This window comes from Hippopotamus amphibius, chromosome 1, assembly GCF_030028045.1.
Source record: "Hippopotamus amphibius kiboko isolate mHipAmp2 chromosome 1, mHipAmp2.hap2, whole genome shotgun sequence".
NCBI classification, from domain to species: Eukaryota; Metazoa; Chordata; class Mammalia; order Artiodactyla; family Hippopotamidae; genus Hippopotamus; species Hippopotamus amphibius.
The window spans coordinates 222,014,872-222,159,050 of record NC_080186.1 but is presented as its reverse complement, the minus strand read 5'-3'; the positions used below and the strand labels follow the sequence as shown (position 1 = coordinate 222,159,050).

Genomic DNA, 144,179 nt, shown 5'->3' with positions numbered 1-144,179 from the left:
AATCTAAGTATAGCAGATATACAATGTTGTGTTAGTTTCAGGTGTACACCAAAGTGATTCAGTTTTCCTTTTTTTTTCAGATTCTTTTCCCTCACAGGTTATCACAAAATATTGAGTAGAGTTCCCTGTGCTATATAGTAGGTCCTTGTTTGTTATCTGTTTCATATGTAGTGGTGTGTATATGTTAATCCCGAACTCCTAATTTATCCCTCCCTTCCTCTTTCCCCTTTGGTAACCATAAGTTTGTTTTCTATGTCTGTGGGTCTTTCTGTTTTGTAAATAAGTTCATTTATATCATTTTTTTAGATTCCACCTGCAAGCGATATCATGATATTTGTATTTCTCTGACTTACTTCACTTAGTATGATAATCTCTGGGTCCATCCATGTTGTTGCAAATGGAAAAATCTCATTCTTTTTTATGGCTGAGTAGTATTCCATCATATATATATATATATACTACATCTTCTTTATCCATTCATCTGTTGATGGACATTTAGGAATCTAATCTTGACCACTTCAGTTTGAAGCGATTTGCTTCCTCTCATGTGCTATCTGATTTCATTACCTTTTAACTTTTTATTGTAAAATATATCTTAGAAATGAAAAACATGCATTATGTATCTGTACAACTTAGAATAAAGTAAGCATCACATATTTCATCTCCCAGTTTAAGAAATAGGACATTACTCTTGAAAATTGCATCTCCCTGCCCCTACCTCATAAAAGGAACTGCTATCCCTATTACTGGGTTATTCACTGCCTCACTTTTCACTTTTCTTTATGGCTTTATCATACCTAGATGTATCCCTACACAATCTCTTAATTTGTATTGCCTTGAACTTTACATAAATGAAATTTTACTTTATGTATTTTTCTTAGACTTTCTTCTTTTGCTCATTGTTTTTGAGAATTAGCTATGTTGATGCATATAGCTAGAGTTCCTATAGTTCCATTGTTCTACAGTGTTCAATTGTCTGAATATACTATGAGCTATGTTTAGTACCTGTTGTTGATTGACTAACAAGATGTTGTCAGAACTTTTCAATAATGACCAATGTTACTATAAACTTTCATAAACTGTCTCTTGGTGCCTACTTCTCTAGAGCAGTGGTTCTCACAGCGTAGGCCCTGGACCAGTAGCATCAGCTTGCTAGAAATACAAGTTCTTGGGCCCCGTCTCAGACCTACTGAAACTATAAGGGCAGGCCGAACAATCTGTGTTTTAACAAGCCCTGAAGGTGATTCTGATGCTCACTCAAGTGTAAGAACCACAGATGTAGTGTGATCATGGATTTGTCAGTTTCTTCTTGTAGTTCTGTCCATATTTAATGTATATATTTTGAAGTTACATTGTTGGGACATATGAATTAGAGTTGCTATATTTTCCTGGTGAATTAAAAGTTTTATGAAAATGTAGTGATTCACTTTATTTCTATTTCTAGTAATGCTTTCAGTCTTTTTTTTTTTTTTTTTTTTTTTTGGCTGCATTGGGTCTTTGTTGCTGTGCATGGGCTTTCTCTAATTGTGCCGAGCGGGGGCTACTTTTCGTTTCGGTGTGCTGGCTTCTCATTGCAGTGGCTTCTCTGGGCTCTAGGAGGTCTGGCTTCAGTAGTTGTGGCTTGCGGGCTCTAGAGTGCAGGCTCAATAGTGTGGCACACGGGCTTAGTTGCTTCTAGGCATGTGGGACCTTCCCGGACCAGGGATCGAACGTATACCCCTGCATTGGCAGGTGGATTCTTAACCACTGTGCCACCAGGGAAGTCCCCAGTGCTTTCAGCCTTAAAGTCTATTTTGTCTGATATTAGAATAGTCTGGCTAACTTTCTTCTGCTCTCTGCTTATTGTTTAGTTTTCCATCCTTTGCCTTTTACTTACTTTTAATATACTTAAGTTTTGGTTGAATGTGGACCTCAAACAACATAGCTTTTAAAAATTCAATCTAATAGTCTTGTAATTGAGGAATTTATTCCACCTATATTAATTACTAGTCTAATTCCTTTCTACCATCTTATTTTCACATTATATTTGCTCTCATTTTTCCTTTTTATTTTTTTCTCTTTTATGCTTCTTTGGGGTATTTGAGATTTACTTTTTCCTCATTCTATTTCTTTCCTCTGCTTGTTTTATGCTTTTAGTGTTTTTCCTAGGAATAATTTTAATATGCATATTTAATTTTTAAAGTATGAATTTAATCAGCATTTCTACTCTGAACAATATAAAAAGCATATGATGTTTTAATGTGGAATGGAACTCCTCCTGGCATGTGTTTTCTTAATCGAGTATTTTAGCTTTTAAATTTATATCTTGTAAGCTAGATATTATTTTATTCCATTGTTCATTTAGATACCAATGATTGCTATTTTTGATGCTTATTATTTTTCCTTGTAATTTAAATCTTCTGGATCCTTTTCTTCATGAAATTTGTCATGTAGGAGCTCTTTTAGAGATCTAGTGGTGGCAAAGTCTCTGTTTTTGTATGAAAGTTTCTCTATTTTATCCTATTTTTAAATGATGGTTTCACTAGGTAAACAATTCTACCATGACAGCGACTTTATCTTCAGCATTTTAAAATGCTGTATTCTAATGAGGTATTCTAATATTTTCCCTTTTTTTGTGTTTCAAAAGTCAACTCTACCTGTTTTTCTCTCAAACTGATATTCTTTTATTACTTTTTTGTTTTACCTCTAGTTTCTCAAAATGTGTCTCAGTGAAGATTTCTGTTTAATTTTCCTAGGATTTGTTGGGATGTCTGAATCCAAGAATTGGTCTTTTTGTAGAGACAACTCAGTTATACAATTTTCATGTAACTTAAATTCTGTTTAATTTTCCTGTGATCTTTTCTAGCAGTCTGATTACACTGGATCATTTCACCTCATGCTCAGTATCTCTAGGCCTCTCTTTTATATGTTTTCACTCCTTTTCAAATCTTTCTCTTTTCTTTCAACTTTATTTATATCTATTATAATTTCAATATCTCGCACCTTTGTGGGTCTGTTTCTGCAGTTTGCTGTTTTGTTGATGCTTCCTCATGGTGGCTTGTTTCTCCATGTTACTATAATTTGGGAGGTGGAGGTGGAGGGAATGATGATGGCTGATGTTCCTTGGAACTTCACCTGTAAGCATTCATTTGAAGCCTGGAGTTAAAGAGGATTTATATTGCTTCTGCTAGGTATCTGAGGACAATACCAATTTGGTATCATTTTTTTTAGATTTTTTAAAAAATTTCTTTATTATTTATTTTTGGCTGTGTTGGGTCTGTTGCTGCACACGGGTTTTCTCTAGTTGTGGCGAGTAGGGGCTACTCTTCATTGCAGTGCGAAGGTTTCTCATTGCAGTGGCTTCTCTTGTTGTGGAGCATGGGCTCTAGGCACGTGGGCTTTGGTAGTTATAGGTGCGTGGGCTCAGTGGTTGTGGCTTGTGGGCTCTAACACGCAGGCTCAGTAGTTGTGGCGTACAGGCTTAGTTGCTCCATGGCCTGTGATATCTTCCCGGACCAGGGCTCAAACCCATGTCTCCTGCATTGGCAGGCGGATTCTTAACCACTGTGCCACCAGGGAAGCCCTAGGATCTTTTTAAACACTGTATAGATATTGGCAATTATGATCTGAAACCCCTGTCATTAGAAATTCTTCGAGGAGACATTTAAAAATATTTTTCCATCCTTTTTTTTTATTTGTACTACACTACATTAGTTGATAGTGTCTTTTACTGCAAGCCTTCTTACATCCTCTTTGAGAGCACTTTTCAATTGTCACTAAAAAATGAAAGGAGTAAAGAACATCTAAAGACTGGTTAAGGATAACACTGGATTATTTTTAAATGAAACTGCTAGGATCTCAGGCAACACAATCCAATGTATCATGCTTTTAAAGTAAGTTTCAGTGCATTGACTAAGGCAATGATAGAATGAATTGATTTTAAAGAGCACTTAGGCAGGCTCAAAATATGAATGAGAAAAACATTGACGTTCCAAGTCAACATTAAATATTCACATGGAAGTTACGATTTAGAGACTTAGAGATTCAGACCTGGGTTTGCTTCCCAACGTGACTAGGCAGGATGGAGCAGTATGAGCCCTGTGTAAAAGGGAATGATAAAGCTCCAAAATATGCCAAGTGAAAACCTGTAAGTGTAGAACAGTGTATATAGTGTGCTGCCTTCCATGTAAAAATAGGAGGGGACAGATACGCATTTGCTTGTGTGTGTGCATGAAATACCAAGGGAAGGGTAGTTACCCAGCAAGTCCAAACCATTGCTTACCTCTGGAGATGGGAACTGGAGAGGGTGGGGGAAGATGTGATACAGATTTTCCCACGTGTACCATTTTGAACCTCTTGAGTTTTCAGCCGTGAAATTATATTATCTATTCAAATAAATGGCTGCATAGATAGATAAATACAGACAGGAAGTCAATGAGTAAATGACTGAGCGAGTGAGGGAATGTATCCCTCAACTGTATGCACCACGCACTGGCTGTTGCCTGAGCCCTCTGTGCCTTCACTCTCCTCACCTGTAAAATGAGCTAGTATCATCATTTGTGTTGCTCCAATCCTTGCGATCTTGAGCACATGGGCTTGTGTTCATCTATACCTCAACCTGGAAGTAGTTTCTCCTACTTTTGTGAGCTACTGCGCAGGATTTTGGACTTCTCTTGCCCTCAGTTTCTAAAGTTGTAAAATGTGAATAAGAATAATGTGACAAAAATGATAATAACCCAAAAGCCATCTCACTGATATTTGTTGATATTAGAAAATAATTGTTAATGTTTTTTCAGTGTGGTGATGGTATTGTTTATTTTTAATGAGTCCTTATATTTTAAAAATACATACTAAAATATTCATGGATAAAAATATCTAAGCTTTGCTTCAAAAAAATACAGAGGACTATGTGGTGATGTGGATAAAACAAAAGTGGCCATGGATTAATGATTCCTATAATTGAGTCTTAGACACATGGGGATCATCAGACTATGTTCTCTGATTTTGTATATGCTTAAATTTTTCCCTAATGAGAAGTTTCTTCCTAAGAGGCTGTCATTAAGCGAGAAAATACATCATCCAGGAGCAGGTAGGCAGTCGTGACTCAGTGAATGACTGTTGGAAGCTGGGTGTAGAGCTGGTGGTTCACAACAGGACTTGTAGCATCCTATCTATTTTTATTAGCCTCAGTTAGATGGTCAGGAACAAAAGCTTACAGCAAAGCAATGGATTAACTGATATATGGGAGGAAAACCATCATATTTTTAAATTCTCCTGATGAAGATCCCAGCTTTCTGACATTTGGGGAAACACCAACCAACCCTCCCACCCCCACTATGGAAATATGCAGCATTTTGACACATAACAGGCCCCAACTCTCAGCCAAAAACCAGACTCTAGAAAATGGTAGGATTCTCTTTCCATTGTTAAATGGCATCGACCATTTTACCTTCATTTTGAGCTCCAATTGTGTTTAAATTAAACAGTACAAAACAGGGTGGGTATTTTCTTTTTTTCATGCAAACATATCTTTACAATCAAGTACCTTATTTTTAGCCATTTAACCCTGAAGAACAAAGTAAATTTCAGTGTGTGGTCAGTTGTAACTTAGACACGTATTAGTATTGGAGGAGTAGGGATTTGGAAATGCTGCCTTCAAAAAAAAAAAAGTTTCCCCTTTAACTTATTTTTACCCTTCCCACCTCTGTCTCCATGGAAATGGGGTCAGAGGCCACAGGGAGCGCTCAGGGAGCCAGCAGCTGAGAATGAGAATCTCACTTAGAGATTTCAGCTGAAAGCTATAAACTCCTTTACAAAGACCAGCTGAGTCTTGGCCAGTGTGGCCTCTGGTTTTTTACACTGATAAATAAGGTACTTTTTTTTTCTATGTGGAGGAGGAAGAGATGCTATTAAGTAAAAACCATTTTTACATTTAAACTTGACTTCTTCTCTGCAGCAAATCAAAGATAGAGACATTCCTTAAGAAATTATTTTCAGCTTAAAAGTTTTAAATGATAGTGTACATTTGGAATTAAGCAATTATCACTAGTTTGATCTGTGTCCCTCTTTCAAGCTTATGATAGTACCAGATATTTGAAGAAAAACATATGTGAACTTATTCATTGCATGCTGTCAATTGTAAATGATTCTGTCTAATGGAATATCACTGTAGCACAATTCAAAATCACTTCAATGAAAATAAAAATCTCAAGATTATGGGCGGTCAGTACCATTCCACAGAATGTTTTATGAATTAAAGTATAATTTATTATTGGCTCCTTGTTTTGCTTGAACTGTTAACACTATTTCTTTCCATCTTTCTTTTTTTTTTTTTTTTTGTACTTTAAGCATTCAGTTTACTTTCTTATAAACCATTTGCAAATATCTGAGAAGGCTGGATACTCAAATATGCAACTATTTTAAGTTATTTTTATATATTACACATTATTCTGTTATTCTATAGCAGCCAAGTAATTATTGAAACAATATGAAATGTAAATTTGGTGAAAAAGCCCTGGCAGGTCCTGATCAAATTTGGAGCTAAAAAGTCTGTGTTTCAGACTATCCTGTTTTCTTTTTGTTTTTTGTTGTTGTTTTTTTAATATTGTTTTCTCTTCATGCCATACGTCTTTATGGTTCAAAGTTTATAGACTCAGCATTATTCCCAAGCCTTTTGCAAAATTTTTATCATTACTCTGACATAGGACATTCAGTTATTACTTTTAATCATTAATCACACAACTGCTCTGAATTTTCCAGAATTTAGTTTCAGTAAACATCAGAACCACAGCACCCCTCTCAGGGGCGCTAATTAATCTCTCCCCCTCCAGCGCCCCCCCCCCCGCCATACACACACACACACACACACACACACACACACACACACACACTTTTTTGTGGTCCGCAGTCTAAGGATGTTGCCCTTATTCCTTAGCGTTTCCTGTGCCTCTCAGCCCTCTTGCATGTCTGTGCTGAGTCCTGTCTCTGTCCTGGGTTGAGCCCTTATTCCACTTTCCTTTGCTCGCAGAGTGAACCAGAACATTGTGTTCTGAAGCTGCCCCAGCACACATGCTTCACGACACTGCCAAGTTTGCAGCTGACCAATTGGCCTACTTTAGAGGGCTTGATTTATAAAATTTACAACCCTTAATTTCCACCACCCCATTCCTCCCCCCGCCCCTGAAAAGAGTGTGCCAAATGCACTGATAAATCAAGCGTCCTTTGGTTTCATTGCAACAAAATGGGCAGTCATTTCTCTTCCCTTCATTGGCTCTCAGCCTTGCCATTCCCTCCTGAATAGATGGAAAATAGCGGTCGATGTGTTGTAGGAAGACATTTGATAGTGGCCGTCTCTGTATTAATAACTCATTTTAAAAGAAATGTTCTAACAAAATGATACGCTCTTCGGTTTCTGGAACTCTGCGCTTCAAAAGTAATTCCCATTCCAAAAACCAATTTAGGCGAGTTTGTCTTCTTCCAAATTAGGAAGATGGAGTTGGGTCCTTGATTTTTCAGTGAGGTTGGGTCAGGCAGGTCTTTTGTGTTTAGATATTTGGAGTACTCCTTCTTGGCATTTGACTCTTCTAAGCTTTTTAAATAAATGCAAGACCGAATAGGAGAGGGTGAGGATATAATGGAGTAAAGAAAAGCTGTGTGAATTGGTTTCTTGTGATTTTAGTGATTTCTTATGTTCTTTCTCCTGCCCACTTCTTCAGGAAAAAGAGCTGTCAGAGTAGATGCAGATATTTACGAGGCCAGAAGCTTCTCAAATATGGAGCCCTCTTTATGAAAGAGAATGTGAAACTAGGTTCAAGGTACAGATCTATTTTGAATAAAAAAAGAAACCATAACAATTTCTAAAAAGCACCCAGGAAAATAGCAATATTATCACTAGTATTAATTAACAATTATCGTTACTGTTACACCTTAGCCACTTGACCTGCCTATATAATACACCTTTTCCTTACATTTTTGTCTTTATACTCTTCGATCTTTCTTCACATGGTAAAAAATTTATAATACCATTTGTACAGAGAGAATAGAAAGATAATTTTATCTTCTGGCATAGTAGATAGAAATATGTTTTTTGTTATTGACAGTTTAGAAAAGTTCCCATAAGCTTCAAAACGTGTTGGTCATGCCACAGCTCAAACAATTTCTTGCTCTGGAGGTGCCTTGTGTCCTAGGAAAAGCCCTCAGAGGCTGCAGACCTTTGATATCATTGGAGAGGGCCCTAGCTAGCAATTTGGCCATTGCCTCAGTGGCTGGTCCATCTCAGCCAGATCTAGCATCCAGTTAGTGGTCCTCAATAGGGGGAAGGGGATTGCAAGTGCAATGGTGCTCCTGGTGGAGCCCTAGTCTGGCAGGCCCTGAATATAGTAGAGAGGGGAGCAGCATCTTATTCAGAATCTTCTTGATGTCAGAGTTGGGCTCAGGATGCTTAGGGAGACCCCACATAGTGTAGAATGTCACTGGCGGCCAACAAAAAGGAAGGGGTTACTGGCAGCCCACTGACTTCACCCACAGATCAGGATATAGAGGGCAACCCCCTGGCTGGGGCAGGATCCGTGTATCCATGAGTCCCAAATCCCTAAGGAGGACACACAGAACCTTAGAAAGGCCCCATGAAAGCAAGCAGCCATGAAGCTTACAGTTTATTAGTTTTTCTGAGAATCTACCTCTGTAGCTCAGCATATAGTGGACGTTCATGTAACTGAAAACAACACTGAATTCCCTGGCCAAAGAGGGCCCTGCTTAATATACTTAAAATTGTAGGGTCCACAGGCAGGTTCATGGCTGTATCCTTTTCATTTAGAACAGTACCTAGTACATGGTTGGAGCTCAATAAATATTTGCAAAATGAATGAGAAGTCTTTTTTTCTGAATATTTTTCCATTTGCAGAGGGGACCAAAATTATTTACCAATGCCTTTTATTTTCCTGGGTTAAAACAGGGCAGCCAACTGGAAGCCACTGGGTATTGCTCACTCTTAATGTCTTCATCCACCCTTGAGATACTCTTTCTTACATCATCCAAACTCCTCCCCCCTCCCCCCCTCAAATGGGTGGCAGGGGGCACTTTAAAGCGTAGTTTAAGCATCATGTCATTTTCTTTTCACTTTGAGTACATGCTCTATTGCTGCCCAGATAGTGAAACGTCAAGCCTTTTCAACTGGGATTCTTCCAGTTATGCTATAATGCCTGAACTTTTTTCAGAGTGAAAAAGCTGTTTACCCTTAAAAAAAAAGTATAGTTAAAATATTGAGAGATTTTTTAAAAATACAAGTGTGATTTCTTCTTGTTTCTTGAGGATTCTGGGGTGCTCCTTTTGACCTAAGGGAGAAAATAATGCAGTCATCATGTTTAATGCGGGGATTGTCATGACCTTTCCATTTCTGAAGCCTGCAAGTCACAATGTAGCCATATCGTTATCCAGATAGTGAGTAGTGATGGAAAGAATGCATGAAACTCGTAGAATCTCATGGTGAAGAGTGACATCGTGTATTCTACCTCTTTCTTAGTGAGGAAACTGCTGCTCAAAAAGGTTAAATGAATTGCCCAAAGTTATAGTCATGACTGGCATTAATCAGAAGTTCTATAAGGGCAGCATAATAAAGCTATTCCTCAAAATAAGTTTTGAAACTTTTCTTACCCTTTATATGCATTTCCCCATCAGCTGTTATCTCTAATACCATAACCCCGATTAACTGTCTCTGCAACAGTAATGTTTGAAGACCCAGTGTTTTACAGGCACAGTGGGAAACCAAGCAAATCAGAGATGCTGCCTTGGAGGAACTTGACATTGGCATGGTGCTGAGCACCTAGTGGACATTTGAAAAACAGTTACTGAAATAAATTGAGTACATTGAATCCTTGTTTCTAATTGCCTATAGAATACTGCAAAAATTTATTCAAGAAACACTTATTAGACCACCGCTCTAAGTCAGGCACTTTGTTCATAGGGGCCTATGTTGATAATTATGACATGAACCCTACCTTCCAGGGGAGCACTGTTCAGTAGAGAAGACAGATGCATAATGTATTGGTTTCTATGGCTATGTACAAAATTACAAATTTAGGAGCTTAAAACAACACCCATTTATTAGTTCACAGTTCTATAGGTCAGAAGTCTGGGTACAGCATGAGTAGGTTCTCTGTTCAGTGTCTTACAGGGCTAAAATCAAGGTGTCAGGTAGCCTGCATTCTCATCTGGAGCTGGCATCCCACTTCAAGCTTATGTGCTTGTGACAGAATTCAGTTCCTTGAGGTTGTAAGACTGAAATTCCTTGCTGGCTATCAGCCACAGGCTGTCCTCAGATCCTAGCTACCTTCATTCCTTGCCCTATGGGCCCTTCCATCTCCAGGCAAGTACTGGATTATCCAGTCCCTCTCATACTTCAAGTCTCTTTTGAAGAGCCTCATCTCTTTTCAAAACTGACCTGATCAGGTAGGTCAGTCCCACAAAGAGTAATCTTACTATCTGAAGTTCAACCGATTTGGCACATCTGTAAAATCCCTTTTGCCATATACTGTTACATAATCATGGGACTAACATCTCCTCACATTCACAGGTCCTCCCCACATGCAATGGGAGGGAATCATACAAAGAGCTCATTGGGTGATACTCTCAGAATTCTGCCTACTGCACATAACAAAAGGTCACCATCCACCAGGGTGAATGATATTTTAAATCTAGTTACAAAGAGCTATGAGGACCCATAGGCGTGAACAAATAGCTCTACCTAGTGAAATGGATAGAGTTAAGGTAGGAGAAAAGGCAAAGTTTAAGCTGATCTTGGAGAATGAATAGAAGTGCAACAGATAGAGAAAGGGGAGTCTCGTGTGTGTCTGTCTGTCTGTCTGTCTATGTGTGTTTATATGTTTTATTTCTTCCTTGAGTTCATGGAGCATGACACCTCTGGGGACTCCCTACCATAACCCTCAACATACCAAGTCTAGTCATGGGTTCATAAATAAAGCTTAATAAATATTTTGATGGATGGACTATCTAACTTATGAACATCAGGTTATACAATCTAGAACCTCTCACCTATCTTTTCCCTAGCCATTAGAGATTTTTAAAACATAAAATTTAAAGTCATTTATGAAAAATTCAGGAAATCCAAATGCTGAGTTGACATTAAATGATGTTAAAGAATTATTTTTAAGTGTCATAATGGTATCATGAATTTTTTTAAAAGAATCTTTATATTTTAGAAATACATATGGACACATTTACAAGTAAAATGATACAATGTCTTGAAAAAAATAGTAAAATTTTGTTTTGCAAAATGTTTTAAGATTTTTGGAGATAGGTTCACATGTACACACAGAGAAATATATGCCTGATTCTTGGTAATTGACTTTTATTAACTTCTCCCATATTTTTCTCTTTTGCTTATCCTACCCTTTTATGTTAGGAATATTCAGGCACTTATTAATTAAAGAGATTTGGGTTTTAAGCAACAGAATCTAACTCTTCTTAATTCAAGGGAATTAAAAGGGGAAATTACTAGAAGAAGACTGGTTGTCCAATTGCAGTAGCTAGTCTCTAAAGATGGCCCACAATGAACCACGCTTCCAGAGTTCATGACCTTCAGTAGGTCCTGGATTGGTGCTGTCACTATTTTTGTTGTTGTTTGTGTTGTTTTGTCCAGTTTTATTAAGATATAATTGACATTTAATATTGTATAAGTTTAAGGTATACAAAATAATGATGTATGTATATATTGCAAGATGATTACTACAATAAAATTAAAATCCATCACTTTATATAGTTGCAGTTTTTTCCTTGTGATGAAAACTTTTAAGATATACTCTTTTTTCAACTTGCAAATATACAATACAGTATTATTACTAAACATCCTCACCGTGCTATACATTATACCCCTGGAACATTTTTATCCCTAACTGGAAGTTTGTACATTTTAACCACCTTCAACTAATGTCCCAAACCCCCAATCCTGCCTCTGCCAACTAGCAATCTGTTCTCTGTTTCTGAGTTCAGTTTTTGTTAGAATCCACATATACATGAGATCATACACTATTTATCTTTCTCTGTCAAACTTATTTCACCTAGCATTATGCCCTTGAGTTTCAGCCATGTTGTCGAAAATGGCTGGTTGTCCTTTTTATGGCCGAATAGTATTCCATTGTATACATATACCACAATTTATTTTTTCTCCTTTTTTAAAAAATTGAGATATAATTGACATTTAATATTATATTGCTTTAGGGTGTACAACATAAAGATTTTATATATGTATATTGTTATGATCATCACAATAAGTCTAGTTAACATCCATCAACACACAGTTACAAACTATTTTCTTATGATGAAAACTTTTAAGTTCTGCTCTCATAGCAACTTTCAAATATGCAATACAGTACTATTAACTATAGTCACCATATTAACTATAGTCCCCATACATTACAGCCCCAGGACTGACTTTTTTTTTAAGGTCTTTATTGGAGTATAATTGCTTTACGCTCTTGTGCCAGTTTCTGCTGTACAACAAAGTGAATCAGCTGTATTTATACATATATCCCCATATCCTCTCCCTCCCATGACTCCTTCCCACCCTGCCTATCCCACCCCTCTAAGTCATCCCCAATCATTGAATTGATCTCCCTGTGTTATGCAGCAGCTTCCCACTAGCTATCTATTTTACATTTGGTAGTGTATATATGTCAATGCTACTCTCTCACTTCATCCCAGCTTCCCCTTCGCCCCCACCCCATGTCCTCAAGTCCCAGGACTTACCTCTTTTATAATTGGAAGTTTGTATCTTTTGACCACCTTCACCCATTCTGCCTGCTCCAGTCATCATCCTCTGGCAATCACCAATCTATTCTCTGTATCTATGATTTGGGGTTTTGTTTGTTTGCTTCTGTTTATATTTCATGCATAAGTGGAATCAATCACATGGCATTTGTGTCTCTCTGACTTATTTCACTTAGCATAATGCCCTCCATGTCTACCCATGCTGTGACAAATGACAGCCATTTTTATGGCTGAAGGGGAAAAAAAAAATATATATATATATACACACACACACACACACACACACATATACATATATCCCGTTTTCTTTACCCATTCATTCTTCAATTGACACAAGTTGTTTCTGTCTTGGCTATTGTACATAATGATGCAATGAACACAGGGATGCATATACTTTTTGAGTTAGTATTTTCATTTCCTTTGGATATATGTATTCCCAGAAGTGAAATTGCAAAAATATTTGCAAACAAATCAACAGACAAAGGATTAATCTCCAAAATATATAAACAGCTCATGCAGCTCAATATCAAAAAAACAAACAACCTAATCAAAAAAATGGGCAATAGACCTAAATAGGCATTTCTCCAAAGAAGATATACAGATGGCCAAGAGGCACATAAACAGCTGCTCAACATCACTAGTTATTAGAGAAATGCAAATCAAAACTACAATGAGGTATCACCTCACACTGGTTAGAATGGGCATCATCAGGAAGTTTACAAACAATAAATGCTGGAGAGGGTGTGGAGAAAAGGGAACTCTCTTGCACTGTTGGTGGGAATGTAAATTGATACAGCCACTATGGAAAACAGTATGGAGGTTCCTTGAAAAACTAAAAATAGAATTACCATATGACCCAGCAGTCTCACTACTGGGCATGTACCCAGAGAAAACCATAATTCAAAAAGACACATGCACCCCAATGTTCATTGCAGCACTATTTGCAATAGCCAGGTCATGGTAGCAACCTAAATGTCCATCAACAGATGAGTGGATAAAGAAGATGTGGTACATATATATACAATGGAATATTAGCCATAAAAAGAAATGAAATTGGGACATTTGTAGAGACATGGATGGCCCTGGAGACTGTCACACAGAGTGAAGTAAGTCAGAAAGAGAGGAACAAATATATAATAATGCATATATGCAGAATGTAGAAAAATGGTACAGATTAACCAGTTTGCAAGGCAGAAATAGAGACAGATGTAGAGAACAAACTTATGGACACCAAGGAGGGGAAGGGGGGGAATGAATTGGGAGATTGGGATTGCCATATATATTACTAACAAGAAAAAAAATCAAATTGTACACTAAATATATGCAGTTTATTGTTATCAATTATATCTCAATAAAAGTTCTTAAAAAAAGTGAAATTGCTATATTCAAAGGTAGTTCTATTTTTAAATTTTTGAGGACCCTTCATACTGTTTTACATAGTTGCTACACCAAGTTACATTCCCACCAACTGTGCACATGTGTTCCCTTTGCTCTACATTCTTGCCAACTCTTGTTACTTCTTTTTTATAATAGCCATTCTAACCAGTGTGAAGTGTTATCTCATTGTGGGGTTTTTTTGTTGTTTTTTGTTGGGGTTTTTGGGGGGTTTCTTTTGTTTGTTTTGGCTGTGTTGGGTCTTCATTGCTGCACATGGGTATACTCTTCATTGAGGTACACAGGCTTCTCATTGTGGTGGCTTCTCTTGTTGCAGGGAGCAGTCTCTAGGCACTCAGGCTTCAGTAGTTGTGGCACTTGGGCTCAGTAGTTATGGCTTGCAGGCTCTAGAGCTCAGGCTTAGTAGTTGTGGTGCACAGACTTATTTGCTCCTCGGCATGTGGGATCTTCCTGGCCCAGGGATCGAACCCATGTCCCCTGCATTGGCAGGCAGATTCTTAACCCCTGTGCTACCAGGGAAATCCCTCATTGTGGTTTTGATTTGAGTTTTCCTGATGATTAGTGATGTTGAGCTTCTTTTCATGTACCCATTGACCATCTGTATATCTTCTTTGGAGAAATATCTATTTAGATTCTCTGCCCATTTTTTAAAATCAGATTGCTAGTTTTTTGTTTTTTTCTCTGTTGAGTTGTATGCATTTCTTATGTATTTTTGATATTAACCCCTTATCAGATATATGATTTGAAATAATTTTCCCATTCTGTTTTCATTTTGTTGTTGGTTTCCTTTGCTGTGCAGAAGCTGTTTAGTTTGGTGTAGTCATATTTGTTTATTTTTTGCTTTTATTGCATTTGCTTTTAGGGTCAAATCCAAAAAAAAACCAATTTTTTTTGCCAAGACCACTGTCACAGAATCTATGTTTTCTTTTAGGAATTTTATGATTTCAGATCTCATGTTCAAGTCTTTAATCCATTTTGAGTCAAATTTTAAGTATGGTGTCAAATAGTGGTCCACTTTCATTCTTTTGCATGTGGCTGTCCAGTTTTCCCAGCACCATTTGTTGAAGAGACTGTCCTTTTAAATTCTATATTCTTCACTTCTTTGTTGTAAATTAATTGGCTATATATGTGAGGATTTATTTCTGGGCTCTCTATTCTGTCCAGTTCATCTCTGTGTGTGTTTTTATGTCAGCACTATACTGTTTTGATAACTGTAGCTTTGAAATATAGTTTGAAATCAGGAAGTGTGATGCCTCCAGCTGTGTTCTTTTTTCTCAAGATTGCTTTGGCTATTCAGGGTCTTGTCTGATTCCATACAGATTTTAGGATTGTTTGTTCTATTTCCATGAAAATGCCATTTGAATTTGGATAATGATTGCATTCATTCTGTAGATTGCTTAGGGTAGTATGGATATTTTAACAACATTCTTCCAACCCATGAGCATGGAAGATCTTTTCATTTATTTGTGCCTTCTTTGATTTCTTTCATCAATGTCTTATAGGTTTCAATGTACAGGTCTTTCACCTCCTTGGTTAAATTTACACTTAGGTATTTTACTCTTTTTGATGCAATTGTAAATGGGATTGTTTTCTTAATTTCTCTTTCTAATAGTTTGTCATTAGTATATAGAAATGCAACTGATATTTGTATATAGATTCTGTATCTTGAAAGTTAATTGAATTTGTTTATTAGTTCCAACAGTTTTTTAGTGGAGTCTTTAGGTCTTTCAATGTATGATAGAATATCATCTGCAAAGAGTGACAATTTTACTTATTTGTGATTTGGATGCCTTTTATTTCTTTTTCTTGCCTAATTGCTCTGGCTTGGATTTCCAATACTATGTGGAATAAAAGTGGCAAGAGAAGGCATCCTTGTTCTGTTCCTGATTTTAGAGGAAAAGCTTTCAGCTTTTCACTGTTAATAATGAAGTTGTCTTTGTGCTTGTCATATATGAGCTTTATTATTTTGAGGTATGTTCCCTCTGTACCCACTTTGTTGAGAGTTTTCATCATAAATGGTGTTGAATTTTGTCAAAAGCTTTTTCCACATCTATTGAGATGATCATGTGATTTTTAGCTTTCAATTAGTTAATGTGGCATATCACACTGATTGATTTGCAGGTGTTGAACCATCCTTGCATTGCTGGAATAAATCCTACTTGTTAATGGTATATGATCCTTTTAATGTATTGTTGGATATGATTTACTAATATTTAGTTGAAGATTTTGTGTCTGTTTATCAGGAATATTGACTTGTAGTTTCTTTTCTTGTGGTATCTTTATCTGGTTTTGGTATTAGGGTAATACTGGCTTTGTAAAATGAGTTTGGAAGTGTTCCCTTTTCCTTGTTGGGGGGGGGGGGCGGCAGGGGAAAGAGTTTAAGAAGGATTGGTGTTAGTTTTTTAAATATTTGGTAGAATTCACAGTGAACTCATCTTGTCCTGAATTTTGTTTGTTGGGAAGTTTTTGATTACTGATTCAATCTCCTGAATTTGTTCAGATTTTCTGTTTCTTCATGATTCAGTAGTAGTCAGTCTGTTCTGATTTTCTGTTTCTTCATGATTCAGTCTTAGTAGGCTATGTGTTTCTACTAATTTATCCATCCTTCTAGGCTGTACAAATTTTTGGTGTTCCTAGTAGTCTCTTATGATCCTTTGTACTTCTGTGGTATCAGTTGTAATGCCTCCTCTTTCATTTATGATTTTGAGTCCTCTCTTTTTATCTTGGTGAATCTAGCTAAAGGTTTATATATTTTATCTCATTAAAAACCCAGCTCTTAACTTCATGGATATTTTCTATTGTCTCTTTAGTCTCCATTTATTTTCATTCTGTTCTTTGTTATTTCCTTCCTTCTACTAACTTTAGACTTTGTTTTTCTTTTTCTATTCCTTAAGGTATAAAGTTATGTTGTTTATTTGAGATCTTTCTTGTTTCTTAGCATAAGTGTTTACCATTATGAACTTTCCTCTTAGAACTGTCTTGTTACAATCCACAAGTTTTGGTATGCTGTATTTCCACTTTCATTTGTTTCAAGATATTTTCTTATTTCTCTTTCAATTTCTTTACTGGCCCATTGGCTGTTTAGAAGAATATTGTTTAATGTCCACATATTTGTGAATTTTCCAATTTTCTTCTTTGAATTGATATCTAGTTTCATATCATTGTGGTTAGAAAAGATGCATGATATGATTTCAAACTCATTAAATTTATTAAGATTTGTTTTGTGGCCTAACACACGATCTATCCTGGAGCATGTTTTGCAGGAGCTTGAGAAGACTGTATATTCTGTTGTTTTGGATGGAATGGTCTGTATATGTCTGTTAAGTCCATCCAATCTAACATGTCATTTAAGGCCAATGTTTCCTTACTGAATTTCTGTCTGGATGCTGTATCCATTGACCAAAGTAGTGTGTTAAAGTCCCCTACTATTAGTGTATTGCTATCTATTTCTCCTTTTAGATCTTTTCATATTTGCTTTATATATTTTGGTGCTCCTATGTTGGGTGCACAAATATTAACAAATATTATATACTTTTGTTGGATTGACCCCTTTATAATGACTTCTGTGTCTCTTATTACAGTCTTTGTTTTAAAGGCTATCTTGTCTGATGTATGTATAGCTACCCTACTTTTCTTTTGGTTCCCATTTGTGTGAAGTATCTTTGCCATTCCTTTACTTTCAATCTGTGTGTATTCTTACATCTGAAGTGGATCTCTTTTAGGCATCATATAGATGGGTCATTTTTTGGTTTTTGGTTTTTTTTTAATCTGTTCAGCAACCATTGTCTTTTGATTGAAGAATTTGGTCCATTTACATTTAAATTAATTACTGATAGGTATGGACTTATTGCCATTTTTGTTAATTGTTTTCTGGCAGTTTTGTAATGCCTTTCTTTCTTCTTTTTCTCTCCCTTGTGATTCAATGATTCTCTGTAGACTATTTTCCGTGACTGTTTTCCATTAATAGAATGCAACAGACATGATAGTTTGGGCTCTAAACTTTAAGGAGGTATTTTTATATGGGGAGCCCGGACCATTGTGTACTCAGTACTATCACTCAGTTGTTGGAGAAAGCCTCACCTGAAGCTTACACCCTATTGAACCAGATGGACTTAACAGACATATACAGATAGTAAATTTCTTTTATTACTTAAACCTTCATAAGCAGTGTTTTCTGTTATATCTGAAATGATCTTTGTATCAGGACCATTACCAAACAAGAGAGAATTTTTATGAGCTAGGCAAATACCTCAAGAAGTATCTACAAAAAGGAATGTGACTCCCTTTCACTTAGATCAAGAACTGTCTTGTAAGCACAGAAATTTGGGACAATAGAGGAGGATATGAGGTCACAGGGTGTCCCTATTTCCATTACAACACTAGCTTCTGCATATCACCTGTTAGGAAGGGAGAATGATAGAAAAAGTAATTAAAATGGAAACTTACTGAGCCCCTACTATGTACCAGGCACTGGCCTTGGTTCTTTACATCTTATTGAATCTTCACAAAAACCTTTTGAGTAGCTACTCTTGACACTGCAGATGTAGAAGCTTCAGCTCAGAGAAGGTAACTAGCTTGGAGAACATCATGTTGCTAAATATTAGGTAGGTCTTCCATCTGGCTCCAAAGCTCTTTCTCTTCCCCTCTCCTTTATCAATCCCAGAAGTACCCTTTCATATCAGTTCTATTATCACCACCATTAAGCATAATTATCTGTGAGGATAAGGAAAGGAAGGCATAAAAGCAACATTGGGCACATAAAGCCCTGGGGGTGGGATTGGGGGAACAAGATTTACCCTCAACTTCACTCTCTTTGTTGTACAGGCTGTCAAGTCTCATGGCCATATGTGTTTCATGAAGAATCACTGGATGTTGGAGCAGTAAAAGAAACTTGTATCATCTACTCTGATCTTTTCCTTTTACAGTTGATGAAACTGAACCCAGAGAGCTGAAATGACCTGCCCTAAAGTCACACAGCTACAGACAGTGCTTGAACTAGAACCAGAGTGTGATTTAGCTCCACCTCTCTCATCTATAGCACAGTGTTATTTCAGAGTTCCAATTTTGGAGCTATACTGCTGGGATTCAGTGCTTGGCCCTGCCACTTACTGAGTGGGTTGGGCAAGTTATTCCCTCACCTATTAAACGGGGCAAAATAACAGCATCTCTCTCTTGGATATAAATAACATAAAACAGTGTCAAGGACATGGTGATTGCTATGCATTTCTTACCACTGACCAGCTCAGAACACATAGTCGCAGTGGCACTGATTCTTTTCCCATCCTGGCCTCATCTTGGCCACCTCTCAGGAGTTGTTATACTCTGATTACCTTCAGTGTGAACTGAGTTACAGTCTTTCAGTCATCTGCCTATATTTGCTTTAGAAAAGAACTTTTGATCACTGCACTATGAGGCAAGGGAGACAATGGAACAAGACCCCTAATTTTGGTCTTAATCCATCTAACCTTTAGTTTTCCCTTTTTGCTTTTCCTGATTGTTGGTGGAAATAGAAAGAGGAAGTCTTGGTGCTCTCTTTTTCCCACCCTGTAACTTTAGAAATCTGCCACCAGGAAAGGATCTGATAAGCTCATTCTCTAGTAACTTACTGATAAGGCTTAACAGGTAACCTCTGCTTTTAGGGACATTTTGCAGTTTTACAACAGGTTAAAGCCTAAACCGAAGGATCTCTAATGTTAGTGTTTTGCTATCAGTCGGGAGTGGGACAGGTTTACATTTTGGTTTTGTGTTGTTGATATGGGACTGGAGAGAAGGAAAGGAAAGAAACCCATGTCTTTCCTATAAATCCAGGTTCCACCCTCCAGGCTGGGAGTGAGCTAACCAGGTGGGCAGATGGGGAAGAAGTATCAGGTTTTTTCTAGGACTTTCTAAGGTAGTCCAGCTAGGGTAGGGAATCAGAATTGCCTTCAGGGGAACCAAAGAATGGTGGTGGACAGCAGCTCCACCAAGAAACAGGGACTTTACTGGAAATAAAAAGCATGTGTCATATCTAAGAAGCCAGAAGAGGACAGAGTGACCCACAAGTAACCTCAGAAACGAGTTTGAGCCCCAAGCTCACACCCTCTTTTCATTTGAGCTGGCTCTGTGTTATGAGGCAGGAACAGATTCAAGACCCCAAAACACAGACACTCATTGCTGCCCACTCTTGCTGCTCTCAGGGCTGGTACACCTTCCAAAGAGTTGTGGATGGAGGAAGCCATTGACCAATGTGACCAAGAGTTACTTGGTCTCTGGAAAAGCACCAGAATTCCAGCCAGGTCAATCCATCAGCCCACGTGGTATTCCCTTCTGTACTTCCTTCTTACAAAGTTTTCTGGAGATGTGAGGAGGAAGTGGATTCGTAGGAACTAGAAGTCCAGGTGGAACTGTTTATCTACTAGGAGAGAAGAGCTAGGTCAGGAACCTAGTGGCATGGGACAGAGTGGCAGCAGCAGAAGTACATGCTTTCCTGATTAGGGGTCCCAAGGGTTATTACAAGGCCTTATGCAGCAAGCACTAGCTACAGACTTAAAAGATAACATGTTTTCACACATGTATGCCACTGGTTTTTCAAATGCACATGGAAGCTGTAGTGTGGTCATGATTAATATCATACCTAATTTATAACTATTTACTTTGTCAACGAATAGATAGTAAAATACAACTACTCTCACATAGGACCCATGAAATTATTTTGGCTTTCAAAAGAGATTCTCATTCTTGAAAAGGTTGGAAGCATTGGGCTACATCATTGCCTTTTCATTGCCACTGCCACGTGCTTCAATCATACCTTTATGAGTATGATCCCTTTGCCTGCCACCTTCACCACCATAGAGTATGTATTTGGTGTCCTCTTCTGAACATTGTATAGAGTAAATCAAACAAATATGTCTGTTAAAAGCTTCCTTTAAAATATCCCTCAATGTCTTTTCATTAAAGATTGTCATTTCTGTTCTTTTCTGGGGTGAATTTGCTTAATCCATCCTGCCTACCAGCTCCTGATACAGATTTGGGGGCAGATTCTTCTAGAGAAAATTGAACTCTGCTTTCTGAATCTTCCCGCTCAACTACAAAAAAAAAAAAAAAAAAAAAAAAAAGTAGGCAAATGTGACCTACAGGCAAGATATACCAAAGTAATCTGGGACCTTGATAACCTGTTAAAAAGCTTGCTACTAAGACTGCTAGTCAAATAACAGTTCAAGGTCAAAGGCATACTGCTAACTTCGTTCAGTTTCCTTTCCACTAAAGTAAGCTGACTCTCAGACATTTTTTAGTTATATTTCTAACATAACGTTTGTTTCAAAGTTTTTTAATTTACGAAAATATACTGTAAAACATTGAAACAAGATAGAAGTGTAAAAAGAGTATTCTCATTAGTCCAGATAGAGGTGATTAAAATTTGAAACGCTTAGGAGATAATGATCATGCTTACATCTGAGATCATTTTGTAGTTGTTTATGTTTTTTCTTTTCTTTTATAAATACTATCGACCTCCAAACAAATGCTTGTATATGTAACATTGAAGAAGTGTTTCCTCCACCTCAAACTTCTATCCTTCTTCACCACTTTTGTCCTTCTCCTCAACAGCATCAAAGAATCAGCTGCCTTTTGTGTTTTGTTGGGAAATCCATGTTCAGAGTAGCTATCTGTTCCTATATGCAGCCAAGCAGACTTTGTTTCCTTGAGTTGAAACACCACCTCTGTGACCCGGGACAACTTGCTTCACCTTTCTAATTCCTCTGTGAAAGGTGGCGGGGTGGGGGGCAGGCCTTAGGACATTGACACTGAAAACACTATGCCACACTTATGTTATTCAAAATAAAAACCACACTGGTCCCTAAAATAAATGTCAGGGTACCGAACAAATTTCTGAATATCCCATGATACTCAGAATACCCCATGATATCCTTCCTTGCTTTCAGTAAATATTAAATATGAAATTCTTTCAAGATGTGTATGTACTTCTGCTTCCTCTGGTCAGATAACTCAGTCACCAAAGGGCTAGTGCACTTTATACTCTCTGTGCTCTAAAAGTCTGTGATTTGATAGTTACAATTTGGAGAGTGGGAGCAGAGATAAAGAGATTAATTTACATAAATGGTATCAAATCAGAGTAAACAAGAAGAAGTCACTTTGAGCAATGGGGGAAAATGAATAAGACTGTTTTAAAAGTCAACAAGCACCCCACTTAGGTGTGGGCTTTGCATAGTGACTTTGAAGGAGCACACCATGGAAAGTGGGGGAAAGGTAACTTGCTAGTGGGGAAATCTGACAAACACTACCAGCCAGGTGACCAAGACCGGCATCAGCAGTCATAGGTCATGTTGATAGTATATACCCTTGATATGGTGTAATGAAAATGGCATCTCACATCTGAGGTCCTCTACGTGAAAACCCATTACTGTAGTCTAATCATGAGAAAAACATCAGACCTGTCCCCAAGGAGGGGGATTTGCTTACCTCTTACAAAATCACTAGTACACCTCAAAACTGGCAAGGTCATCAAAACCAACAAAAGCCTGAGAAACTCTCACAGCCAAGGGGAGACTTAGGAGATATGACAATGAAATGCAAGTTGGTGTCCTGGAGGGATCCTGACATGGGGAAAGGACATTAGGTAAAAACCAAGGAAATCTGAATAAACTATGGAGTTTAGTTAGTAATGTTTCCATATTAGCTCAGCGATTATGACAAATGTACATTAATTATTAGATGTTAATAACAGTGAAAACTGGGTGCAGGATACATGGGATCTCTCCGTACTATCTTCTCAATTTCTTCCACAAATCTTAAATTGTTCTAAAAACTGACGTCTATTTTTTTAATTAAAAAAATCATGAACAATTATTTAAAATAAGAACAATGACATTCAGTGTTTTCTTTTCAGGCTCACCAAGCCCATAATGGGGCAGGGGTGAGGGGAGGGTCTTATTCTTTCAGTACTGAGAAGGGATCCTTCTGCCATCCTGCCTAATGATTCTACCTCATCCGAATTTTCCTGAAATTCTCTGTGATGGAAAGAAAATATAAATTATTGCCTTACTCTGTACTCCCATGGCCAACTTGCCTTTTCTAGGCCACAGCCACCTGGCACCTTGAATTTAAAATTCACGAGGCATAAGCTATGTGTTTCCCCCAGAAAGAGTAAAAGTTATTTTATAGTCATACCAAGATTGGATTTCTGGCTGTACCATTTATAAGCTCTGTAACAATATCAAACAAATCACTTAACCTTTCTGAAACTCAGTTCTCTCCTTTGTTAAAAAGAAGAAAAACAACAAGACCTTGCAGGGTTAAGGCAAGCAGGGCTACATGCAGTACTTAATTCAGTACCCAGCACATAAAAATTCTCAGTAAACCATATTTAGTAATAAACGGGGTGGGGGGGGCGGGGGCGGGGTGGAGGGCTTCCCTGGTGGCACAGTGGTTGAGAATCTGCCTGCTAATGCAGGGGACGTGGGTTCGATTCCTGGTCTGGAAAGATCCTACATGCCGCAGAGCAACTAAGCCTGTGCACCGCAACTACTAAGCCTGTGCTCTAGGGCCGGCACACTGCAACTACTGAAGCCCACGTGCCTAGAGCCCGTGCTCCGCAACCAAAGAAGCCACGGCAATGAGGAGCCTGCGCACAGCAGTGAAGAGCAGCCCCGCTTGCCACAACTGGAGAAAGCCCGCATGCACCAAGGAAGACCCAACGCAGCCAATAAATGAATAAATGTATAAAAAAATAATAATAATAAACAGGGTCATCAGTCCACATCAAGAGGAGATCATCGCCTTCGGTTGTACTGAAATATCACTTGGAGGTCTTCCCTCCCAATCCTCCTTCCCACCCGGCAGGTCACGCTGCATCGAGCATCCAGGAGGCTCTCTGCCAACAGTTGCACTGGTTTGTTATCTGAGTCTTGGTCATTTAGCAAAGTCGGGTCCTTTGTTACTGTTTTCATCACCACTGGCCGAGCAGAGAAAGACCAAGCCACAGGGTACGTCTCTGCCTGCCAAGGTCCTGCGTTCCTGAAACAAAAACGCAATAAGAACGGCAGTTAGTGGCAGACGCTGAGCCCAGGCTTGGGAGCCGGTGGGGAGGGGCTCCTCCTTCTCCTCTTCCTCAGCACCTGTCGCTGAGACAGGGTGGCCCAGCCCCGGGGGCAGCTCCAGCCCCTCGGCTCCCAGCAACGCCGCCCAGCCCACTCGGCGACTAGAAAGCGCCCATTGAGGCCTTGCAGCTGCCGGTGCTGCTTGCCCAGATACTACATAAAGCCTCAACTTCAGCTCCGGCGAAGAAGTCACTGCTGTGTTCTTCCTGAGCCCCAGTCACGGCTATCAAACATTCAAAGCAAACTGGCGATGGTTAAACACTGCATGTGTTTACACCCCGAATCTTGAATCACAATGGGGCGGCTTGAGCTGCCAAGGCCCGGCGAGGCCCAGCTTTATCCTGGACACTGGAGTCTGTTCTCTGACCCACCGCACAGGAGTAGAGTTGAGTAAATACCAGATCGCTTTGCTTTTCATAGATGTTTGCTCTCAGGAACTTCAATGGGATTCGTCTCCAGGCAGGGTTGAAGGGGCACATACTTGCGGAATCAAGATTGCGGTCTCACGTGAGTGGGCGTTCAAAAGCTTTGAGGCTTTGGAAGCCATCCCCAAAGAAAAAACCCAAGCTGCATAAAATAAAATATATCCAAACAAATGAAAGGAGAACTGGGATCCTTTAAAATACTGCTTTGAAAAAAAAGTGGGGAGGGGAAAGGAGGGGAAAGAAGGATGGCAGTGAGGTTAATAGAGCTGAAGGATGGACGTTTAGGACCCCACAACGCTGTTCTCTACTCTTGAGAATTTAGACATTTTATTCATTAAAAAAAATACTACAGTAAAAAGTCACTTTGCCTCTCTCCTTTATCCCGGCTACAATACAAAACATAGATTTTCTTGTCAATATCCCAGTTTATTCTGTGTTTTTAACTTTTTCAGGGTTTTTTGTTTTAAGTAACATGTCAGGATTTTGCTTTTTTTCTGGTTATTAAAAAAAGTACATTACCGTTGTGGTAAATTGAGAAATGCAGAAAAGTATAAAGAAGAAAATATAAGCCCCATATCTTTGAATTAGAACTAGTTACTATTTCCATATATTTTCATTCAATTTTTATATACAGAGAGGGAGAGAAAAAAAGTAATTTTTAACATATTTAAATGGAGTCCAGTTCTATTTAGCTTTATACTGTTTTTCTTCTTCTAATGACCATTCTCCATTCCATTAGATATTCCTTAAAAAAATGACTTGTAATTACTTTGAAATATTTTCACCCTATGTTTCTCAATGCCAGAAAAAGTTCAAAACAGAGTTTTACTTATACCACGCCATCCTTTAAAAAAATATAGCAGGATTTTTATAGCTAGAGATTATAAGGAAATTTATTTTGCACTAGGTATATACCACTTTCTCTAGAATAATTTAAGAATCGCAGCTGGATTCAACATAGTATTTGGCAAGTACAAATATAGTAGTAAGATGAAGTTTTCTCACCTTCAGATGTGCTCCAAAAGGGAAATGAGAGAAAGGAATGGAAATAGAGCACAAGGGCGGGTTATGGATGTGAGGAGTGAAGCCAGAAATGGGAGACGGTGACTCAGCTCACACACACACACACACACACACACACACACACACACACACACACACATGACTTTTGCAGACCGTGCACCAGCTGATGGGATGTCTGTCTCTTATGAACTTTAATCAAAACTCAAAAGGATCTAGTGAAAAATTGCAAATATTAAAAGGAAAAGACTTATTACATGTTAGAAATGCAGAGCAAATGAAGTGATGGCAGGCAGATCCAGGGACAGGCTCTCCAGCATTGTCTGAGCATCTGCTATACATAGAACCATACACTGGATACAAAATTGAAAGAATAAGCCACAGTCTTTGGCCCAGTGGAGTTCCCAGCCTAATGGAGAAGACAGGATATAAGCAAGTCATTTCAGCTCAACAGGGGAATTGCATGGGCAGAGAAATGAAGGCAGCCCAGAGGGAGCCCTGGGAGGAGAGGAATGAGAATTCATATGCAATTAGAAGGTCTCAGAGAGGATGCAACATTGGAGCCAAGCTGAGAAGAATGAGACCTCACAAACCTGGGAGGAAAGGAAAAATCATGGGGGAACAGTCGAGTTAGCAAAGAAAACAACTCTATTTTAAAATGTCTTTTTGTCACAGGCTTGGGACACAATGTTGTTTCATGTAGACTTGCCCTTTTTTCCTGTAATTTATATACAGAATAAATAATAAATATTCTAAAGTATTCCTGAAACCATTTGCACAGGACAAGCTTTGATAATTTTAAGCATATTCCAAATAAATGGACAGCTTTTTAAAGAAACCCTACTGAATTTATCTAGATAACTCCTTATTCGTCTATTTTTTTTTGTTGCTGTTATTGTTTTGTATTTTTAATTTTTAAAAAATATTTATTTATTTGGTTGCGCTGGGTCTTCGTTGCAGCAGGCAGGCTCCTTAGTTGTGGCACACGAAATCTTAGTTTCGACATGTATGTGGGATCTAGTTCCCTGACCAGGGGTGGAACCCGGGACCCCTTCATTGGGAGCACTGAGTCTTAACCATTGTGCCTCCAGGGAAGTCTGTTTTTTTTTTTTTAATATAGGATTTTACCTACCACCTGCAGTTCATGCAATCATGAAAACAGATGTCTTCCCACTCGTTCCATTCATTAGTTCCAAAGCCAAAAGGACCTTGAATGAATTTTATGTTTATTTTCGGATGCCCCTTCTCCCACACACGCATACCCATTTGCTTACTCAAATAGTGAATATGAAATTTCAGGTGACAAAAGGCAGGTAACAGCACAGACAAACATGGCCAGGGTGGATGCAAATTTTAAAGACTAACTTCTTTTTAAAAAAACGAGTTGATTTTGAAAACTACCACATTGGCAAAGCTGATTTGGTATTTGTAATTCTCAGGCTTTTTTTTTTTTTTTTTTTTTCCAGTCAGTTTGCAGCCTTCCCCAACCTACGCAATGACAGTTAAGGGAGGTCAGGACTATAATTACAACTTGGCAAATAGAGAAACCAAAATGAAGAGGCAAGGTTGGCTGTTAGCTACTCTCCCAGGTAGACCTTAGGTCGTCACCTGTTAAATAAAGAGATTTCCTGCAGGGACTGGAGGCTGCTTCCTCAGACAAACTCTAGGTCCACAGAGCTATGACAGTCATTTTTAGGAGACAGATCCTGATCTATACTTCAGCTGAATTAGAGCACTCGAATCTTGATGGTAGTGAAAATATCTATGAATTTATGATGGGATGGTCAAGTGAATTAGCTGAATGAATAGGAGGCAGGAGTCTATTCTTATCTCCCTGTATTTTTCCTCTGATCCCCAGGCAAGAGTGTGTTTCACTGTGGTTAGAGTAAATAGAGACTCAGGATGACTTTTTTTTTTTCGAACAAAAACAAAAAATTATTTGTCCTGAAGAGCACTGATAATATGAAATAGGACAATTGTAGTTGTTATTTAAGGGATCATCTTAGTTTCATTTTTCAATTGAATTTTTGTTGTTCAGAATATAATGTTTCATGGATACGTTTCTAGTTTGAGAAAACTTAAACTACTTTTCAAGGCTATACTTAAAATAAAATAAGACATTTTAGAACACTGCATGATTGTTTATATGGGTTTTAAGTCACTTATACCACTGTTATCGTCCGCTCCTTGAGCATGGACTATATACTTATTGGGAAAATTTCTTGCAATATAAATGTTTCTATGTTAACTTTGATTCTGGAGTAATTAAGAATAATTTTGGTGGTGATGTTATTCTCTTGCTTTTGCTGCATTACACTTTACCCTGAAATCAGTAGCTTAAAACTACCATTTTATTTTGGTCACAGTTTTGTAGGCTGGGAATTCAGGAAGAGCTCAGCCTAGACAGGTCTTGCTGGTGATTTTTCATGCCGTTGCAGTCAGATGTTGGCTGAGGCTCCTGCCATCAAAGGCTCCACTGTGCTCTCTCCTCGGTCCGCTGTTGAGATGTCCCCCTAGGAGCTCAGCAGAAGGCGTTAACAGAGCACCCACACCAGCATAGCAGTCTTGGGGTGCTCAGACTTCCTAGATGGTGCATGACTTCCCCAGCAGCTAGTGTCCCAGGAGAGCCAGGCAGTAGCCTTTGCCAACCTAACCTCCGCCATCACACAGCATCACTGCCGTAAGACTCAACTGGTTACAAGCGAGTCACTAAGATCAGCCCCCTTCTTGTTGGGAGGACTATCAATGACACGTTTTAAAACTGCTAGATGTGTGTTTTTCTTTAAAAATAACAGAGTGTATTATCTTAAACTAGCAACATTGATCCTCCTCAAGACCCCACAAGTCTGTGAGTTCATCTTGTACTTTCAGAACCTAGCACAGGCACTGTGTTGTAGCAAATGCTACATAGTACTTGTGTTTTGGGGGGGGGGAGTGGGGGTTGGGTTTTTTGTTTTTTGTTTTTTTGGCTGCCTTTGGGTCTTTGTTGCTGAGTGGGGGCTTTTCTCTAGCTGTGGTAAGCAGGGGCCACTCTTTGTTGAAGTGCGCAGGCTTCTCATTGTGGTGGCTTCTCTTGTTGTGGAACACGGGCTCAAGGTGCAGTGGCTTCAGTAGTTGCAGCATGAGGGCTCAGTAGTTGTGGCACACGGGCTTAATTGCTCCACAGCATGTGGGATCCTCCCAGCCCAGGATTCTTAATCACTGTGCGACAAGGGAAGTCCCCACAGTACTTGTTAAGCTAAACAGAGGGCTGACAAGCTAAGGACCCTGCAATCTAAATGAAGGAGAAGGGACTTCATGGCTGCCAAATTTTTACCTTTGGTAAGCTGGAAGACTTATCCTGCTGATAAAACCACTCTATATAAAGATAACAGAAAAGCTTGGGGTAAAGGTAAAGGAGTCTCAGAAATCCCGTGGTCCCACCCACTTCCCTCCCAACCCTCCTCATCCCACCCCAGTGTCTTGCAGCTGAAGCCCAGAGAAGTTAAGTGACATAACTAAGTGACAGAAATTGAGTCTCCAGCCATTCATTCTATTCATTTCTTCTTTTCCGTTATAAAACTTTTTGTCAGTTACTATTTGGGGTTATGACTTTATCAAATTGCAGGGTCACTGAGGTTTAGATCTTTTTTTATATATGTGGGTGAATGAGATTGAGATTCTGCCAACCTGTTGACCTCAGCAGGGTTCCTTTTCCTCCTGGACCTTTCTACCCATTCCATCAGGAAGATAAAGAAAAGTCCCAGAAAGATCTCACTGGGAGGCCCTAGGACTCCAAGAGACTCTCTTCAGACCCAGGTCAGAAAACATAACTTCCTGACACTTTCCTCCTGTCTTGCAATAAAATCTTGTAGTTTCAACATCTGGGGCAGTGCTGAGTCTGGAAGGCTTCCTGCAATTTACAAAAAGTCATGAGGTAACTGAGATGTCCCTGAGACAGCCTAAAACCTGTCACAGGGACCGACTGTATTTCTAGATAGTGACCACACAGTGTACTGTGAAAGCGTGAGACATGGTCCCAGCTGTTTGGAGTCTTGGAGGCAGAAAGTCAAGCCACTTATTCTGCATCACAATGATGCAGTTTTGTCAGGAAGAATAGTATTTTTAGAGTCACCACCCAGTTAATTAACACAAGAAAGGAAATCACATCTTCTCCTTTCAAGTTTCTACAGTTCCCCTTAGCAAGAGAAGCCTCTTGCCTTAGCCTGTGTCAGGGCCATGTTCCAGGCTTGTTCAATTTAATAAATTCCATAGTTATGGGGAAACGCAAATGATAAGACTGATGCCTCAGACTTGTTCTTAAACCAATTTCTTGGGTCAGTAAATATTCCTTAAATTGCTGTTTGTGAAAGTGACTGGCTCATAGCGACTATTCAGTACATGTTAACTCCCCTTTCCACCTGCTCAGGACTGTACCGTGAGTGACTCACGTTCACAATGTTAGTGTTTCTCTAAAGTCATCTGAGTCTTTGTTAGCAATGAAATGTCAATAATATTTGGCCTCCTGACCTAAGGCAGAAAAATCTTCTAAGCTCCTTGTATGAGGGTTCCCCAGAGAACCAATAGAAAACACACACACACACACACACACACACACACACACACACACGGAAAGAGATTTATTATAAGGAATTGGTGATTGTGGAGGCTGACAAGTCCCAAGATCTTCAGTCAACAAGCTGGAGACCCAGGAAAGCCAATGGTTTAGTTCCAATCTGAGTCCAAAAGACTAAGAGCAGGAGAACCAAAGTACAGCTCCAGTCCAAAAGCCAGCGGGCTTTCAACTTAGGAAGAACCCGTGTTTTAATGTGAGTCCCAAGAGAGGAGAAAAACCAATGTCCCAGCTCAAGGTTGGTCAAGAGGAGGAAATTCCCTCTCATTCATGAGAGGCTCAGCCTTTTTATTCTATTCAGGTCCTCAAATGATTGGATGAGGCTCACCCACATTAGGGAGGGCAATCTTCTTTACTCAGTCTACCTATGTACATGTTAATCTCATCCAGAAACACCCTCACTGACACATCCAAAATAACGTTTGACCAAATTTCTGGGCACCGCATGGTCCAGTGCAGTTGACAAATGAAATGAACCATCATATTCCTCCTCCAATGAGTGCTAGCCAAACTGAACTTTCAGATGAAATTTTTATGGTTGTAACAGAAGTGATTTTCTAGTTAAAATGGATGTGTTACCAAGGATGTGTAATGTATCCAATTCTCTGTGCTGTCAGGTGTTACTGTGCGCTCAGAACACTTCATTGCAGTGCATGTAAATAAAACAGGATGCCCCTCATCCCTGCCCCTGGGAAGGTATTTACGAGGATAATGCAGGGCTCGAGGGAGGAGGATGTCCTATGTAGAGAGTTGCCTCTGTCACTATCCCAGGAAGGGATGCTGGTGCAAGCTCTCCATCTTCCCTTCAGAAGGTGAGAGAATTGCCTTTAGAGGTATTACAGGGCATGGACATTATAGCACACTTCATAGATATTTGTGGACAGCAATGACATTTCAGTGCACGTAGTTGGAAGGCAAATCATCGGCACAATTACGATTGATCTAAAATTCAGAAATTGAAAATATGCTGCACTTTGGTCTTATTCAGAAACCAGAAGACTTTTCTCATTGGATAGCAGAAAGTTTGCACTGTAGCAACTGGGGGTGTGGGCTGCAGTGGTTCAGAGCATGCAACAACCAGGGCTCTTACTGCAGATCTACCAACACAGAAGCAAAAATGGGGAACCTTGTAGAGTTTTAGAGTAGGAATAAAATTATAAAAACAATGGCTGAAGAAGGCTTGTGTTCACTAGAATCTATTATCTTTGTAATGAATCTCTAAAGAGATTATATCTGTTATATACCTGTTGTGAACTATTGTCCTCCCCATGGTACAATCTGAAAACAGCAACATAGAGAATGTAAGTAACTTGTCCTAGGGTCACATAGCAAGTAAGTAGCAGAGCTCCCTGCAGGGCTTTGAAAAGAGAGAGTCTGGCTCCAAGTCTAACCACCAAACTAGATGCCCCGTAGTTGGGTGGGTCCTTTCCCTGCAACTCAAACAAAGCCACGGTCTAGTGACCCCACAGGATTGCTGCCTTGTCCTGCCAAGCCCCACAGGGACTATTGGGCAAAGGTTCTCCTTTTTTGCTTTCCGGCCATGCCACTTAAGCCACAGGCAGAGGTTTATGGGGTTGAAATGGAAGACCAGACCTGGTGGGGTTCAGAGACCTTTCCTTCAGACCCTTCACCTGTGCTGAATCTTTTACACCCCACTCCCTCCATCCACCATCAACCACATGCCCCTTAAAGTTTTGTACTGCCCATTCCACTCAAGACTTGGGTCTCCCTTTGAAGCTTTTTGTTAGTTTTGTTACAAAAATCTTGGTGCTGAATTTTAACTTCTGTCGTAGGAGGGCTGCCCTCAGGAAATATCACCCTCTCCTCCCTTGGTCCTCATCACAAAGAAAGAGGGAATCCTCTTCCAGAGCTAGACTGGGGGCTAGAGATGCAGTGGTGAGCAAAGCAACCATGGCCCCTGCTCACAGAGCTTATGGTCTAGTGGGGAACACAAGTGTGATTCAAAGAATGACACATACATGTAAAGCTTAGTGTGACGAGTGCCATCAAGGAAGGGTGCAGAAGTCAATGGACCCAGAGTGGGAAGCTGACCTACTCGGAGAGGTCAAGGAAGTCTTTCTTAAGGAGGTGGTACAAAGTGCAGATCTGGAGAGGAAAGGAGAGTGTGTGGCAGGAAGAAGCTGCTCAGAGGCCCTAGACCCAGGCAGGAAGGAGTGTGGGCATTTTGAGGAACCGAGAGAAGACCAGCGTGGCTAGAGGACAGAGGACGGGCATGTGGCAGATGACAAGGGCAGAGAAGGAAGCAGAGGCAAGACTGTATCCAGCCCATGGGAAGGATTTTGGCTTATACACCTAGAACAGTTCTTGCAGCTCTGGCTTTTCATCACCGTCACCTGGGGCGCATTTTAGAAATACTGATAAGAGGATTCCACTCCAGAACAATGAAATCCAAATTTCTAGAAGTGAGACCCAGGCATAAGTTTTGTTTATTTGTTTGTGCGTTTGCTTGTCATAAAGCTTCCAGGTGATTTTATTGGGAAGCCAGGAATGAGAATCATTGCCCTACAGCAATGAGGAAACCATAAAACGTTTAAAAGAGGGTATGTGTATTGTGTGTGTTTGGGGGAGATGGATGTCATCATCAAATTTACATTTCAAAAAGCATCCTTTGGCGAGAACTATGGCGTTAGGAATGCTAGGAATTAAGAGGTTTCAGAAAGGAGACCAATTAAGTGACAACTAAATGATGCAACTTTGGATTAGGGTAGCAGCAATGGAAATGAAATTGGTAAAGATGAGAGATTTCTACTTGGTTAAACAACTGGGACTGATGGAACAGTGAAATGATGGAGTTGGTACAGGAGAAAAGACAGAGGAAGATTACCTGGGTTCTGCTTACACAACAGACTGGATAATTGTGCTATTTGTTGAGACAGGGACAAAGACTAGAACCAGACATGGTTAGAGTGAGGATGAGGCTTCAGTTTTAGCCCGTGGAATATGCATTCCTTTAATTGCATGCTTTAGTTCTCTTTTCTCCGGATCAACAATGTGTCACTCACCAGTCCTTGCTATTTATTATTCATTAAAACAAACAACAGCCAAAAAACAAAAACAAACAAAAAAGCTATTGAGCACTTACTAAGTTCAAGTCATTGGCCTGATTAATCTGCTTTCAACTGTAACTTGAAGACGCTTACTAAGGAGTAAATGAACTTTCCTAGTAAATACACACATTTTCCTAGCAAAATCCTATTTCATCTTCTCCTTAAAATTGTTTTAATGCTGTGTATTTCTTAAGACATTTAGTGCCAAATGACAGAAGCCACACTTCAATAAGCTTAAGCAGAGAGAACATTTTATTGTAAGGATATAAAGCTATCTCATGGATACAAAGATGAATCTGCAGGAAAAGCTAAAATCAGAAACTCAGGACTTCATGGTAGCTTTCCCCAGTTCCTCCTCTCTGCACATCTGTTTTGTTCTCCCTGCTCTCTTCTCATGACATTTCTTGTCAACTGACAGCTTCTGAGCTTTAAGTGTTAGAGCTCAGACGGACTCTTTCAGCACAAAAGTCCAAAATCCCAAGGAAGGAACTCATTGGCTCAGTTGAGCCACATGTCCTCCTTTGGACCAATCAGCCATGGCCAGGAAGTAAGACCTGAGGAAAAACGGATGGTCATCACACATTGATTCATACACGCCACTGAACTGTGGCCGAAATGGATGCTCCTGTGATAGCACATGGGAATTGTCTAGAATTTCATATTACATAGTGATGTATGCCAATAAATTTGCATTTGTATATGATTTGTATATGAAGTTTTGAACGGATTCAACAAAGCAACCTACTAGTTGTGAAATTATGCTGATTTTAAATATCATTTGCATTTCTGTAGACAGAAAATTATATAACGATTTCTAGCTCTTTTGATTCTCATTAGTATTTGATTAACACTGACTCCCCAAAGCCCTAAAAGAAGAAGCAGGGGTTGTGATTTCAATTGAGTTTGGGAAAATATGTACTTTGTTCCCTCGAAAATTAAGGAGAACGTGTTAAGTGACAAGTCATGAAGAAGCTGGTTTTGACAGTGTGCTCTTTTGAAGCTCTAAGATGAAATGAGGGCTTTGCAAATGACTGGTGAGGAAAACGATCAGAAATAAAGATCTCAGCTGAGCTTTCTTATGGATGGGCCTTGAAAAATACTAGGAAATAATCAGGTTAGTATTTCCATCCTGACTTCTCAGGGTGGGGCCTTCTTTGCAGACTCTATACCTCATATATTCTTGACCTTTGGAATTTTCCTCAAAGTATTTACAATCCAGTTAGGACTAAATGAATACATGGTTAATAATGTTTATAAAATCACTTATTTTTGAGCATTCAGTAGACAGTCTACATTAATTTAGAGAGAAGTCAAGGGCTGGGAATGCAGGCAGGCTTGAGCGGCCCTGCCCCAGCTGGCCCTCGACAAAACTGTGAAGTAACTGCCTCTGTACACCTTTATCAGCATAGACTGGGTTTTCTCCATTGGCCTCTCTGTATTTACCTGTAACTTCCTCCTCCATCTGCTGGACGGTCCCTCTGGTTTGTTGCAGTCTTGCTCTCAACTCAACTTCAACCAATTCCTGCTAAGGCACTAACTGAAAATTGAGGTGTTGTCTCAAAAACAGCGGGGCAGCGGGTCGGGGATTTGGATTCTGGACCTGCGTCTGCTGTCAGTGTCATCTAGGGGTCATTTTTCTCATGTCCTCAGACCTCAGTTTCCTCACCTTTTAAAACAAATGGGCAAGAATTAGATAGATGCTAAACTATCTCCCAGATATTAAATTGTTAGTCTACATAACAACAGCTTTCAGATGTGTTTGTACTTCCAAATGGTGTGAGAGGGACAGTCCCTCCCTTTCCCCGGTCTAATCCAGATCAAGGGTCAGCAAATACTTTCCGTAAAGAGCCAGTAAATATTTAAGGCTCAGTGGGTCATACAGTCGCTGTAGCAACTACTAACCCTACCCACCAGGCGAGTGTGAAAGCCACACAGACAATGGGAGTTATTTATGAAAATACGTGATAGGCTGGCATTGGCCTGCAAGGTGGAGTTTGTAAACCCCTGGTTTAGAAGATGCTGTCTGGGACCAAGTTGCTTGAGCTCAAACCTCAGCTCTACCGGCTACCTGAATTTTTTCTGTCAATTTCCTTATCAGTAAAGTGGGAGGGATGGCACTGTGGAGACGAAATGAATTCATATGTGTACAGCACTTGGATCCGTACTTGATTCATTATAAGTGTGGTTACTTATTATTCTTTTCTCTCTTTCAACTTCACCTTGTGTTTCTGCACGCTGTTTTTTATTTTGTTGGTGAGCATGGCCCGACAACCTTTTCTGCAAGGAGGTGGTACTAAGGCAAGAGCCACTCGCCTGCCTGGTAAATAAAGACCTGTCCCTGTAGGGAAACTCCTCTCGTCTGAACTTTCTACTTTTGACCAGTCATCGATCTCTCCAAAGATTCTTACTAGAGCAGAAGCACATGAACTTGGCCTGCCTCAAACTAATGGCTCTTGTGCTCCCTTGTAGGATATTACTTTGAACTTAAGACAAATGGTCTTGCAGCCTTCTGCAGGGTAGCCTGTTGGCAAGCCAAGAAGTTTCTGAACCCCCATCCGAGAAAGGATGAGTAAGGAAAAGCTTGGCAAGCCACCTCTGTCAAAGTACTGAGTCTCATGATGGGTAGAATACTAGGTTTTTAGTATTACACAAGGATTGGTGAGGGAATGTCCCCTGCATGAGGGGAATATCAGGGCACAATTTTAATGTGGTTCAACATGGCTTGCAGAAAAGAGGTGGTGTTGGTGGGCGTGGGGGTGTGTGTGTGCCAACGTTCGTGGCCAGGTAAATGGTTTGGAAGATAGGTACATATTCTTTTTTCCTTTTGAATTGAGTGACTGAAGAAATAGCAGGAATTGCCATCTCTTTGCCATGGAATTGTATGGTAGAGTCTTTTATAACATTTCACGTTTACAGAAGCTTTGTCCTTAGGGATCTCCCTGGTGCTGCAGTGGCTAAGACTCTGCACTCCCAATGCAGGGGGCCCGGGTTCGATGTCTGGTCAGGGAACTAGGTCCCACATGCTGCAACTAAGAGCCCGCAGGCCACAACTAAACATGCTGCAACGAAGATCCCACGTGCTACAACTAAGACCCAGCACAGGCAAAATAAGTAAATAAATATTTAAAAAAAGAAGCAGCAGCAGCAACTTTGTCCTTAGATTACATCATCAGCCTGCCTGGTTCCTCCTGTTTTTCACGTGGCACAGAGCCTAAATTATGTACAAGATTATTAATCTTTTACAAGGCCATTGTTGACAGACCTGTAATCATGTATACGAGTCATAAATCTTGCCTTTCATAAATCAACAGTGCCTGTTACATTTGGCAAGTGCTTACCAGGCACTAGCTAAACCAGAATCGTACTGGAGAGGCCATGGGCTAGACCAGTGAGGCCTATGCCCAGATTTAGAAGCTGCAGGTTCTTGTCAAGATTCTGTCACTAACTGGCTGTGTGATTTGCAGCATCACCTAACTGTGTATCAGAGGGGCAGTTATCTAACTTCTCTGAGACTCAGTTTCCTTCTCTGAAAAACAAGAGAGTTAAACTAGATGCAGCTGGCACTTGCCAACTCGATGATTCAGGATGGCTCAAGGAGGACGATGAGGTGCTCTCAGAGGTCTGAAGTTCTCTGTTGATCAGCCTAGATCCTGATTGGTCCTTTCGAAGTTTCTCCTGGATTTGTAGTGATGATAGATTAGCTAATGATTGCAATGGTTAGATGAAAGTTGCCTAGAAGTGGCCTATCACAGGTTCAGGGTAAGGAGCACGTTAACCAGAAAGGAGGTATCACTGAACAGTGAGGCAGCATGTGCTGCAGTCCTCGAGTCAGAAAGCCCCAGAGGAGATTTTATTCCACTGGTCTCCATCGATGAGAGCCGGGTCAAATCACATAGCCTTCCTGAGTCTGTTTCTTCATCTGTAAAATGGAAATCATGATGCATGCTCTGCCTACACCCCAGGGACTATTGCATCAAAGAAAAGAATTCACGTCCAAGCCCTTGCGAAGCATTAAAATCCGATACAGAAGCCATCATAAGTGTGGCTCCCTTCTTACAACAGAAAACATAAGATGCATTTTTCAAACATATTCGTGGTTAAAGAAACTCATGCCCTGCAAAACATCCTAAATGAGGAGTAGTCATTCCTTCCCAACACATTTTGTTCATAACTGAAGAAAGGAAATCCTTGTTAACATTGTGATACAGTCATGCAACAAAAGATTCTAACAAATTTTAGAAAATTGGTACTGTCAGAATATAACCTTACCTGATCTAAAGCGTTTTCTTTGCACACACAGCTTGGCAAGACCCAGAGAAAAGGCTCTGTGGTAGGGGCTAGACTCAAGAGGCTGATGGTAATGGGTTTCCTTTATTCTGTGAGGCTGTCTGAATACTCGGGGCTCGGTTCTGTCAGAAGCACTGACAGTTCTGGATCCCCTCCAGTGGAGGGAACAAAGGCTGGGGTTTCTTTTGAAAAATTCTTTCTGAGCAGTGAGATTGTCCAACACAGTTTCCTTGATAAAAGGCTCATTATCTATTGGTGTGACTTTGCCCTTAATTTTTATGCTGGCAGTGCCAACATGAGCCTATTTAAGCCAATCCTTTTACTCAGACAGCTGTAACAGCACCCTAACAATTTGTGCCGGTGCTCAAAGCTTGGGTGTAGAATATAATCAACTATGGGCAAAATTTCCAATTAGTTGAATCACCAAGAAATATAATTTCACAGCTTGCTTTTCATTGTATTTACACTTCTTGTCATTTTTCAAATGCCCATTTTAAATTAAAAATTTAATTAAAATTTAAAAAGCCCATTTTTAAATTAAAAAATAATAGTAGAGTGTTTCAGAATTGCTTCCTTAGCCCAATGGACACATGCTTATGGATCTAAGTGGGTTGCTTTTGTTGAAAAAGGTGGTTCCAGAACTTTGGGGAAAGGTGACCCTCTGAAAAAGAAATCCATATTAGCAATGAACCTATGGTAAACCGGTCTGAGGGGCAGAGTCTGTCAATGGTGTTGAAGAAAATCTTGTATCACCCAAGTCTAAACAAGGTGATTAAATTTTAGTCTCTAAAACTGGAAGGACTGGAATATGATGTTAGCTCAGAAGGCTGAAAACTAACTAAGAGTATTATAAGCTCTGTAAAAGATTTTTAATCAGAATGAGGACACTTCATGAAGCCTACACAAAGGGGAATCAGAGAATAAAAGTGAAATAGAACCAAGAGGAATGTTCATGAAGTTGGGTATATAAACTCTCGGCTTACTAGGGAGGGGCACTCTCCATTGGGTGCCTGGGACACTGTAGTAAAGTTTTCCAAAGCCAGGATGAAACATCCCTCAAGCATCCGCACCACCATGTACTCTGGATGTTTTTGAGATTCACATTGTAGCATGTCCATGTTGTAGCATGTGTCAGAACTCCACTCCTTTTTCATGGGTGAGTAATATTCCACTGCATTTTGGTACCATATTTTGTTCATCTTTTCATGAATACTTGTGTAGTTTCCAGCTTTTGGTAATTGTGAATGATGCTGTTATGAACATTGCATACAAGTATCTATTTGAATCCCTTCTTATTTTGGTTTTAATCTTCATTTCCCTAATAACTAAAGATGTCGAGCTTCTAAACATGAGCTTATTTGCCATCTGTTGATATTATTGGGTAGAGCGTTCAAATCTTTTCTCCATTTTTAAAAACTGTTTTGTTTGCTTTTTAAAAATCATTGTGTCAGAGAGTTCCTGACACATTCTAAATACAAGTCCTTTGTTGGATACATATTTTGCAAATATTTTCTCCAAGATGTGGCTTTTTACTTTCATAACGGTGGCTTTTGAGGAACAAACATTTCTGAGTTTGATGAAATCCAATTTATTGATTTTCTTCCTTTTATAGCTCATGCTTTTTGTGTCCTAATATTTAAGAAAACTTTTCTAAACCTATGTTCTCTTTTAGAAGTTTTATAGTTTCAGCTTTTAAATGTAGGTCTACGATCCATTTCCAGTCAAATCTTTTATATGGTAGGATATCAGCATCAAGGTTCATTTTTCCTTGCACATAGCTTTCCAGTTGTTCAAGCCTGGTGATTTTTTAGCACCACTTGTAGGCTGGCAGCATTAGTGTCTGTCCTTAAATCTGGCTCTGACTTAGGCCCTCAGAAGTTCTATCTGAAAATACTTGCATTTCATTGCTTTAACAGTCGCACAGATAAGAATTTCATGTTGAGTTTCTTTTAACCCTCCAGATCTTTCTCCCTTACTGATTGTCCACTATGTACCAGGAAGTCTATCATTTGCTAGAGTTATACAAAAATAAAAGTGGCCCTGGCATTCAAGAAAATAGCTACACAAAATTTTGTTTCTATGTTTCATATTTTATCAACTCAACTGAGATTACTCTATTGTAATTTTTTTTTAATTCACCTTCATATTACAGGAGATTTTGAGAGCAGATACAGAGTAGAATTAATTGAAACTATCAATAAGATAGCTCATTTACTTCCATTGAATGCTGGTTGATTAACTTAGTTTTATTCCCAAAGTATGCGGACTAAGAGCTGAAAGAGACAAGAATGCCCAGACCACACATTATGACCAAAGAACTCTTGGGTACAGGTGATTATGATCGGACATGTCCCCTGGGGGTGCAGTCAGGAGGTTGCCTGTCCTTCTAATACTTCAACACAGTTAACAGCTTGTACGAGCTCAGAAATAACAGAATGAGGATTCTAAAACTGTTGGCCTTCTGAATTCTCCCTCTGCTAGGAAGCACTATTCCAGCCAATAATTTTTTTCATGCTTCTCTTACGATGCGTTTAACCTGGTTAGCTCACAAAGAGTGGACAATTTTAAGCTAAGTAATACAAAGATTGATTTTTCTCCCATTTCAGTTATCAGGGCAGGAGACAGGGAAAATAAAAATATTGGGCAAAATTCCAGAATATTTTGCCCCAGGGTTGCTAGCACTGGCATCTCACCCATTACCAATTCTCAGTCATTGAATCCCTTCAGTGTTTGGTGTTGTGGAGAACAGAAGACTCAAAATACATGAGCCTTGAGATCAACAGTTTGACCTTCCAACTAGCCCATTTTCTCCTTGGGTGTCCTTCCTTCCTTTTTTTTTGGGGGGGGCCCACTTAATTTTATGATGTACAGCATCACAAAACTATAAACTGGTGGTCATAACGCTTATGTGGCCTAACCCAGGTTTCAAAAAATGTTGAATGAGTTGCCAGCATTTAATAATGGGGAGATTGCCCATAAAAAATCTGGATTTCCAGCTTTTCTCTGAAAATTGGAAGGCCTGGCAAATCTGGGCTGACATTCCTGTGTGGCCACAGTCAGCTAAACATCTAGTACCAGCTGCTCCCTTTAAGACCAGCCATTTGGGCTCCAGTCTCTCCCTAGCTAGTTTTCCCAATGGCACCTTTCAAACCTGGATCCTTCAAGACAGTGGTTCTTGAACCTGGCTTCAAATGTTGGAATCACGTGAGGAACTTTAAAAGCTACCAATGCCTGTATTCCAACCCCCAAAGATTTTGATATAATCGATCTGTTGTGTAATCCAGGCACTGGGATTTTTACAGGCTCCCCAGGCAATTCCATAATTGAGGACCCCTGTCTAAGAGCATCTCAAAGTTTAACTTGCACATGGGGACCTTGTTAAAATGCAGATTGTGATTCAGCAGGTCTGGGATTCTGCTTTATCTAGCAAGCTCCTAGATGGTGTCAGTGCTGCTGGTCTATGAGAAGTAGGGCTCAAAGGCATGTGTCTTTATTTTCATTTTGAACCCTAAACTACAGACTTAGGTTTCAAGTCTAATGGAAGCTTATTGTAGCACTTGCATTATTGAAGCAGCTGGAGTGATGGTGGCAAATGAGAATGTCCTACTGGTCCTCTTTGGGGAGAGTACATCTCAGCTAGCTGTGGCCACTGAAAGCCTTTTAGTGTTGAGGGTCCTTGACTCCCGTAGTTGTGCCTTCCCAGCCATCTTCTCTGTCACCAATTATACATAGCAACCCTCTCGCCTTTTGGCAAATTGTACCTCCTTTGACATTTTGAGCTCTTTAGTGGTGGCGCTGCTGCCATCCACCAGTTTGGCTATTCCTGACTGAATGGTAGTGTTTGTACATTTACTTGGTAGCATTTTATTGCAGTGGTTTCAGTTTGTGTTCCCAGATGCCTTAGGCGTGGAGCAATGGTTCTCAAATCCTAGCATGCCACTTGGAAAGCGTATTAAAACAGATCCATAAGCTTCACCCCTAGTATGTCTGATTCACTGAGGAGAGAATTTGCATTTCCAACAAATTCCCCAGAGGTAATGCCATGGTTGGTCCAAGCACCTAGAGGCGCCCTTGGTCTCACCACATGGCTTCTCATAACAGTTACAATTTGGGCATCCAGGTAAGATTTGATTAATGGAAAAGGTTATTTTTAAAAATTTTGAATACTGCTGTTTTGGTGACTTTTGCTTTTATTATCTCATAGAAATTAATAGAAAAGGAACATAAATAAAAATTTGAATATTAGTGATATGGTGAGTTATCCACTTAATAGAGATGAAACAAAGACTAAAATTATTCAATTTATGGAAAGAGAGCCCTATTGTCCTTCCACGGAACACTCTTTGGACCTAGGCTGTGTTCAAATATGATAGAAAAAATTAAAGAAAAAAACAAAACATACTGGAAAGAAGTTGCTGAAGTCTATCTAGAAAGGAAACTTGACTAAGGATTTCATGCTATTTTTAGGTTTGGGGGGATAGAACCCCATTATAGCAGTATATAAATGTCTTTCCAGGAACTCATCATGTATAAAAGGAGACAGCTGGTAAGGTTTCTTCAGACCCAAGCCTAAAGGAAATATGGCAAATATCACAGCAGTTACATCTCAGTTTATTGGATTGGATCAAAGTAATTCTATCACAGGGTGAGACCCCTCATTTCATTTATAAAGCTCAGACGAACAATATACAAGGCTCTTCATTTCATAGGATGGATGGGAATGGTGTAGCTTGGTAAACTTCATATTTACTTTTAGATGAAATGGATTCTTAAACAAGACAAGTAGCTGTCTGCTTTTGTATCTCCAAGAAATATGTTGGAATAGCAAAAATGCCAGGGCCTGAATACCCTAAAGCAGAACTAACTTGTCATTAGAAAGTGAGTCACCTTTAAGACTGATTATACTTCCTAAGGACAGTCAATAAATTTCAGGATATTCTTTACTTCCAACGCCCAGAGGAATAAACCACCAAATTCAAAGTCTGACAAACGTCTAAGTGCTTGGTTGGAAAAAAAAAAAAAAAAGTAATATTCTTGCAAGGAAATTGGGAAAAGGGCTCTAGGGCGAGGAGACTGGGCGGGTGTAGGTCTCAAAACCGCAGAAAGAGCAATCTGGGAAGAGCTTTTTTAAAAAGCGGACTCTTACAGTAAGTTTTCAGGGGCGAAAGAGGAACAGAGGGTGCTGGCATCCCATCCTACCGTCAGAGGAGGGTTTGAATCAACGTCAGATTTTTCTTGAGCAACTAAAATAATGACGACTAGCTGAAGAGTGTGCATGTGAAAATTATCAAATTTAAGGAACCGTACAATTTACTTGAGCTTTCTCCCCCGACCCCACGGGCAACAAAGGGGCCGCGGTCTGCCTGAGCGACCTACATTTGCTCCATCATCTCAGGACTGGGAGGGATCAGCCAGCGTGCGCCCTCCTCATAAAACTCTGCCCATCTGGCGAGCGCTCCCGCCTCCCGGTGGCGGCGGTGCCAGCCAGGCTCCTGGAGTTCGAGGCAAGCTGCGGGCGCTCGTCCCTCCGGTTCACCCTTTCACCCCTCCTTCACCCCCAGGCGCCACGCGGGGTGGCGTGGTTTTTCCGCCCACTCCCGCAGCCGCGCTGGCGAGACCATGAACCGCAGGGCCTCCCGGCTTTGGCGAGCCTGGAATCCGAGTCCCCCCCGCCCCAGCCGCTCCACCGGGGCGCCGGGGGCTCTAAAGAGACCGGGATGTGTTTCAAGACATCGCGATTAGAGACGCAGCTTCTAAGTCTGAACTTGTCCTCCATCTCCCCCTGACCCGCCGCCTCTGGTCTCGAAGACTCCCGGCAGCCGGCTCGGCCGCAGGCGGGGCAGCAGCCTGGCCGGCCCGGCGGGCGCAAACCCAGAGCGCCCGGCCCGGCCGCCCAGGGCATCCCGGCGGGCTGGGAGCAGAAGGCGAGCCCGGCGGCAGGAAGGGTCCGCGGGGCCGGAGCTCCGCCCCGCCGGCCGCCGGGCTAGCAGGCCGGCAAGGTGAGTGGCAGCGGCGGAGGGCGCGGCGCCAGCGGAGAGGGGCGGAGACGCGGGGCGCTGATTGGCGCGGGCTCGGGGGCGGGGCGCGTGGGGCGGGCCGGAGGCGTGGCCGGCGCCGGGCGCTGGGGCCGCGGGCGCACGGAGAGGAGTCGCGAGCGGCTGGAGCTGAGTTAGAGGAAGCGGCGGCCGCGGCCGGGGCGGCGGGGAGCCGGTGATAGACGGCGAGCTTGAGTCGGGAACGGCCGCAGGGTGGGGAGCCGGGTCCGGGGCGCGTCGGAGCCGCGCGCGCTGGAGGCGGCCGCTGCAGCCTGGGCCCCGCAGAGGAAGGAAGCCGGCCGGCGGCGGAGGTAGGCGGCGGCGGCGGCGGGTCCGGGTGTGTGCTCGGGCGGGGGAGGCGGTGCGTGCGCGCGCGGCCACCGCCGCTCTCTTCCTGTCACCGGCAGCCGCCTCTCCTCCTGCAGAGCCGAGCCAGGGGAAGCGAGCCGGGGGCCGCCGTCTCTGCCGCCGGCGCCTCCCGCCCGCCGGGCAGCCGCGGGTGCCCCTCGCGGCCAGCGTCCTGCGTGCCCCGGGCCCCCTCGCGGCTCCCGTTTCCCTCGCCCTCTTGCGAGCGGGGCGTGCGCGCCGCCCGGCGCGTTCGTCCCCGGAGTTGCAGGCGAACTCGGGCTTCCGCCACCCCTCCGCCACCGCACGCGTGTGGGGGTCCCCGCTGTGGCCTCGCTGCAGTTTTCCCGGGCCTTTCCGCACAGGAGCGCGCCCTGACCGCTGCCTTTGCGTTAGCGGGAGCGAGCGGTGCCTTCCCCCCGCGCCCTCCGGCTGCAGCCGGCTCGCCGCCTGGGGCCCTTCCGCGGGGCGGGCGGGGCGCCAGGGGTCCCCTGGAGCTCGTCCGCGGCCCCCGCCCTCCCCTTCCGGGGTGGGGGGAAGCGCGCCGCGGGGCGGCCGGTCGCCGGGGCCCTCACTCGGCGCGTGCTGCCGGCCGGGCCTGGGCAGGTTGCTGGAGGCAGGTTTGATGGGGTCTTGGCACAGCGCGGAAACCCAGGTTTTCGTAACGCGGGGCGAGACCGGAGGGACCGGCCCAGCAATATGGAGCCGGCTGGAGAGAGCGAGAGAGCGTGCAAGCCCGAGCTGAAAGATCCTGGGGAAGGGTCTGGAACCCACAGCCCTCACGCTCACTTCCCAAGGGCAGCAACTGCCCCGCAGATCACAAGACAAAGGGAACAGGAAAGCCCGGGCCGGCGGCTCCCGTGCAGAAATGTACTTGGGTAACCCGAATTCGCTCCTGAAATTAACGGTGTGAGCCGAATGGCCGTTACATGTTGAATGCAGAATGTGTGTGAACTGGATTTGGGGAAATTCTTCTGCTTCTCCGGGTGCAGTGAACATCAGAGAGGTCTCACTTTTACCGTGCGTCTCTGGTGGAGCTGCAAGCACTGTTGGTATCTGAGTATGAGTTTACTCTTTTGGGGGGTTTTATGACTTTAGAAGTGATAGGGGTTTTTCGGGTTTTTTTGTTTTTTTTTTTTTTTTTGGCGTTTTGGGTTTTTTTCAGTTCTTTTCCTCTTAGACAGTGCGAAGTGCCAATGGATAGAGCAGTTCCGGGTTTTGAATGCAGCATAAGATTGTCATTTCAGTGTGGTGGGGCTGGAGTTTTAGTTGTTCAGGCGGGATATTCACAAAGTAAGTGACCCAGGCGTTATGTGGAGTTTTTCTTTTCCTTTCTTTCTTTTCTTTCTTTCCCTTTCTTTCTTTCTTTCTTTCTCTCTAATATTTCATTAGCTTGTGCTGTGTTTTGGCAACTTTAAACATAGGTGTTAGATAGAAAGATCAGAGTAGGTAGATATTAGCTAGAAAAGGTCAGAGTAGGAAGACAGGTTTATATCTGAGACAGGCTGTCAGCAGTGGAGCAAATCATCAGGAATTTGGTGACTTCTGCAGAGAAGGCCACAAACATCTTTTATCGTTGAAAGAGGAAAAAAAAACCCCTCCTAACCGTAGTTTTTTGATAGATTACACTGTCTCGAAATAAACAGTTTTTAAAAAGCAGTGGATGATAGTTTTCTCAGGAACAAAAGTTACTTAAATTTTGGGAAGCAAGTGTTTTGGTCATTACAAAGAAAATACCGGGAGTGATTTTTCTGGGGGGGAATCCCTCTTCAGTTTGGGAAGGTGTGTTTGGTTCAGAATCAGGTTTAAACTGGAAAGGCCAGTGGTGGAGGCTCCCTGCCTTGCAGAAGTGTTGGGTTATGTCACTGCTGGCCTCTTCAGCTTTTATATGCCAATTGCAACTAGAGAGTTGTACTTTTTTCGTAGAAGTGTATAGACTTTTGTGATTGGAAGAAAGTTTTATATATCCGATACTGGCTTTCAAAATGTGATGTGCATTTGTTTTTTAACTTTCATCTTGATTTGGGGCCTGTTGTCAGTTGCATTACAGATATTCGCATTGTACACACCACTATCTGCTGTTTTATCTGCTTTTGTAAAATGATAGCATCACTGTGTCTTTTCACCTATGTGATGCTGATAGCCAACATGGAAAAGCATTTCACTTCCCATTGATTAGTTATATTGTCTTTCTATAGCTGTTTCTTTAAATTTAAATTTAAGAACAGTAAATCCCTGCAGCATTAAATTAGTTTTGGGAAACTGAAGTGGTACAATAAATCATAGATGATACGTATTTTGTTTATTGGCTGTGATGACTGTAGTACGCATTACCTGCTGGAAATGTTAAGTGCACCGAAGCTGGTTTTTAAAGGGTTTTGTATCTTCACTGCAAGCCTGTTCCACTTACTCCAATTTTGTGTTATTAAAAGTGTTGCCCATATCTTTAATTAAAATTTTCCATGAATGCCATGTAATTCTTAGGCTAGTATATTGGTCAAAATCTCCATTTTTTTCTTAGGTAGTTCAAAGGAATATTCTAAAAAGGCATTCACTCAGAAGGATTGTCCACGTGCTCATTAAAACGAAAAATTCTCGCTTAGCTCTCATTGTGTTTGCATTTTGTCATATGCAAAGTAAGTCAGTGGATAAAGAGATGGTCAGTGAGCAGGCTGAAAAAAAATGATTTCATGGTCAGGTAGAATATAGAAAGCTGAGATCATGTTTGCATTTGCTGTTTTGCTTTTAATTCTCCCACAACTGAGGCAGAAGAAAAAGGGAAGTGCCTATTTCAGTATATTATACATTTAGACAGGCTCCCCACAGCTCTTCTGTTTGGAGGACACAGGGTTTGCCAGAGAATGGAGCATCTTAGTGAAGCCCTCAGGAGACAAGAAGTTACTTATCAATGGAAGGGAGGGATTATGACTTCATTTTTACCTTTGAAGACATAATATCAATTTTATAACAGCTTTTAATAAAAAAACTTTTAGGTTGTAATTAATTTTTAAAATATTCATCCAATTTACAGCTTTTTTTCCTGTCTCCTCCACCTACACCCTAATGTGATTACCTGTCATGATTCTGCCAACGCTCTTATTGGAATTACTTGCTTAAGAGAGTGGCAATTAAAGGCCATTTAATGTACGTTATGCCAAAGCAGCTGAAAATAGACTATGTAATTACCCCTAAACTTGTCTGTTTGGGTGATGTTAGGGTTTTTGTCTATTTATTAATTTGAAAGGATAGAATGAGTGTAGTATACCTCTTGCTTTAAAAAAAAAAACCAAACCAAAAACCTACTATGAAAACATCTTTGGAGATTTTATCCTCCCAGCACTGTTTCCCTCAAAGTAAATCCAGTACGTACCCCCAGGCACCTGTAGTCAAAATAGTCTTCATGTTAACGATCACCCCAGAGAGTGCTGCAGTCACAGGAGTCTGGCAAAAGGGAGGAGGCTCCACCAGTGGGCCGAGAGAGTGAAGAAATCGAGGTGCCTGGGCCAGACTGGAGTGCTTTGCCCCTCTCCTTCCTCACTGGACCCCCAGTGGTTCAGCCCCAGGGCTCAGACTCAGGAGCTGGGGCTGTAACAGGAAGACGCTGCTGCCTTCAGTCCCTGGAGGATTGCATGAGTGCTGTCACCTTTTTTCTTTGAGGGCAGCTAGGGAGCAGCCCCCAAACCCTGCTGGAGAGGAGTGCTGTCCCTTAACTCCACCCCCTGCCTCATACCACCCTCTCACACAGCCCTGGCCCCTCCCAGGTCTCCTTTGCCCTGACCTCGGTAGAGCCACCCTCTGCCTCAGGACTAGATGGGCAAAGTCCACAAGCAGCCCTTATCTGTCTATCTATTTACTCTGAAAAGGAGTTAAAGAAACAGCAGAGTTTTATTTTGGCTAGCTGGAGGATTCTTTCAGTACAGTTTGCAGCATTTAGAGGCAGTGCAAAAGGAAATTCTTGGCAAAAGTTCTGGTTTTAAATGTGAATTCTGTAAGCGGCAGTAAGTGGCAGTCAGTACTAATAGCAATGATAGTAGTAACAATACTGCTGCTGTGGCTGCCGTTTATTAGCTGTGTGACATGAGGCAAAGTGTTTAACTTCTCTGTGCTTATTTTCCCATTTGTGAAATGGAGATGATACTTGTACCCAGGATGGTTGTAAGGATTATGTGTTGATATATGCAAAACTGGAAGAACTGTGCTTGGCCCCTAGTAAGCAATATGTCGGTATTAATTATATTAAGCTCTAATTATCAAACATGGAGCTCAGTCTTTGTATATATAATTTCCTTTAATCTTCATGATAAATAGTGGCACAGAGAGGTTTAAGTCACTTGCCCAAGTTTAGAAATCTAGGCACAGCAGGGACAAGCATCTTTGAGCGTGAAGCCCAGTGCTTATACTCACCTCCTGGCTAAGAATTTTACACAATAGCATTGTATTTTCACAAGAGGAGGGACTCTAGGTCATCTGCTTCAGTCCTCGCATCCCTTGGTCACCTCCTCAGGGCTTCTTCCCTGGGGTCATGCAGAGAACTGGAGTCCACGCCATGGCCTTTTCTGGGTGATGGGATGTGTTTCTCAGGCTCCGGAAACCACAGCCTCCCTGTGATGACCACTGAGCCTGAGAACTGCCTCCAGCTGGGCCTGTGTCTTTGCTCCTCTGGCAGTGCTGGCGCCATCCCATCACTTTGCTTCCTGGAGAGCCCAGTGTCCTTGTTGTTTGACCGGGGCTTGTCCTGTCCCCCCACCCCCACCCCCCTCAATCCTCAGAGGGCTTGCGGACAGGAGTCCTGGCTTAGATACCCTGCTTCCCCACAGTGCAGACCGAGCCCTGAGCGGCGCAGCCTGGGACACATTCTGGTTGGTTTGAAAAATGAATGGAGATACTTGAGGACTGTGACTTGCGGCTTCATCCAAGCCCATCATTTTATTTTGTTTTAATTGAGATAAAATTCACATCCTATGAAATTTTATGCTGAGCCCATCATTTTAGATTGAAATTCATTGTTAGTAGGAGATTATAACTGTTCAATTTGATTTTCATGATTTCCAGGACACCGTATTTGAAAGGTGAAAAGATTTTTAAATAATGAATTGTGGTTTTTGTTTTTTAAAAAAGCTGTGTGAATTTAGCTAGGGAGCTTGGCCTTACTCAGAGCTACCACACTGAGGATGGAGAGATGAATTATAGGGCTGGGGGCCCGGGAACCTCTCTCCAGCTTTGCAGGTGGATTGAAGGTCTCTTTTGTACTGGAACCCAGGGCTAAACTGGTGATTTTTTGGCAGGATAGAATCACACGATCAGGATATATTCTTGATTTATTTAAAGAGATTTGAAAGTATCCTTTATTCCTGCCTCCCCACCAAGTTTGCTAAATCCCCGTCCTTTGTAAGAGGGGAATGAGTAAGTCAACAAAGTCAGAGGACTTTTCAAAGAATTTTGTTTGGTTCTTTGCCTAAATGCCTGTGGGTTAGAAGGTTAAATTGCAGATTTACTTTCAAGCAGTTATACATTAAAAAGCCATGGATTGCTCCTTGTCGGGCATCAGAAACAACTTTATTCTATTCTGAGGAACAGAATGAGAATTGGTCAGTATTTTAGCAGAGAGAGAGAGAGAGAGAATCTATCTTCCAAGTAATAATACTGCAGGCAGTCTTCAAAAGGCTTGAAAGAAGGGAGCAAGATAATTCCTGTGAAGGAACTTTTTGAACTGTTGAATGTGATGTTCTGTAAGAGTAAGTTAATTTGTTATTTGTTTGTAGAATTCCGTTATACCTTTTGTTACAGTAACTTAGGTTATGCACTGTCTTTAGAACCTATGTCATAAGACTGCCTTGGTTATTTGAAAACATTAAATTATCCACATATAAAATTCTTAACCATGGAAATAGTTCTGTTGGAGCTGGGTGGAAATAGTCCAATGGACGGGTGTCTGTAGCCAAAGAGGTTGGAGCCATAAGCTTGTGAATCTGGGCAACATATAGTTTTGGCTCCACACTGATCACAGGAGAGTGATCTAGGCACTACCAGTGCCCCAGACTGCTCCTGCTGTGCTGGGGCAAATTGAGGGTGAGAGAAAAGAGACCTTGCCAGTCCTCTAAATGGGATAGCCCTGGTGCCTGTGGGTGATGCTTCACATAATCCCCCTAAGGAGGAGCTGAGTTGTTAGAAATTGTGCCGTGAGGGGTCTGGGGTAGCGGCAGGGGGCATAGATGCCAAGAAACATATAGGTGACAGAAGCTGAAGCTTGTAGAGCAGAAATGGGCAGGATTCCAGAAGAGGGCGGGCTTCCAGAAGTGATGTGCCTGGGTCTTCTCTGATTCTCTAGTTTAGGGACTTCTTTGGCGAGGATGCATCTTAATGAAGTCTCTTTGGAAGAAAACCTGCATGGTCCCAGACTTGAGGGCGCGCCTGCTGAGTTATAATGGCCTCTTTTCATGCAGGTGTTTTTTGTGAAAGAGCTGCAAACCCTATCGGTGAGGCCACTGTCAGAGTAAGTAGCAGACCCTCAAGGTTAATCTGAGAGGTCAGAGTGTGCAGGCAGGGAATCTGCAGCCTTGACCTCATGGACTTACCTGGGCCGTCCTTGTGCATCCAAGCAGGCTGAGTTTGAGCAGTAGCTTTTAGGGTATTAAAAGTGGCGACTCTGGAGCCAGACTGCCTGGATCTGAGCTCTCGTTCCACCTCTCACTTGCTTATCACGGCCAAGATATCACAGCCAAGACACTAAGCTCTCGGCACCGCACTTCCCTCCTGTGTGAAGTGAGAATGTTGATGGTACCCACCTCATGGTTACCTTGAGTGTTAAGCATATTCATACACATATAGCCCCCGGTAAATATTCGACACTGATGATTGAACGGGTTGATACATCTGTAGCTTCCAGTGTTCGATGATGACCACGCTGACAATGACACTCATTAAAATGGGCAGGGCCATCAGGAGAAGGTGTACAGCGTGCAGCAGGGCAGAGCCGCCTGCCTCCTCCCGCTGGCCAAGGTCTCTCTCTGCCTCTCCATAGGGTGCACTCCATTGGGTGCCCAAATGGCTAATCAGCTCTCCCTCTTGATTGGCTCCTCTTAACTGCTCTCCAGCCACTTAATTGGCACTAAATCATGGCTGCCCTTGGATTGTTTTGATTGGTCTTGTTGGCCTTGATGGTGGAGTCCCAGAAGATAAGAGTGGTGTGTGCTACTTATGGTCCTAGAGCCATAGAGGATCTGGGGTTCTTTCTGTCAGTCGAGGGCCCAGAGTTCTGCACAGGATTCTTACACAGAAAGTAAGGTGGTTCTTACAAACGATGAGGGAGGAGAGCTTTGTAGAGACAAGTACTGTCTCTGGCATCTGTGGCGGTGATTTGCTCCTTCAGAGTCTGGCCTTGCCAAAGTCTTCGGGTTCCTCAGGGTTCTTTATCTCTTTGCAGAGATTTAGCCTCAGGGCAGTGTAAACACAGTTTTTAGGTTTGTAAAACCTTGAGCAGACCTGGAGGCTTTCCTTACTGCAGGGTCCCCTGGTGAGGGACATGCGTAGCTACAGAGGTGTACCTACACACGTGTGCCGTGAGCAGGGCTTAGTGGTTGCTGAGGGTTGTGTAGAGGGGAGAGGAGGAATTGGGGGCGGGGAGGCAAGAGAAGGAGGAGAGAGAGGGATCCTTATACTCCCCATTCTGTTAAGAATCTCACCTAACTGGCCTCCTGGGTTATTGAAATAGAGGACGCCATAGGCAGCAGCTGGCGGAAAGATCTACCCAGCCAGTGAGGGTTTTTTTGTTTTGTTTTTTTTTTCCAAAAAAACATACATTGCCAGGAAAAGCTAACAAACATTTCAAGGCAGATTTGGAGGAATTAAATTATTCTTAGGCATATTGCCTGGTTTCCAGGCATTTGGGGTATGTAAATTTTCATGTTCTTTAGAGTTCTGTGTCTCATTTGTGACAGTACATTAGTACTAAAAATGGGATTTGCTAGTTCTACATTTTCCTGTGAATTTATGCAGTGAATATTTAATTTGATTTTGGATCTGGGGAAAGGAGAGGCTGTCTTCAAACATAACATAGTTTATTTTTCTCATATTCTCTGCTGGCTGCTTTAAATTTTTTTTTCTCTGCGGACTGCAATACAAAGTAGAATACTACCCCAAATTAATATTCTTGCTACACAAAGATCTCCAGTGTTTGTTTTTACTTCTTTTAATATGTAACTCTCCTAAGAGCGTTATTGTATTACAGCTAAGAGGCTTTAGCCATGTAAAGTTGAACACTTTACACTTCTGAATGCCAGCATAACAATTAATCTGTGATTAGATTTTGCTTCTTAAGATGCCTACACCACAGAGTGCCTATAATATTAAACTTCTAAAGGGTTCCACTCTTGAAAACTTACAAAAGCTCTCTTTGACATAGCACACCGAAATTGTGAGGCGATTGTTTTTATTGCTTTATTGTTCAGCCAGCGTAACTGAACCTTTAGTTTGCTTTTCCTCTTTATAACAAGGATAACGTGGAGAAGTGAGCGGAGCACGTAGTACGTCCCTGTACACGCTGTTCTCTGCTGTTCTAGCCGCAGTCTGCGTTGCCTTACTGCCTCTCTAGCTTAGAGAGCCTTGGACTCTCTAAGCCCTCAGCCTCCGCTAGTTTAAAAAAAATGAAAAGAAAAAACTTGTGTTTCCCGTTTCGCCCTCCACTGAGCTATTTTCATAGGGTGATCTGCAGCAGCCATCTCAGCTTTCTCTTTATTCCTTAACTTCTTAAGCTCTGGGTACTATCCTCAGTACTCCTAGACTAGCGTGGTTTTTCTCAAGTCTGAGGAGTCCGCAATGGACGAGAGCACCAGGTGACCTAGCCCTGCCCGTTTCCCCCGTCAGGAGGCCTGTGCAGGATTCAGTCTTAGAGATCAGCTTTTCCTACCTGAACCCTCTTATCCCTTCTTTCCAGGACTTTGCTTTGTCTTCAGACCTTGACTTTCCCTTCTCAGTAGCAATCACTGAACCTCGATGTTTGGTCCTTGGAACATTTTTTTTTTAACTTTTAGTGTTTTTCCTCTGATTTCTTTCATTCCATTGAGATTGGACTTGCCTTATTTGCAGTTGATTACCAAACCTCAGGTGTGTTCCCCCTCCTGAATTATAGAGCAGGTTTTCAACTACCCAGGCTTGCACCTTTAGCCCTTCAGGTGTCCTGGTTCCCTTTGCCTGGTATGGCATACTTCTCCTGACTCACATTCAAGCACCTTTGCTTCTCCCTCCCTCCCTCCCTCCCTCCCTCCTTCCTTCCTTTCTTCCTTCCTCTCATTTTAATAATTTATCATTTTTATTGCTTTTTAGGAAAGGAATCAATATAAAATTCGAACAGGAATCAACTTTGGGCTAAAGGAGAAAGTGGGAAGGAGAGAAGTTTTTCCTTTTTCTTTTGTACTTTTCTGTATAATTTATACGTTCTTTGCTCGGAAAACAAAATGACCTATGCTCTACTATTATGTACTAAGTTTTTGTCTTTTTTCTTTCTTTGGGTTAAAAATACTAATATGTTGCTAAACAGACACACAAGTAAATATAGCTCTCTGATTATCTGACGTCATGCAGAAATGAATTCTAAAAAAGCCAGTGGAGTGGATGATCTTTAAGGTCCAGCAGTCGGCCAGTGCCTTGAGCCTTGGCTCGGCCCTCCAGCCTGGGAGAAGCCCCTTCCTCTTGGCTTCTCTGCCATCCCCTGTGTCTCATATGTTTCTCATATGTTTCTTACATGCTGCAGTCTGTCTGTCTCCCCCACGAGGATCATGTACCCCGTACTGTGTGCTGCTCTCTTTCTTTTGACCCATTTTTCAGGCATGTCCCACACATGCTTCTTTCCCCCTTACTTCAGTCCTCCCCTTTCCATACCTTCTGCTGCCGCTTTGGTTCATGCTTTCATGGCCACTTGCCCAGATGGCTGCAGAACACCTTTCACGGCTTTCTTCTTCTATCCCCTTAGGAATAGAAAAACAACCCTCCCACGCAGCAGGATTAGATTGAGATTCTTCAAGTGCCACTTTGGTCCTGTCACTCCCCTTTCTCCAAGCCTTTTCCCGGCTCCCCATTGTAAATTGCATCACACATGAACTCGAGACAGGCATGCATGATGTCATACAACCCCTGCTTATCTTCCTAACCCGGATCCAGTGCTCCCCCTTCGGCTTCCGACGCATTGGACTGCCTGTTCTAGCTCTTCCCAGAATATGACAGGTGCTTCGTCACGTCTGTACCTAAGATCACACCACGCATTCTCTTCTGTCTTCAGATGCCTGCAGGGAGATGTGATCTCTTCCTTGTTTGAACTCCCTAGCTTTCTGTCTCTGCTCTTTTATGACATTTACCTCGTGGTGTTATGGTTCCTTGTGTCCCGCCTTATCTCTGAGACTTCGCCACATGCCAGCACCCCTCCCACCCCCACGGAGTGTTCTTAGAAGGCGGGGACTGCCTGCCTCACTAATCTGTGTTGTGTATACCGTGTCAAGCAAAAGCATGCTGGCCCGTGTACGTCTGCCAGATGAAGTACTTGTTGAATAGAAGTCGAAATTTAGATTCACACAGATGGCCAAGTGTGCCGTTGATTCACAAGTCTTGTTTTCCCTTTGCTAGGTGCAGCTCGAGTGTGGCGTGCCACAGTCACATCAGACGACAGATGGACAGTGTGACAAGACTGTCAGAAAGGATCGGGCCTCGCAGGGAGAGTCAGCCTGGAGTCAACGTGTTGACAAGTCGCTGAAAAGGAAGCCGGTGGGAGGACTGTGGCTGCAGAGGAAGTGAGCCCTGACGTCAGTCACACCCTGGATGGAGGACGGATGGACAGCCGGATGGCCAGTCACCTCTCCTCTTAAACCTTTGGAGAGTTATCCTTTGTCCCTGCTGGACGTGTATTGGGAATCTTAACACACTCTGTGAATCCACTTTCCAGAGAAGCATCCAGTGAGACTGCAGCGTGCAGCCAGCCTCAGCTGTCGCATGGTCGCAGGTCTACAGCCATGAGTGCCGAGGGCTACCAGTACAGGGCGCTGTACGACTACAAAAAGGAGCGGGAAGAAGACATTGACCTGCACTTGGGGGACATATTGACTGTGAATAAAGGGTCCTTAGTAGCTCTTGGATTCAGTGATGGACAGGAAGCCCGGCCTGAAGAAATTGGCTGGTTAAATGGCTATAATGAGACCACGGGGGAGAGGGGGGACTTCCCGGGAACTTACGTAGAATATATTGGAAGGAAAAAGATCTCGCCTCCCACACCAAAGCCCCGGCCACCTCGACCCCTTCCTGTTGCACCAGGTTCTTCAAAAACTGAAGCAGACAGTGAGCAGCAAGGTCAGTATTGATGAGTGATTGCTTCATGACTCCTTTTATTATTATTATTATTTTTTCTTTTAAGGAAAAGTCTCACGTTGTTTGGGCTGGGCTGAAACTCTGGGTAGAAGTTGTTTTGGCCACTTTACCTGAATTTATATACGGTGCATAAAAGTTTGGTCAATTATTACACAGCTAGAAATCTGTGTTTGTGGGGTGGAGAGTTATAAAAATAGGGCGATGATATCTGAGAACCTGTTTAGTGAGTGTCTCTAAACACTATTATTAGAGTTGCCGTGGAATTAAACACCTATCGCATTCTTATTCTTGTAATCTGGTATTATATATCTAAATAATCATTTTGGGAAAGTAGAGGGTAAGTCTCATGTAAGAATATTTAACATTAATATGATCTGCATGGAAAATGGAGAGAGTTAATAAAATGACCACAGAACTCAGCAGAGAGGAAACCATTATTTTTATAACCTGGTGTCTACCTCTTGGTTTCCTCTCCAGGAATACTGGCTGAAGCTGAAATTTGATCCTGGAGTTAGTGTAGACGCACAGGGAGTCCTCTTCCTGCCTGTAGTGTCATCTGTAGCGTTAATGCCAGTAGCGTGCTTGGCCTTCATGAGGAAAAAAAAAATCACTGCGTGTTTTTCTCAAAGGAAACCACCTTGTTCCAAAACCTACTCATTGTTCATTGAAGATGGTCCGCATTTGAGCTCTGAGCACAGCTGTTCCTTAAGGTGTTTCTTCTGCTCCGTTTCACGTAGAGACAAACCTTTTGCTCCACTTTGCTGTCAACAACCTTATCAAATCATTCATTTCTTCCCTAGTAAATCGCGAGCTTTGTTCCTCCGTATAAACTTTTTCCCAGAGACTGAGAAACTCATGGAAAGTTGTGTTTCAAATGGGTGGACTTAACTGCAGTGGTTATGTGTCAAGTAAAACTGACTGTGGGCATCACAGTGTATTTCTGGAAGAGATCCTGGTACTATTGTGTCTTCTTTTTTTTTTTTTGAAATCTTCCACTTTATTTATTTATTTATTTATTTTTGGCACACGGGCTTAGTTGCTCCGCGGCACGTGGGATCTTCCTGGAGCTGGGATCAAACCCATGACCTCTGCATTGTCAGGCGGATTCCCAACCACTGCGCCACCTGGGAAGCCCTATTGTGTCTTCTTTAATGTTGGCTTATTCTAGCACAAATGAATGAGGTACCGGGAATGAAGAAGCAGAATGCAAGGATAAGTAGAATTGGGAATATTTTATAAAAGTCAAAGAACTCATTAAGGATACTTGACGGGAAGAGCTTTTCTCTCCCATCCCAACCCAAAAGGGAAACTTGTTTTATAAACATTATATCGTACTTTAGAAATAATGTCCACATTATATGTTTTACTTGACAGTTCAAAAGCAGAAGTTAGATTTTCTTTGTAGATGAATCAAAAAGCCTTGACTCTGAACATACATATGTAATTCTGTCAGCCGTTTTGTTTCTTACATAGCTTCACTTAGCCAAGGGTGGGGGGCGGTATATACATACCGTTTTTTTCCTACCAAACTACACACTGTTAATTTGACTTTTGATTTTTTACATTAGATTCACTTCCTTATATATAGGCTAATTCAAAAGGAAAAATGATATAATTTCTTCCAGCATACAAAAGATTACAGACTCATAAAAATATCTGAGTCGGATTAGAAAAGATTACTTTAAAAGGGGTACCTTGTCAAGATTAGGGACAAAAAAAATTTGTAAAAACAACTTCTAAACAAAAATTGCATTTGATATCTGCTGTCAGGTGTAACTTTTTTTGACTATAGTATACAGAAAAGCAAGTCTTTCCTTAAAAATGATTTTCTCTTTGTAGCATCTAAAGTACTTTATAATGCTTTCTTTCTCATGTAATGTGGTAACAATTGAGTCTTTAACAGCTTTTTTTTTTTTAATACATAGAAAGTTAGAGTAAATAAAATTTTTTAGCAGAGTTTAAGAAAGAGACACACGGTAATATGCATTAAAGTATTAGAGCAGGCCTGAATATAAATGAGAAATTAGGAGGGGTTGAAAGGTTGAAGAGACCGTATCAGGGGTTGGGTGGGGAGTTGAGGTACTAAGTATTAGATTTTCTAGAATGTTAATCTTGTATTCTCACTTAAATATGATTCCTGTGAAATGAGGATTCAACAGCTCATGTTGAATTGATATGGAGAGTAGTTGTAAGGACAGATTTATTTGTTGGAACCTGTGAGACTTTAATTGCTTTTGCCTAAGGGTGTGTTTATTTGAAAAGTGTTTGCAGGGACAAATTGTATGAAGGTGAGAAAGGATAGTTCTTTTCTCTTCTCACTGTAATTGAATTCTTTGGCCTTTTTTTCCTTTTTACTCCCTCACCTGATGTAGCCTGTTTTTCATGTTTGACTGTATTTTATTGAGAAGGTCACCCCTGTGATGTGCAGGTCTCTTTTGTGGAGGGAGTGTTGTGGGGACAGTGGGCACACTCCCACCATAAGCACAGGGTAAACTGAGGCCGCTCTGTCCTACCTTTATGCCCCTCTCATTCCCTTCCCTCTTTGTGAGAGAAAGTTGTCGTTAAACTCTGCCCACAAGTAAAATCTGTGTGAGGAGTTCCGCCTTAGATAACAGAACCCACTCTTCTGCTTCTCTTGTACATTCCTGGAATTAAAGCTGTCATGTTTCACTTTTTGGCGAAAAGAGAGTTAAAAACCTATTTAAGATCTGATACCCAGTTCCTCTCAGGAAAATATACCTTCCACCAATCCAGCTTGCATACAGTTTTCTAATGAAGCCCTGGCCTATTGTTTGGATTGAGTTTGTATATTGGATAGTCTGGTATTTCTTGGAGTTTAAATCATTCAGTAGATGTGAATTGAGCTATAGAAAGCTATAGCTTTCTAGCACCTATTTTGTACTAGAAAGCAGGGATGAAAGATGAAGTCAGGACCTGAGTGAGACGGCGTGCCCTCTGATGTTCTCTTCTGCCCCTCTCCTACCTCAGGACTCTGCTTGGACAGCTCTTCCTCAGCCGTCCTCTTAGCTGACTCACGCTCTGCTTAAAGCTTTCTTCTCAAGAAGGCTCTGCTCACCGTGATTCATGTGGTAACCTGTCCCTCTGCTTTTGCAAAGCATTTATCATCTAAGCTACTGTAGAATTTTCTTACCACGCTGTTTAGTGTCTGTTCCCTCTGGTAGATTGTAAGCCCCATGAGGGCAGGGGTCTTGAATATCTCTCCATTATCCCAAGTACCTAGAACAGCACAGTAGGTGCTCAGCAAGTAGACAGATGCTTGCTGTTGAAACCCATCATCTAGCTGTTTCACGTCCCACGTGACTTTGGAAATGAGCCACATGCTTTGTGTGTCCTGTGCAGGCACACAAGGCTGCAACAGCCCATTCTGGTTTTGGATGTTACAGTTTATTGTTATTTGCATCATTCACACCTGAGGAATCTTGCAGCCTTGGCCTTGACCGTTGCGTGCTATGTCTCCAAAACTTATTTTTTTACCCCGTTTCCTAGGACTAGTAGTTCTGCTGGTGGGAAAGCGTGTCTCGCTGAGAGTGTGCTCCGTCAGCCACTTAAGCAAAGTGAATGGAACACGTGTTAAGATCAGCAGGTGTCCTCAGGCATATATTTTGTGCCCTCACTCCCCCCTTACATCTTTGTTTGCACAGAAGCTAAAATACCAATATGAGCATCACATTTCAGTTTCCCACAATCCAGTAAAGCCCCATTTTACCTTCTTTGGAGAAAACCTCTTCCCTGTCCGGTGCAGGTGAAGAGTGTGATGGGTGTGCACAGTGGGTGGTACATGCTCCTTAGGTGAGGTGAGCACTTGAAAGGCCATCCTCCTACTCTCTCTGCATCAGGCTGTTCATACACGGCATTACATCCCCACACACACAGTCCGATTCAGTCGTGCTTCCCGAATTCACCTGACACAAGGAAATGAGTTGATGGAAGTGGGGATTTAGGGATAAGAGAACCAAAATGTATTTCTTTCATACGTAAGCTGTCCAGTGGGGCAATTTCTTGAGACGGTATTTTGAGATCCTTTAATTAAAGTCACGCCAATCCGGAATAGTTAGACTAGTGAGATTGCATGACCACGTCAGTTTGTATCGAATGTTGAAGTCTGCCAGCTTGAGAGATCACTGGGGAACCTGAGTTCATCCCCACCTCCATCCTCCATCCACACACGCCTCCCACGCCTCCCACTTTGGACTCTGACAGCGGGTCCCAACTGGTCCTGCGTATAAAACATCAAGCACACATGTGGTGTGGCCTGTTTTAAACTTTGATCAAAATTCTTTCTAAGCAAAAAAAGAGAAAAGCCTGCAGCTTGTGTTTGCTTTCATGGTCTCCCCAGCCACGTGATTTTTCCATTTTTCACACTCAGCATTTGAGTGTCCCTCCACAGTTGTTGCTCCCTGTCTAGATAGCAAGGCTGTAATAAATCACAGAAATTGACTACGCTGCACAGACGTCGCAGAGGATGGCGACCCGATCCCAAATTGTACACCTTTGCTGAGCCCTGTGGTCAGAACATACCGCTGTTACTCACAGAAATAGCACCTGTGAAAGTAGTTTGCTTTGCTTCACCGATTCCTGCCTTTATGAATTCTGTTTTAGTTCAGAATCGGCCTTGTCATAACTTTCCTCACCTTTTCTCCTGCTTAAGTGAGACTTTGCTCTGAAGCAGGAGGACTGTGGTTAACTGCCCCCCGTGATGGGGTGAGACCTCTGGCTTTGGTGCAGACTCCCTGTTTTTCATTGATCACTCTGCTTTGGGAAGCAAGCAGGCCTGGTTACAGGATATTTGAAGATCAGGGCCTTGGAGCCCTGTCTTTAACTTTTGACCAACCAGAGAAATTAATCAGAACAGTAGAGATTTTTACCCAGATGTAAACAGATAAGTGTTTTTCTTTTCTTTTCTTTTTTTCTTTCTTTTTGGCCACATGGTGTGGTTTGCAGGATCTTAGTTCTCTGACCAGGGATTGAACCCTGACCCTGGCTGTGAAAAAGCCGAGTCCTAACCACTGGACTGCCAGGGAGTTCCCAGCATATAAGGGCTTGCTTGCCCTTTGTGTTTTAGTAGGAAGTGAAAAGTACTTCTGAAAGATGTCATCAATATAATTGATTAAAGAGCAGGCCTGGAAAAAAACAAATGTGATCATCATTTTTGATAAAATCAGATGAGCCTCACCACTTCTCTTATGACAGACTATATCACTCAGGCATTTAGTCACATATTATACCAGAGTTCTCCCTCTCAGGAGCACCAGCATTTCTGTTCTTCTTACTAAATTATTGATATTAAAGACATTTTCCCTGTTAATTTTAAATTTAATTATTTTGTTTCCCTAGAAATGTGAAAGAGAAAGTGACCCTAACAATTTCCATATCCACAGTTATTTGAAAAGGAAATTTACAAGAAGAGAAAGGATTCTCACCTTTGCTGCTTTTCAGCAGGAACGTTCTGCCCAGAACCGGCCCAGCCATGTAATTTACCGGCCGCCCAGAGGTGGGATGAACTGGAAGGTCCCCTTGTCTCCCAGAAAGGAGAAGACTCCTCCCTCCTTCTTCCAGTCTGTTATTAGGAAGGAAGGACTTGATTCTTTCCTAGAGCTGTGGTGACAGCTAAGTTCAGGGTTACAGATAAGACATTATTTGAGGAAAAGCTTTTCTGCCAGGCTACCATGGCCTGTGTCATTTAGAATCACAGTTCTAGTATGCAAATTATATATATATATTTTTTACTTAAGTGAGATATATATTCAGAGGCTTTCATTAAGGCTAATGGCTCTAGAGATTTCATTCTGTGTTCTTTTTTCCAAAACGGGTAAAGGGTCCAATGTCCACATCTATAAAACCTAAATAAGGCCCTCACACTTCTAATTTAATTCAAACAGGAGCTGTGTAAGTGGAGTGATCCTATTTTGTTTACTAGCAGCCAAGGCAAAGTCGATGTTCTAAAACAGTTTTCTTTGTCATGAAAGTAGAACTCTATATGTTAAAAGTGTTTCTATTTTAACTTTTTAGCTTAGTTGTCACTAGATCCTTTAATAACTTTGATGTCATGTCAGTCTTTCCTGGTTTCTAGGTAAATGCATCTTTGTCTAAAACAGGCAAAATTCTGATTAATAAACACTTCTCCAGTAAGTCAGAGTTTGAGAAAATAAACGTTCAGAATTCTGAAATGCAACAACAAATGGCGCCTTATATGCTAAGTAGCTTCCAAAAAGGGGAGAATTTGGTACCTCTGGCAAATAAGAATACCAAGTATTAGATGCCGTTTACATACCCATGTTTTTCTTAGTAAAAGAAAACAGACGTTAGCAGTACAGCTGGCTGTTGCATATTTGTGTGTCTTTGTTGCTAACAAGTTTCCATGAGGAAAGACGTGAAATTGCTTTGAAGGCTAAAATAGGAGAAAGTAACTTGGTATTTTAACTAGAAATGAGAAGCATAATTGCATGATGGATTATTATCATAATTTTTGAGGTCTTGATTGAGTTCATAGCATTCAATATCAAAACAATGTTTTCAGTTTCAATAAACTAAATGGAGGAGGTCAAAGCGAACTAGAAATTGACTTTATTTGAATTACTTGAGTACAGTTTCCCTAAAACGTCACGTTTAACAAAATGTTGTCAGAATACTTTATAAATGCATCATTCCTACGAACTAATTTATATACAAGACCATATTATTTTTGTTTCTGCTACGATAATTCCATGCACTATACATTTTAAAAATGTTCCGATGAAATATAACTTTGCAATTTAAAAAAGAAAAAAAACAAGCAACAGATCTTTCTGTTTAATTTTGTTTGGAGAACTTTGTCCCAGTGGCTTTATGCCACCTAAAGTATGGCTGTCATTTTCAGGAATACCTTCTCTGCTCTGTTTCTTACTTGGGGACGTTTGTATTCATCTGTTTATTTTCACTTGGTAGCTTCTGTTATGCAGTGCCTATAGAGTCTCCTGTCATGTCACAATTTGATGCACGTTGAACTTCCCACTGTGAGTTTATCACACTGTTTGTAATTCGATGATCAAATCTGATATCCAAGGTGGTAAAGATGTAAGCATAAGTGAAATATAAATCCCTGTGGTATATTATTTGAATCAGAAATTTTGCTCTGCTTTGCTTTCTGTAAATTCCATAACACTTCTTTTTTTTAAATTTACTTTTATTTATTTAACTTCTTTATTTTTATTTTTAATTATTTTTATTTATTCTGCATTGGGTCTTCATTGCTGCACGGGGGCTTTCTCTAGTTGTGGCGAGTGGGGACTACTCTTCATTATGGTGCGTGGGCTTCACATTTCTGTGCCATCACTCTTCTAATCCCAGTGTTTCTACTTTAAAAATAAGAAGTAGACACTGTGTCTTCTGAGTTCTGGCTCTATTTTTATTTTAACCTCTTACTGACACTTGATCAATAAAAGTTTCTCCATTCCTACTCACAAGAATTGTTGGAGAAACAAAACCCACAAAGTGTAAGTTCTCACTAGTAGTGTTTCCACAATAATGCAGCCCAGAAGCTAGAAGGGAAAGTAATGGAGGAACTCAGAGAAGTAAGTGAGGACAGTTGGGCAGATGTGCTCACATGACCTCACTGCGGGATCTGATCGGAGGTTGGTCCTTGGGATGATATAGGATTGTTGCTAATGAAAGTGCTAACTTGGTATCAAGTTTTTGCACATCTGCATACTGTATGATTTTAATAAGGTCTGTTTCACCAAGTGTGAGAATTTATGCTCTACCTCTGTTGGTGGGCACTCAGCAGTTGCTGACATCAAAGCTGATTTGAGATTCTTCCCGTTCTACACATTGCAGTTCATCAGCAAATTCAAAGACATTGATGGAATGCCTCCCTTGGACTGTGTCTGTGTGGTATAACTAAATTTGTTGATATGTGCTCAGAGTTCCTAGGGATTTATCTAGTGGGTTTTTTGTTAAATTTTCCAGGGCAGATAGAAGGTGATGTTTATAACATTTGTCTATTCAGGTTATAAAGATTTGTTTATTCAGACCTCTTCAAATTTATGTGATAGAAGTATTAGAATAAGTACCCAAGAAATAACACGTTAGCATAGCATTAGGTGAGTCTGCTTTGAAAAGCCAGGGGGACTGTTGGGTGTTATATTCCAGACTTTACCCCAAGGATGAAAACTGCCATAGTGCCCTCAGACCCCGCACATGTACTGCCGCCCCAGCGAGGGAAGGTCAGCATTGGTTCCAACTTGCTACTGGGTTTTGGAAAATACAGTTTTCAGAATGACTTGAGTTTGTTCATAAAATAAGCTATTGTGAATCTGCATTAAACACTGCTGTCTTTATTTTTTATCCTTTTTAAAAAATTTCTAATGTTTAGGAGTGTTGCTTCTTTATCAGTAAACAGTTCATTTGAAATATCTTTCTATTCCTGTGTGTTAACTATAGAAACTTAGTTGAATGTTTGCATCATTATTAATTTATAATCTCAGAGTATTTTACAACATTGCTGCTAACTTAGGTCTTACCCTGTTTTTTCAGGGAGCAAAAAGTAAATTTTCCGTTTTCAAAGGAGAGAGGTTCAAAGAATTTAGAGCAAGATGTGACTTTGTTGCTAAATAATTGCTCACTGGTTATCAACCAAGCACCAGGGAATGGGATGTAATGAATTTGGTTAGAACATATCACAGTATATGTTAGACTCGTCCCATGTTTCCCCACGGGTCTATTTAAATATTGAAAATGCCTTTTTCAAAAAATACCCTAAAAATCTGCTGATTTACTGTTTGCCAAGCATTCTGCTAGGCATTTTAAAGACATTTTTCATTTAATCCTCACAGTCACCCTGCAAATACGGCATTATTATAACCATTTTCCAGATTAAGAAACGAAAGCTCAAATGATTGTGTAAATATTTAGAAAGGAGGGTCTCCCTAGAAGGGGCATTCAGAGGGTTCAAGCACACTCCAGCAGGCAGTTGTGTGGGTCTTGTTTAAGCAGTCCTTTGTGAAGTTATCAGTAACTGAAGAAAGCAGCCACTTTCTGCTTTTTGGGTGGTCTGTAATTACGTCTGTTTTATCTGTTAAGTTTCACTGGCTGTTACATTCATACCATCACACAAATTATCTTGTTTTACCTACAACTTATAGCGTTTTCTTATGTGTGCTAAATACATGAAAGAGTTGAGTTACAAAGAGACTGATAAGGCCATGACAAAGTTTGGGGTTATGTGTGTGTATGTGCAGTTTTTCTCAGGATGAAATACACCTTGATCAGATACTCAAAAGTTATGTACCTTTGATAAGTGATTTTCCTTCCATTTTTGTTATTTTTGAAGAAGTTAAATGTCTGCTTCAAATGTTTCCCTGAGCTTTACATTTTCTTACTTCTGATTCATAATTAAATCATTTTGATTAAAATTGAGCAGGTTATTACCTGCTTCTTAAAAGCTAAAAGCTGAGGCTGTCCAACATAAAAATTATGTGTTTTGGCACGTGGATAGCAGCTGCTTAAAATCTCTAAGCATAAGAAATCTCAAGTGGACTCACGTGAATCTGAAGTCATACCTGAGTTCTGTCAAAATTAGCAGTAAACGCCATTTTTAAAGTTTGGCTGAATGACTAAATTCCTTTGAATGTCAAACTTTATTTCTCAGGAAAGTTAGTCACTGCCAAGTTTATAACATAAACATCGTGTTGCTGCTACCTGAATTCCAAGGACAAGAGGGTGGATGAGGGCCAGTGAAAGGCACAGGTGAATTTTATTTCTCAGTGTTTAATTTAAAAGGACACTGTGACATTGCACAGAGAGAGTCTCTCCAAGGACACAAGTGCCAGTAAAAATTCTTGGATGCTCTTATTTTTATTTTTTCCTGTTACAAAAGAAACTTATTTAAAAATTGCCTGATTTAAAAAGTCTGCCCGGTAATCCTGACACACTTCTCACTAGAGTCTCTAAGAAGATAGAGAAAAGCCTTTACATTCCAAACAGTTGTAAAAACTAGAACTAGCAGGTGAAATGTCTACTGTAAACCAACGGAACTGGGTTTAAAAACACCGGCAGAATAAATTTTGACCACCTAAAAATAGGTAGGCAGAGACATGTCCTCCCCAGCACTGCCTGTAATTCAGAAAGAGCCTAGCAGCTGTGCCCAGAATGCTCTTCCCTTCCTCTTTCTAATCTCCCCCAACAGTGTCTTTTTATTCAGTAGAAGGTCATAACTCAGAAAATAACCAGGCAGAGCTGAGAAGGTGGTGTAGGGGCTATATTACGGTTACATTCTGGGATTCTTACTCCACAAAAGTAGTGTTGAAAATGGGGTAGAGTTAGACCTGTGTTTCCTGAGGGTTTCAGTATTGTTTGAGTCCTCCATCATTCAGAGCCTCAGAAAGCCTGGCAGTAAAGGTAGGAGAAGGTTTGCTTTTAGCAAAACTATATTGAAATGAAAATCACATTGGAAATTGGCCTGGGAACCATTCATTTCAACCTGCCCGCCAACTCTTGATCCGAAGCCAGCACCCACGTGGATCAGGAGTAGCTCAGAGCAAACATCAGGTCTGGGCAGATATCTCCCTGTATAGTGGTCAGTAAACAAGACAAGGAAAAAAAAAAAAGAAAACAGCTGAGCCTACTGAAAAACACTGTTCTATAAAGGAAAGGAGAGATCGTATTGAAGATTTGAAGGAAGAGCAGACTGCCCACAATGGCCCAAATGAAAGAGGGGCAGAAAGTAGTTAGATGATTATGAGTTGAAAAGACCTGGATGGGATGGAATGGGAGTGAAACCATTAAAAAAAATTGTAAAGAAATTAAGTGTGGTATAGCACATGAAACTCTATAGGAGAGGCAATAAAGAATAGAATTAACACAGCTGCAAATAAAATTAATGTTGTGGAGGAGAAACTTAAAGCTCTTCTAGAATCCAAAGAGAGAAGAGATAGGAATGAAGGAGATGATTGTAGATGCATAGTGAGAAGGTATAACATGGGGATTTTAAGTATTGATAAATGAGAAATAAGTAATATCAAATGAAAGATAACAAACATAAAAATAAGCATGCATGCATTTTGTGCAGATTTGAAAGCATTGTCCACATTGTTTAGATGAAATTAATGAAAGGCCACCTCTAGATATGTTTTGGCAATTTTTTTTTTTAATTAGAAGGAACAAAATTCAGGCTTCCTTCTCTTTTGTAGCAGTAAATGCTGAAAGATAGTGGATGCAGAGTTTTGAGGAAGAAAGATGGTGACTCAAGACCTTAATGTGTTGCTTCCTTATATATCTTGTGGAAGGAATTGAGAGGCATTCTCTCATAAGCAAGACCTCAGTGAGATATATTCAACTTCTCATGTCACATGGGCAAACTTCAAAATTGCCGTTTCATTGTTAAGCTTTATAATTAGAAAGGCATAGGTTAAAAATGAATTCATGGTGATTAACTTAAAGAATAATTACCAGAAGAATAAAACTGTAAGGTATATATTTTCCAAATACCTAAAAATACAAGGCACATTCCAAAAAACAGACAACAAAGGGTAAAACAATTATTGACATGGGGAAAATGTTTACTGTATATGAAAATTTAAAGAAATACATATATCAACATATATATACATACAGAAATATAAAACTGAATCTATACCTACTTACATTTGTGTGTTCAACAAATACTAGTTTTGTGTCAGATGCTATGCTAACATTTTGCTACATTAACTTGTTACTTTCATTAGAACTGCATGACATTGGCCTTATTGTTACATCTGTTGTAGAGGTAAAGAAATTAAAGCTTAGTTAAATGATGGCCCATGGTCACATAGGTCATGCAGGAGTTGGGGTTTGACCCCAGCCATGTGACTTTTGACCCAGCATTTTTAAACAACAGTGTGATACAGTGTAAGGGCCCTTGGGTGCTCACGTTCGTGCTGTGTGACACTGCTGTATTTCTGGCCACAGTCTATCAGCTGGCGGCAGGGCAAATCATCCCCTAGCTTGCCAGTGACCTATGAAGCAGCCTGATATAAAAAAAATGAGTTAAAATAACCAGATTTTTCCACTCTGAGGCAACAGACCCAAGAAAATCTAAAGAGAACAAAACAGATATGTGAGTTACTCTTTTTTTCCAGTAAAAGAACCTCATCGGAAAAGGCTGGAAAGAGGTGATTAGTTTTAAGGGACAGTTTCTTCCCTTAGCAGGTTGGAAACAATGGGGCTTATTAAATGGTTAAAATATTAACCTTCAAGTTAGCCCTCACTTGGCTAGTGCTTCTCAAAATGTTTATATATATATATAAAAAATATATATAAATATATATATAACAAATTTATAACATGGTATGACAATATATAAGCATTTATATGTTATGTAAATTATTATGTATTACATACATTATTATATAAAGTTATACAATTTATATAAATATGTTTATATATAATAGCATGTATATAGATAATGTTTATGTAAACATCTGTCTGCTAGTACAGTATATAAGGCAATACAGAAAAGTCATTGTTGGGTTAATTATGCAATTATAATTGATTTGCTGTTTCACTAAAATACATTTTAAAGGATTGAAAGCTAGCTCTAACTTGCTACTTTACTAGCCATCATTGTTTGTAGTTACATGCACAGTTATAATGTAACTGTCATTTGTGGTCTAATCTTCCCCTGAAGGGAAACTTGAGAAACCTGGTCAGCTTTAACATTTAGAGGAAGTTTAAACATATTGGAACATAAAATTTACAGCTGTTTAGGTTAAAACTCCGTTTCTTGTCAGACCACATCTATCCAGCTCTTCTGTGATTAGAATCATCTAACTTTGGACTGAATTAAGGAAGAGTTTCACAAGATGCACAAAATGTTTACTCGTTTTCTTTGCCAGCTTCCTGAGTCTGTGCAGCGGACTGAGACCTCTGCTTATCTAAAGACAGTGTGGTCACATAAGCCAATTGTCACCAGTTAACTGTTTTCATCCTCTGAATTGTTTTTGGTGGATTCCAACCTAGTAATTGATATTTTCAGTAATTTATATTCTTTAACTGTAAGAGTGAAAATATTTGTGGGTTTATTTTGTGGAGGTGGGTGGTGGTTAGTTAGAGTCTAGCCGAGAGGCTATCCGCCTTTCATATGCTCTAGCAGAGAACGATGGGGTCAGTTTCACAATGATCTTTTTCCAAAATACAAAACCACTGTCCCTCCCACCTCTCAGGCAACTTGCTCAGTCCATTTTTTAGAACAATTTAAAATATAGCCAAGGCTTTTGCTTCAGCGTCTCTTGATTCACTGGATCCCTAAGGGACCATCTTTTGCCCGTGTCAAATGCTGTGTTTATTTCGCATTTTGAAAGGTTCTAAATTTTATATCCTAGCAAATATAGTTAGTAGTCTTCAGATTATGTTGTCTCACATTCAGGTGTGATTTCCTAAGAAAAGGAAATGGAGAGGGTGGGGGTTAATAGAGTAATTAAACCTTCTTAAAATGAAGGCGAAAAAAAACCTTTTGTTTATAGGAGTTGAAGAGATCATTACTGATTGATCTTAGCCTTCTCAGAAATCCATCTCATGGAGTTGATACTGGGTATTTTAGGCAAAGGTGGTGTAGGCGCTGATGAATTTTGTTACCTTATTCTGGACCTTTTATTTATGGGTATGTAACTAAATGATTATATGAATTTTTGATTTGCTAAAAAGGTTGTATTTGCAGTTTTTAGAATATTGCTGTTTTTAGTTCATTGCCTCCGAATGCTGCCTTTTTCTTTGCTTCAGTACATGTCAGATGAAATGTTTTAGCTCTGAGATGAAAAGTGTGAAGTTTATTCTTTATTGATATGTTTGCTGGCACACATGAGCATTTGCTGTGTGCTTTACCTCCATTATCGTATTTAGTGCTATTTATAGGTTGAGGCTTAGAAAAAGCAACCTGCCTAGAGGCAAATATTAGTAGATGATGGACTTATATGCAGACTCTGTGACTTCAGGATGTGTGCTTTCCAACACCACACTGTACCATCCTCAAAGTGAAATGGGGGAGGACAGAACCTCTAGTAGGATTAACTTCTCCAGAGGTCATGTCATATTAAAGCAACCACAGGTTCTGAAAGCATGTATTAAATACATACTAGGAAGTAGTGGCCTATAAATTGTAGACTTTTTAAATACAGTCTCACATCTTTGTAATCTTTGCCCCATAATCCAGTTACCCTCAAGCTAATTGAAAACTCTTAAAAATACAGATATTAAAAATGCTTGCTTGGCCAGTATTTTGTTTCTGTTGAGATCATGTGCTTGAATCATATGTCAAACCAGAGACTTATATGAAACAATTTGTATGAAATCATCAACTTCTCTAACAGTTTTCTTGCAATAAAGAGGGAAGAATATGTAATGTATAAGTTAAAACAGTGACTTCATACCATTAACGCAAAAGTATTGTGCTATCAGAGCAGTAGTTGGACTCCTTGATAGCAGTGCCAGTCCAGAAGAATGTTTGTGTTTTAATGGATCATTTAAATAAACCTTTCATCTTTACTCAGAGAAGAGAGCAGCTCTGACTGAGAGCAGTTGAAGCTAGAACGTGGAGCAGGGGATCAAACGTTTTCATGTGGCCTCTGATTGAGTCTTGCTCAGGGAACACAGCAGACAAACTGCAGTTCATGTCGGTCATGATGTAGGAAGCCCAAGGAAAAGTCCTAGGTGCTAGGTAGTTTTGCTAAGTCATCAAAATGGACCTAATGATTTTATTTGAATCCAGTGAACCACAGCTGGGCTCTCAGAGAGGTCTTCCAAGGGTAGACAGGCCCTCAGATGCTTTCCCAGTGTCCACTACTGCAATATGGCTTAACCCTAAGGCAGAAACATCCTCCCCTATTAGAAGTTAGGGTATCCTCTGTAGCTGTGATTGGGGAAAATTCACTCCCATGAAATGGGAGGTATGCTTGGTTGACCAGATAGCCCAAAGCTGAGCCATAGCTAAGGATTTCCCAAATTCACAAGGCCTCTTTCTTGAGTTGTCTTCTTTCAGACTTAACCCTCAGTTTCTGGGTAAGTCGCAGTATATCTATAGGGAAAGCCCCTGGTTTGGGTTTAGTCAAGCTTGCCAGAGAAAACTGGATCTAAGCGGGAATAAAATTTACTGACCCCTGTTCTCAGAGGTTAACATTTTCATTTATGTTTTACATGACTCATTTTAAATTACAGTGCTCTACAGATATAGAAAGAAGCCTTCCTCTTCCCACCCTCCCCCAGACACCACATAATGGAAAAAGCAAGAATTTTCTGCATAAGCAAGGCTTTTTTTCTTTCTTTCTTTTTTTTTAAAAAACAAAAAGCCAGTCTCTGATGGGACTTTTTTTCCTGCCAGAATTCCCACTGGTCCACTGTCGCAATATTTACAAAAGGCCATGATGAAAGAGGAAGGCCCATTTTGAGCCCTTTGCCTCTGTGTTATGTGAAACGTAACTTGTATTTCGGTTCTTGGTATCAGAAGAATTGTTATTTTTGAACTTCTCTGATAGGCTTGTAAACCTACTAGGCCCTCTTAACTCTTAAAGTATAATTTTGATTAAGAAAAGATTTGTCCCTCTGCTCTAACTAGACACATAAAACTTTGAAAGGTTTTGATGTTCTGTTTCCTGTTTAAAAAAAAAAAAATGTATCCTCCCTTATGAACTCCAACTAGATGAGAGGATTTTCCTCAGAGAAAATTCAACTCTGGGAAGAACCATCCATGGAGGTCATAACCTAGAACATTTGTGAACGGAAGTTTCAGTGAATTAAAAGAGGGCAGGGTTAGGAAGCAGAAAGTTCTGTTCTGCCATAGCTGTAGCTAAATAAATCATTTCACTCTGGAGCCCGGGCTGTCCCGTAATTTGTAGCCAGTTGTCTACAGAGGTCACTGATTACAGTTCATCGTGGAGGAGAGAGGTGACCTGGGGCCCCACCAGGAATTCATATTAATACGTGTACCTTTCTTTCTTCCCCAGAATGTTCACTGGAGAACATTCTGTTAAGCACTGATCCTCAGTGATCTTTTATTTCTACATAAAACCTTTTAAAATGCAAATAATTCGACTTGATTTATTTTTCCTTTCAGTTAGAAGATAAATGAATCAGCTCGGAGCACAATTAAAAAGAGTTTATTTGCTCCAGTGCAGGACTGAGGGATGGAAAATTCTGTTCTTTTATTCAGTGGGACTATGTAACCAACTGTAGTAAACATGTATCCCATTGTGCAGCCTTTCTTTTGCTTCAGAGGCAGTTTGATCTGCTGACCAAAAAGAAGCTACATTAAGACTAGCTCCCAGACCAGGACTTTAGCATAAAGCAAGTGCTCAATTAAATTTGGTGGCCCCCAGAGGAGAAGCAAGTTAGTTTTGGGATCCAGATTCTGAAGAGTCTGCCATTGAACAGACTTATGGACCAGTGACAAGAGACTGTTTAATTGAAACTTTGTAAAATGGTTCCTTAAGCTTCATGGACAATTGAGTAACTTCAGTTTCCTCTCTTTACTCTTGTTTACTTCCTGCTCTTCTAGAATCAAGCATTGGGTATTCTGGTCTTTTACAATGAGAAGATGAAACAGCTGTAGTTTAAATTAAAACATTAATTTGGAGTGTTCCTTGGCTGCATTAATTATATCTTTACTAAGATTACATTCCTGTGGATTTGACAGATGCGTATAAGCAGCAGTGTGGCTTATCTAGGGCAGACCCAGACTTTATTACCGCTGAGCCTTGGTGATCTTTCGTTTGTACATAAAAACCTGTAACATTGGAATAATTCACCTTTATATTTTGCCTTCTAATAAGGTGAAAAAACAGAAGAATCGGCTTGGAGCGCATTTGTGAGGAGTGTTTGCATGGGTGCAGGACTGAGGGAAAATTCTGTTCTTCAGTCAGTGGGACTTAGCAGGAAGCATGTGTTGAAAGTTTCTCACCTAAGCAGGTTATAATTACAGACTTTAGGATTTCTTTCTTTTAGTTAGAACATGAAACTCAGTGGTCCTTATGAAAACTTTCCTTCTAACTGCATATTTTATATCAAATAAAAAGTTAAATTTCTGTGGTACAAAGAAGAGTTTTCTTGCTGTAATCGTAAATGTAGCTCATGCTGAATATATCAGTGCTACTTTTCACTGAGTAGTTGACTAGTCAGATCCATTGTTAATTTTAAGTTTTCTTCCCTTGTTTTCTAAGAAGAGACTTAAGACTGTGTATGTTTTAGAAAAATGCACTTGTTCGGAGCTTCTCAGATCTAACATGGCAGTCAGTGGGACTAGAGGTAAGAAATAATAGCTGTAACTGAACATCATCTAAAGTTCTGTAATATTCCAGTGCATGACACATCCCATGTGTTTTACAGTTTCTAAGAAATTGAAAGTTGTGTGCAGTTTTATCAACCTCTCTGCATCCCTGTAGCACAAGGAATTATTCTTGTTATTGAGGGACAAAACAGGGGTGAAGTGACTCACAGTTAATTGCCGGATTAAATCAGGCATCCAAGTCACTCTGCTTTGGGTAGATTCTGAGAGACTCAGCTGCTGTCTTCAAAAGGAAGAAATACATTGCAGTATCCAAAAAGAACATAGTGTGCAATATGTGACGGCTCTTGTTAACTATTGCTTGTTTTCTAATCAAAATAGCCTCCGGGCTGGAGGAAAATTTTGAACTACTGTAGTATGGCAGCAAATCCTTGTTATACTTCATCATTATTTATTGCGTTGTAAATGAATATATTTAGCAGTGGTAAGTTTAGGAATTCTTGGTAAGTTGAGGAATTTAATAATTTTTCTTTTTTTAAAATTTTAAGATGGTTGAATTTTGCATGTGCTCAGTTTTGGTCTTTGTGAGTATGTGGAAGGTGCATAGGAGAATGAGTTTGTCCGTGATGTTACCGGAGAGCCAAAGCAACCATCGCACTTCCGCTCAGTGTCCTTTTTCATTGTTCTTGCTTACGTGGAACCCTTGTGCATGGGCTGGGCATCTCGGGGCTTTGAACAATGCCCTTGGCCAACCGTTAGTCCTAATTGCTGTGCCTAATTTGCTGTGTGACCTAAAGACAGTAACATACTTAACTTTGGTTTTATCATCTGTAAAATAGAATTAATGACACTTTACCAAGCCAAGGATTTCAGTGAGACATCATCATCACAAGCCCCTAAAAAACTAATTAGAATATTAAAAACCAGATACTCTCGGTGAAAACCAAGTACTTGTTGATGCCAGTCAAGAACAAAAAACACATTTGCCACACACACACATACAAAATTGTTTTTTAGGCTTAAGTGATATGTTTAGACCTGAAGGAAATGAAAGGAATTGAAATTGTTTAGCTACAGGAAATAAAGACCTGGGGCTGATTTAAACAGTTGGAAATTATTTGAAGAAGTGTTTTGTCTCCATAGAAATGAACTCTTTTTTTAGCTTCTTTGCGGCTATCCAAAGAAGAAATGAGGTTCAATTACAGCAGAATTACATAAGTTAGATAGCAACAGTAGTGATACCAATTCTTTATAAGACACAAACTTGAATAGTCACTTCAGTTTCAATGAAAAGGGCAGTGAATTTGCAAGAGCTGTGTACGTGTTGCTTCAAAAATAAAAAAAAACACAGAAACACTGGCATAGTACTTTGAAGATGTTTTCTATTTAATTCCTGTATTCTTTTTACATTTATATGTCTTCATTGCCTGTATTTGGTCCAGAGTCTTTAATATGCCATCTAGGTATATTGTGTACTTTCTCTTTGCTGTACTTGGAGGTAATAACACTGTCAAAACCATGCTGGGTCAAAAAAAAAAAAAGTCCTGTGTGTTTGGTATGTTTCTTTCTGAGGAGATTTTCAGGTCATCTTTTCCTCTTATAAAGCCAAAATTACAGTAAATTAGTAAATTACAGCAGTTTCACTTTTATGATTACTAATCATTTATAAAATAGCTCATTAGTTAAAAAAAAAAAAAATTCTGAGCCTTGACAGGAGGGAGGGAAAACAATCTTTCTCAACTGAATCTTGCCTAAATAGTCTTAGCAATAAAGATTGCCACCTATTGGCTAAAGAAAAGAACTAAAACTAAAAAAAAGATTTGCCACTCTTACAAGTAGTGAGTGTGATCAAAACAGAATTATTTCGATGGTGCTCTGGGTTGAGGTATTTGAAAATGTGTGATTTGATGAGAATCTTTATTCTGTGCTTTGAACTTCACATCACCAGTATCATTAAATTATAGCAGATGTTTAAGGAGAGGAGGTGCACTGCTCTCAGGATCCCTTTTAAAAGCATATTTTTGAGACTGTTAGAATCCCATTAAAAATGGAATATTAAGTGGATAAGTGCATTTTAATTGGACAAATATTGGAAGTTTGATTTTGAAAACATTTGTCTAACCCTATTGTTAGTTTGGGCTTCCCTTCAGTCCAGGCTTTGAAATCCAGCATTTCCTGTCCAACTGAAATAGGATGGGCTTTGGTGACATTGGCCTTTTGTGCCTCTTGGTGCCAGGATCTGTTTTTCCCACCTGATGAGCACTATATAGAGCACAGTCCTAGGCGATGCTCTCTCTCCAGGGTCACCAAACATCCTTTTAAGGTGCATTTGATAATCAAAAAAAAAAGTTTATATTTTGTTGTTGAAAAGTCTCAAGTGGTTGCACACTGGGAAAATGTTAGTTTTAATAATTTTCCCCCAATATTATATATAATATAAATTCAGTGATTAGGAATACTTGTATTTAATTATAAAACACCAGTGCAGCAAATTTTTATTTTTTATAGTATACCATCTTAAATCCACCTTCCCTCTGTGTGTCCTCAATATCTAAACATCCTTCACATCTTGATATAATTAAAATTTACATAGGTAAGTGTTTTATCAGTGATTGTGTATATACATGTGTATATGTAGGTATATATCCTAACAAATTTAGGATTAAGGCCATCACTGCTCCTGTCTCTTTATTTTTTGCTGATGTGTCTGCTCATATTTGAAATTTTAAGTTTTTTTATCTTAGGTACTTCCCAAATAGTGCTTTGATACCCTTTGTTGGCATTACATATTTGGTTAATTAATTTGGCAAAGCCTGTTTAACACCAACACTGCCCTCCCCCCACCCTGGGAACTAAGTACTCTAACAGCTAAAGAAGAGGTGGTACAAGGGAAATTGGGAGAACCATATGTTCTTTGCTTTAATTTGTACCTAGTACACCTATATATGTGTTAAAAATATATATAAACTGTTATAAAGCAACATATTGATGAATTTAAATGAGTAGGCACAATAAAAACAAAAACCAAACAGAAGAGTGGTTGGAGTGAGGCCATAATAAATCAAAGGATGTTTTTTGAAGGAAGTAAAGCATATTTATATTTTCCAGCAGATTCCTACGGACATCAGTAATAGGCTTGTACCTGGTGTTGCTGTATCATTTGACAAGCTGAGTAGAGGAGAAAAGGTAGCTTTGTGGACATCACTGAAGAATTTAAGACCTGAGTGTTTTTATGTAGGAAAGTTGAAATGTATTGTTACAATCAGTCTGTGTAATTTCCTTCTGTAAAGACCTGCCCATTTACCAGTAATGATACCTTCTTTCTCTTCTATTTTTGTCCCTTCCTTTAGGAAAAGGAATATATGCTTACTCATTATTTAAAATTCAGAGTCATTTTCCTGTTCCAGTTGGTGGGGTTCCTACCATTAAAGAACAGTGGAATTAGGTGCATGTGAAACTTCTACCCTCCTTAACTTGTTCTCTTTCCAACTCTCCATCTTTCATCCCTTTGAAAATTCTCCTGTTTCAACCATCACGTCTGTATAGTGGTTCTCTCTCCCTGGTCTCTGTTGTGGTTTATTTCCATGAAAGCAGATGTACTGGGCTTTTTCAGAGCTGCCCAAATGATCTGCCTTGGCACCAAGAGGTCCTGTAACAGAATCCAGTATTTAAACACACACGATCAAAATATTTAAGTTCAAATTCACTTATAAAGAATATTGTATTAGGCAGTTGGACTTTGTGACTAAAGTTTCTTTCTCCAAAGGACATGTTGGTCCAACAGGCCTTTCTAGGAATTCTGCTTCCCCAGTAGCTCCTCTCACTGCGCTGCTACGATAGTGATTCAACCTCCCATAAAGCTGCATTTTAATAGGTGTTTATAGGCATCACTTACCAAGCGTTTCAAGTACTCTTGGAGTGGAAACTGCTGGGGAAAAAAGTTAACGCAGATACTGTCTCAATCAGGCCACCATTTGAACATCCTACAGAGAAGGCAGTTGGTAGACGATTTGGTGAGTAAATGAATATAGTCATTTATATTCAGATGGTGTTTGTTTACCAGTTAATAATATTTTTTATTCAGATGGGTAAATGAATCCCCAGCTCAGGCCAGTGACCTTCAGGTGTTCCCCTAGAGAACTGGCGGTGATTCCCTGGGTGCCCCTGTTGACAGTCACTTATTATGCGCTTATTTTTTGCTGAGTACTAGGCTGGATGCTGGGGTCACCGTGGTGAATAAAGCATCCTCACTGCCTGCAGTGAAGTTCCAAAACCTACTGGAGGGAAACAAAGAGCCTGAGCTGAGTGCCACCCCCGCTGTGTGAACAGTGAAGCTCGGAGGTGGGAGGCGATGCCTCCCTTCGCCTCTGCCACAAACTCCTCTCCTGCGTCACAGCCCTTCTCTCTGGGATATAGGTTGCTTGGGCTGCAGTGCCCCCTCCTCAGGTTGTCCAAGCAGGAGAAGGGAGTGGGTAACCTCTCACAGGGCCTGGGGTCTCAGTGACAGTCCCCAGCATGGGAAGAACCCACATGTTGCTTCCTGGCGTTGCCAGGTCTCCTCTGACCCTTGCTTCCCGCCCCCTTGTAATTCCCCCTTCTCCATCACCCACCGTGCCTCTGACGTCGTTGATAAAGAGGGGAGGACTGGATTATCACTGTTGGTCTTGAAATACTTAGATCTAGAAATTATTACAGTATAAGTGAGTTAGGTTTCCATGTTTATTGACTAAAATTTCTTTTGCCTGTGAGGCCACATATATGTTCATTTGTAATCATCACCAATGTAGCTATTGAAAATAACTTGTGAAATAGGGTTTGGTGGTCTAATCTGGGGACCCAACCACCTTTTATAACATTTCTGGGGGAAAATGTACTCCAGGTTTTGCACAACCAACTGACAAATGAGCTTGGGAAACAATGCGTGTGTAAGTCGGAGACTTCCTGTATTGACATTCAGCTGCCCTGGGAGAGCCTGGTTTCACTAGTGCTTGTGAGTCCCCCGCCTTCTGTTCCTAACAGCAGTACTGCTGGGGATTTTGAATTGACTCTCTGGGATTCTTGAGGTTATGCAATTCAAAACCTGCGCACCAGTGCCAGCCAGCTGAAGGAAACCTAATTCATATCCGAAAAGGCCCTTTTAAATCGGAAGTATGTGTGCTTACCTTTTATGTACAGACTAAAATTAACCTGCTGCTCTATCAGCTTGTTGCCTTGTGACTCTCCAAGGGACTGGGGAAGTGAGGGAAATGATTAATTTCCTGACACAGTAATCACCTCTGGGGTATTAAAGATTTATCTTCAAACCCTCTCCGCATACAGTGGGTTACTGCTATTGCTTTAGATAAGGATCCCATTTAAACTGTCCTAGGGTTTGTATTGTTTGTTTGGTTAGGTTTTTTTGCCAGGGAGACTCTTTAAGGCAGGTGATGTCTTTAAGGTAAGTTAAAATTCCTGGATTCTAGATTTGATTTTAAAATAGCTATTTAATAATGTATGGCGGACATGTATTCTTGATAAAACCTTCCTAACTCACCTCTGGTAGTCCTGCTGTGCATGAAATGACCCAGAGGTACTTGGTTCAGCAGATGAAAGGTCTAAACAGTGTTTCTGAGTTGGTTTTTCAATGTGCCCTGCTATGTTTAAAAAAAAAATTTTTTTTATAATATGTCTTTGTGAGCCTTACTGGTCCTCAAGCTTTTTACTTATTTGGCTGAACTGAGCTGGCTGGATAATCGTGATCCGATGACTGACACTCATAGGAAGGGCATCAAAGTCAGTCTGTAGGTTGGGGTTGGGATTGGGGTGTGTGGGAAAGCAGGTTCCAGTGGACTTGGATTCATCTGCCACTGATTTTGGATGGTAGACTCAGCTGCAGAAAGGAGGAGGCCTTTCTTATTGGCTAGAACAACTCTTATTCTTCCTTTCAAATCTTCCAGCCTTTTCATTAGTCCGTTTCTCAGATTTTGCAAATTTGAAAATCAAGTCTTTCTCTATCCAGAGGAAGGCATGAAGTTGACAGCATTGGGAGAGAGAGAGACAGGAGGAAACTCAGTGTCCTCCAAAGAGGGCCTCAGATCCGGAGGTCTGTAGGGCCCCCGCCCTGCTGGGGGTTGGTGGAGCCTTGGCTGTGTGCAGAAGGAATGGCTGACCTTGGAGATGTTCTGGTTGGATCATGCATTTGGACTTGGAAAGCCCTGCCTCAAGTTCACCGGCAGGAGTGAGGCACAATTCGCGATGTGGTGTCTTAAGACCTTAAAGTTTGCCAAGTGTTTGAGGAATTCCTCACACCTCCCGTGGATGCGAAGCGCTGTGCCGTGTCCCACAGTAAGTCCAGCAGAGATGAAAAAGGTCAGCCCCTTGCATTTCTCATCTGCTGCTTAGACTAAGAATCAAGCCTTGTTAGACCACTCTTGGCACACTGTCCCGGACCTGAGGCTCAGCAGAATTACAGGCCCCATTTCAGGCTGACTTGAGGAGTTGGTGTCTGGTGACAGGCAAGTACCTACATGTGTCTTTCATTATGCCGTTGCCTTAGGAGATGCTGTTTAAGTTGGCAGATAGACATATTGAAAGCAAAGCTTGTCGCTGCTGAGATTACTGATTTCACAAAAAAAAAAAAAAAAAAAGTAGGGATCAGATGCCAAGGGAGAGGGAGGGGAGTGTGTAGCATTTAAAAGTGTGGTGAAGCCATCAAGTTAACAAGAAAAAGTAGAATAAAATGTGGTTTCAATTTGTTGTACTGGGCTTGGGATGGTAATGTTTCAATAGTAAACTGTAGGGAGAAAGAGTGTGTCTGTGTTTTCTGAATTTCAAAATCCTAGAAGTTATGTAGACGGTTTAATTTGTTTCAGTCCCCAGTTCTATGCTATAGTAAATCAGTATTTTCTGCAGGACTTGCTGATGAGAGAACAAAGATTAGCAATTCCTAGGCCTGAGGTCCCCAGCAGTTTTGTGGAGAGGAGGTACTTTTTCTGTCCTGAAGCCTTGGGTTATAGGGCAGAGCCTGTTGGGGGTGTTGAATGACCCATCCTAACTCTCAGTGTTTCTTATCTATGCTACACCCCACTGCCACCCAGTGGCAGCTGCTAGACAGCACAGTAGCTATCAAACCTACCTTGTTTTACTGTCCTTTCCTGAGATTCCACCTTTCTGCTGCTTCTAGTTTGGAGGTTTTCCCCCCAGATAATACCCGACACAGTATATGATGGGAAAAATTGACTCTGTGTCTGGCTTCAGTAATTCAAGGTGAATGTGCATTTACTTACCTTTTCCCTTCACCCTAGCAATACTAATTATTATCTGTATTGCTGGGTTTTCTCCCCAAATTAGTAATAACGTGCAAACTTTTTCCTTGAATGTTTTTGTTTCCTTGGCTAAAGCATTATGGCTGGTGGTGTTTCTGCTTGCTATGGTTTTAATTCAAAGTGGGTCTTCGCTTATATCTTTGTGTTTATGCTTTCAGCTGTGGTTTCCCAGTTCCCAAGTATGTTTCATGACACTTATCCTACATTTCAGACAAGGATTTATGTGTCCCATAGGATTTAAGCTGGACTTGGAGAAAGAGCCAGCTAGCAAATGGAATTATTCTGTCTTGTGTAAGGTTCCAGCCCTTTTAAAACTCGACTCAGAGAGATAGAAAACAAATATTCTTGGGACAAAACTGGGTTTGTTAGTACTTGGCGAGAAATTTTTCGGAAAGGAAAGAACATTTCCCCTGGCCTCAAGAGCACATTCAATGTGAAATATTACTGTTTTTAAAAGAGTTAATTTAACTTTATCTTTGGGTGATTTATTTGACTTGAAAATAAATAGATCTAGTCCTTACTTAAAAAAAAATATTTAGAATGCTATTTTAAATAAAATGATAGTTCAGTAAATTCGGCGAGATGCTCTCAACATCAGCTTCACTGAAAACAGCTGGGGCTTACGGAGGTGTTTGCAGAGATCTCCAGGAGCTGGGGTATGGGTGAAATGTGACACAAGTGAGTTCCAGCTGCACACATTTGCCTTGTCCAAGCTCTTTATGGTAACTGAAGAGCATGCCTCACACTTACTGTGGTGTAGTCAGATTCTCTCAGCAGTTGACTAAGCAGGTGGAAAGTTTATTTAGTCAGAGAAATGACTGACAACAATGAACTATAAACCCACCGATAGCCATTCCAAGAAAGAGCTATGAATTGTCTTCTTCTTATTTTCCCACGAATCCCTTTTTTTGTTTGTTTGTTTTCATATTTTTATAACCTTTCTGGAATCTTGAGTGATTTTGAAACATTTGCTATTTGGTCATAAATGTGGCAAACGAATGGGAGCCTGCACACTTGGATGTGACCCACCAGTGCTGGGGCGAACTTCTGAGGATGGCTCCGTGAACGCCCTTTGTCCTGGCACCGTCAGCAAACAGGAAGTGGACCAGGAGAGATTTGTTCTTGATAAAAGGATGACCTGCATCCTAACTCTGAATGTGCACTGTTTAGATGTTGTGGTGTTCGGTATGGTCACTTCCCTTCTCTTGTCCTCTCCCCTCTTTAATTAGGGTGGAAAACAGAAAGTTTACTGAATAGAATTTTGAGTGGAATTTTAGATTTGAAAAGGACCATGGGGTCATCTAGCCCAAATTGGATAAAAAAAAAAATCCAAAGAGGATGAATGGTGTCATGTTGGGATACTGGAATCTCTTCATCAAGTAGGAATCATCATATGGTGTTTTCATCGTAGACCTCTATCCAAAAGGGTATCTTTACAAAGACTTTGCTCTAGTGAAGTCTTCAATTAAAAAAATGCCCCTGGGTCAGGAATTCTAAGGACAGGCTTATGGGTACGTTTCCTGAACATGGGTTTAATATTTAAGTCATTCTTACTTTCATGCTGGTCTGAATAGACTGATAATGTTTTAGTCACCATCTGTAACTTACTTTGTACAATTTTAATGTGATTTAAGGGAAGACACCCTTGGAAATGCTTAGCTATGGTTCATATCTACAATCAATCATGTTTCTTTTTGGTCTTAAAACTTTATATAATACAGGGAAGTAGATTGCATAAGTACAGTCTTTTTCTTTTTCCAACGAGGCAAATGAAGCAGTATCTTAAATTAAATCAGGGTTTCCTGAGGTTCTGGAATCTTATTCCTAAATTTTCCACTGGGTAACCTCCAAATCCTTCTCTTGCCTTTGTCCCTAGTTGACACGAGTCAGGCCATGATTTGCACCGTGATGTGATGATGCTCTGAGGCTGTCCTTGCTGGGGAGAGAAATCCTTAAAGGGAAATACATCTAGAATGGAACATTAGTCGCTGGGTGGCTCCAGAAGCATTTTAGAGCTTAACTTCCGAGATTTCTAAATGGGGGTGAAGTTTAACAACATCTCATTTTCTAAAATTACCAAAGGAGAATTGTTTCAGCCCCTGATTTGCAAAGTACTCAGTTTTCAGTACTCTTGAAATTTTTGTTGAATAAAGATTTTTCCACACCACGGGTGTGGAGGGAATCGCCCCCTGTTGCCGATATGGGGACGCTGGTGTCGGGCAGCAACAGACAGTGAATTCAGGGCTTTTCTGGAGTCTTTGGAGGTGCTCATTCTTGACCAAGCCATGTGGAAATCGCATCTTTATCCGGGTCAGCTTCTGATTCAGCCTCGCCATCTACTTCTGCAATGAAATAAACAAATGTCACTTGTTAGTTACTTCTTCCTGACCCTAATGAACCAAGCATTCACATGAAGCATGCTCTGTGAAATAGTCCTTGTGGGGAATGGGTTGGTGATTTTATAACAATAATGGCAGTTGGGGAAACACTTAAACTTGCTGATAATGATCTTATGTATCTTCATTTTGGTTCTCAGCCTCACTATATTCAGTCTTCTTTTGGGATCCCAGCTTGACTCATCCACACTGCGCTGCATCTTATAACTCAGAAACTGAGGGCAAGAGAGAAACATGCTTGCTGTCGGTGTGAAGCAGCTACTCCCCTTCTAGCATTGGTGTCTGTGGTCTTTAATCGCTCTTACAATGGAGAGGTGATAATACGCACATTCATCAGTGTTCTTATGTCTGCTGGAACACTATTTTTGCTTTGCAGAATTCCCAAGAGTGGTGCTTGGAACTTTGGTCTGCAAGATATCTCGCATTAAAATGCAGATAACATCTTAAAACCACAAAGACATGGGCTTTGCAGGCTTGGTAACTGAGTGCCTTTGTGGTGTGGTTTTATTCTTTTTTCTGAAGTACCTGATTGCAAGTAGTGGGACACTGAACTCATAGGGGCGTATTCACTGAAATCTCTAAAACCAAGTATCTGTTTACTCCACATAGCACATCATTCAAAACAACTTTGATGACCCAACTGGATGTTTTTCTGGTCTGTCATGAAAACATCCTGAACTTATTTATTAACCAGGTCTTTCCCTATCTTGACCACTCCCCTCTGCTTCCCTCTTTACCTAGTTTCTCTCTTTCTCATCAAAAAAACAAATAAAAGAAACATACAATCATTTTGTAATGTTCTAAGAGGTGTAGAAGTTGAGGGTATTATTATTATACCCCTTCCTCTTACTGTTGTGGTATGAAGTGGATTGTTTTTGTTGAAGCACTAAGAGTGAGCATGGGTGGGTGTCTTAAATGATCATCGGTCTCAGCTTTGCAAAACGCACCGTGAGCTGGAGCATTTTAATGATCTCAATTAGACCCATTCTAATGATTCTTTCAGAGCAAAGTACAGAAGGACCATATAGGTGGGTATATGTTTTCAGAGAAGATTATGCCTGGGATTCTATAGAAGAATTTTGCTGGAGACCCTATTAAAATCAGCCTTGTGTCTCTGACATGACACACGAAGCTTTGTCATGCATTTCCATTTCAGTGTGATTGTTTATCAGACCCTTCCTGAGAGACTGGTATTTTTGAGTGGGGGGTGCAGGGCATGGATGACAGGAGCGACCACAGGTCTCTGAGCAGTCTCGTGGCTGGGGGAGGAGGGTTAGCAAGAGAGTGGGATAATGGAGGAAGAAAATGTCGCCAAGTTGGGAAAAAGGTTTAGGAAGGGAAGATGGAGACACTCAGGACAAGCCTCCTGGTTTTCAATTGTGTCGAGGCCTTGCCCTGTTGAAGAAGGTCTGTGCATCCCCCCAGCCAGAGAGAGCAGCCTCCTCATGGCGTGGCTACACTAGGGAGGGGCAGACGTGCTTTATGGCAGCACCTGGCCCACGACTGTGATTTGTACCGCCAGGGACGTAGGCCACTGCTTGGACCACGGTCTGCGGTGGGAACCCCAGGAGAGGTGGGGGCTGCAGGCCCGGCTCACCTGCACATCCTGTCATCTTTCTCCTCTTCAGTGTTTTGAATTATAAGAGCAAGTAAAGGGGCTCTTAACTCAGGGAAATGTGATGGATGAACAGCAGGAGCTGTCCACAGAGTTCCATCTACCTGCAAATTTCACCCCCTCTCATCTACCAGAGAGCCTGCTTCAATGCAGACGTTACAGTGAAGGAGTAACCCAGTAATACAGGCCTGACCTTTAGTGATTTAATGTAATGTTGGTCCTTTCACGCCTTTGGCTTACTGTCTGTAAAAGACCCTAAAAGGGAATAATATAGTCTTAACAGTCGGGTAGGATGGGGAAAGGGGCTTTTACTACTTTGAGAAGTTATGGTACTTTTACTTGCTTCGTGCAAAACAGTATTCTTCCTTTGTTAGATAATTTCTGCGGAACAGATTAATTGACATTTTCAAACATTCATTGTATGTATAGTGTTGCTTAGGGTTTTGTTTGCTTTGGTTTTTTTTTTTTTCCTAACACCATGACATCTTTTTATTGTTCATCAGTAATCTCAGAGTTGTACATATACCGTCTTCAAGTGTTGGGTAAGGAAAGGTTTATTACTTGTGGTTGTTAAAATCTTGGTGATATGTTACTTTAGGGTTTATGTTAGTATTAACAGAAATACATAACACAGTTGCTCAATTACTTTTAAACAGCAAGTTTGTAACATTGTTCAGAGAGCACTTGAAGGGATCTTAGAAGTGATAACCCACTCCATATAGTTCATGTCTAAGAAAACTGAGGTCCAGAAAGAGTCAACTTAGAGGAGTCCAGCATTCACTCATTAAAAGGCACTCGACAATGTGTCAGACACTCAACAAAGCGCAGGGTCCAGTGATTGACATCCTTCTAGATCCCTGCTCTAGAGACACCACCCAGTGGAAAAGAGGCAGAGGTGTCATTTGAACCTGGGTCAAACTGATTCTGAAGTGATTGCTCTTTCATTGACATTAAGTAAACTGTTTCATTGACCTTAAGTAAACTGCCTAAGGTCTCTCAATTAAGAATCTCAAATGGGTCATAATCTGTCCTAAGTTTCCTCTTGCAGTTGTCCTCTTAGAACAAGACTTCTTGAACATTTGGAGAGAAATGGACCCCTTTCTAAACGCATTCAGTCAATTAATCACATCCTCTGTGTCCTGGTACAGTGAGTTTGAGGCACATTCCAGGAGTGACCTCCCAAAGCCTATATTCTCTTGGTGATCTTGAGCCCCTTCCTTGAAATACGGGTTTACATCTTAAACGAATCTCCTCTGGCTGTTCAGTGCAGGTGGTGTGGACCCAGTTTTACAGACCGCATACTTCCTCCTGAGAGCTAATTTCCTGGGTATCACCATAAAGTAGCATGTTATACCAAAGTTTCACCTGCAGAGTCAAACCCTAAAACCATTCACATTGACACCTCGAAAACCATGCTACCTTGATAAACTCTGTGTCAGCTGCCTTACGAAGGGCAAGCTCTTGCAAACCTCTCCTTAGAAGTTGAGGCATGGTGCCCCTCGCTGCCTTCAGACCTGGAGGCTTTATCCCCAGAAGAGCCCAGAGGTCTCAAGAGGACGCTCACTGCAAATTTGTTCTTTTCCCGTTGCTTTTCCTGAATAAGAAGTTTTGATTCAGTGCCTTTTAGCTCTTTCTCGTGTTATCACATCATCTGAGTTAGGAGCTGCTTGCCACTTCCAGCCTCTGCCACCCATGAAACATTTCACATTTGGAGAAAACAATAGCAGCTTGACTTTTCAAAGGCAACAGCTTCTCTTCTGGGATCAAACTGAAAGCAGATACTAGAGCTGTGAAAGCTTTTTTTTTAAAGAAGTGTCAGGAACTGGATTGAAGTGTCAAGTTCCATGTACTTGGACAAAATCAAGCTTTAGGAGTAGAAGCAAGCAGTATGGGCACCTGCTTACAGGAGAGACAGCCTTTGACAGCCCAGGCTTTCCCTGAAGTTGCTCCACCGTTGTCCACAGCCCCATGTTTAGCAGAAGTTTGAAGCCCAGAATGCACTTACTGTTGTAACCCACACGGTTGAGAAATAGTCTCCAAGCTTTTATAAGAATGGATACATTAAATTATATGTTCTGAAAAGACTGGATGTAGTAGAGGCTTTGAATATAAAGATACTGCCCTTCAGAGTAGGTAGACATTTCTACCTCCACCCTTTTATTTTGACTTCTGTTCATTTATCCTGCAGAAAATATCAGACATGTTAATGATCCCTAATTTTATAAATGAAGTTATTGCAGCTCACGCTGTCAAGATGTGAACCTAAGCAGACCTCAGATTTTCTGACTTAATTGCTGGACTGTAGCAGCCTTTCCCTGATAATGGAAGCTTCTGTCAGCTGCAGTCAGCAGCCTGTCTCTCTCTCTCCCTCTTTTTTTTCTTTTCTTTTTTTAAGGTTTTTTTGATGTGGACCATTTTTAAAGTCTATTGAATTTATTACAATATTGCTTCTGTTTTCATGTTTTGGTTTTTTGGCCGTGAGGCATGGGGGATCTTCTTCAACCAGTTCAACCAGGGATTGAACCCACACCCTGTGAATTGGAAGGCAAAGTCTTAACCACTGGACTGCTAGGGAATTCCCAGCAGCCTGTCTCTAACAGGAGGTACCCAGACACATTGGATGCAAAATTTAAGGGTGGCCAGTAGCAGATGGAGAACCATCAGGTGAAGCAGTTTTACTAATGGCATTTCTGAAGAACTGGCTTATAGGTCTGCCTAATGTCCTGACCCCGGGCCAGGCACTGTGACAGACACCAGGCATCTGCTGCCTAGTGTTCCAGAAGGTTCTTAGTGTATAATAAACCCTGCAGGTGCCCCACCTCCCAGTCAACCTGGACTCAGTGCCTTCACAGTAGGGTTAAAACTGGTTGTACCTATTACACACAAAGCGTAAAGAACTCAGAACTCTGATCTCTTGGGATATAAGGAATATGGTTCTTTTTTGTGTATCTTTTCAGTTTTGATCCCAAAGCTAACATCTTCTGCAGATAACCAGATTCACATTGAGGCAAACTGAAGGCTGTCCTTCTAGGGTTGTGCTGCCCAGTACAGGGTTCACCAGCCACATGTCACGGTCACACTGAGCGATGGAAATGTGGCTGGTCTGTATTGAGATGTGCTGTGAGTGTAAAAAAGGAATGAAAAATGTCAAATAGCTCATTAGTGACTTTTATATTGATCATATGTTGAAACAATATTTTGGATGTATAGTATTGAATAAAAGATTAAACTTTCACCTGTTTCTTTTTGCTGGTCATGTGGCCACCAGAAAATTTTAACGTATGTAGCTTGCATTTGGACCCCAGCATTAAAGGTACTGAAAGCCACTCTTCCTCTGAATTTCTGGTATAAACTCTATTCGATGACTGTTTTACATATTCTGTCGGCCTCTTTTCATGTATATCTAGGTCTTTAATTCCAAAATGAATGATCACCTGGTCGAAGACAAGACCTTGGAAATGGTCCATCCCACACTGTGATTTTCAGCAGTGGACAAGGGTGGGTGGTCGCCATGCCTGGAGAGCTCTCTCCTTTGTGGGTACAGAGCACATAAGCTGAACATCCTGTAGACGCTTATAGAATTCAAAAAATATGGTTAATAGGGACACGGGCCAGTCGGGGAGTGCTGCTCTTTTTTTTTTTTTTCTTTCCTGTTTATTTATTTATTTATTTATTTATTTATTTATTTATTTATTTATTGGCTATGTTGGGTCTTCGTTGCTGCGCATGGACTTTCTCTAGTTGTGGCGAGTGGGGGCTCCTCTTCATTGCAGTGCGTGGGCTTCTGATTGTGGTGGCTCCTCTTGTTGCGGAGCACCGGCCCTAGGCACTCGGGCTTCAGTAGTTGTGGTGCACGGGCTTAGTTGCTCCGTGGCATGTGGGAGCTTCCTGGACCAGGGATCAAACCCGTGCCCCCTGCGTTGGCAGGCGGATTCTTAACCACTGCGCCACCATGGAAGCCCTGGAGTGCTGTTCTTGATCTCTCTGCTTTCCAGGTCTGTCCTTTGACTGGAAAATTCTAGTCAGCTTTGTTTTTTTCCTAACTTTGTGGTCTGGCTCTTGGCTGTCGCAGTTTCCAGAGTAGTGCACTGGGTTGCACCAAGGAGAGGTGCAGTCTTTAAAGAAAACCCATGCCGGATGGCACTCAGGGATGAATGACGCTCAATTAGTACAAGAGGGTCCCTTGCAAGGGAGCTGCCGCCGTCTTCTCTGAGCCAAATAAACCCTCTCAATTAAATCCTGGCTCTGACTGGTCCAGCTTTGTGAGCATGGGCAAAGCACTTAACCTCTCTGAGCCTCCGTTTTCTCCAGTGTAAAATGGGGTTGCTGAGAGAACCTTCCTCATAATCAGATAATTTCAGTAAAACAACTTAGCACGGTACCTGGCACATGGTAAATGCTACCCATTATGTTACTGTCGTGGTAATGAGAGCTCCAGCTACTAAGGGCAGTCTTGAATATTTTATTCCTGGTCTTGTGTGATTTGGGATTATTCCTACTGCCACAGATTTGAGAATGTATTATTTTTCAAACGACTGAATGGCAAGTCCCAAGTCCACAGGGAACTGGATAAACGTACAAAGATCTGGGGTTTGGGGCCCTTTACCTCTTTTATCACTGGTATTTGTACTCAGCGACTGCATAGCACAGATCACAAGCTCATTTCGTGCAGACCCTCCCATCTCTTAGAGCCCAGTGTGCATTGGTCATAATCTCAAGATGTTGAAAGGAACTGCATTTGCAAGCAACTTAATTCAGAAACTCAGGAGAGAGTGAACAGGAGAAAACTGCCTGTGGGAGAAATCACAGATGAAGTAGAAAGAGCAGGGTCCTTGGATTCAGACACACGTGGGTTGTGGTATCTGCTCTGCCAAGCACTAGTCGAGTGATCTTGCTGTGGCCATCTGACCTCCCTGAGTCTTTCCCACGTACACAGTGAGACTGATGGACTTTGCAGGGCTGTTACCATGACTCGAGGAAATGACCTAAGTGACTAGAGCACTGTCTAGCCCAGTGACTGCTCACCCCTCCCCGCTTCCTCATTTGGCCTGATTGTCCCTCTCAATTTCATGATCTCCCCCTCCCCCCACACCCCTAAATCATTGTACATAGAAACCAGTTAATGTTACATTCCCTGACTTGTAGCAGCCATGACTTTGGAATACATTTAAGAACATGTGGTTCGCTGTCTTCTGTTCGATCCAGGTATAGAAATGGGAGAAAGATTTTAGTTCTTTGGCTTTACTGTTCATTCTGGGAAAGTGAAAGTTTATATCTCACTTAAAATCACTTTCAATAAAGTTTGCCCTCCCCTGTTAGAAATTATAGGTTAAAGGATCCTAATGAAATATAACTAAATTTTTGCCATGTTCCCACTTATTTAACTTAATTTAATTTATTCACCCTCCCCACCCCCCATATTTGGAGTAAGTTTTTGCCTGGTGCCAACACCAGCCATCCCTCAGGTGCCTGTGATTTTTGCCAGATTTGCAACAACATGATAGCTAAAGGGAATATACAGTTACTTTCAGAGTAATTCATGATTAAATACAATTTAGTGTTTTATATTGGCCATGTGATCTCCTTGACTTTTATCTTCAAATCATGGAAGTTTAAGAACTAGAAGTTAGTTTAGAACGCCTTGTCTAAACCTTACCACTTCACTGATACAGAAATGAAGACGCAGAGATATTAAATATCTTCCCCAAAGTTCTCCAGTCAGTTACTGACGGATCTAGAACTCACGTCCTTACATGTTGTCTGTTTTTGTTTTTTTTCCCTACTCTGACACAGTGGCGTTTCAATTGTTTTTCATACGATACAGTAGCAATCCTGCATGGGCATGGCATTTAATAGGGCTTTTTTTTTAAAAAAGAGAAGTCACAGAAAGGATGCAGTGTGTTATAAGACCCTAATTTGTAGTTTCTCCAACAGATTACATTCAAGTAATATCCAGAAAATATGTCACAGACTCATGTAAGTCTTCAGTGTTGAAAAAGCGAATGCAAAAGTGACCAACAGGGGGAAACCTAACACAGCCTTTTGGATTCATTCGCTTAACTTCTAGCCCCTTTTAAAAAATCACCCAAGCTCCTGTTGAAGCCAGCAAAAAACATCTGTTGACTTATTTATAGCCACAGTTTCTAAGAAGCATCTTCTATAGCAGATGAAAAAGTAGTTGACAGCTCATAATTCATGAAGTTCCTAAGGCCTAATCTAATAGAACAAAATGTACAAAACTCACTCCCGTGGTTCAGGCCTATCACTTCCCTTTTAACTGAAGACAGAAGTGGTGCAAGGAAGCGGAGCATCGGGTGTTCTGGGCGGTTAAGGAGGAGGCAGCCGGGTCCTTTTTCATCAGCAGCATCACAGGCATTTCCACTGCAGGAAACCAACGTGTGTCTGACCATTCCCACTTTTCACTGGGAAGTTTGAGCTGGGTGCTACCTACCAATTGTTACCCATTTTCTATCAAGGATATAAGGTATTGGTGAAAATGACTGAGTGAATACTTCTGTATCTGGGTCAAGCTTTGTTACCTCACTCCTTTTGTTTGACCGCATGTTGTATTTGACACATAGCCACATGTCCCCTGCTGACTTTCAAGCGATTATAAAACTACCCCCACTCCTCGGATATCACCCATCTGTATTTTTTAGCTCACTTCTGATCATCTTTTTGGGAACACAGATTTCTTTCTGTAATCAATATATTTTATATTTTACTTCTGCTCTTTCTACAGGACCTCCCGTGTATCACAGTTTTTTTTTTTTTTAAAAAAGGTAGATGAGTCTGGCACAAATAAGTCTCTGTAGCGTAACACTGTTTATTACCCTGTGCTTTTTTTGAGAATTTAATGGGATCCAACTGCTGCCCAAATGGACCCATCTACAGTTGTTATCCTTAAAAAGAAATGCATATTCAGAACAAGTCCATGGATTTCTTTAGCTGAGAGGTGAATAGCCTCTTGTTCATTTCACTAGTAATTGTTGTACATTGTGAGATGGGAGAATGTATTAGCCCACCAGTTAACTCACATTTGTCTGAGGGAGTGAAAGTATTGCTCTAGTTTTTAAAAACTGATTCCTCACACAATTGTTAATGGTTGTGTTTACTTTTATATCATAATTGCTATCTTTATTGTATACATGGATAGCTTAGTTTTCTGTCAGTGATTTTTTAAAAACATGTAATCAAAAATATGATTAAATACTATCTTCCTTTCTTCATTTTCTTGTTAGCCAATAGGGAGTTTTCTCTTTGGTTACTTTCAGGCCCCTTGTCTTTCTCGCCTTTATTTTCTTTTTCTTTCCAGTCCTGTAGACACATCATCTTTTTCCTTTTCTCTGCTTCTTTGATCATGAGCATTTTAACTCCCTTCATATCCTTATTAAGTCTGTCAGATTAATATTTCATTTTGGCATCTCTGAAATATAAATTACTATAAACATATAACTTTTTTTTTGGTAAATTATTCGCTGGACCCTTTCCCCATCTGAGGATTAACCAAAATAAGGCCATTTGTACCTTGCTGAAAGTGATAAGTTAGCCAGCTATATTTAGCTAAATAAAACCCATTACATCCTTGGGGAAGAATGTGCTTAGTTTAGCCTTATGAGAAAATATTTAATAAATGCTGTCTTGAAAATATTTAGCCTGGCTGAGCAGACTGGCAAGGGTTCAATCCTGATAAAGCTGAGGTGATGGTGAGAGGCTGGCTCTCCAGTCGCAGCTCAGGTTGAACAAACGCATCTCTTGTCGCTAAGGGTTGTAGCTGTGGATGTCTCCTGTTGCCAAGTGCTTTACCATGGGTATCCTGCAAAGATTTTCCACCCCCCTTCTCATGGCTTTGTAACCTTCAGGATGGCGTCATGCAGCACGTCTTCCTAAGGAGGAAATGAGGTTCATGGAGTGGTTTTATGGCCAGCTTTGAAGTCCATCTGCTGTTTAAAACCCTAGCTTTACCACTGACCGCTGGCATGATTTTGGCCAGTTTGCTTAACTTAGCCTCAGTTTCCTCCTCTGTAAAATGGAAACAATTGTAATATTGCACAAGATTCTGCACACTAAATGAGATAAAGCACATAAAGCATTGAGCAGTTTCCAGCACTAACTGTTCAACGCATGGGAACTATCAGTAGTAGTAGTACTAGTACTAATTTGTCAGGTCAGCCTTTCTAATATTTCCTTACCTTCCCCTGCCCCACTGAATTAAAGAGCTGAGTCCTCTTAAATGTGGCAGGATAGGAAAGCTCTGGTGTGGCCATCAGAACTGGCTTCTAGCCCTTGGTCTGAACTTCTGTGGGAACTTGGGCAAGTTGTGACCACGTGGTCTCTCCCCACACAACAGTACACAGAGGCACAGAGCAGCGATGGAGACCACACTGTGGTCTCCATTTTGCTGGTGATCCTTAAAGGAACTCTTCCATCATCCAGAACCTTGGAGGAGAAGAAGAATGCTAATCTCTCTCTTTTGGTATCTAATTGGGCATGGTAGCAGATCTAATTAGATTTGATAGCCAGACCCTCTGAGTCAGGCAGCATCACCTGCCTGACACGTTTAGATGTTGGGCCATGGGACCTGGTGTGAGATCAGCCCGCAAAGCCCAGGGCATTTAGGCAACAAGTTATCAGTGTGAAGGTTAATCGCTGGGCGTCTGTTTCCCACAGGGATCTGGATTTCCTCTCTCTGATTGGTGGGCTGACTCTCAATCCTTGCTACTCAAAGTGTGGTCTGAGGACCAGCAGCCTGGGCATCACCTGGGACCTTGTTGGAAATGCAAAATTCAGAACCTCACCCTCATCTACTGAATCAGAGTATTAATATACATTAAAGTTTAGGAAGCACCGCCCTAAACAGCTGCCTCTGGGAATATTCTGACACAGAGGATGCTTATTAAATACCTATAGAATTGGTATTTGACATTGATTTTGTTTCTAGATTTACAGCTTCTTTCCTCTCTTTGGGTGTTGATGTATTAGGTAGCTTGGGCTGCCATGGCAAAATACCATATTCTGGGTGACTTAAACAACTTAGTTTCTCCATTCGGTTCATGTAGCTAAAAGTCTGAGATCCAGATGCCAGCATGATTGGGTTCTGGTAGGGGCCCTTTCCTTGCTTTCAGGCAGTGGCTCATTTTGTGTTCTCTTACAGCAGAGAGAGAGGAAGCTCTCTGCTATCTCTTATAAGGGCATTAATCCCATCATGATGGCACCCACCCTCATGATGTCATCTCAGCTTAATTACCTCCCAAAGGTCCATCTCCAGGTACCATCACATTGGGAGTTAAGGCTTCAACATGTGAATTTGGAGGGATGCAGTTCAGTCCATGGCAACTGAATTCTGCAACTTACTTTGAGATGCAACCAAAAAAAGTAAGATGGGCTGATGGAAAGATATGTAATAAATATAATAAAATGTTAATTATAGAGTCTGGGATGAGGATATATGGACATCCATTCACTGCACAGTTCTTTCTGGTATGTTCAGAATTGTCAGAGAAAAAGCCCTGCTCCTTCTTTAGCTCCTGGAATGGAATCTGGTAGGTCTTTTTCTGATTTCCATCCAGGCATTCTTAAAATTGCCTCACTGGACAGCTCTGCCTCTTCCGCAGCGTACCCCTCTGCAGTCTCTCCTCGGTCAGCCAACATCTTAGCTTCTGTGCTGTTCATTAGTGAGGTTCCAACCTCAACCACAAGGTCAGGTTCTTTCTGGTCTCTGGTTTCCCCAGTAGCATCTTTCTGTCCAGTTTCTCTCTTACCTCTGTGCTCTCCTGATCAGAGGATCCTTCCCTTCTTGTGAGATTGGGGCTTCTCAAGTTACACTGGAAGAGCCGGCTTTATTGTTTTTAAGCATTTCTAACATTTTCTGCATTTGACTGTGAAATCTAGTCTCAGATAGAAGTGTTTCAAGTGAGTGCCTCCATGTTCTGCCCTGAGCCCTAAGGGAGAGGGCATGACTCACCTGGAGCCCCACCTCCCTCTTGTTATTAATGGGGCTCTCATTGCTTTCTCTTTACCACCTTAATCATCTGCCGTTCAGGATGTTTTCTAGTGAGAGGCAATGTACTGACTTGTTTATTTGAGGGGAAGTGCAAAAACTGGTATTATCAGGGTCATTTTACTTGAACACACCAGAAAGTACTAGGGCTGCCCACGTGTACAATGTAGCATCCCATATCTGTGTGTCATGTACCACCCTTGCCACAGTTACCCTTAAATCAGGGAGCCTTGGTGGGGAAATGTGGGGAAACTTATCACAGCTTTCTTTCCTTGACTGGGACTTGAAGACTCTGGTGGAGAGAAACAGGCCCAAGCTGAACTCAGGGACACTGTTTACAAACTTTGTGACCAAATGACTTAATTTCTGTCAGTTTCCTTACCTTTAAATTGAGGGCGATAAGGAACTGCTATGAAAAATAAGTGAAAGTGTGCCTGTGAAATACTTAGTGTGGAGGTGTGACTCCTAATTGATGTTCAGTACTAGTCATTCACTCAACAAACAGGCGCCCATTGGGTATGTGGCACATGATTTTCCCTTCTTTCCTTCCCTTTTTGGGGCCTCTCAGTCACACTTGATACAAAATCTTTCTACGCTAGTAGACAAAGGAGCGACTTCCCTTATAAACCACTAGCCTCTGAAATCCCGGGGACTTAACTATAAATTATTTTCCTGATGGGGAGGGGGGAGTCCCTTTCTGTTCCCCATTTATCTCCAGCCCAGCATCTTAATTTGCTGTACGCTGTAAGTTGTAATCTTTAAATCAGACTCCAATTTGGGTGATAAGAATCACAATTAATTAGGCTAGCCTGTCAAAGATTAAGTGTAATCTTGCATTTCAATTATCTCAACACAGAGGCTTCAGCCAAGGCCATCAGAAGTAAAGCTGTAATGTCTGCTAATGTTTAATAAAGTCTTTGCCTGCTGTTTGTTTCCTGTACTAGTCTCTTGTTTAGAAATAAATTAACTGGGCAGAGGATCTCAGATCCCTTTCATTTGTTTTTAAGCTGTGGAGCAGAAGAGATAAATGGGAGAAGATAAACTTAAAGATATTAAAGACTAATTAGGGTATCTGAAAAGATTTGCAAACTTCTTGTTTAAATCTGCTGACAGCTCTTATTAATTCCCTCTGACTAGTTGTCCCTGAAAATAGTGTAGTTATGGCTGAAGATTTACTTTTACATCTACTCTTTCTACTCGCATTTTCAGTTGCCCATATTTTCTTTTCCTTCCTCCTCCTCCAAAAGAAAAATCCTTGTTTCCACCAAGTTCAATATCATTGCAATTTCATCTTTCCTTTACATTCAGAAAACTGAGGTATAGTAACTCAAATAGGTAGTCCTTATAGGGGAAAAGTGCATTGTGTGCAAAATCATGTGATAATTTAGATATGACTTCTGAAAAGATATTGAGTGTTTTTATATGTAGAAAGGCAAAATGCAGATGTCTACCCTATTACATATGCTTCCTGTTTGCCAACTTTAAAAAGTATTGAGAATTCTTTCTGTCTTAATTATATAGTTTCTGGTGTTAACATTTGCCATTGCAATTGGGTATTTTAAACATCTATGAATAACAATAATAAAAAAGATTCTAAATAATAGCTACCCATTAGTTTGTGCTTGCTACATTCTAGGTACTGTGCTTACCTATGTTTGTTTATATATTATTCATTTAATCCTTGTTACACTTAAAATTATTCCCACTTTACAGGTGAAGAAACTGGGGTTCAAGTTAATTAACTTACCCAAGATTACACTCAGTAAGTGGCAAAACCAAGATTAAGACCCGGGTCTCTTTGGCTTTAACCTGTGCTGTTAATAATTTCTCTGCTGTTGATTAAACAAGTGTGTTCCAAAATTAAGGAACTCATAATTGGTGTGCTTTTTGGGGGTGTTTTTTTTTTTTTTATTTTGGTTTGGGGGTTTTGGGTTTTGCTTTTGTTCTTTTCTTTGTTTTAGTTTTTAGCTGCATTATCTTAGCCAGCATTTGTTATGGCCTTCCCCACAGGACTTGAGAAGTTTAAACCTGCAGAGTATTAACCATTATAAACATAAAGTATGAGTGTGCTTATAAGGTTTATTTAAGAAAAGTATTGGGATTTGTTAGATTTTTGCCCACCAGAATGTACATTTTTCATTTGAAAGAATGAGCGAGATTGTTTCAGGCAGGAATAAAGTTTGATTCAGCAACAGTTAATAGACAAGCATCTTGATTTCATATTGATCCACACTTTGCATATATGCTCTTTTCTGTGTATTTGTATTACATTTTAAAAGGTAAGTGGCAGCTTTTTATGTACTTCCAAGCTGCTTCCATCAGTAATGAAATACTTGGCTTGGGCAGTCTCTGGAGTCCCAGAATTTCAGCTTAAATTTTCCATTTGTCCCTGCCAGGCACTAACTCTAAAATATCTTTTTTTATGGAGAAGGCCTCCAAAAGGTGCAGCTGTGTGCTGGTTTCATCTTGCACTTTGTAGCGGTGTTGGCACCATTTAACGTGAGGAATGCCACTGTCTCCCACACACCACTGGTGCCCAAGGACTGTTCAGGCCTGTCCATGTTAGTGGTTTGGGAAGGGCCTACGCTGGGAGAAAAGGCTCTCTTCTGTTCCGTGTGATTGGTTGTTGCCAGGGCAAAAGGGAAAAAGAGAACCAGTGGAAAATGCAGCATCTGATGTGTCATCAAAAATTTTTTCTACAGCCTGGGACACCTAGTTCATTGGTGTTCCCCTTAAAGACTGAGTCCTCTCTTTTTTTTTTGAAACGATACACGTCTCAGCTTCACCACCACTTTCAGACTCTTTTGCTGTTCTTCCTTGTCTTTCTCCTTAAGTAATACTGATTTCTTTTGATGAACAGTGATTCAGCTGAGTGAAGAACTGGTGTTGGCATGTAGTAGAGGAATCTAAAATTTATCCAGTTTTAAGAGTAGACTTGGCTCTCCAGATGTGTACACTGATTATAGCAGGATTCAAAATCCAAAATACATTCCTCATTCAGGTATAAAAATCTGTCTGAAAGGTGAAATCCCATGAGAATTTATATGTAAATTTGATGAGGATTATGCTCTGCTAATTTGTGTTTTGTTTAATAGTCACCATATTATGATCTCTATATTTTGTGTGTGTGTATATATATATATACACATATTTTTTTTTTTAGTTCCATTATGTTTTAGTTTATTGGACTGTATGATGTGGTACTTTATCATTGACTTTTCAAAGAACAACTTGCCAGATTTGGTACTTCCTAGCAATTGTCACTTCCTGTTGGAATTTTTTTAAATGGGATCTAATGGAAGCGTAAATATTGACCTTGTGTATTTAATAAAATTAAAGGAATAGTTGATTTTAGGATTCTTGAAGTAATTAATAGCTTGCCTAAGAATGCTTTTTAGACTTTCACTGTTACTTGATCCTATTGCCCAAAGTAGAAAATGTGAACTTTAAAAGCTCCCTGGGTAAAGCTTCCACATCCCCTATATTTAAATATTTTAAAGGGGAAATAGATTGAATCATGGATATTGTACTAGAGAATAGGAAATCCTTGAATTGTTATTTTAAAAAACCTTGTTTCTTTGTAAAAATTTACCTTTTAAAACTTCCATTGCAAAACTTTGATCAGTTACGATCATTTATACATTTGGGTAATAAGCTTTTTTTCAATATTAAAAAAATTCAGTGGTAAATTCACTCAATATGTTACAAAGGAGGAGTACCTGTACTTTCTACTATATACGTCTAGTGTTTTTAAAGTATTCTGGGGTGTACTTTGAGAAAAGTGTTGTTATAGATACCTGATAGCCGTCACAATGCTTTTTAGAAATTTCATGTAGCACTTGTATGAGTGAAACAAATGATGTTTTGCAGCTCAGGATATGGGAAGTAAACTACCATGTTTTGCCAAAGGAACACTGAAAGGACTAAGGAAAGATTTTTTTTTCCTCCTTCTTCGAGCTGAAGTGAAGAAATGAGTGGCAGAAACAATTTTATATGTAGTATTTGCCAACCCAGTAATATAACAACTGTTGGGTGCATATCTCAATCACAATTAGGTGAAATCTTCAATTATCACTTAATTTAACTTTCTATATTTGCCTGCAGAAATGATGGTGTTGATAAGATTCTGGAAAGAGATAAACCTTTATTAAGTAATTCCATTTTCAGTTGCCAACTTTAAAGTTTTTGGTTTTTTTTTTATTTAAAAAAATGCCTGTGTAATTTATGAGGGAAGAGAAAGAGGAACTAGGCTTGTTAGCTGGACGAACGTTGCGTGGGTATGTGGGTTTATGCATTTACCATTTAATGTTTAGCTTTTTTCATTTCGGTGTGTGCTGAGATCTGTGAGTTTGAGAGGGCTAGGAAGAGACACTACAGTGAGTCCTAATTAATATTTCTCTTCACTGTGTCTCTACCTTGATGTTTTCCTTCTGTTACATGTGCTGATAGGATGATATTTCATTTTGCTCAGTGTAGAAGTCATCTGTGGGAAGGATATTTTTGTGATCTGATAATCTAAGGCAAAGGGAAGTAGTTTATAGTTTATCAGAGGAAATGAGATGCTGTGCTCTTTCATTTTATAGGATTCCTTTTTTTATTTTGTAGCGCTTTTAATGAAAAAGACTGAAACTTTCAGGACATTTGTATTTTTTTGTGTTAAAGTACAGTTGATTTATAATATCACGTTCATTTCAGGTGTACAGCATAGCAGGCACTTCAGTTTCATACACACACACACACACACACACACACACACGTGTATATATATATTCTTCTTCAGATTCTCTTCCCTTATAGGTTATAACAAAATATTGAGTATAGTTCCTGGACTGTACAGTAAGTTCTTGTTGGTTATCTGCTTTATATATAGTATATATATATATATATGTTGATCCTAACCTCCTAATTTATCACTCCCCCCACCCCAAGATATTTGTATTTTAAGGGTTTTTCAGGTATACTCATATTTTAACAGATTTGGGCGATGTCCTTGCTGGCTTTTTTCAAGCAGGAGGTGGGGGTCACCCACATGGATTTACTTATCATAATACGTCCTAAAACTTATCACTAACCCAAAACAGATGACTAGCTCCATTCCTGGATATCTGCTTCTGGGGGTTGGTAGTCATATCGGGCATTCTGCCTTCCTGGCAAGTTATCCAGGTGACCCACAGTCTCAAGCCAGTGGAGGAAACACAGGTGAGATGCAGTTCCCACTCAGCTCTCCACATCATCGCTGTCTGGCAAGTCAGTGGCCTATCTGTCCTGCTTTTGTGAGTACAAAATGTATTCAGGTGCTGTTGCAGTAGGACAAAGTGGCCCAGGAAACTGAGTGATAAACTGTGTGCCCTGCGTTCAGGTGTTGATGAGCCCCATGTACGGATGCCGTGTCCTCAGGGATGGCTTTATAGTGGGGTCTTTGTAGCGCGCAGTCAACTCAGGACTCTCTTCATCTGCTATTGACAAAACTTGCCTTTGCTCAGACTATAGAACTGAGCTCTTCAGTCCCGTGGTCACTAGCCACATACAGCTGTTTCATTTTAAGTCAATAAAAATTAAAGATTCACTTCCTCCGTTGCAATAGCCACATTTCAGGAGCACTTGTTGGGTAGCACGGCTAATAGAACATTCCCATCATCACAGAAAGCCCTTCTTGGAGAGTGCTACTTATAGGATTTTCTTCCATAACTTAGCTCTTCTCCTTTCATCCTGGGTAGTTAGAATGGCTAATAGAGTTAGGTGGCAAGATCACATCCCTATCTCAGGGAATAGTGCAACCTGAAAGGGTCTTCCACTGCAGGGTCTGGGTTTCCAAAGTGACATAAACCACACTTAATTCTCTGGGGTCAAAATTTAACATAATCTTACTTGACTGTTGTCTTGGGAATCTGCTGTTTTTCTGTGCTGACTCGCTATTAGAAAGATGGGCTTCATTAGAAATTTGCTTAACATGACATATGGCTTATGATAAAAATCACACCACTAAAATATCATTGAAACAAAACTGTCAATATTTAGTCTTGCTTAGATTATATAAACTATTCCTGGGTGAGAGTATATACACAGCAATGAACCTCAAGTGTCTAAAAGTTATTTATTGATGGCTGATAAACAGACTGCACATGTAGATATTTTCCTAAAGACTTGTCATTTACCTGTTTTTTTTTTTTCTGCAGTTTGAGAAATTTGAGATGAGTATATTTAGCTCCCTCTTCTGGTGTATTATGAGAAAAATATTTGTACTTTATATGTTTTTGGGGTGAAAATACAGTTATCATTGTAATGTTGAAGGACATTATTTCTGTCATCCAATTAAATTTTTTTTCTTTTGTATCATTTGGTAAAACATGTAAATAAAAGTTTGGAAAAAACAGTGTATGACAGCATCATGGTCTTCAGATATTAACTGAGCAAAACATGTAAGCTAATAAAGGCTTGTCAAGAGCAGGTCCATGGGGACTTAATTTGGATGTCCGGTGGCCAGTGTACTGGCTTCATGATATTAAGCCCACCCCGGCATTTGTGGAGCTTGGGCCAAAAGTACAGAAGGAGCCCCAAGCAACTGTATCTAAATATTTTAAAGTTGTAAATCATATTAACAGACTGTTCAATAAAATGTCTTCCATCCTCCTACCTGGACAGTTGTATCTTCACAATGACCAGAAAGACAGGTTTGAATTTAGATTTCTTGGGTTCTGAGTTCTGCCTGAGAGTATTTTGATATGGGGAGAGCTGGTCCCTGGCTTGGCCCTGCGTTGCCAGGACCTTACACGTCCAGACTGCATTCCCTCCTGAGCCCCACTCCCTGGGTCCACAGGGGCACCCCTGCAGGGAGGTCTGTGCTGGGGAGGCCTGGCCTGGAGAAGAGGCCAGAGAGGCCACTGGGGAAAGGGATTCCAGGCTTCTGGGAAGCACCGTGAGTGTGTCCTAGGAGAGAGGCAGCTGGCGTATTCCCTTGGCCCCTCAAACTCATCACTCTGTGAGAAGAGGCACAGGTGGAGGGTGGCCCATGAGGAGCCTTCTAAACACAGGGCCCAGCACGGGCTCTCTCTCTCATGCCAGCCGAAGACTGCTGCCGTCCCAATAGAACTACATGACTTTGTGTTCTAGTCGTGTTCACTGATGTCTCGTGCATTGCGTTACCCCGATTAAGCATAACCGCACGATTGTGTTTATTTGCAGCTTTGACGCTTCCAGACCTTGCAGAGCAGTTCGCCCCTCCTGACGTCGCTCCACTGCTTCTTGTCAAGCTAGTGGAAGCCATTGAAAAGAAAGGTAATCGACTGGGAGGGGGACTCAGTGAACGGGTTATGGCCTGATATGGTGGGTGTTATTTATATTTGTCTCATGGACATTCATTAAATACACTTCTTGCCGCCTGTGCTAGACACACAAGCTAAGCTATCTGTTGCCGCGACCTGGGGAGATGATCTCGGTCCGACTTCTAACTCCATACTAACCTGTAGTTACTGTATGGAAGCTATTAAATTCTCCCTATTTTAATAAATAGAATTAACTTGCTCCTCAGTGGCCAGATGATTTTGCCAAAATTATTAACATGCCAGGTACGATGAATAGTAGAAGTTGACTTCCAAGAATATTTGGTACACATCTAGAATAGACACTGGATGGAAACTGCAATGTCTCTCTGGCTACAAGCTCACAGGTTCTCCAGAGAGCTGTGTTTTGCACACTCAGTCTGTTTTGTGTCCTAGGTCTGGAATGTTCAACTCTATACAGAACACAGAGCTCCAGCAACCCAGCAGAATTACGACAGCTTCTTGATTGTGGTGAGTGTCACAGAGCTAGAAATACACGTGGGAAAGACGATTCTTCCCTTTCTGTTTCAGGTAAAGCACAAAACACTTGAGCTTAACTGTGCAGCATTCTCAGTTAGGGAGCTCAGACATATGCACACTTCCCGCTGCCCTCTTACGGTAAGAGTGCAGACCTTTGATGTTTGCCTCCCGAGTTGGGGTGTGTGTGCCGGCCTGCCTGCAGGTATGTTGGCTGTCATCACAGCCGTGAGCTTCTGGGTGCTGCAGAAATTGCAGAGGAGAGAAACATCTTAAGAAACATCTTAGGACTTCTCTGGCCCTGCTTATCTACCATCTTTCTCTGACCCTGCCATCGGCTACGTCTAATTCATCTGGACCAGTTGAAAAATTATTTATAAGTCTGTGCTATTTGACAAAGGTCTCTTTCTGACCTCTCCCTTTTCCCCTTTCTCTTTTTCCTTTTCTTTTCCCTTTCCTTCCACTTCCTTTCTTTCTTTCTTCCTTCCTTTCTTGCTTGCCTTTTCATGCCATATTTATATCAAGTAACATCACGCTATTGTTATATTCACTAGTGTGCTGGTAAACAAACTCTCTGGGGTGAAAAAAAGCCCCGGTTTGTAGCATGTACCCATTTCTGTGGTGTAAATATTCTCACCTTGGTTAATTTCAAGCTACCAGTGTGTGATCTCTGAACTCCAACTTAGGAAGAATTGTGAGCTGGTACAAGTCTGCTCTAGCATACCATTGGTTAAATGACATCAATTAATTTAACTAAGTGGTGGCTTTATTATTTGTCCCTTCCCTCCTTTGCCATTAGGAATAAAACTGTACAGATGTAAATTTACTTGCCATCATTCCAGCAAGTCATCTTCTATATCAGCTTCTGGAATCCCTCAGATCCTTCCTTCCCTCCCAGTACTTTTTTATTTTTTTATTAATAATTTTTTGCCTCACACTATTTTAACTGAATTTGGGTGTTTGAACCAAAAGGAATAAAACCCAGTTTTGGAAGAAGCACTTTCAGACATGCAGTTATGCAAAGAATGCCCGCATGATATTTAATAAATGAAAAAATTTGAAGTGTGAGGCAGCTTCAAAACGAGGCAGCTTATGAAAATTTCTAGAAAAGATGTTTCTGGGAAAAAAGAAGGAGATTAGATCTTTATCAGCCAATAGTTTTACTTGAAGCGTACCGCCCAAATGTTTGAAGCTTAAAAAAACTTTTTTTTTTAACTTTCATTTTCCCTTTGTACATGGAAATCAGTCTTACACACACACAGGGCACGTCCTCCCACACACATCCAGAGTAGGTCATTAGAAGTTGACTGGCAGAAAAATCAAGGTGAAGAGACTTGTTTTTCTTTATCTCTAACCCTTTACCAGGGTGTTAAGGAAACAATGAATTTTGTCCTAGCCAATTGAAATAGAGGTACATGTTTTGGTCAGAAAATTGGTCAAATTGAACATGTTGAAAGTCACAGGAAATGTTTAGACTTAAGAGACTGATGAAATGGGAGTTATTTGAGAAAGAGCGGTTACGTTTTTAAATGTGACCAAAAACAAAATGATGCAGTTGGGCTTTAAAAAAAAATCTTCACACCACCTGTGAGATGGAATAAATAACCTAAATTCACGTCAACAAGATATTTTGTCAGGCAGCTTTCTTTCCCCGTTTGAGATCAAAACACAGAGAACTGGTTTCCCTTCGATTCTGTGCCATAAAAGTGAATTCTGTGGCAAAACAAAAAGAGTAAACATTATCTCAGTTTAGGAGTGAGGATCCTCCAGGACTGTTTCCAGCTTGAGGATTTTTCAGTCTATAAAAAATCGTAATATGCTGGAAGAAGCTCAGAGATAAGTCACTTACACTAAAAACAAAAAGCATGGCTTCTAACCAACCCTGTGAATTATCAATGTCTGAAAAGGAAAGACGTGGGTGGAGGACAACAGTCCACTTTTATTAGCACTACTAAGTTATTTTATTTCATCCACACATCAGTCTTGTGATATAAATATTAGTAATTGCTGATGGTAAAGCCGTGACTTGCATCCAAATTGTTCTGACTACAAAAGTCCTTATTCTTGTTTTTCCCCCACTACATTGCCCTAAGATGAATGATTGCTTTCTTGTCGTTTAATTTTTTTAAAGAATTCCTTTCTTTTTATGGCAGTCTTTTTATTTATTTATTTATTTAAATTTATTTTTTATTTATTTTTATTTTTTGCTGTGTCAGGTCTTAGTTGCAACACACAGGATCTTTGTTGCAGCATGCAGGATCTTTTGTTGTGGCATGCAGGCTTCTGTAGTTGTGGTACATGGGCTCCAGAGCACGTGGGCTCTGTAGTTTGTGGCCTGCAGGCTCAGTAGTTGCAGCACTCGGGTTTAGTTGCTCCACGGCATGTGGGACCTTAGTTCCCTGACCAGGGATTGAACCTGTGTCGCCTGAATTGAAGGACGGATTCTTTACCACTGGACACCAGGGAAGTCCCTGTCTTGTTTCAATTTTAATGGTGTGAATTATTCTCTCTCTTTCTCTCACACTCTCTCTCTCTTTTGGTTTTTCTTAACCTGAATCAGGCTTTTCCTTGAAAAGTTCTCATCACAAGAAAAACCTATGTGTATAACTCTGTGTGGTGCTGGTTTAACAAAGGTATATACAAATATCAAATCATTATGTGGTACACCTGAAGCTGCTATAATGTTGTATGTCGATACCTCAATTTTAATTTATTTTTTATTTTTTTAAAGAAATGGTAGAAATTTATTTTTATTTTTTTGGCTGCGCCACACGGCATGTGGGATCTTAGTTCCCCAACCAGGGATCGAACTCGCACCCCCTGCATTGGAAGTGTGGGGTCTTAACCACTAGACTGCTGGGGAAGTCCCAAGATACCTCACTTTTAAAAATCAGGCTTTTTCAGCCTCAGCACCATGGACATTTTAGGATGGATAGTTCTTTGTTGTCAAGGGGCTGTTCTGTGCGTTGTAGGATTTCAGCAGCACTCCTGGCCTCTACCCACTAGAGGCCAGTGAGATTTTCCCCCGGTTGTGATGATTAGAAATGTCTCCAGCTATTGGCAGATGTCTCGTGAGGGTGGGGCAGCAAAATTGAAGACCCCAATTGAGAACCCTTTACTTAGAGATCAGTCGGGAAGGGGACTGCATTCCAGTGGGAGAAGAGGTGAAGGGTTGGAGAGTTTACTGGTTACCTGTCAGGAGTAGACTCAGAAGAGCAGGGTAAAGAGGGTGTAAATGCCTCCAACCCAGACCTAAAGACTGGGTAGCTCTCTCTGAGCGTAACTTCCACAGTCATCACACAACAGATGAGTCTAGCTCTTGGAAGAGTATGTTAGGATAGCTTTAATGCAGGAAAGGAGACTGCTAGAACAGAAGTCAGAAACTCCAAGGCGCTTTAGAAATTATCTGTAAATAAATAGAACATACTCCATCAACTCTAGTGGCATTTGACATAAGGTGAGCTTATCCCAAGACTTCAAATAAGGTTGTTTCATTCAAAGGCTATAAAGACTCTTTGGAATACACCTCATGTGTTGGAGAAGGGCTTCAGTGAATGAACATCACTCTCAGGACTTTCTGTAGCTCAGCCCACAAGCATTTAACAAGCACATTCTCTGCTGAGCTCTGAGGGACGTGAGAAGAGCAGGTGAGAGCCACAGTCCGTGCCCTCAAGGGACCGTCAGTCTAGGAGAGAGACTTGTAATTACCATAGTGGGAAGTGTCACAATAGAGGGAAAGCTCATCAGCGCTGCTTCTGCACAGAGGAGGTGGCAGAAACCCTGCCTCTGGGAGGGACGTGTGGAATATTTACCATCTTAATGTTTCTACCTCATCGCCAAATGGTATATCACCTTTTTTTAGGGTGAGCAAATTAAGTAATATGAATTTGCTGGGCAAAGTGATATTAAATGAAGTATACAGGGCGCGGATTCTGGGGGGCCAGCGGCTTGCCGTGTAGTGGGTGGCTATGGAATACTCCAACAGCGATGCACACACAACGTTGTGTGACAGTCACACTAGCAGTTGTATGACTTTCCACACGGATCCTTTATGCAAAGACCTAGTCTAGCCCTTCCCCACACTTATTAGAGATGTGATATGCCTCTAGTTTGTTCTTTGTGGGACATTTAACTGATTTAACCCCTTGCTTCTCCACCTTTGATTCTTCTCCTCAAGCTAACCTGTCCACATTTGCTACCAGGTGGACTTGCCTGAGCTTTATGGTACTGTACAATTATCTTTCATAAGTTCTGCCTAGTTAGTGGGACAGGTGTAGCTTATGATGACGACGTGTCCAAGGAACTTTGGTAGCTTCCAACTCAACCTGAGTGCTTTATAAAATCACACCTCGTTCATGGGCATCCAAGAGCTGCTTCTCATTCTCATGCTAAACACCTGTGAGTAAACTGTGATTCTCTCTCATCCTCTCTGAGGCCACAACCCAGTCCTGTCAATCTCCTAGTTAGGTTGCTTCTTTTTTGTTGTTGTTAATTAATTAATTTATTTATTTATTTATTGGCTGCATTGGGTGTCCGTTGCTGTGCACAGGCTTTCCCTAGTTATGGCAAGCAGGGGGCTACTCTTCGCTGTGGTGCGCAGGCTTCTCGCTGCTGTGGCTTCTCTTGTTGCCCAGCACAGGCTCTAGGCGCGAGGGCTTCAGTGGTTGTGGCACGTGGACTCAGTCATTGTGGCTCACGGGCTTAGCTGCTCCGTGAGATATGGGATCTTCCCGGACCACAGATCGAACCCGTGTCCCCTGCTTTGGCAGGCAGATGGCAGGTGGATTCTTAACCACTGCACCACCAGGGAGGTCCAGGTTACTTCTTGATAATGTCTCACACGTTTCTGTCCTGAAATCCAAATTATTGAAAGTGGTATCAGCACCCCCAGCAATGCTCCTCTCCGACTGATTTTGAACGCCAGGGTTGGGAAAGCTGTTTAAAAACGTAGCGTTGTGCTCTTCAGCTCTCCTGTTCTCCACCGAGTACACACACGAGTCCCCAGAGAATTTCCCTCAAGTCATCTTTCATCACTGGTGCGCATCCTTCAGCAGCGACCGTGGTCCTTCCTGCCCCTAGCACCCCCTCTTTCCACCAGGCAGTGTGCCTCATTCTACCCCAGGTACTCAGAGCTGTGATTCATATCACCCCAGTGTTGAATTGCCTGACCTCTTTTCCAGCTGAAGGATTTACTGGACAGACTGCACGTCTTATCTCTCTTCTGAGATAGTTCAGCGCTCACCAGTTAGATTAGTAATACCTTAAGCAGAATACCTGGTCAGAACTAGGGGGCACATCCTGAAGATGCTCGCAGTATTTTTATGGCACTTCTTGAGATGGGCTGCTGAAATTCTGTAACGTTAGCTTACTGTGTAATCCATCAATCTGTACTCTTGGGTTAAATTTATATTAATACTGATATGCAGTATTGAGCAACTCAAATTTTAGGAAATCTATGGATTTGCATTTCCCGTTTTCTTGTTGCAGTAATAGGAAGTACTTACTGTATGATTCGCCATCCTTAGAAGAGAACCCTTCCACATCAGGGCAGAACCCTCCTCCAGAACCTATTTGCAAATGGTGTTGGGGGGCAGCATTAGTTTGCTGTGGCCGCAAACATTCCACACACTGGCGTGGTTTACAGAACAGAGACCTATTTTCTCACTGTTCTGGAGACCTGAAGTCCCAGATCAAGGCAGGTTTGGTTTCTTCTGAGGCCTCTCTCCTTGGCTTACGGATGGCTGCTTCCTTGCTGTGTCCTCACACGGCCTTTCCTCTGTAAGTGCACCCTTGGTGTCTCTTTTTCCAAATTTCCTCCTCTTATAATACCTGTCAGATTGATTAGGGCCCACTCTAACGGCCCCATTTTAACTTAACCACCTCTTTAAAGGCCCTGTCTCCAAATACATCAAGTTCAGACGTGCTGGGACTTGGGGCTTCAACAAGTGAATTGTGGGGACGCAGCTCAGCCCACAACAGGGGCATCATTATTTGTTGGCGCAAAGTCTGGGAATGTGTTCCTGGCATCACAGGCAGAGCAAATGCTCCATGCTCCATGCTCAGTGCGTACAGTGTGGGGGACAGACCTACCCGAGAAAAAAAGGTTCTATTCGAATTGCCAGGAGCGACCCCTGCGAGAAACACTGCTGAGAAATCCTCAAGCAGCTTACATTTGTCCTCACACCGCTTCCTTTCCTGTGTCACGCTGAAGTCGCACATTCAGAAAATTGGCCCAACCAACGCATAAAATGTCTGAAAACAATTTTTTCTTTTTTGCATATTTCTATCGTAGATGCCGCCTCTGTGGACTTGGAAATAATTGATGTGCACGTTTTAGCAGATGCTTTCAAACGCTATCTCCTGGACCTACCAAATCCCGTCATTCCGGTAGCCGTTTACAATGAAATGATTTCTTTAGCCCCAGGTGTGTTGCCTCTTCTTCTTTTTCTTTTCTTTTCTTTTTTTTTTTCAATTGGAAAATATTTTATTTTCCAAGAACTTTTATTGAGATACCATTTACATATAATAAACTGCATATATCTAAAATGTACAATTTGATACATTTTCCGCAATCCCAATCTCCCAATTCATCCCACCCCATCCCCTCCCCCCCCCCACCCCCGCGTCCCCCCTTGGTGTGTTGTCTCTTCTGAGAACCTCCTTGAACATGTATTGAGATGTGGATGTGCTGCATATGAAGAGAGATTTCTTAGAAAATGTTAGTAGGAGTCTCTCCCCCACCCCCATCAGCACAAATTCCCTCCCTTACCAGGGCATCCAATAGAAGAGCCAGAGTCTCGTTTGCTTAGGAAGCCATCCACATGTTGAAATGGCTAATTGTTAACCTTTTATCAGTATTTTAAGGTTCACTAGGTCAGTGAATGCCTCAGCATTCCAAGTGCCTTCATTGGATTCAGGGAACTGGACTAGGACCCAGTGACTGGAGGTGTTCCCATCACCTTCCTCCAGGGGCCATTAGAAAATGAGTTGAGGGAAGAGGACTCTCCGTTTTAGGAGCTAATGCTCATTTCAAGTGCTTTGGGGACAGGAAATCGTGGTCCGTAACCTTCAAAGTTAAAACCTGTGATACTTATCTGATGCTCCTGCGAATTAGCCAATCACACTTGAAGCCGCTCCATAGAAGGCAGCACACCCAGAACCTCTTGTGGTTTTGTACACCAAGAGTTTCTTGCATTTCCATTTGACTTGAGATTTTGACTTTCTCATAATGCCTTTTCTGACGAGAAGAGTAAACGTACTGTCTGCTGTTTCTGATGCCTTCGTTTTTAAATGACTCCTCTGTAGCTAGAACAGAAATTTTCTAGGTGTTTATTCACGCATAGCTGGAAACGGTTTCTTATTCCTTTTGCTTGCTTGTTTTTTTTAACCTGTAGAAGTGCAAAGCTCTGAAGAATACATCCAGCTGTTGAAGAAGCTGGTTAGATCGCCCAGCATACCTCATCAGTATTGGCTCACGCTGCAGTATTTGCTAAAACATTTCTTCAAGCTCTCTCAAACGTCCAGCAAAAATCTTTTGAATGCAAGAGTACTCTCGGAACTTTTCAGCCCTCTGCTTTTCAGATTCCCAGCAGCCAGGTAAGTGATAGAAGAGATACCCGGATTTTAGGGTGATGAGGGTAGTCCTAAGTTGATGGGTCATTAAGCTTCTTCTGAAGATACTAGTTCACCAGTGCATGTGCATAGTTCCATCAGACACTGTCACTTGAATGTGCAGAAGTGAAAGTGAGTTTGTCGTTTAGGAAAAAAGGTTTCTGATGGCCCTCTCTTTTCTTTGTAGTTCTGAGAATACGGAACACCTCATAAAAGTTATAGAAATTTTAATCTCCACCGAATGGAATGAACGCCAGCCTGCACCAGGTAATGCCTTCTGAACATTTAAAATCCCCTTACTGTTCGTTTTTTAGAGCCTGAAAAATGGTGGCTTTCAACCTCCTCTGAAATACCATACGTTTCTCATGGAACTGAGATCCATAATAACATATTACAATTTAAAGAAAAACTAGCTGGGTGACAGCGTACGTGGTCAGTGTCATTCAGCTTTCGATATTTGTGGGTTTTACATGATCTCGGTTTCAGGTAAGGATTGTTGGGAGGGTGCCCCAACCCCCTCAACTTGATGCTTCTGGCTGTGGTATAAATTACGGCGTTCATTTTAGTTGCTGACATCTTTGGTTTTGTTTCTAATACTTATAAAGTAGGGGATGTCTAATTCCTATATAATTTAAAGTATTTTGGAATGTGTTCTTTGGAAGCAGGTAGGCTGAGAAATGTCTTGTCAAAATAAACATTTTTAATAATGCAAGCAGTATGAAACTAGGGGTCTCCTGCCACAGGTTAGAGCAAGCCAGACACTTCTGTGGAAGCAGGCTGGCATTCAATGAGCCATTTAACAAAGCAGAAAATGTAGACCGAGTTAGCCGTGGATTTCATTTAAACTGATGTATCTTTCCTTCTATTATGGAAAGTCTAAACAACCTTCCTTTGCTGTATACTGGTTAAAAGTGAGCTGGTCATTTAGAGTAGTGATGAGGGCCAGCCCTAGAAGTGAAGTTTCAGGACCAGTAGGTGTTGCTTGTAGTCTGAATATTTATGTCTTGCATTTAATTCAAACATCATGAATGTATTGTTTATTATAAGTAACTCATGCAAATTACCAAACTTATCTCTGCAAGCAAGCATGGGGACCCAGTTGTTGGTCATGCAGTGGTACACTATGTTGTGCTTTTTTTTTAAGGTGTTACATAGCCAGCCAGGCTTAGTTGTTTGCATCTGGATGGGGCCGACAGAGAGGTTGAAGGCCTAGACTTAAAACCTACCTGTAGGGATGGGATAAAGGATAGGATGGGTTACCACTCATGATATAGGTATTGGGAAGGGCTTCTGTGGGCACATCCAAAATATGGGATCCACGGGTGAGAGCAGCAGCAGAAATAGTCCATAAGCCAAGCCTGGTCCTTTCCAAATGTTCCAAATCCCAGCAAGCAGGATATATAACAGGGAGACCCTGGATTGTAGGTAAACTACATTAGAGAAGTCTGTCAACAGGTTCGGCCCAGGACTGTGGTCCCAGAGGGTGGTCAAAAGGTTTCATATCATGTGACTGCTCAGATCACGCAGTAATGGATTTAGGAGCTCTGTGTTGGTGTTCAGAGGCTGCCTTTGGGCTCAGTAGGAAACAGTGCCATCATCGGTTAGAAGTACCCTGTGGGGAGGGAATAGAGGCAGGTGTGAACATGGCACTGGAGCCGTTTATAGACTACTCACTCCTAGACTGATAACGTGGGTGGAGGAGGAAGGGGACCAGCAAGAACAGAACAGGACCCTGGGCCAAAGGATCAAGCTGCAGTCCTTCACTTCCTCCTAACTTTTGTGCAGGTCCATCTCAGAGACAGGGAGAGCTGGGCCTGCTTGCAGGGAAGGCAGGGCAGGTTCCCGGGCTTCTCAGTGGCTGCCCCTCTGGAGAGGGGAGACATGGAGGCTAAAAGCCAGACAGGGCTCAACAGATACCCACAAACGAATTTATCCCATGGAGCTTTCGCGAATTTCTGCTACCCGGGGTATAGTGCAATCAGTGGTAGAGTGTAATGCTTCTGCTTCTGGTGTAAACGGGTTAAACGTCTTTCTCAGTTTCAGCCCAATTTCACCCAAGAAAAACTTCACCTGCAACCGTTTTCATAACACACATTTAAGACTGCTTGCTATGACACAGACGCTACCTACATCCTTCTACTAAGAAATTGGTGTGCCCGTTTCAAAGGCGGATTAGTTCCGTCAGCTCTTGTTGAAGCATGATCAATAAAGCTTTGAACGTTTGCTAGACTATCTCATAATGCATGCAGCCTCTTCCAAAAAGTTGCATCCAAGTAATTTTTAAACCCTAGTTGGAGGCATTTCCCCCTTTGTGTGATATCTCTCAGCTGTTCTGGAAACTGTATGGGACCTTTGGAATTAAATGGTTGCTTCAGCGGCTCTCACTGGTGAAAACAGGCTACCCGCCCCAGGACAATGTCCTCATCCACACCTCTGTATTCAGCAAGGGCTCCAGTGCAGGTGATTGGTGGGACACCCTGGGTTAGAGAAACAACTTTTTTGGCCGTTTGGTGGGAATGTGATGTTTTCATGGAGTCTTTCATCATTACCCTGGCACGTGCTCATCCCAGCGGGCTGGGAAGCACAGCACTGGCGCGTCTCCAGGGAACAGTCATAAGTCATTTATTTGCAGTAGCTTTATTGTCATGAATAGAAATGAGCGCTTGAATGATATTTGGGGGGTGGAGGACAGGCAAGACTATTATGGGGGAAATAGATACCTTTTCTACTTGGTACCAGTTAAAACTTGAAATGATAGGCAGAACTAACGATGCGTGAGGCAGCGTGTCAATTGAAATAAGACCCGTTAGCATGTAGCATCTCATTAAATTCTAGGTGGGAGAGCACGTACTGTAAGTATAAAAAGAATTTGAGAGACGTGATTGGTGACTTTTTAGGGTAATTGAGTAGACAGAAAAAGCTCATAGGAAAAAAAATAGGACTTGAAATGGGCTTTGAGGAATAGGTACAATTTGAAAAGAGGAAGGAGAAATAGCATTTCAATTCCAGGAGTTTCAAAGATTTATTCAAAATGAATTGGAACGGATACAAATAACACGTTGATATTCTATACCAGATTTGAAAAAGCAGCAAATATTTTAAGTGACAGCATCATGAAAAGCATCACTTGACAGTTGAATGCATTGTCCAGCTCTTCGTTTGCACATGAAGAAACTGAAGGCCATAGAGCTTGACGTTTCACCTGGTGCCACCCCTATCAGTGTGAGCTGGAACGGGTCTGCGGCGGGGGGAACCCGGCCCAGGACACCAGGCTGCAGCTCTGTCTGTTGCCTGGCCTTCTGGCACCTTCCTGGGCAATGGGACTGCTTTTAGTGTCCAGTCAAAAAGTCCTTTGATGTTTCCAGCGAGTAATAAACTAAAAATAGGTGATATTTGCTCCTATGGGTCATATATAGTAAAGAACCCCAATGCATTGCTGTAGCTTTTTGGATCAGGTTCAAAGTTGCTCTGTCGTCGGTCGTGCAGAGGAAAGAACAGTGTGAGTCAGATAGATCTGGGTGTGAATCCCAACTCTTGCTGCTTACTTGCCGAGTTCATCAGGTCATTCAGCCTTTCCAAACCATTTCCAGTCTGTGAAATGGGGATGATGCCTCTCTCCTGGGATGGTCATGAGAATTAAATGAGGTGAGGAAGACTGAAGCTCACGACCATGTAGTATGTCTTTAGTGTTGTCGTCGTGTCAACTCTAGTGTTTAAGGCCCTGCCAGAGCTGGCCTCGTTCTGGGCTCCATCTCCTCAAGCTGCCTTCCTGGTTAGTGCTGTCTGAATCCTCCCAGGCCATTCTCTCCTCTGGCCCCACGTTCCCATGTTCCCCTCCAGCGGAGCCTGGCTTCTGGGAGCCTGGAGGGGATTTAATGCAAATCTGAAAAGGACGCTTTGGGCAGATGCTGCCCTGTGGGTGCATTGCTTGGGAGGAGGAAGATGCCTTTGTCTGATGCCCTTTGCTCTGTGTGCAGCTCAGTGAGTGGAGGTGCCTGGATCTCAGTACCAGTCCCCCCTACACCCCAACCTGCCACCTTGCCCAGGTGCCTTTACACAGTGCACACAACGTACAGCCGTACCCAGTGGCCCCAAACAGTGCCATTCTCTTCATCTGCACCCAAGGAGCTCCTCTCCTGCTTGATGTACAGGTTTTTGACCCATTTAATACGCATATGTCCTTAAGCCCCTTGTCCTCTTCTACTTAACTGTTCTATAGCTGTTTTGTTAGTTTCATCTGCTTAGCTACATTTCTCAAGGAGGAAGGCTTCTTCTCCTTTTCAGCTCTTCCTAGCATAGAACTGGGCACAGCATCATAATCATCCAAATGAAATTTTTAAAAATTCTTAGATAAAGTTCCCTACTTTCCAAAGGCCTCTCACACACCAGCTCATCTAATGCCTGCAGCATAGCTGTAGTAAGTAAGGCTTCTCCCCTATAGGGAGGGGAACTAAGGTTTGAAAGGCTAAGCACAGAGTAAGTTCTCAGAAACCGGCTGACAGTTTGCTGTTCTCTTTGTTACTAAAAGTCTTAAAAATGGTTCAAGCTGAACAGCAGGTTTTCTTGAATCACTTCATGTTATGTTTGCCCTACTGATCCTTAGGCCGCTAAAGTAGATGTCTATAGGGCAACTGAGGTAAAAACAGGGCTATTTAACACAGGGTGCCTTTGAATGAAACCCATTATAAGTGTATTTACATATTTCAGATTTCATGGATATATTCAGAAATATTAATGTAGCATAATTGAAGTCTAATGTTGCACCCTCAAGCCCAGAGGGAAAATAAATGACTCTTTCTACCCCCCCTGCCCTTCTACACCTGTCAGAGTTAATTTTTAACCGCCGGTGCATTGCAAAACATTCATCCTGAAGAGCCTGATTCATAAATCTTGTTTTAAATGCTCCGGGCTTGGTTTGCAACCAAGACTAAAGCAAGCACTAAGGGAGAGGGAAATGACTTTCAAAGAGTTTTACTTTTCTCTGATTTATTTTTTATTGGGTTTAAAATGTGGTCTGACATTAGAGGGTTGTTTCAAAAGGTGAGAAATGAAACCTTGAAAAAACTGCATGTGTTTAGATGGGTCGGAGTAAACAGGCAAGGCGTACTACGTTTTGTCAAAAAATAGGAAGTTTTATTTGTGCTCTGAACAGGAGCAGGTATCGGAGGGTATAGTTTAGTTTTACTTTTGTTTTCACAGTGCAGCCTTCTTTTTCTCTCAAGGGACATCTGCGAGGGAAACTGCAGAGAAGGAGTCCTTTTTTCTGCTAAGCAATGGGCACACCTTTTCAGAGACTTTGTAGAATCTATCATTTTTGTGCATCTGGAAACCCGAGTTTATTTATAAACTCAAATGGACATTTTTCTTAGTGCAGGGTCATTAAGAGCCTGGATGTGAACTAAAGAATTGGCATCATCCTGAAAAGCCCCTCTGTCCTAAATTGTCTTAAGTTAAAATTATGAAAGGAGTCATTAACCCTTAAAAGAAGATTTTGGTTCATTTATTTTTTTTCTCACTGCTTTTTTCCCAAATGTTCATAAACTGTGGCCCACAAAACCATTAAAGAAGCTGTGCAGGATGAAAGCTGCTTGTGGAACATTTGCTACTCGATGGTAATTGGCACGTATGAGATACAGTGTTCAGTCTGTAACTTTCGCGCTATTTTAATGATTAAGGGACATTTTCCTGAGTAGATCACACCTGCTGAGAAGTGACATACGGGCTATTTTTGCCTCTGAAATGAGTTTTTAAAACTTTGAGGGAAGGGAAAGTAGTAAGACTTAGTGTTTTGAAGAATCTAGACGGTAAAGATAGTTTTCAGTTATGTAAGTTTTCCAGTGTGGTGGAGGCTTTGTGTTTCAGAAATTAAATTTTCTTACGAGAGCTTACTAGGCATGTGAAAAATATTTCTGAGGTGCTTATGACATCTGTGCATTTGATTTATTAGTTATTTTTTAGTGAATCATATAGATTAAGTGACAGTTGGGCAATTATGTTTATTTTGTGTGAACTTTTGGACATAGTGGGAGATGAATGAAATATACAGAAAGTTGATTGTTTTCTCTGGAGCAGAAGTTACTGATTCTGTTCTACCAGCAGAGGGCTCCCTTTTTTAAGCTAATAAAGAGCATGTGTTTTACAATCACTAAATTGACTAAAATTGAATGGGAAAAGAAAGACTCAGCTCACACTTTGACTAATGTAATAGAACCTTGACTAATGTAATAGAACCTCTATAGTGGATGACCGTACATATTGTGAGAAATTTGAAGCAAAGTCTTCAAATCTATTTGAAGACTTTCTGTAAGTAGAGAGTGTGCCACTTCCCAGTGGATAATTTTCTGAAATGGGACATAGACTGTTGGAGAGAACATTTTAATCTTAGAAGGTTTTGACATGACATATCCTGTGAATGCAGACAGGTATGCTTAAGTGACTGATGTTTCCAAGGTTCCCAGGTTTAGAAAGACTATTTTTTAAAGTAGGGCAAGATTATGCAGCCCAGGATGCAAGGGTATTCTCTGAACTAACCCTATGTCTGTGATCAGCTGTCAGAAGCTGGGAGATCCACTTATAGACTAATTTTTTCCCAATCGGAAAAGTAGGTATTTCATATTACATCAATTGCACCAAAGGAGAGCTTGTAAAATCACTTTCATTTTGAGTTTAGCAGCACTTTCCAGATATTGCAAGTAATTCTAAAGCTGGTTCCTACCTGTGCAGGCTGTGTGTCAGCACCTAGATCTTCCTTTATCACTGCAGGTGATCTCTGGGTCACCTTCTCTTACAGAGTGTGAGGGTATCATAGACAGAACTCATGTTTCTTCAAAGATAATTAGAAGGCAGCATTTAAAAAAAATTAAGAATAGAAAACAAAAAGTCAGTTTTGTAGGTGTGAAATTTTTTGAATGTGGCTTAAAAGAAAATAACTTCAGTTTCACTTGTTAATTTTTACTTTCTCTGGCAGAAGGAAGTAAAGAGCAGGGCAAGTGGGTGGAGAAAAAGGAGTTTAGGACCAAACATCAGAAGTCTGGGTTCTGGTCCTAGTGCTATAATCTTGTGCAGACCACTTCACTCTGAGTCAGAAGTGTGTGTGTGTGTGTGGGGGGGGGGGGGTGTTTGTGTAGCATGAGGGACTTGAGGTGATCTCTAAATTTTTTTCTGGTTTTAAAGCTAGTGATTCTGTGATTTTACCTTGGATTAAGGTTCTTGGGATAGCAGTAAAGCCCTGTATGCTGATGTGAGTGAAAATTTTCTTTGGCCAAATTTTAGTTATTTAAAATAGTAGCCAACAGCCCTAAGTTTGGTTCCTTGCAACTGTATCAAAGGAAGAGGGGGGAAATCCTCTAGAAAGGTGTGCCATTCTCCCTGCCTTCCCGTGCTTTGCTCTGTGTAGCGTCTGCCTGAACCTAACGCAGACAGACCTTTTACGGCCATTCTAACAGGAGCTGAAATTGCCTTCTTACAAACAGCTGCAGAGTAGAGTTTTTATCTTGGAGGGTATTTTTATGCTGTGGAGCTTCATGGACCCACGCGGAGGCACAGTCCTCTTCCCTGGTGCCTCCTCCTGTGAAACGTTTGTAAACCCGTTCCCTGCAGGGTGGCTCTCCTGTGACACCTGCGGGGCTGTCCGTGCGGGTGTGTGGGAGGAGGTGGACGCGAGCAAGGCACGGTGTTCTGGGCCGTTCTGAGAGGTTCAGGCCTTTACAAGCGAGGCTTTGATTCTATTTTCTGCTGAACTAGCTCAGCCACTTCCTGTGTTTGGCAGCGCCTAGTGCCTCGCTGCACTGTGGCCACTTGAGCCCCGCGAGCCTGCGAGCCGCGCGCGCCGCCGCCACAGCCGGTCGGAGAGCCTATTTTAGGGCCCCTGACAATGGCCTTCTCACTTCCTCGGCGAGGAGGAGGAGGAGGAGGAGGAGGAGGACCCGGGCTGGCACTGGCCACTTGTTAGCGATGATGACAACGTCGCCTTGGACTTGGGCTCCCCTCCCCCACCCGAAATCCCTAGCTCAGCAAATATCTGAACCTGCCCGAGTTAATCATGAAGCCGCGATCTTTATCTGAGAGGGACGTGCGAGCGCCCGGGCTCCTTCCCGCCCCGGCGCGGCCCTGGCCCCGGCCCCGGCCCCGGCTCGCAGGCTCCGGCTCCGGCTCCGGCTCCGGCTCCGGCTTGTGCACGGGCGCGGGCGGCGGGCGCTGAGCCGGCTGCGGCGGGCGGCGCGCGCCAGCGAGCCCGGGGGCCTGCGCGGCTCGGGCTGGAGGAATCGCTTTGGGGATTTTTGGTTTTTTTTTTTTCCTTGTCGGATTACAGGCGTTTCTAAGGGAAACCGTTGAAATGCATAACCTGCAAAGTAAGTGGCCTTTCATTTGTGCACTGCTCTGCCCCTGGGCTGTTTCACTGTTTTCTGGGACTTCGGTGAAAGGTTCATTTCTGCAGTGTGTGTGTGTGTGTGTGTGTGTGTGTGTGTGTGTGTGTGTGTGTGTGTGTGTGTGTGTGTGTGTGTGTGTGTGTGTGAGAGAGAGAGAGAGAGAGAGAGAGAGTGAGAGAGAGGGAGAGGGAGAGAGAAGGAAAGAGGAAGAGAGAGGAAGCGCTGCCTGGGGAGGGCAGATGAGAGATCAGGGGAGACACTCGCCCATTTCCTCGAGGGGCACAGCGTGAGGGAAAGATGGGGCTTCGGCAGGAAATGGGGAAGGAGGTCATTACCAAGCGCTGGTCTGGAAGTTGGGGCCTGGCCTGGCCAGGCCTGGGAGAGACGTGGAAAGTCACCTGTCTCCCTGCCCTCCTCCCGGGGTCCGTTTGCCACATGAGTTGCAGCGGCAGGACCGGCTTGCACCAAGTGCTCCCAAAGGCGTGGGGGGGGGGGGGGGCTCTGGGCTGTCACGCTGTGCACAGCTGCTGGGAGGACTTGGGTCAACATTTTTATTAAACTAAGAATTTTTTTTCTGAATCTTTTCTGAGGACATAGTGTCCCCGTCCCCCCCCCCATTTTTACCTTTTTTCTTTGCGTTTAGGATTACTTCAACCTTTAGGCAAAGAGAGCATGTGAGTGGGGGAGGGTGGGACTCTGCCTTCCTCCTTAGTGGGAAAATGAATTAAACTGGAAGAGAGACATGTGAACAGTGAGTGCTCAGAGACTGTCTTGCCTTTGCTCTATTTCTGTATATTTTATGATTCCAAATTTGACAGAACGTCTATGAATAAATTTCAAGGGCTTCGGTATTCTTTACATTGTCACAGAAATATGTGACATGCACATGTACATAGATCACACAGCCCACTATAGGCATTTAAATTAGCTACATTTACAGGGGTGGGGGGTGGCTCTTCTCCCTTCCTCCCCCTCATTATAGAACATTAATTTAGATTTATAGGGGAACTGAGTACTTTACATTAAATACTGCTAAGAAGGAATAATAATAGTTTTTCTCAAAGTGAGGCATTTGAGATGGAGGGGAGAAAAGCCTCCTCCCCCCCAGTGATGACATCACCCACCCCCTCAAGCAGTATTTAGCACAGTAAATCTGAAGATGGGCTCATCAGTCAGAATACTTTGCAAAGATAACTCTGCCTGTACTCTGCATTCTGATATGTGGCCTCTCTTTTTTTGGATTTTCATTCCATATTCTATAAAGTCTATAGTTTTAAATGCAGTATTTAATAGAGGTTTTTGCCTCTATATTTTCTTTTAATTGTGCTTTCTGACGTAGTACGTTTATGACAGTGTATAAGTTCCGAGTTTGCAGTGGATTATAGAAGACTGAAATTAAACATCCAGAGTTCTTCATCTTTCCTGCTTTTCATATATATCAGAGGCATTTTAGGACTGTAAAATATATCTTAAGTATACCATTTGGATGCCTTCGTAAGATTTTTAAACCAAGAAATGACCGGGCTATCTTTAAACCCAGATGCACTAGGGGGAAAAAAAAGCTACATGCTGCAGCATATCAGCTTTTGTCAACCTGCCAACAGTGGAGCATACCATGCTGCATGGAGCAATAAAAAAGGAATTAGAAAACTCACGGCTAGAGAAGAACAGTCAGATTAAACACCTTTTTGAAATGAAGAGCCTGTATACATTGCAGTTCTGTTAAATGCAGGCTCTTCATGAGGTCGGGGCTGTGTTAAGGCTGGTGGAGAAGAGAAATGATGAAGCAGGAGTGGTCTGGTGACATTTTTCTGACTTGATTGGCTGGGGTGTGTGATGTCATAGGTTACAGTGCAGCCCCTTATAGGTTTTAAAATGAATTCCAAGACACCATTACAAAGAAAGCCGGACTCTTTTCTTATAACTGAGCTCAGCCAAGGAAACTCTCGCACCAATGTACAACACTGTTTGGAATATGGAAGACCTGGATTTAGAATATGCTAAGACAGATATAAATTGTGGCACAGACTTGATGTTTTATATAGAAATGGATCCACCAGGTAATACTGCAGTATTCTTATAGAAAGCTGGTTAATGTTGTGGCATTTAATTTTTTTGACAACTACTGTTAACAGCTCCTCTTTGGATGTCTGTTTTTATTAATTTGTTCTAATTTAATGAGTTTGCTCATAGCATGAAAATGAAACAAATGGTTTGACTGCCTGTGGAAGCAAGCAGGTCAGGCTGTGTGGGGTAAATGCTTATTCTTAGTTGAATGGATATAAATCGGATTCCAGTTTTTCACCGGTGTCTTTTGTTAATCGAGCTCGTTTGCTGTTTGGGTTCTATTGTTGTATATCGTTCCTTTAATTAAAAGGATGCATCCTTGGTGCTGCTTTCTCTGTTGACGGTGGATGAGAACAGTGTGGTACTTTGCAGTGATAACACTTGGTACTTTAGAAAGCATGTCAGATGCAGCAGTGATTGCAACTCAGTTCTAGGTGCCCTGAAAGTATTCTGAATCAAATGTTGAGACTTTGCTCTCTCTTCTTAATTATTAAGATACTGCAGTGAGAGAAGTTGGCTTTCCATTATTGAGGCTCAGTCTTTATAAAATATACCTGCTAGACTCCTGCAATAATTTTTGCTTAAAATAACAGTGCTGTAAAACTTAGGACTCAGAATTTAGCTAGACATCCTAGACTTACTTTCCGTTCTTAATTATTTTAGCCTTCCTCCCAATTAAGAAATTCAGAAACACTGCAGTCTTTATTTCTCACCAATTGATATATGAATACTGATTTGACATTGAGAAAGAGGGATATAGTTTTTAATCAGTCTTGGCATAATATACAGCACAGTTATCCAATAGAATATTAACATGAATACTAAAAAGATTGAGGTCACAGATGAGTTTCTTAAAGTGGCTTTTGGCAGAACAGTGCCTGAAATACTAAGATTAGAGAAACCCAGTTCCTCCGCTTAAAACATATTGCTGTAGATGAGCTTTTTTTTTTTTTTTTTTTTTTTTTTTTTTTACTACCGCAACGGCATTTGTGGAGGACAGAAACCATATTTGTCTTTTATAATTAAATAAGAAGAGGAAATTAAAACCAAGCCATGTGATTGCTCCCACTATTCTGTTCGTGGTTTCTTACTTTAGATTTGACCAGATATGAAACTTTAATACAACCCGAATCTGAAAGTAGAAAATGTCATGACTCTGGGTTTCCATCTGAAATTCATTCACATGGCTAGCCCATTTTATTTGTTGGTCTCTAAGCTCTTAGTAAAAGATTTCTGATTTTTTTTTTTCAAGAAAAGTTTCATGGAATCCTGCATTATTGCTGTGTTTCAAGTTAATCTTTTCTACATGAAAATGTTTACCTAAAGGAACTTAGGTCAAATTTTAAATGTTTATTTGTAGTTGGGATTGCAAAAACTTTCTTTCTCTTTCATTGACAGCACTGCCTCCTAAACCACCGAAACCCACTACTGTAGCCAACAACGGTATGAATAACAATATGTCCTTACAAGATGCTGAATGGTACTGGGGAGATATTTCGAGGTAAGGCTATAGAGGCTCTGTGAGGTTTTCACCAGAGCTGGGGAGTTTCAGATGAAGAGAAAGAAAAGCAAAAGCACCAGCTTGCTAAGTTCCATTTTTAGGATATCATCCAACATAAGCATGAAGCATAGTTGGTTCCCTTCCAAAGACGACCATAGAAGTCCCTGAGCTCTGGGGAACTGTGGGTGCTGGATGCCACAGGAAATTAAATACCCGAGAAGTCTCATTATTGACTGAGATGTCAGGGAGGCAGCAGGGTGAAGTGGCACTGCTTCAAGGCACACTGTAAAGTCACTCTCTTTATTAGACAAAAAGTCTAAGGATTAATGTTATCAGCTTAAACATAATAAAGTGGCATTTTTTAGTCTAAGTGGTTTTTTTTTTTTTTTTTTTTTTTTGAGGGGAGTGAAGAGTTGGGAGGAAACCTTTTGGGGATCACAGCTTTTTGTGCTGATTTGTCAGAGTGACTGGAGTGTCAATTCTTAATGAATTAAGAAAATACTACTCAAAAATCACCAAATCCTCGAGGTGAGCATTGTCTCATGTTCTTTTCACTCCAGGGAAGAAGTGAATGAAAAACTTCGAGATACAGCTGATGGGACCTTTTTGGTACGAGACGCATCTACTAAAATGCATGGAGATTATACTCTTACACTAAGGTGAGTGAGGGTGTGTGGCTAAAATTGGCATGTTCAAGGCGATAGGAGAACACGCTTTTTGTTCTTTTTAAAGAGAATTCTAATGCTGTTGTGTTATATTGCATTTGCAGGAAAGGAGGAAATAACAAATTAATCAAAATATTTCACCGAGATGGGAAATATGGCTTCTCTGACCCATTAACCTTCAACTCTGTGGTTGAACTAATAAACCACTACCGGAATGAGTCTCTAGCTCAGTATAATCCCAAACTGGATGTGAAGTTACTTTATCCAGTGTCCAAATACCAACAGGTAATCACATACTCATGTTATTACAGTATTTTAAAAAGATACTTTTAATGCTTCGAAAATATTTTGCAGCAGATGAATTTCATGTAATCAAGCTTGAAAAACTTTCAGACTGTAATTCTGTGATCACAAGTGTATAGTGGCTCAACAGAATACTTTAACAAAATAAATGGCCATTGTTTGAGGATTTTTCCATGTCAGATATGTACCTTATCAACTGAATTTGTTTTTTCCTTCTCCTTCCGCTCCCTAATCTTTCCAGGATCAAGTTGTCAAAGAAGATAATATTGAAGCTGTAGGGAAAAAGTTACATGAATATAACACTCAATTTCAAGAAAAAAGTCGGGAATATGATAGATTATATGAAGATTATACCCGTACTTCCCAGGTGAGTTTTATGTGAAAATCACATTAAAATTGTAGAGCTCTTAGTTACTAGGAGCTAATGCATGTTATATTCAGCTTCGAAAAAGAATGAAAAAGGTTGAGTTTTTGCCAATAAAATGGGGGGAGAGATCAACTGTATCTCTATACCTTTTAAATGAAGGCTGTAAGTATCAGAATAACAAATTAAGTTGATTTGGCATAACTGCTGAAGAATACTTTTTAGGCTGAAAGCTAATAATAACTGGAAGTTCCACAGACTTGTGTAATCTCTGAAATGGGGATTTAACCATGATATGCCCTAGCACGAAAGGTTGAGGCTACATTTACTGCCTTGTTTTCCTAGAGGCTTAATCTCCTCTAGGCCATCACGTATCTGGGACCGCCAGAGGGAGCAGAAGGATGCCATAAACTGCTGATAGAGTGGAATGGTTTTTTAAAAAGATGAAAACTGTAGAAAACTGTCAAGCAATCATCTTCCATAGACTGGGAAGATTCTCAAAGGAAATGTGTGCTTCTGTGATACTCTTTTAAGGGTTTTTACGAATTTGAGTCCCACCTAGCTAACAAAGTACTTACGTGCCAGATAGTAGCGCCCATCAAATGTCCTGGTAGTGTCTTGCCGTAAGAAGTTGTCTATTCTGTGAAAGAAATGACCTTGTCTTATTAAAATTGTGTTGCAGGAAATCCAAATGAAAAGAACAGCTATTGAAGCATTTAATGAAACTATAAAAATATTTGAAGAACAGTGCCAAACCCAGGAGCGGTACAGCAAAGAGTACATAGAAAAGTTTAAACGCGAAGGCAACGAGAAAGAAATCCAAAGGTTGGTGACCCAGGAGGATTTCCATTGCATTTGTGCCAGAGATCACCACAAGTCTCTTAAATGCTCAAAGGTGACCTCACTTTCTGTGAAATGACAGGGAGAGAAAGCATTCCTTACCTGAGGAAAACTGCTGGGAATCAATACGGAAACCTTGGGGGAACATTCACGATGCTCCAGGTACTTACGGATGCATTTCTCTTGCCTGCAGGATTATGCATAATTATGAAAAGTTAAAGTCTCGAATCAGTGAAATTGTCGACAGCAGAAGGAGATTGGAGGAGGACTTGAAGAAGCAGGCTGCCGAGTATCGCGAGATTGACAAACGCATGAACAGCATTAAACCAGACCTCATTCAGCTGAGAAAGACAAGAGACCAATACTTGATGTATGTACTGGAAGTGGAACCCTGCACGTGCATGACTGGTAATTGCAAAAATAAAGGATAGGTTCTTAATGCATTTTCCTCTTAAAACTCTTCTGCAGGTGGTTGACTCAGAAAGGTGTTCGGCAGAAGAAGCTGAACGAGTGGCTGGGCAACGAAAACACTGAAGAGTAAGTAGTACACATGGGGGGAAGCGAGGGTGTTTTAAGGAAAATGCACAACTTGCTTCGTTTGCAGAGCAAGTGAGGAATGGATCATCTCGTAGGAGAAAATACATCCGTCTCATTACCCAGAATTTTAGAAAAGGAACGTTTAGCAAAGGAGAATGCAGATTTATTTTTCCCCCTGGAGGGCTTTAAAGTGACACTGTTCCTAATGATGTCCCCAAACCATCGGGAAAACCCCAATATTCTTGGGACCAATGTGGGGGCAGGGGACCCTGTCTAGTATATTTTTAAAGCTTAAGTATGGGCTTTGTTTCAATTATTTGAAAACTGGCGTTCCTCCTAGTCAATCAATTTCCTGATCTAAACTGGACAAACAGGATTGTTTAATACCTTCCTCTCTGCCCAGGTAGCTGAGCGTAGCTGCCGACTTGAAAACACGAAGAGTATCCCTTAATGCTGTTAACTCTTTGTCCAAGGGGTTGAAAGCTAAACTCAATGGGGAAACTCGGGCCAGAGAAGCAGGTTGATTCAGGCCTGCGATCACTGGCCTGACTTGCTCGGAGGAGGGGCAGGCTAGTGGCTGCCATGTACTTCATTTAGAAACCTTCTCTCCTACTTCTTTAGCCAATATTCGCTGGTGGAAGATGATGAAGATTTGCCCCACCATGACGAGAAGACATGGAATGTTGGAAGCAGCAACCGAAACAAAGCTGAAAACCTGTTGCGAGGGAAACGAGACGGCACTTTCCTTGTCCGGGAAAGCAGTAAACAGGGCTGCTACGCCTGCTCCGTAGTGTATGTATCTCCTGCCCATCATTTGTCTTGTCAGACATCTCAAGGCAAGGAGGTGTTTCATTCGCTCAGGCGGCCAGCCTTGGAGGCAAGGATTTGAAAAAGGTCTAATCTTTAGGACTCTTACAGTAGTACAGCAGTGTAGAAGAGGAAATAAAACCTAATGGTTTCAAGTCTAGGCAGGAGTATCTGTTCATAGGGTCTAGTGGAAGGAGACCTGCTATTTAGTGGAAGACTAGGGCTTGGGCATCAGTTCACCAACTATTTCATCACGAGACGTCTTGTTTTTCCTTTTCATCTTCAAAATGGAAATAGCCATGCTTGCCTTTATTGGGGGCTTCTGTATAGTTAGAATCTGAGGTGATTCACATGGAAGCACCACCCACAGGTAAAGTCCCCATCAGGGACAGGTTAAAACAGTAAGAGAAAGGACCCTGGTTAATGACCCTGAAATAAGTACACCCAAGAGAAGACATTTCCGTCCTATGGCCTATTTTCCTTTGTGAATGTAACACTTTGGGGAGTGCTTTGAAGAGTGAGGTTGGATCACTAACATTATTTCAGAGACGTGAGTGTCCTCTAGGAGGGAGAGGCTCTCCAATTATAGCCCATCACCTCCCTCCATTTAAGCAGAGAAATACTGCTACAGGAAAGAAGTGAGGACAAGGGGATAGGAGATTAGAGAGGCGATGGAGAGAGATGTGGACACTCCCAGGCCTGCCTGAAAGGAGAAATCCTGTTAGTAATTGTAATGGTACTGGTACCACTCCAGGCGGCAGTGCTCATCGTAACAGCTGAAGTCACCACCCTCTGCCTGCTCACCGTGTTCTAGACGTCCAGCAGGCCCCCTCCCGTATGTCCTCTCATTTCTCAAAGCTCCTCTCTTACAGGTAGATGACCCTTTTAATCCATTCTAAAGGTGAAGTCCTGTGGCTCAGTGAAGCTGGGTTACCTCCCCCAAGTCACTCAGCCAGTAAGTGACAAGGGACAACTCCGCTAGTCTAGGGCTCGCCCAGGAGCAGTCCCTGTGTGGAGGCTGGCCCCCATCGGATGTACGTTTCCACGATGCTTTTACCAAAACCGCCCCACCCTGGCCGAGCTCACCCAGGCCTGTGTGCTCTCTCTCCTGTGCAGGGTGGACGGCGAGGTCAAGCACTGCGTCATCAACAAGACGGCCACGGGCTACGGCTTCGCCGAGCCCTACAACCTGTACAGCTCCCTGAAGGAACTGGTGCTCCACTACCAACACACGTCCCTCGTGCAGCACAACGACTCGCTCAACGTCACACTAGCCTACCCGGTGTACGCGCAGCAGAGGCGATGAGGGGCCGCCCTCCCGCCTGCTCCTCACCTTCAACTCCCCGAGGCCTCCGGCAAGCACAGGGCTCCCCTGCAGCCTGACCTGGCAACTGAGCTGCGGACACCCAGCTGCCTGTCTTCAGATGTGAGCCGAGCTTTCGATCACATGGCAGTAGGCGAAGACACATGCGCGGCCTCGCACTGGGCGTCGACCACCGTTCTTCGTCTGGAGTGCTTAATTAGCCTTCCTTTCTCTTTTTTGTGGGGGCGGGGGGGTTGTTTTTTGGTTTAATTTAAAGCCACAACCACACACGACACAAAGAGAAAAAGAAATGCAAAAATCTCTGCGTGCAGGGACAAAGAGGCCTTTAACCATGGTGCTTCTTCGTGCTTTCAGAAGCTTTACCAGCTCAAGAGTTGGGACTTTGGAGACCGGAGCGGGGATGGGCTGACCAGCCCTGGCCTGGGGTCGCTCAGTCCAGCCTGGGTGTTGCCGTGCATGGTGGCCCCAGATACATCGCACTGTGGATTATTTCATTTTCTGACGAAATGAACCGATATGTAGCAGAAAGGCACTTCCGCTCACAGGGGACACTTTGGGGAACGTCTGCTTGCGTACGTTCGAGGAAATTCTGTTGTAGCAAAGTGCCAGAAAGTGTTTTGTTTAAACTCTTCAAACCAAGAAGACCCACCAACAGAAAAACGGAGCTTGGAAAACAGGACTTCAAAATGACATTGAGTATATAAAATATGTACATAATCTTGGATGACTAACTATCAAATAGATGGATTTGTATCAATACCAAATAGCTTCTGTTTTGTTGTGCTGAAGGCTAAATTCACAGTGCTATGCAATTCTTAATTTTCATTGTTGTTATGTTTTAAATGTACCTTCAGAATAAGCTTCCCCTGCCCCAATTTTTGTTGCTTGAAAATACTGTCCCTGATTTTTTTTTTTTGGTTAATATTCATTTTGTTACTCGTTTCCTTTTTTTTTTTCTAAAGACGAAATGTACAGGATGCCAGTTAAAAAAAATGGCTTCAGAATTAAAACTATGAACTATTTTACAGTTTTTCTTGTACAGAGTACTTGGCTGTTAGCCCAAGGTTAAAAAGTTCGTAACAGATTTTTTTGGACTAAATGTTTTGTTGGGCAGTGCCTGATAAGCTTCAAAGCTGCTTTATTCAATAAAAAAAGAGAAAGATATATGAATATGACAGAGTATGGCTGAGTTCAACAATGTTGCTTCAAGACTTAAAATACGGTACCTAGCCATGTTTGTTTCATGAAGAATTGTGAACTTCTTGAATCTAGGGAGGGGGATGGAGCAAAGGGATGTACAGGTGGGGTGGGGGAGGGGTGGTGAGATGGCATGCACTTTCTCTTTCTTGTGATTACGGAGAAGTGGGTCACTGCAAAGTGACGTCTTCTCCCACTTTGATCTGCTACTTACTATACCCTCATGACAATTAATTACAAAGCTACTGGAACGCTAGTTCTTAGGAAGGCAGGCAGGGTCCTGGAGCAGTGTTCATCCTTGTTGGAAACACTGATTTCAAAGAATCATTGCTGCATTTAGAAAACCTGTCTCTAACATTAGACTACCCGTTAACAACCAGCCAACATCCATTTTAGAAAAAGCATGATCTGAAAAGCTATTTTTATCTGGATATCTGCTATTTTCCTAGCTTTCCATTCAACTTAGATCAGAACGCAAATAGACATGGTCATAATCGTTCCTGCCCCGGTTGTGGGGAACTTGTTCAAGTCATGGCCATTGTAGGAATCATAGTAACAGTCCTCATTCACCCAAATAATGATATGTTATACGTCACTGTGGGGGAAAGGGAGGGGTTGTTGAGTATTCTTTCCAACTTAAGGCACGGGCAAGAGGTCTCTCCCCCCAGTTTACATATGCAAAAGCCTTTTGGTTCAGTGGGAATTGTGCCTGTGTTGGGAGAAATAAGGGGTAGATTAAAATGGAATCTTACATCTTCTGTTTTCCTTGCTCAATATGAGATTCACCGCAGCTTTATTTCTCTTTCCTTCTGGGGTAAGGGGGGGTTGGTTTTGTTTTTTAATATTGCTCCTTTTAAAATTGTTTTGAAAGGATCAGTCTAGCAGCTGACTTAATCAACTGTAGAATGTATTTTTTTCCCCTTTTTACATGAAGCTACTCATATCAAGAGCAATAGTCACTCTTACAGCCAGACAGCCCTCAAACTTGACTTTACTGACCTGACCATCTCCCTCACATCTCCAGACAATTAATGATTCCCCTGGTTTTAGTCTGAGTGTCTGCTTTACAACTATCCTTCCACGTCATACAGAAATCCCAACCATTAGTTATTAGTACTTTCTCAGCTAGGTCTGTTGGTTTCTTTGGTAGCACATCCATGTGTGCTATTAACTTTCATTTAATTTCTAAAATATAAGACCTGAGATGGAATAGTTCCTTAAAATGCTACAGTTGTGTTCATGTTTCTGCTTCAACACGTCACAAGATGGCATGGTATTTAGGCACTTGCCTTATTTCTGCATCCACAAGCATAAACACAATAGATTTTTCTTTGAACAGCAAAGGCAGGCTTCATGATTTCCTATCACAGTGAGTCACACACCTTACCTAGGATGTCACGCCTCTGCCCAATGCCTTTTTGACAACACGTAGCATGCCATTACATCTGTCCTGGTAGATGTTTGACCAGCAGGGCTCTTTGAGTCCAGTCATTCACCTCCTGACAACAATGAGTGGCTTATAAGTGTGAATGGCTACAGCAGAGGCACTCTTGATACATGCTCACATTCATGCATTGATTTTCCCCACCCAACAGAGCATCCTGAAGATAAAAGCCAGAAGCTAAGGTGCAGAGAGGCTGTGATGGGGCTGCAGAAGTGGGAGCATTGGGACCTGATATTATACACGAGGGAAAAATCATAACCATGTTGAAAAGGCAAAAAAGCTTGTGTTTGCAACATCTGACAACTTCACGGCTCTTGATATATGTATATATGTATATGTGCATGGACTGTGTTTCCAGTACACCTTTCAGCCAAAACAGATCCACAGTCACTGAGTTCAATACATACCAAGCCAATGTCTAGTACAATTCTTGTATATGTATATGGGTATTTTTTTTTTTTTCCTTTGAAGTTGCTTTGTTTTGTCTTATACAGGTGAAAATTGTTTGCAAGTGAAGTGAGAAGTTCATGATTCTTTGACTTGTTTCTGTTTAAAAGTTAGTCCTTTTGGGTAGCTGGTCTATGTGACTTGCTCAACATGGAAATCCTCGTTTTCAGTGTGTCAAGTCAAAATGTGTTTATGTGAACTGTCACTGTGGGGAACCAATTGCTTTGTCATATAGCTGGTTATGAACTAGTAACGTGTTCGGGAAGTCCTACTGATGTTCCTTTTTGGGAGAAAAATTCTGCTGGTTCTAACAACTGTGCTTTTTGCTATGCATGGTATCCAAGTCAGCTGGAAAGCAGACCCTGAAATGTGAGTTCCGGGTCATTTAAGAAAGGGGCAGTTTCTAGCACAATGCCTCACATGGGACAAAGTTCTGAAATGCCAAATTCTAATTTTTTAGAAATCTAGTTATATAAATTACTAGTATGTATTACTAGTGTTATGAACAGAATTGGGTTCATTGGAAACACTAACCAACTTAACATTGAACTTGTCACCATGAGATAGCATTAGCTGCCCAGGATGCTGCTATTTAAAAAAAAAAAAAAAAAAAAAAAAAAAAGCAAAACAAACAAAAAAAGCTCATTTATATGTGTGTATTTTTTAAAGCTACAATCTGTTCGATGTTTTTACAAATCTGTTTCTATGACATTGTTAAAATAAAGTTGGTCTTTTGACGAGAGGGAGGATGTCATGGTCAGTTGTAATTTTGCCTTTACAAGGCACCTGGGGGGTGGGGCGGGGGGGACTGTGCCTCCTTGACATTGTTCAAGCTATAGATTCAATGGAGCTATGTCTTGTTGTTTTAAGTTGCTTTAATGCATTGTATTAGGTCTTCAAACAGAATAAAGTTTGTTTTGGAACTTAAATTATGGTCTGAAATTTCAGTGATCCCCGAGGAAATATTTTTTAAACTGTTCTCTTGCTCTTTTGCTTAATAATGTTGCTGCTTTTTCTGTAGCCTCCCACCCACCCCCTTTCACTGTCATTAAATTATCTCATTTTTGTCAAGTGAGAAAAACACATGAAAGATGGCTCAGTGTCATTTACATCATTTCACTATAGCCATAGCTCTAGGTGATATCATTTCAAGGCATGGTCTTTCCCTAAGAAAATGTAATAGCCACTGTCCCTCAATCACTCCCATTCACCGTCCATCCCCAAACCTTCAGAACTGTCATCTACAAACTATTAGTGAAAGTACCTGGCTTTGTCTCTCTGTTCTACAGGCTGTGTATTTGGAACGGCCACAGTGCAGGGACACTGTGAGGCACTGTGCAGCAGGCAGAGGTGTGACACGGGGGGCTCTAGACAGGGAACAAAGATTCACTCCAGATTCTGGTTTCGCATTGAGGCATCTAGTCAAGATACACAAACCATTCTTAATCTAAAATAACTTTCCTATTTGTTTTGATTGCTGAATGAATTTATAAGGAGGCCACTTTGTATGTACATGGCACTCAACACCTAAGCACAGTGAGGGTTCTAGACGTGAAGGCATGGTCTAGTGATGGCGATGAGAGGGGCACATCAGTAATTACAGTCATGCCAACAATGACTAATAGACCGAGTATGGTAGTAACTCTTGAGATTCATTTCCTGCTTTTCCCCTGCTCTGTTCTGTATCACAGAGAACTCTATACGCACGATCTCCTGCCCTCTGGCTTCTAGGTAGTGAATCTCCCCTATGTCTCCAGCTCCTGCCAGAAAGACTCTTTGGGATCTGAGCAGCCCTACTAGGCTCCTGTCCCTCTCTGTTCCTCTGGCCACAGGGCCTCCTCCCATTTTACTCTAAACCAAGGGACAGTTGCAGCTTTCTGTTGTTGCTAAACCTCTTGTTTCTCTCACCTCCAGTTTGGTCACTCAGCTAATGGAAAGGCCCAGAAACCAGTCTGCTTTATTCAGGCCTTTCTTTAAAAGCTAGAGTCATTTTTTTTTTCTCCACTGGTCTCTGATTGATAGACCCAGTGATTATTATCCATTTAAACTCTTTGCATTATCTCATTTAATCCTCCCACAATTATGAGTTAGAAGACAATATCTCCATTCTACAGATGGGGAAACTGAAGCATTGAAGCGAAGTGACTTGTCCAAGATCATGCAGCCATTAGAACACAGAATAGAGCACCTAGGTGGTCTGACTCAAGCCAGAGTTCTTCACCCCTAAGTGAGTGCTGGAAAAGGCACTAGGAAGTTCAGAGAAAAGTTCACTGGTTGCTCTTCCTCCTGGGGACCTAACCACGTGGCTCTCAACTGGTGGACAGTGTACAAGTGGCATATAAATAATGACAGGAAATGGCATGGGTTTGCTTTAGATCAGCTAGGTTCCCAAAGCGTGGTCCCCAGACTAACAGCATTACCCTCAGGACCACTTGGAAACCTATTACAAGGGCCTACTCAAGGGCCCCACCCCTGACCTACTAATTCAAAGCAAGACCCAGAAATCTGCTTCAGTTCTCTGGGCGATTTTAAACGCATACCAAGGGGTTTCCTTGGTGGTCCAGTGGTAAAGAATCCACCTTACAATGCAGAGGATGCAGGTTCAATCTGTGGTCAGGGAACTAAGATCCCACATGCCACAGGGCAACTAAGCTCATGTGCCAACTACTGAACTTGCGTGCCTCAACTAGAGTCCGAATGCTGTAAATTACAGAGCCCATGCACTCTGGAACCCATGTGCCACAACTACAGAGACCACACGCCCTGGAGCCTGTGAGCCACAACTAGAGAGAGAAAACCCACAATTAGAGAGAAGCCCATGCACCACAATGAAGATCCCAGGTGCCACAACTAAGACACAATGCAGCCAAAACTAAATTAAATAGATAATATTTTAAAAATAAATGTATACTAAAATTTGAGAATCACTAGTTAAGATCACCAGATTGTTGAAATAATACTTCTAGTATTTTAATTAAAAGCCACTACTATTGAGTGATATATATTTTCATTTATGATGTAATTTGTGTTCATAGTATAGACTCTATACAGGAAAGATAACAGACCCACTTACAGCTTCGGAGGCCTAGCTGGGTCATAGCTCTTTCTTTAACCAGCTATGGGAATTTGACCAACTCTGTTTACCTGTCTAGGTTTCCAATTCCATACCTGTGAGGTAAGGTTATGAGTCCAGAAAGTCTTCAGGACTCCTAGAGCACATGTTGTGATCTGGTGTACTGAATGAGACAACTCAAACCCCCAATTCTCCACTTATAATTTGGCGAAAATTATAACCCACAACATGACTTGTGACTATAGACCACTAAAGTTGTAGTACTGGCCCTTTATCAGTGACAATGGCCAAGAAGCATTCACAAAATTAGAGTCCCCTTATCTTGCTGATGTCTTAAAGCCACACTTTAGGAGAATCAAAATGGGAACCCAAGTTCTAGATAATGTGATGAGGAGTACATTGGAAATGACACTTTGTCCATCTATCTAAAGCACAACCCATTGAGTCAGAGAACTTGGCCTACCAAATCCTCTGGGACATGGTGGGAGTTAGGTAAGTATAGTACGTTAAGACTTGATACTGCATCAACTCAAAAAAATTTTTTTCTGAAGTTAAAAAAAATCTATCTAAAAATAAGAATCCTGCAAAGACAAATGTAAGAACTAAAACCATGAAACTCTTAGAAGAAAACGGGAAAAGCTCCTTGACATGGGTCTTGGCTATGATTTTTTGGATATGACACTTGAAGCACAAGCCACAAAATCAAAAATAAACAGGAGGGACTGAATTAAACTAAACTTCCGCACAGCAAAAGAGACAATCTACGAAATGAAAATACAATGAACAGAACGAGAAAAAAATATTTGCAAACCATGTATTTGGTAAGAGGTTAATATCCAAAATTTATAAAACATTCATGCAGCTCAATAGCAAAAAACATACAAATAATCCAAAACGAGCAAAGGACCTGAATAGACTTTTTTTTTTTTTAAGATATTGAAAAGGCCAACAGGTACATGAAAAAGATTTTCAATATCGCTAATCATCAGGGAAATGCAAAATGAGCTATTACCACAGAAGAGCTATTATTGATAAGTGATGTGTCCCAAATGGTGACACAGGTCATTCCTGACTTCACTCCCCCTCACAAGAGGAACAATTAACAACTATTCATGGACAAGACACAACTGAGAGAATCCTAGAACAAGGGAGTGAGGCTAAAGCACCCCACTGCACTTCAGCAGTAGTCCCAACCAGTGGCTCTGCTCATCTGTAGAACCAAGTTAATGGCCCCGTCTAACTAGGGTACTTGGCAGGGTACAGGTCTATCTGATTCAAGTCCCCAGTGGAGGAGTTTTGCTGGTCCTGGAGCCTGGTCTGCCCACACCCAGGCAGAAAAGCTGAGTCACAGCCCCACCAGCTGTAGAACAAGGCTCCCATCCCCATCTGACAGGAAGGGCTGGTGAGAACATCTGAAGCTGTGTAACCCAGCAACACTTGAGCTGAGAGGCAGGTGGACTGAGGTGATTGCCCCCAGAGTAAAGCCAGTGGCCCTGTTCAGCCAGGGAACTTGGGGCATGGGTCTACTTGAGTCAAGACCACAAACAAAGAGCTTTAGTGCTTTTGGAGCTGCTTTTCTCACTGTGCCCAGGCAGGGAAATGAATTCATAGCCCCAGTCATTGCTGAATACAGCCTTCAGCCTGCTTGACCAGGAAACCTAACCAGAGCACACAGGAAGCTGCGTAGCCAATCCAACAGTCCTGCTTACATTGGGACTTCAACAGAGCATGCGTTCCCTGTCTACAGAGCAAAACTGGTGGCCTCACCTGACCAGAATATACAGTGCACATTGTTACCTGATTCAGGTCCCCAAACAATGAGTTGTCCAGGCTCTGGGTCCCATCCTGCTGTCCTACCAGGGCCGGGAAGCTAATTCATAGCCCCATCTACTCCTGAGTATCTTACCCAGTCCCTGCCAACTAGTAAGCCTGACCAGAGAATCCAGGCAACTGTGGAGCCCATCCTATAGCTTCACATGGGCAAGGAACCAAGCCAGCAGTCCTTTCCAGCTGTTCTCAGCCAGTGGCACACCCCACCCCTAACCTCAGAATTTGAACAGTTGCCTCAACCCAAAATAGACCCTAATAGCAAGCTCAACCTGCCCAAGGACATTACCAGGAGACATGTCCAGAAACCCAAGCTGAATTAACTGGTGAAGAACTGTCTCTGCCAAAGTGAAAATGCAAAGTCTGGAAGAGGAGACCACAGATTCAAATGCACAGATATCAATTTAAGGAATCGAAGATCACAAAAACATCAGGTAAATATCATACCACCAAAGGAAACTAATAAAGCTCTAATGGCTAACCCTAAAGAAATGGAAATCTAGGAACTGTCAAAAATAATTCTCTTAAAGAAGTTTAGTGAACTACAAGAACACAAAAACCAACAACTAAATGAAATTAGGACAACTACATGACCAAAACATGAAGTTCAACAAAGAAACACAAACCATAAAAAAAAACAACAACCAAATAACAAAAAAACACACAGACATCCTAGAGCTGAAAAAATAACTGAACAGAGAATTCAACAGAGAGGTTCAAAAATAAACTCAACCCCACAGAAGAAAGAATCAGTGACCTAGAAGATAAGATGTTTGAAATTAACCAGTCAGAGGAGCAAAAAGACCAAAAAAAAGAAAAAGAAAAGAATGAAGAAAGCCTACAGGACTTATGGGACACAATAAAAAGAAATAATATTGACATTATGGGAATTTCAGAAGGAGAAGAGAAAGAGAAAGGGACAAAGGAAAACTAAAGCAAATATGGCTGATAAGTTCCCAAAACAGAAACAGATATCCAGACCCAAAAGGTTCAAAGGACCCCAAATACACTGAGCCTGCATAGGACTGCACAGAGACACATTATAATTGAATTATCAAAAGACAATTTTATGAGCAGCGAGAGAAAGGAGAGAAATTACATAAAAGGGAGCCCCATAAAACTATCAACAGTGTTATCAACAGTGTTATCAACAGAAACTTTTCAGGCCAAGAGAAAATGGGATGACATACCCAACACATTGAAAGAAAATAACTGTCAACCAAGAATTCTACACCTGGTGAAGTCATCCTTCAGAAACGAAGGAGGAATAAAGACTTTCCCAAACAAACAAAAGCTGAGGGAGTTCATTACCACCTGACTTCTAAGAAATGCTAAAGGGAGTTCTTTGAGTGGATAAAGAATGCTAATTAACATCATAAAAACAGGATTCCAAGACAAGATGGCAGAACACAATGATGTGAGCTCACCTCCTCACATGAAAACACCAAAATCACAACTAACTGCTAAAAAATCATCAACCAAAAAACACTGGAACCTACCAAAAAAAGAAATCCTACATCCAAACAAAGAAGCCACAATGAGATGACAGGAGGGGTGCAAATGCAATAAAATCAAATCCCATACCTGCCAGATAGGTAACTCACAAACTGGAAAATAATTATATTGCAGAGGTTCTCCCACAGAAGTGATAGTTCTGAGCCCCACGTCAGGTTCTCCAGCTTGGGGGTTTGGCATTGAGAGAAGGAGCCCCCAGAGCATGGCCCTGCCCACAAGAGGGACAAGACCCAGCTCCACCAGTGGGCAGGAACCAGTCCCTCCCACAAGGAAGCCTGCACAAGCCTCTTAGAACAGCCTCATCCATTGGATCAGACAGCAGAAACAAGAAGAACAACAACACTGCAACCTGTGGAATGAAAACCACAATCACAGAAAGTTGGATAAAATGAGACGGCAAAGGAACATGTCCCAGAGGAAGGAACAAGATAAAACCCCAGAAGAACAACTAACTGAAGTGGAGATAGGCAACCTATCCAAGAGATCTGAGAGTAAAGATGATCTAAAAGCTCAGAAAAAGAATGGAGGCAGAGGCCAAGAAGAGACAAGAAATGTTTAACAAAGAGCTGGAAGATGTAAAGAACAAACAAACAGAGATGAACAAGAAATAACTGAAATGAAAAACAAACTGGAAGGAATCAACAGCAGAATAACTGAGGCAGAAGAACAGATAAGTGAAGTGGAAGAGAGAATGTTGGAAATCACCACTGAGGAACAGAACAAAGGAAAAAGAATGAAAAGAAATGGCAGTCTAAGAGACCTCTGGGACAACATTAAATACAACAACATTCACATTATAGGGGTCCCGGAAGGAGAAGTGAGAGAGAAAAATCCTGAGAAAATATTTGAAGAGCTAATAACTGAAAACTTTCCTAACATGGGAAAGAAAAGAGTCACCCAAGTCCAGGAAGTGCAAAAAGTCCCAGGAAGGACAAACCCAAGGAGGAACACACCTAGACACACAGTAATTAAACTAGCAAAAATTAAAGACAGAGAAAATATTAAAAGCAGCAAGGAGAAAGCAACAAATAACATACAAGGGAACTTCCACAAGGTTATCAGCCAACTTCTCAGCACAAACTCTGAAGGCCAGGAGGGAGTGGCACAATATATTGAAAGTGATGAAAAGGAAGACCCTACAACCAACAATACTCCACCCAGAAAGTCTCTCATTCAGATTTGACAGGGAAATCAAAATCTTTACAGACAAGCAAAAGCTGAGCGAATTCAGCACCACCAGACCAGCTTTGCAACAAATGCTAAAGGAACTTCTCTAGGTGGAAAAGAAAAGGCCACAACTAGAAACAAAATTACAAATGGAAAAGCTCACCAGTAAAGGTAAATATACAATAGGAAATCATCCTACTTAAATATGGTATGAAAATGAGCAACTGTGAGAAGAGGAGGATTCAGGATATTGGAAATGCATTTGAAATGAAAAGACCAGTAACTTAAAAACTATCTTGTATATACATATAGACTGCTATATCAAAACCTCATGGTAACTACAAACAGAAAAACTACAACAGACACAAAAAAGTAAAAGGAATCCCAACAGAACACTAAATTTAGTCATCAAGTCACAAGAGAAGAGAGCAAAAGAGGAATGGGAGAAAAAAGACCTACAAAAATAAATCCAAAACAATTAACAAAATGGTGATTAGAACATACATATCCATAATTATATTAAACATAACTGGACTAAATGCTCCAACCAAAAGACACAGACTGGCTGAATAGATACAAAAACAAGACCTGTATATAAACTGTCTACAAGAGACCCACTTCAGATCTAGAAACACATACAGACTGAAAGGGAATGGAAAAAGGCATTCCATGCAAATGGAAATCAAAGGAAAGCTGGAGTAGCAATACTCTTATCAGACAAAACAGACTTTAAAATAAAGACTGTTACAAGAGACACAGAAGGACACTACATAATGATCAAGGGATCAATCCAAGAAGAAGATATGATAATTGTAAATATATATGCACCCAGAAGAGGAGCATCTCAATACATAAGGCAAATATTTACAGCCATAAAAAAAGAAATTAGCAGTAACACAATAATAGTGGGGGAAATTTAACACCCCACTTTCATCAATAAGCAGATCATGCAGACAGAAAATTAATACAAGCAGTTTTAAGAGGGAAGTTTATACCAATACAACCTTACCTCAGGAAACAAGAAAACTCTTAAATAAACAACCTAACATTACACCTAAAGCAACCAGAGGAAGATGAATAAACAAAACCCAAAGTGAGTAGAAGGAAAGAAATAAAGATCAGAGCAGAAATAAATGAAATAGAGATGAAGAAAACAATAGAAAAGATCAATAAAACTAAAAGTTGTTTCTTTGAAAAGATAAACAAAATTGGTAAACCTTTAGCTAGACTCATTAAGAAAAAGAGGGAGAGGGCTCTACTCAATAAAATTAGAAATGAAAAAGGAGAAGTTACAACTGACACTGCAGAAATACAAAAGATCATGAGAGACTACTACAAGCAACTGCCAATAAAAGGGACAACCTAGAAGAAATGGACAAATTCTTAGAAAGGTACAATCTGCCAGGACTGAACCAGGAAGGAACAGAAAATATGAACAATCCAATGACAAGTACTGAAATTGAAACTGTGATTTTAAAACTCCCAACAAACAAAATCCAGGACCAGATGGCTTCACAGGCAAATTCTATCAAACATTTAGAGAAGAGTTAATGCCTATCCTTCTGAAACTATTCCAAAAAATTGCAGAGAAAGGAACACTCCCAAACTCATTCTATGAGGCCACCATCACCCTGATACCAAAACCAGACAAAGATACAACAACAACAAAAAAGAAAATTACAGATCGATATCACTGATGAACATAGATGCAAAAATCCTCAACAAAATACTAGTAAACTGAATCTAACAACGCATTAAAAGGATCATACACCATGATCAAGTGGGATTTATCCCAGGGATGCAAGGTTCTTTCAATATCCACAAATCTATCAGTGTGATACACCACATTAACAAACTGAAGAATAAAAATCATACGATCATCTCAACAGATGCAGAAAAAGCTTTTGACAAAATTCAACACCTATTTATGATAAAAAATAACTCTCCAGAAAGTGGGCATAGAGGGAACATAACTCAACATAATGCATGCCATATATGACAAGCCTACAGCTAACATCGTATTCAACAGTGAAAAGCTGAAAGCATTTCCTCTAAGTTCAGGAACAAGACAAGGATATTCACTTTTGCCTCTTTTATTCAACAGAGATTTGGAAGTCCTAGCCATGGCAATCAGAGGAGAAATAAGAGGAATCCAAATTGGAAAAGAAGAAGTCAAACTGTCACTGTTTGCAGACAAAAGGATACTATACACAGAAAATCCTGAAGATGTGGCCAGAAAACTACTGGAGCTCAATGAATTTGGTAAAGTTGCAGAACACAAAATTAACACACAGAAATCTCTTGCATTTCTATACTCTAACAATGAGAGATCAGAAAGAGAAAATAAGGAAACAATCCCATTTACCATCACAACAAAAAGAATAAAATATCTAGGAATAAACCTACCTAAGGAGGCAAAAGACCTGTACTCTGAAAACTATAAGATGCTGATGAAAGAAACTGAAGATGACACAAACAGATGAAAAGATATAACATGTTCTTGGATTGGAAGAATCAATATTGTCAAAATGACTTATACTACCCAAGGCAATCTACAGATTTAATGTAATCCTTATTAAACTACCAATGGCATTTTTCAAAGAATTAGAACAAAACATTTAAAAATTTGTATGGAACACAAAAGACCCCGAATAGCCTAAGCAATTTTGAGAAAGAAAAATGAAGCTGGAGGAATCACGTGCCCTGACCTCAGAGTATACTACAAATCTACAGTAATCAAAACAGTTTGGTATTGACACAAAAACAGAAATATAGATCAAATGGAACAGGATAGAAAGCCCAGAAATAAACCCATGCACCAATGGTCCATTAATCTACAACAAAGAAGGCAAGGATATACAATGGAGAAAAGACATCTCTTCAATAAGTGGTGCTGAGAAAACTGGACAGCTACATGTAAAAGAATGAAACTAGAACATTCTCTAACACCATGCATAAAAGTAAACTCGAAATGGATTACAGACGTAAATGTAAGAGCAGACACTATAAAGCATTTAGAGGAAAATATAGGCAGAACACTCTTTGACATAAATTGCAGCAATATCTTTTTGGATCCAACTTCTAGAGTAATGGAAATAAAAACAAAAATAAACAAATGGCATCTAATTAAACTCAACAGCTTTTGCACAGCAAAGGAAACCATAAACAAATGAAAATACAACCCACAGAATGCAAGAAAATATTTGCAAATGAAGTGACTGACAAGGGATTAATTTCCAAAATACACAAACAGCTCATGAAGCTCAATATCATAAAGACAAACAACCCAATCAAAACATGAGCAGATCTATATAGACATATAGATGGCCCAACAGCACATGAAAATATGCTCAACATTGCTAATTATTAGAGAAATGCAAATCAAAACTACAATGAGGTGTCACCTCACATCAGTCAAAATGGCCATCATCAAAAGTCTACAAACAATAAATGCTGGAGAGGGTGTAGAGAAAAGCGAACCATCCTACACTGTTGGTGGGAATGTAAACTGGTACAACCATTGTGGAGAACGGTATGGCGCTTTCTTGAAAAGTAAAAACAGAGCTACCATATGATCCAGCAATCCCACTCCTGGGCATATATCTGGAGAAAACCATGGTTTGAAATGATACATGCACCCCAATGTTCATTGCAGCACTGTTTACAATAGCCAAGACATGGAAGCAACCTAGATGCCCACTGACAGAGGAATGGATAAAGAGGATTTGGTACATATATATTATGAAATATTTTCAGCCATTAAAAAGAATGAAGTAATGCCATTTGCAGCAACATGGATGGAGCTACTATTACCATACTAAGTGAAGTAAGCCAGACAGGGAAAGACAAATATCATAGGATATCGCTTATATGTGGAATCTAAAAAATCATACAAATGAACTTATCTACAAAACAAAAATAGACCCAGAAATAGAAATAGACATAGAAAACAAACTTATTGCTATCAAAGGGGAAAGGAGGGAGGGATAAATTATGAGTTTGGGATTAACACATACACACACTATATATATAAAATAGATAACCAACAAGGACCTACCGTATAGCACAGAGAACTCTACCTAATATTTCTTAATAATCTTTAAGGGAAAAGAAGCTGAAAAAAAATATGTACGTATAGCTGAATCAGTTTGCTGTACACCTGAAACTAACACAACATTGTAAATCAACTATACTTCCAAAGAAAATAAATTTAAAAAAACACAATATCACTTCATACTATTAGAACAGCCATCCTCAAAAAGAAAAGTGAGAACAAATGCTGGCAAGGATGTGCACTACTGGGGGATTATAAACTAGTGCAGCCACTATGGAAAACAGGATGTAGGATCCTCAAATAAGTAAAAGTAGAACTACCATATGATCCAGCAATTCCAGTTCTGGGGATATATCCAAACTAAATGAAAACATGAACTCGAAAAGATATCTGCACCCCCACGTCATAACATTATTTACAATAGCCAAGACAGAGAAAGCACCTAAGCGTCCACTGATGGATGAAAGAATAAAGAAGTTGTGCTATACAAGCACACATACACACACAATGAATATTATTTATTCATTTAAAAAAAAAACCTAACAATAACAAGGAAATCCTGCCATTTGTGACAACATGGATGGACCTTGAGGACATTAGGCTAAGTGAAGCAAGTGAGACAGGCAAAGACAAATCCTGTATGCTCACTTATATGTGAAATCTAATAGTGAAAAAAAAAAAACCAAACTCAGAAAAAGATCAGATTCATGGTTATCAGAGGTGAAGGGTAAGGGGAGGCAGAATTGGAGGAAGGCGGTCAAAAGGTACAAACTTTCAGTAATAAGATGACTAAGATGATCAGTACACGACATAATGACTGTAGTTAACACTGCTGTATGATCTGCAGGAAAGTCAAGAGCGTGAATCCTAAGAATTCTCATCACATGGGAAAAAATGTTTTTGCATTTCCTTTTTATTTTATCTATATGTGATGATGGGCACTAACTAAACTCACCGCAGTAATAATTTCACATTACAAGTCAGGCCATTAGGCTGTACACCTTACTTAAAGTTATACAGTGATGTATGTCTATTAGATCTTGATAAAACGGGGGGGGTGGAGGGGAGACTAACCATTATCAGAAAGATAAGAAATAACAAAAGCTGGGGAGGATGAGGAGGAAAGGGAAGCCTGGTGCATTGTCAGTGCGAATGTAAACTGGTGCAGCCACTACAGAGAGCAGTATGGAAGTTTCTTAAAAAATTAAAAATAGAACTACCATATGCTCCAGCAATCCTACTTCTGGGAATACATCCAAAGGAAACAAAAACACTGTGTCAAAGAGATATCTGCACCCTGTCACGGTGTACATACACACACACACACACACACACTGGAACATTATTCAGCCGTAAAAAAGAAGGAAATCCTGCCATCTGTCATAACATGGGTGGACTTCGAGGGCGTGATGTTAAGTGAAATAAGTCCGAGGGAGACAAACACCGTATGATTTCATGTGTATGTGGAACCTAAATAAACAAAAAACAAAACAAAAAGCAAAACTCATAGAAAAAGAGATCATATTTGTGGTTACAAGGAAGGGGGAGTGGGGGTTAGATAAAGGCGGTCAAAGGTACAAGCTTCCAGTTATAAGGTAAGTAAGGATTAGGAATGTAAAGTACAACACGATGGTTATAGCTAACACTGTGTGGTATGTTTGAATGCTGTTAACAGAGTAAATCCTAATAGCTGTCATCACAAAAACCATTTTTTCCTTTTTCTATCTCTACAAGATGATGGATGTTAACCTATTGTGGTAATTATTCCACAACATATATGTCAAATTATTATGCTGTCTACCTTAAACATATACACTGCTGTATGCCAATTATGTCTCAATAAAACTAGAAAAATAAAAGAATCCTGTTGTGATATCTTAAAGAGATATATATTGATTGCTAACCACCCAAACTTCAGATGATCTTCTCAAAAGATAGCAGTTTTTTTACCTCCAGCTGGGTACTGATGTCATAAATCAGCTCAACAGAAAACTGCTGTGATGCTTTTGGGAGGGAAAAAAAAAAAAGGGGGGGATAAATGAGTAACCATCAACATACTTATCTGCATTTACCTTCCAGAAGGAAATTCAGAAACTCCCTGCTCTGTGTAGCACTCAATCACAGCTGTCTGAAGCATGACCTCGGGTTTAACCTTCTCTTAAATAAAAATTTCTAAAGCTGTACCTGACTTGACATGTGCAAAGTTCTGGGCTGTGAGACAAGACTAGGACAGTCAACCTCCAGCCACCACCACTCATCACATTAAGGGCAAAGTTACAGGCTAGCTCCATTCATCACCAAGACTGTGCATTAGAGTTATGGTTTTGACTGGGAAGTATACCATACGTTCTACGACTAACCTACTGGAATCAATTTATTTATGGAGCTCTCATTTCAGAGCTCAATGATTTATAGTCCAAGCCCTCACAAACCAAAAAACATGGATAACTTCATCCCAATGGAGAAAATGTGCTGGCCACTTTCATAGTTTACTGTTATCTCAAGAGAGGCCCTGTGCCACATGATTTGGGGCTTTAAATAGTTTTGTTGTCAGAGGTGATGATCTGTTTCCCCGGAGCAGTGAGGATGAGATGTCTACAATGGCTTATCGATGCATTCGACAAAGCCTTATTAAGCACCTATTAGGCGCGCAATATAACGCATCCCTCTGGCAGTCCAGCGATAAAGACGACAGGTGGCTGCCTTCAAAGACCTCGGTCTGCTGCGGAAGGCAAACTCTTAAACAACGGCTCTCTATCACGACAAGACATACAGTAGAGAGGAATGAATAGTAAGCCTCAGGAGGCCAGAGGGAGAAGGAGTTAGGCAAAGATTCAGAGAGGAGCTATCTTAAAATGTTACCTAGTTTAGAAAAACCAAGCCTGGCTGGCTTGTCTCAGCTTGGACTACCAACACAAAAATATCATAATCTTATAAATAAGGAAAAACAGAAACGTATTTCTCACCATTCTGGAGGCTGGGAAGTCGAAGAGTGAGGTGCTGGGGAGGCAGGCTTCACCCTAAGGCTTCTTTTGGCATAGGCTGCCGCTGTCTGCTCACGTGCACTCTGTGCGTGCGTGCGGCGCATGCGTGCGTGGGGGTTGAGGGGCGCAGGCACTCAGGTGTGTCTTCTTAGAAGGACATTAATCCCATCACAAGGGTCCCACCCTCGTTACTTCATCTAACCTTAATTACCTCCCAAAGGCCTCATCTCCAAATACCATCACGTTGAGGGATAGGCCTTCAGCATATGAATTTGGAGGAAAAGAAACATTTAGCTGATAACTCTCTGCCCCAGCCTTTATGAGAGTTAGTACTG

At 41.1% G+C, this 144,179-nt stretch overlaps 2 protein-coding genes across 5 annotated transcripts; one reads left to right on the top strand and one right to left on the bottom strand.

Annotated features, from left to right (window-relative positions):
• Positions 1 to 43,416: 43,416 nt before the first annotated feature.
• On the bottom strand, positions 43,417 to 54,116 carry LOC130844216 (serine/arginine repetitive matrix protein 1-like). The gene is made up of 2 exons (XM_057720474.1): positions 53,920 to 54,116; positions 43,417 to 44,938 (listed from the first exon to the last, which is right to left on the bottom strand). Exons 1-2 carry the CDS (start codon positions 54,114 to 54,116, stop codon positions 43,417 to 43,419), a joined length of 1,719 nt encoding a protein of 572 aa, XP_057576457.1.
• PIK3R1 (phosphoinositide-3-kinase regulatory subunit 1) lies at positions 43,800 to 130,251 on the top strand. 4 transcript variants are annotated; one of them, XM_057741966.1, is made up of 16 exons: positions 43,800 to 44,009; positions 54,658 to 55,374; positions 101,135 to 101,227; positions 101,668 to 101,742; positions 108,041 to 108,172; positions 109,143 to 109,344; positions 109,547 to 109,626; positions 121,194 to 121,296; positions 121,857 to 121,955; positions 122,066 to 122,246; positions 122,506 to 122,631; positions 123,311 to 123,453; positions 123,662 to 123,838; positions 123,937 to 124,005; positions 124,627 to 124,797; positions 125,929 to 130,251. In XM_057741966.1, the coding sequence occupies exons 2-16, from the start codon at positions 55,041 to 55,043 to the stop codon at positions 126,116 to 126,118; spliced, it is 2,175 nt and encodes a 724-aa protein (XP_057597949.1). In that variant the 5' UTR covers positions 43,800 to 44,009; positions 54,658 to 55,040; the 3' UTR covers positions 126,119 to 130,251. The 4 variants fall into 4 exon arrangements, with proteins under 4 accessions (XP_057597949.1, XP_057597956.1, XP_057597975.1 ...); XM_057741973.1 differs by lacking the exon at positions 43,800 to 44,009 and adding an exon at positions 44,903 to 44,921; XM_057741992.1 differs by lacking the exons at positions 43,800 to 44,009; positions 54,658 to 55,374; positions 101,135 to 101,227; ... (2 more) ...; positions 109,143 to 109,344; positions 109,547 to 109,626 and adding an exon at positions 117,238 to 117,710.
• The last annotated feature ends 13,928 nt before the right edge of the window (positions 130,252 to 144,179 follow it).

Coding starts and splice junctions, on each gene's coding strand:
- LOC130844216 (XM_057720474.1), bottom strand. CDS start 54,116: ATGGGGAGCCGGGAAAAGGCTTGGAGAAAGGGGAGTGACAGGACCAAA. Junction 44,939..53,919: donor AACCAAAGCGGCAGCAGAAG/GTATGGAAAGGG, acceptor CGTTAATTTCAG/GAGCGAATTCGGGTTACCCA.
- PIK3R1 (XM_057741966.1), top strand. CDS start 55,041: ATGAGTGCCGAGGGCTACCAGTACAGGGCGCTGTACGACTACAAAAAG. Junction 101,743..108,040: donor ACGACAGCTTCTTGATTGTG/GTGAGTGTCACA, acceptor TTTCTATCGTAG/ATGCCGCCTCTGTGGACTTG. Junction 121,297..121,856: donor TACTGGGGAGATATTTCGAG/GTAAGGCTATAG, acceptor TTTTCACTCCAG/GGAAGAAGTGAATGAAAAAC.